The sequence below is a fragment of the Phyllostomus discolor genome, chromosome 14, assembly GCF_004126475.2.
Source record: "Phyllostomus discolor isolate MPI-MPIP mPhyDis1 chromosome 14, mPhyDis1.pri.v3, whole genome shotgun sequence".
Classification (NCBI taxonomy): Eukaryota; Metazoa; Chordata; class Mammalia; order Chiroptera; family Phyllostomidae; genus Phyllostomus; species Phyllostomus discolor.
Window position 1 is genome coordinate 46647705 of NC_040916.2, and position 141824 is coordinate 46789528.

The 141824-nt window shown below is 46.5% G+C and overlaps 5 protein-coding genes and 1 long non-coding RNA gene across 9 annotated transcripts; 5 read left to right on the plus strand and 1 right to left on the minus strand.

Moving 5' to 3' along the window:
- The first annotated feature begins 23876 nt into the window (after positions 1-23876).
- THEM4 (thioesterase superfamily member 4) lies at positions 23877-71328 on the plus strand. Of its 2 annotated transcripts, none has more exons than XM_036015729.1 (6): positions 23877-24148; positions 43713-43899; positions 59024-59198; positions 59739-59849; positions 68578-68702; positions 70957-71328. In XM_036015729.1, the coding sequence occupies exons 1-6, from the start codon at positions 24050-24052 to the stop codon at positions 71013-71015; spliced, it is 756 nt and encodes a 251-aa protein (XP_035871622.1). In that variant the 5' UTR covers positions 23877-24049; the 3' UTR covers positions 71016-71328. The 2 variants fall into 2 exon arrangements, with proteins under 2 accessions (XP_035871622.1, XP_028358785.2); XM_028502984.2 differs by having other exon boundaries at positions 23879-24148; positions 70877-71328.
- Positions 71329-78389: 7061 nt separating this feature from the next.
- On the plus strand, positions 78390-95812 carry THEM5 (thioesterase superfamily member 5). 2 transcript variants are annotated; one of them, XM_036015730.1, is made up of 8 exons: positions 78390-79846; positions 88327-88469; positions 89869-90147; positions 91062-91263; positions 92344-92482; positions 94805-94915; positions 95175-95299; positions 95619-95812. In XM_036015730.1, exons 3-8 carry the CDS (start codon positions 90025-90027, stop codon positions 95651-95653), a joined length of 735 nt encoding a protein of 244 aa, XP_035871623.1. In that variant the 5' UTR covers positions 78390-79846; positions 88327-88469; positions 89869-90024; the 3' UTR covers positions 95654-95812. The 2 variants fall into 2 exon arrangements, with proteins under 2 accessions (XP_035871623.1, XP_028358840.1); XM_028503039.2 differs by lacking the exons at positions 78390-79846; positions 88327-88469 and having other exon boundaries at positions 89786-90147.
- Positions 95813-101621: 5809 nt separating this feature from the next.
- Positions 101622-105239, minus strand: LOC118498122. Of its 2 annotated transcripts, none has more exons than XR_004900645.1 (3): positions 105121-105239; positions 104609-104733; positions 101622-102972 (listed from the first exon to the last, which is right to left on the minus strand). It is a non-coding gene; the product is annotated as an uncharacterized LOC118498122 (long non-coding RNA). The 2 variants fall into 2 exon arrangements; XR_004900644.1 differs by lacking the exon at positions 105121-105239 and adding an exon at positions 104980-105100.
- C2CD4D (C2 calcium dependent domain containing 4D) lies at positions 102983-105884 on the plus strand. The gene is made up of 2 exons (XM_028503169.2): positions 102983-103649; positions 104642-105884. The coding sequence occupies exon 2, from the start codon at positions 104728-104730 to the stop codon at positions 105784-105786; it is 1059 nt and encodes a 352-aa protein (XP_028358970.1). The 5' UTR covers positions 102983-103649; positions 104642-104727; the 3' UTR covers positions 105787-105884.
- Positions 105885-110673: 4789 nt separating this feature from the next.
- Positions 110674-132665, plus strand: RORC (RAR related orphan receptor C). Its single transcript, XM_036015830.1, has 11 exons — positions 110674-110966; positions 113179-113213; positions 124025-124110; positions 124416-124557; positions 125781-126293; positions 126523-126644; positions 127573-127705; positions 127871-127978; positions 128140-128250; positions 129420-129529; positions 132372-132665. The coding sequence occupies exons 1-11, from the start codon at positions 110689-110691 to the stop codon at positions 132531-132533; spliced, it is 1800 nt and encodes a 599-aa protein (XP_035871723.1). The 5' UTR covers positions 110674-110688; the 3' UTR covers positions 132534-132665.
- An 86-nt stretch (positions 132666-132751) lies between these two features.
- Positions 132752-140065, plus strand: LINGO4 (leucine rich repeat and Ig domain containing 4). Its single transcript, XM_028502907.2, is given in 3 exon segments — positions 132752-134671; positions 137049-137625; positions 137628-140065. Coding segments are annotated over 2 exon segments (1782 nt in total). The 5' UTR covers positions 132752-134671; positions 137049-137135; the 3' UTR covers positions 138920-140065.
- Positions 140066-141824: the final 1759 nt, after the last annotated feature.

Here is a 141824-nt window from a genome sequence, read left to right on the forward strand (position 1 = left end):
AATTCCTCTTATTGTCGGAGTGTGGCCCCTGCAGCTCGGCTGCCTGGCCGCATACCCCACCTCTGCCGTTAACTCGCTATGGGACTGGGCAAGTTACTTTACATCTCTGTGCCTCAGTTTCCTTACTCACAAAAGGGGATTAGTAATAGTTCCCCCTTCTTCATGTGTTGTGAGGATCTGAGAAACTAAGTAATGCCAAGTGCACATAACAATTCCTGGGACATCCTGCCACGCTCTTCAGTTTTGGATTTAAAAATTTGCCATTCAGCCCTGGCTGGTGTGGCTTCGTGGGTTGAGCACAGGCCTGTGAACCAAAGAGTCGCTGATTCGATTCCCAGTCCAGGCACATGCCTAGGTTGCAGGCCAGGTCTCTGGTAGGGGTTATACAAGAGGCAACCACACATTGATGTTTTTCTTCCTCTCTTTCTCCCTCCCTTCTCCTCTCTCTAAAAAATAAAAATTAAAAAATCTATCTTAAAAATTCGCTTTAAAAAATTTGCCATTCAGTGAAGCTTACTGTATTTCCACATGAGCTCAGCTTGTCTGCTAAAATATGGTATGTGGAGAGGCCCACTTGCTTGCTAACTGGGATGCCGCAATATGAAAAGCCTTAGCTATCTAATTCATCTCTATTTTGCGCATGTTCAGCTTTGCTAAAGTATTTACAGACAAGGGACCTCATTAGAATGTCGGATCCCTAACAGGGTGAAGTCAAGCACAATCACTTTGTTAAAGCCTAACCCAGTACTTGGATAGAGTTCAAAATGGGGATCAGATGGATTTCAGAAAACAAACCATAAAGCCATTTTGTTTGCTACGAATCCACTAATGCAGGGATGGCCAGCTCTGAGGAATGGGACCCAATTCCTACTGTTTTAATTCACAACACCCTTCAGAGAGAGGGGTGCAGTCTGCCATCAACCTTCCCGCATTCCCTCAAGGATTTCTAAGAAGGAAGGGTCTCGGGGTAACAGTCTGGGAGGGGGAGAGGGCTGAGTACTTATCTTTCAGGTTCATTTGTGATAACCAAACAGGTTATTTTATTTAGTTGCATATTTACTTGGGGTGCAGGGGATCATTGTGGGAGGTACTTATGAGGAGAAGGAGGGGCTAAAGTCCCCAAATTACCCCTTGGTTACTGCCACTTCTCTCATTTTCCACTCAGTGACACGACTGTTTAGTTCCATCAGGGTTTACATTAATTATGTTTTAAGAGTATTTTGAGAATTTTCAATATTCTCACTCTGCCCTTCTCCAGTGAGATCAATGAGGCACCAGGAGTGTTTCAGAATTAGGGTTTGTCTCGATGTATTAGAAGCAGGGAAAGACAAGCCGTGGAAATGCTGTTTGACCAGAGCCATTTTCCTGATCCAAGAACTTCCTTTTGAATTTTCAGCTAAATGCCCCAGTGTGACAGGCATGTAAATACATTCTGGTCCACTAGCTTGAAATGTTTCTGAAGAACGGACTTAAAGCTGCCAAAACTGGTAACAGTATCGACACTCCAATTCAGTTACAGAAGTTCTTACATGACTTATATGACTAGCAACTTGGCTTTGCTGGGTTCTTGCTTCCCAGCTCCTCCACGCAGGAGGCGCTGCACACACATTGGCCATCACTGTTACCAGGTGCAGGCACTGGGTGAGATGTGCTGCATCCCAGGCAGCAACTAGCTCAAATGCCTTGGAGCTGGCAGATCACAAGTAAATGAAGAAAGAGTGGCCATGGGGACAACCCTACCTCAGTTCCAGCCTATTGCTGCCTTGTAGCAAAGAGGGCAGGGGATTTTCAGACATTCCCATATTTTCAAGAGAAGAAATTGAGGTTGTCATAGGAAATCTGATTTTAAAGTTGGCAAATTAATAATTTACTAACTAAATGCTTTTAAAGAATTGTGTGGATGACCAAATATGTACAGGCCGCAAATTCACAACCTCTGGCCCCTAGTGACACCCCCTGCATATTTGCTTCTGATCTTTAAAGGCTTGGTGACCTTGGAGCACTCATGACATTAAGTTCATGTCCATGTTATTATTTGCCTTCATTGCTCACTGGCCTGGTTATTGTACACCCATCATCTCACTTCATCCCCCACAGCAGCACAGCGAGTTAGGGACTAATACTACCACCTCTATCTACAGAGAAGAAAACTGAGTCTGAAAGAGTTTGAGTACCTTACCCAAGGTCACAGAACAAGTACATGGCAGGGACTTGTCCTGGGACAGCCATGCACTGTAGCTGTAGCTGAGGGCAGGACTCCACTAGCACCTTTGCCCTAATGTCCTGGGGTTCCACTGAGCACCCTCTCAGACTCGGGGTACTGATGCATTCAAATGCAGTGTGGTCAGAGGTCAACCCTCAAAATACAAAATTTACTAAATTCTTCTTTAGTGAAGGACATCAGTGTTAGACTTCTGCCTATAAGGATCTAAAAATTGTGATTTTAAAGGACACCATGAAGCAATTCCATGCCAGGGATTAAAATGTCTGAACTTGCAATATTTGAAGGAAAAAAAATGTTCTGAGTGATGTCAAACACGAGAGAGGAGGGCTGGAAAAGGTAAAGCGTGGAGGACTATTGGATACTTGTTTTCCCACGATGGTAGTGAGAACTAGAGACTGTAAAGTGGGTGGGAAAATCTGTATGGACTTTTACCAGAGCCAGTTTCAATTTTTTAAAATTCCTTAGAACGACATATGGTTACCAAGCAACTGTAACCAAGGTACTAGATCAGCAGTGAAAATACAACATACACACAAACTGATCTTTCCAATGAACGGTCCCTGACTCATTTCCACCAGTCCCGAGTATCATCGTTCACAGATCCACAGCAGCTATGATATCATCATTTCTTCCAGTGAGACACAGGGAAAGAAAGTGTGTGTGTGTGTGTGTGTGTGTGTGTGTGAGTGTGTGTGTGTGTGTGTGTGTGTGTGAGAGAGAGGAAAGAGGCAGGGCAGCTACAAAGGAAGTCAGATGATCTTGATCAATTTCCCTAGCAGCAGGCTTAGTCAGATTTGTGTAGGACACTCTGATATGGGGTGCGATGATGGGTTACTCTGATGGGCTCTGACACCAGACTGCCTCGGTTTGAATTCCAATCTCTCCATTTACTATCTATGTTTTCTCAAATGAGTTGCCTAACCTTGATAAGCTTCAACTTCCCCATCTATAAACTGGGGATAATAATGGGCCCTACATCACTGGAAAATTGAGTCAAAATAGATTAAATATTTAGAACAGTGGATGGCACCTAATTAGCACTCAACAAATGTGAAATGTATTATTTTCATCTCTCCCACTGAAAATCACAAGTAACTTAAAAATGCTGACCCCACTGATCAGTGATTTTCAGCAAGGATGATGTTTCCTCTAGAAAGCCTCTGGGAAACTTACAAGTGTGGGGTTTTTTGTTTTGCTTTGCTTTTGGTTGTCACAATGATTGGCAGGCACTGCTGGCTCTCAGTGGGTAGGGTTACTGTTAGGGTCGGATACTAGATGTACTGCAGTCCACGGGTCAGTGCAATGGAGGACTGCCGCATGGCCTACGTAACTTTACATATGCTTAGTTTTCCTGCAGGCAAAAATTTTGTTTGTGCTTATCTGAACCTGGAGCTTATTTCCACTTTACATGTAAATGCAGAGCATTTTTTGCACAGTTTGAATATTACTGAATTTTCAAGGAATTTAACTACTGTGTAAATCAAGTGAAGCTAAATTTCATGTTGTTCAGAACCTTCTCAGGAATTCTTCACATTTTGTAAAATTAGATGACTAACAACAAGCCTGAGTCACCTACATACCTGTATGAGCCGGGATCTGTAACTACTGAATCACAGTGATTCCATGTGTACTTGCAAGATTCTTATTCCATCATGGTGTCTTCCAAGATAGCTACGCCTGAACACTTACATATTGGAATTGATAGTGTTTTATTATAAATTATGTCCCTTTTATTTCTCCTTTACATAGGGAAATGCTTGGGCATTATATTTTTTTAAGTTATGGGTATAGCTATTATTTTATTTATGTATTTTGTTTCAAGAGAGCAAATGAAGCATTACAAAGAATTTTTTAATTTTAATTGTCATTCAAGTACAGTTTTCTGCCTTTTACCCCCATCCCAGCCCACCCCTCCAGCCCTCCCCACCTCCCTCCCATTTCCACCCCCTCCACCTTGTTATTGTCCATGTGTCCTTTGTACTTGTTCCTGCAAACCGTTCGCCCTTTTCCCCTGAAAGTCCCTCCCCTCTCCCCTCTGGTCACAGTCAGCCTGTTCTCACAAAGAATTTTTTGAAAGGGGATTTGGACCATAAGTGATGAAAGAAGCATGCTCATGGAGCCCATCATTTAAAGGGAATTTGTTTACTTCCAGATCATGCAAACAACAAGTTTTTTAACTAGTCAAATAGATGTTTAACATGTCAACTATATTGGTACCTAAGGTGATAGAATAATGCGTCCCCTGCCAAAGATGTTCGTGCCCTAATCCCCAGAACCTGTAATACGTTAGATAACATGGGAAAGGGGAATGAAGGTTACAAATGGAATTCGGGTGACTAATCAGCCGACCTCAAGCTAGGAATTATCCAGGTATACCAATGTAGTCACAGAGTCCTTAAAGGTCAAGGAGAGAGCAGAGGAGAGTCAGAGGAAGATGTGATTATGAAAGGAAGATGCAGAGACAGTCAATATTGGCGACAGGTGGAAGAAAGGGGCCGTCTCTAGAAGCTAGAAAGGACGAAGAAACAGATTCTCCCCTAGAGCCTCCAGAAAGGACAACAGCCCTGCTGACACCTGGATTCTGGCCCAGTGGGACCTGGGTTCGACTTCTAATCTACAGATTGGTATGATAACAATATATTTGTGTTGTTTAAACTCCTAAATTTGTGGTGATTTGTTAAAGTAGCAACAGAGAACAAATATACCTGGAAATACAAAATATTATTAAATGAAAAAATAAAACAAAATTCCAAACACACACACTGCCTGCAGCTGTGTTTAAATTTTGATGGGCGGATCAAAAGAGTGTGGAGTTGATGGTTCAGTTTCTCAACATGGGCGAGCGAGACCAGCAAACACAGGTCCAGGGCCCAGGCCCAGGCCGGGCTCCACAGCAGACTTGCTGTGTGAAGTTCTTAAGATTCTTCTAAATCAGTCGTTTCTCTGGGCCTCAACTTTTCTCATTCATATAACAAATACTTACAGAACACCTGCTATGGACCAGGGTCTAGGCTGGGCTTTCTGGAGTCAAAGAATGGCTTTGTCCTTGGTCTCTATTTGATTCTCAGTCAGCCTGGAAGAGAAAGGGGGTGACTAGATGCTGTCTGAGGCCTCCTTCTGCTTGAGCAGTCGATGAGCCCATGAGTCTGGATATAACTTCATGCTCACGACCTTTTATGAGTGTGTGCGAGGTCGCCTGAGTTCACACAATTTTTAGGTTGCAGGAAGCCATCGTGTGAAGGTAGAGCACTGGAAAAGTTTCTCTAAAGCAGTAAAAGAAATCGCAATTTCAACATATCTCAATTCAAATCATCTGTTAAACTTTCCCTTTTTTTCCCAAACTGAGGTGTAAGTATTGCCATTATGTTCAATTCCGCTTGATTTTAATTCAGTGCCCTCCCCCAACCCCACCCTTACCCCTCTCCAAAACACCAAGTACCTACTAGCACTCTCTTCTCTCGGTAGTAATTATTTTACAATATCAGTGCTGCTATGTTACCTTTAATTTATATGTATAGAGATCATTTTAAATGAGTACATTTTAAGACCAATGTGAAGTTTTTAAAAATAAGAGAAATAATCTAAAGGGAGAGGGAAAATGGTAGGAAGAAGAGTGACTTATGAGGAGTAAAGAAGCTAAGTTAATGTAGGAAACAAAATGTAATTATGGTGGACAGAATTAGGAAGAAAGTTTATAGACAACACTAAAACAAAAAAAAATATTTTATTTTTTTAAAGATTTTATTTATTTACTTTTAGACAGAGGGGAAAGGAGGGAGAAAGAGAGGGAGAGAAACATGAATGTGTGTAACCTCTCACAAGCCCCCACACAGGGGACCAGGCCTGCAATCCAGGCATGTACCCTGACTGGGAATCGAACCAGCAACCCTTTGGTTCTTAGGTCAGTGCTCAATCTACTGAGCCACACCAGCAGGGCCCCAAAAAAATTATTTTTAAGTATAGAAAGAGAAATAGGATAGGAAAGCAGCCACGAGGAAAGTGAGACGTATCTTCTTCCCATTTGTAAGCTTCACATTGTTTTACTCTTGTCCCGCCCTCCTCCACACAGAGTAAAACCCTGTCACAGTGCCCTTTGGCTTCTTTCTAAATTGTGCTAAAGACTAATGAGAACCAGGTTCAATGGGCCTCTATGCCCCCTGCAGGTCCTCCAGACAACTTGCTCGTTTTATTTTTTTAATGTGACTTAATCAGACCGTACTTAATCTTCGTATAGGAACCTGGTCCAACAGTGAACTAGAGCAACTACAGGTTTCAACAAGTGTATGATTCTGGGAATCATTTTTTCTAGTTATTTACTTCATTTTACAAATGAGTGGGAACTATTTTGAGATTATGCTTTCATGTTCCCCATATAAATCAAATGACAGATTTCATCATGATTTATAAAATACTGGTAGTGTCATTTGCTGTGATTCAGTTAAAATGCATGAGCCTTAACAGAAAGACTTGTCTTTGAATTCCTGCTCCATAACATACTAGCTGTGTGGTCCTGGAAAAGATCATTAAATTCTCCGAGCTGTTTCCTCACCTTTAAAAGGGAGATGTAAGGATAGACCTTATAGGGCTGCTGTGGGAATTAAAAGGGATATGGTATAAAGCGCTTCATTCAGTATCCAGTACTTAGTAGCTCTTCAGTAACTGGTAGATTTTGTTACTTTATTACAAAGAGAAAAGTATATTGTTAAGAACTCTGTTTCCCTTGTGATACCAGAAGCCAAGGAGATATAAATAATAAATCATAATAATCTTACTTTGTTATTTCCCCCCCACACACACACACCCCAGCCCCTTTTCTCCATGGGAGGAGAGTTGCAGTTTCTGCACTGGAGTGAGAAATCCCATAGGTGGAGCCCGTGTTTCCTGCAGCTGCCTACTGCCCTGTGAGAAGTGCTGTCCTCACAGTGACTCACACTTCATTTTCCACTAGAAGTGTGGTACTTTTTTCTCACAGCCCCACAAACACAGCAGAGCATTCACCTACAGACGTTTCACATGGCAGATTTCTGTGCTTTGGAACCTGCTTTCTCCAACCCTAACCCCACTCAGGGGAAAACACAGATACTGCCGGTTAGCCACTCCTCCGTGTTTCTACTGTACGATGTACCTGGCAGTATCACCTGGGCAGCACTGCCTGTGCAGTACCACCTGTGCTGTACCACCAAAAAGCAATGGTTCAAGATCTATCACCACTGCTGTTCCATAAGATTTGATGGTGACAAGCATTGTAATCCAGGTTTCAGGGAGAGCTACCTAGGATGTGTATTCCCGGTGGTGATTTCTGAGCTAGTCTGAATCACTCAACATACTTCATTGTCTCTAGGTATGTTTAGTCCTGCTGTGGATGTAAGAACTGGAGGGAGAGGAAGCAGAGCATCTTACCCCTCTTCTTACAGAAGAGGAAAGCGTCCCCAAGGTCTCATTGTATATATCTGTCAGCTCTTTTATACCCAAGTTGGAAACCAAAAAGGTTAAATAATAAAGCAATCTAAATTTGTGTAAGGCCCAAATGACTATGTTTTGAAGTTCTTATAAGCCTCAAATAAGACAGTAGTCATCAATTAAAGATACAAACTATTAAATATTGAAATACATATTTGCTTATTGAGGAAAATTAGCCTAAAATTATATCAGGAAATAAAGATGCAAAAAAATTTTCCTAATTACTCAAAAGATATTTAAAATAGCCAAAATTTTACCTACTGACCACACATTAAGAAGATTCAGGATAAAAGTAAATAGAATAAATAGACAAGTATCTGAATACACTGTGGCAGACAGAATAATGGGCCCCCATAGATGTCCATATGTTAATCCCCAGAGCCTAAGCATGTTACCTCGCTTGGCCAAATGGACTCTGCCAGATGTGAGTTAGGGGGGCTCTTGAAATGAGGAAATTATCCTGGGTTATCTGGGTGGGCACAAAGTAATTACAATGGTTCTTAAATGTGCAAGAGGGAAGCAGAAAGTCAGAGATGAGACGACAGGGTGTTTGGAGCAATACAGCTGCCTTGTGGGAGCCCCAAACCAAGGGATGAGGGCACCCCCTAGAGGCTGGAAAATGTATTCAAACAGACTCATAAATCCTCCAGCCTGTTGACGCCTCCATTTCAGTCCCAGGAGACCCATTTCAAACTTCTGACCTCCAGAACTCTACTACATTTGTGTTATTTTAAGCCATTGAGTTTGTGGTAATTTATTACGACAGCAATAAGAAACTGATACATGCATTTTGAGTATTTCAGGTTAATATACAGTTTTGGTCAAAACATATTTATCAAAATTGTCAACAAACTCTGTGATGTACCTTTTGTGTATACTCAGTGATACAATAAGGTAATTTCAAAATAAACAAAAAGAGAACTTTTTAAAGAAAGAAATGGAAGGCAGAGCAACTGCAATTTAAATGGAAGGATTAAAACCACAAACTTTATGGAACATAGAGCTTCAAATAGCTCCACACTGAGATAAAATAGGGGTAATAAAAAGGCCACAAGGATTCTGGTGTTATCCCTCACAGATTTCTCCACAAGCTGGTAAGATGTCACAGTTGCCAATGGACAATTACTAACCATGCTTAAAGCTTAACTCTTCTCACATGTGGTATCAGCCTGAAGCCCCATATGCACAGTTTCTCCAGCAGAACAAAGATGGCGTGCATTTGAGAAAGAATGTCTAATCAGCAAACAGATCTGTAATGTTGGCGCTGCTTCTCAATATCTACCAAAATTTTCATGTAGGATTATCTGAAGTACATGTAAATCACAGTACATTTCCCTCCAGATTAGGCCAAATTGTCAGGTAGCTATTCATATATATATATTATATATATGTATATATATATAATATATATATATGTATATGTATATATATAATATATATATGTATGTGTGTGTGTGTATATATATATATATATATATATATATATATATATACCCTGCTCCATCTCTTCCATCTCCTCAATCTCTACTGGACTTTAATTCAATCAAACCATATTGGGAGGCATTACAGAGCCCTGTGAGGCTTGTTGTTACAGTAAGAATATTACTCACCGCATTATGTAGAATCCCCTTGATGAGAACCCCTGTATGAATCTAAGTCTTAAGGTCTCAGTATCTCAGTATCTTAAATTGTATAACCATACAACTATACAACATAAAGAGTGAAGCCTAATGTAAAGTATGGGCTTTATTTAGTGTATCACTGTGGTTTATCAGTTGCAACAAATGTACCACACTAATGCAAAATGTTAATAATAGAGAAATGTTTAGGGTACATAAATAGGGGAAGGACATATATGGGCACTCTGTATTTTCTGCTCAACTTTTCTGTGAACCTAAAACCACTCTAAAAAATAAATGCTATTTAAATATGTGTGTGTGTATATAACATGCATACAACAGAGTACACACATCTGTTGCGTAGGGGATTCCGGGAAGATGGAGGCAGTGGTGACAGCAGCACAGTTTGTCAATCTCTCTGAACGCTGTCATTAAAAAAAAATTAGACAAGCAACTACATTGCAAAACCAAAACCCTGTGGACATTTTACAGTAAAACTAGATGATAAAATGTCCCCATGAATGCCGAAATAAAAGCAAGCAGGGACAAATCAACAGTCACAAAGCATGCATGAGAGAAGAGGAAAGAAATGGGTACTCACTCAAGAAATGGGTACTCCAAGCACATACCAGGAGGAACTGAAGTGTCTGGCATCAGGGAAACAGCTGGGGGCAGCTTTCTGCCAGACAGAGGTGGTGGCAGACGTCATTGTTCCTGTTCTGAGCCCTCCCCCCTCAAAACCAGCAGGCAGGCATCATATCTGAGACTCGATGGGTACTGCCAGTGCTCTGGCAGTGTCTAATGGTCAGAGAACAGGAGCACTCCAAAATAGCAGCAGGTTCACAAGGCACAGCTGGAGCTCAGGAGATTCTGGTTTCTCCAATATTAGGTGAGTGCAAGGGACCCCCAGTAACGACCAAAGGGGCTGGAGCAGTCTGGCCCCTGTGAACTCTTAAAACTTACCTCCCAGGCTTCCTTCCAGGACAGAGCCCCATGCTGGAGAGAAAATGCAGAGAGTCATATAAAAATTGAGCAGGACAGGGACAAGAGAGGAGGCAAGGCCCTGATCAAAGTCAGGGAGAGCAGATCCAGGAATCCTGGAAATCAGGCTTCATGTTTGTACCATTGCACCAAAACAGCAGAGGGAGCTCTGTCGAGTTAGAAATGCTTTCTTGTTTCATGCTCTAAAAGTTTAGGAAAACTACTTTCACATAAAAATGAGAAACAAAAAAAAGGGTTTAGGTTGAATACTCACAAAGCTATAATTTTTTTTAAAGTAAGGAACAGGATAACCTCCTTACAAACAATAGAGCATGTCAGAAAGACATGCCTGCAAAACAGATCAAAACAGTGACCTGTTATTTCAAAATCAACTAAAAGACATTAAGAGTATGATGTAAATTTAAATGCAGCTCAGTGGGTTTATACAAATACATATACCCATGTAACCACCACTTATTTCGATGATACTAGCATCGTTCTAGGTTCCCTTGTGCCCTCTCCTTATCAATCACTCCTTCCCCAAAGGTAATGCTGCCTTGACTTCTATCACTTTAAACTGGTTTTGCCAGGTGTTTTTTTTTTTTAGATTTTATTTTATGTTTAGAAGGAGGGGAAGGGAGGGAGAAAGAGAGGGAGAGAAACATCAAATGGTTGCCTCTCACACACCCCCGACTGGGGACCTGGCCCACAACTCAGGAGTGTGCCCTGACTGGGAATAAAACTGGCTACTTTTCTGTTTGCAAGCTCACGCTCAATCACAGAGCCACACCAGCCAGGGCGGTTCTGCCTGTTTTTGAAGGCAATTTAAATAAAACTTAAATCTACTCTTGTATGCCTGCTTTTTTCACTCAATATTAGGTTTGTGATTGAGATTCACCAGGCTGCTGTGTGAGGCAGAGTCCATTCTTTATCATTACAGTAAAGAAATGTTATGAGTTTACCACAGCTCATCTGTTCTACTGCTGGACATTCTTTTCTTTGTCTCTTTCACTCATTTCTTTTGGGTATATACCTAGGAATGGAATTCCTGGATCATGGGAATGAGCTTCTTCCATCTTAGTAAACACTGCCAGTTTTCCAAAGAGGTTTTATCAATTTACAGTCTAACAGAGTATGAGAATTCCAGTTGCTCCATATCCTTACCAAACCTTGGTATCCTCAGGGGTTTTTTAGTAGCTATTCTGATAGGTATGTATTAGTTAATTTGCATTCCACTAATAACTAAGCTGAGTACCATTCCTTTGTTTACTATTTGCAGATCCTTTGTTGATATGCCTGATCAAGTCTTGTGTGGTTGGTGTGTGTTGACGACTTTTTCTTATTGATTGTTGGGAACCACCCTGCCTGGTTTCAGAAGCTGTAACCACCACCACCACCACCCCCGCCCCCATGGTTAAGGCTGAATGAGTGACCTTCGGACCACAAGCCACTAAGGAGACAAAGCTTATCTCCATGGTGGGGGCACTGCCTCTGCTCCTTTTACTTCACCCTGCCTGGCCCCCAATGCTTGATTGGTTAGCCAATGACGGGTAAGATTCCTCAAGGGAGGGACAATATAAGACAGGCACGATCACAGGGGCCCCCAGGGAAGGACTTGGGGGCTACAGAAAAAGGGGGTGATGGACCCCACGCCCCTCAGCTTTGACATAGCCTGAGTCCTCATTCTGTTTGCAAGAAGTCTCCTAATGTCCTGGCTGCCTTACTTCCCCTGCCTAACTTAAGCATGAAACAATGCCTTAAGCCTGAAACAATGCTGGTGGTGGGTGCAGCCCTGTACTGAAAAGGGCGGGTTCCCTAGGGCGATCAGGCCTAAGAAAGAATGTGTAAAATCCTGTGAAACCTGCTTTGTTTAGAATGCTCTCAATTAAATGATAAGGGTCCAAGCAGGAAGTGAGTTTGTTCCCCAAAGTTTTATGGCTATGAGCTATTTGACCCTGACTCAAAATAGGCCCTCAGAGTTCTTTGTATGTTATCTATTGTTTGATCCTTACTGCCTGATAATGATTAATGAGCTTTACTTGTATTCCTGTGCAAAGTGAACCTAATAAAAGCCCATTGAGAAAAAGGCTCTTGGTCCTTCTCCTTTGAGAGATCGGCCACCCCTCCTCCCCAAGCAGATCATGTCTTGGTAGACTTACTCTCATTTGTGGAGGCCCAGGGGCCCTGTGGGCAGAGCCCCCTGACAATTGATGTGTAGGACTTTAAATTTTATTTTCAATTACAATTTACATTCAGCATAGTGGTTAGACCATCATATGCTTTACAAAGTGTTTCCCCCTGATATTCCCAGGACCTACCTGGCACTATACATAGTTATTACAATATTATTGACTATATTCCCTATACTATACTTTACATCCCCGTGATTATTCTGTTACTACCAATTTGTACTTCTTAATCCCTTCACCTTTTTCACCTAGTCTCCCAACTCCTCTCCCCTCTGGCAACCCTGTTTTTTCTCTGTATCTATGAGTCTATTTCTATTTTGTTTGTTTATATTGCTATTTAGATTCCACATATAAATGAAATCATATGGTATTTATCTTTCTCTGTATGACTTATTTCACTTGGCCTAATAGCCTCCAGGTCCATCCATGTTGTCACAAATGGTTAGATTTCATTCTTTTTCATGGCCAAGTAATATTCTTGTGTGTATATGTACCACTACTTTTTTAGCCACTTGTCTATTGATGGGAATTTGGTTTGCTTTCACATCTCGGTTATTGTAAATAACACTGCAGTGAACACAGAGGTGCATATATGCTTTCAAAGTAGTGTTTTAGGTTTCTACAACTGTATGAGTATACCCAGGAGTGGAATTTCTAAGTTATAAGGCAGTTCCCTTTTTAATTTTTTGAGGAACCTCTACACTGTTTTCTACAGTTGCTGCACCAATCTGTATTTTCATGAACAGTGCACAGGGGTTTCCTTTTTTCCACCTCCCTGCCAATGCTTGTTATTTGTTAATTTATTGATGACAACCATTCTGACAAATGTTTAGTGATATCTCATTGTGACTTTATTTTGCATTTCTCTGATAATTACTGATGTCTATTGGCCATCTGTATGTCCTCCTTGGAGAAATGTCTATTCAGGTCCTCTTCCCACTTTTTAATTGGATTTTTGGGGGGAGGGGTTGGTGTCAAGTTGTATGAGTTCTTGACAAATTTTGGATATTGGCCCCTTATCAGATGTGTCATTAGCAAATGTTTTCTTCCATTTACCAGCTTGTTTGTTTGTTTTTTTAATTTTCTTGATGGTTTTCTTTGCTGTGCAAAAACATTTTAGTTTGATGCAGTTTCATTTGTTTCTATTTTTCTTTTGTTTCCCTTGCCCAAGAAGATATATAAGAAAAAAATACTGCTAAAAGAAATGTCAGAGATTTTACTGCCTCTGTTTTCTTATAAGAGTTTTATAGTTTCAAGCTTTACATTTAAGTCTTTAATCCATTTTTAGGTTTATTCTTACATATGGTGTAGGAAGGTGGTCTGACATCAAAATCACAACTAAACTATAGAACAACCATCATTCAGAACTGTCAGAAACTGAGCTGAATGAAAGTCCTACAACTACAGAATTAAAGAAGAAACTACAGCGAGGCTGGTAGGAGAGATGAAATTGCAGAATGGGCTGGTCCCACACCCATGTGGATAAAAATCATGAGGAATATCTCAGGAGCAAGGTGTCCTAGCCCCAAATCAGGCCCACAGCCCAGGTTCCAGTGCCAGGAAGATAAGAGCCCATAACTTCTGGCTGTAAAAATCAGCAAAGATCAAGGCTGTGGAAGACAGAAACTGCTGGAATCCCAGGCAGTTCCTTTTGAAGGACCCACGCAGACTTACTCAGACTCACTCCCTCTGAGCTCCAGCTCTGGGACAGCAGATTGAAATGCATCAAAGACATACCAGGAGGAACTGAAGTGTCTGGCATCAGGCCAACAGCTGGGGGGCAGCTTTCTGCCAGACAGAGGTGGTGGCAGAGGCCATTGTTCCTTTTCTGAGCCCTCTCCCCAGCAGGCAGGCATCATATCTGAGACTCCATCAACCTGGCTAACACTGTTTGCCCCACCCTGGTGATTCCCTGAGGCCATGTCCACTCAACTCTCAGGACCACCAAGTTGGTCCCAGTGGCTTTCCCATATGAATGGTTTATCTCGGCCCCCACTTCAGATTTTTCTAAATTCTCTCTAACAAGCAGCATCTGGCTTCAGCAAGCCCCGTACCAAGTTGTACCAGGTCCAGCTGTAGCAGCAGCTGGCCTTGGTTCACACCTTGGCCTCTCCTGGGCACCTCCAAGCCCAGCACAATAGAAGCCATCTGTAGGTCACTCTGTAGTGTGTAACCTCAAACAGAACACAGGTGGTGGCTGATCTTGGACATGTCAACAGCAATCAAGGCTCAACTACAAGCAGAGAGAGTACACAGCCCACACAATGGGCAATCCTTGAGTACCCACTGGACCCTACAGGACACCTACCACATTATCCCACTCTATCAATCATGGAGACATTGTAGCTGTACCTAATACATAGAAACAAACATAGAGAGGCTGCCAAAATCAGGACACAAAGAAACATGGCCCAAATGAAAGAACAGATCAAAACTCCAGAAAAAGAACTAAACAAAATGGAGGACATCCAGCCAAGATGGAGGCATAGGTAGAAACACTTTGCCTCCTCTCACAACCAAAAGAAGGACAACAACAAATTTAAAAATGAAAAATAACAAGAACTGCCAGAGAATCCAACTGTATGGAAGTCTGACAAACAAGAAGTTAAAGAAGAAACATTCATTCAAACTGGTAGGAAGGATAGAGATGGGCAGCCGGTGCAGACAGTATGCATGACAAAGTGGTGGCTGGCAGACTGGGCAGTCCCACATTTGTGTGCAGATAAATTGGGAAGAACAACTGGGGAGTGAGACAGACCACACAACCCAGGGTTCCAATGTGGGAAAAGAAAGCCTCAAAATCTCTGGCTACCAAAGTCTGTGAGGATTGTGGTGGCAGAAGAAACTTCCGACCTCATAGGAGAGTTTGTTGGAGAGACACACAGGGTCCTAGAATGTACACAAACCCACCCACCTGGGAATCAGCACCAGAAGGGCCCAATTTGCTTGTGGGTAGCAGCGCCAGTGATTGAGCACCTTCAGAGAGTTGAGCAAGTGGCACTGTACCCTCTCTGACCCCTCCCCCACAATGCAGCCATGTGGGTTGCCCCACCCTGGTGAATACCTAAGGCTCTGCACCTTATAATGTAATAGGTACTCCTAGACAAAGAAATATTGCCCAGATGAAAGAACAAATCAAAGCTCCAGAAATAGAACTAAGCAATGAAGAGATAGCCAACCTATCAGATACACAGTTCAAAATACTGGTAATCAGGATGCTCACAAAAATGGCTGAGTGTGGTTGCAAAATTAAGGAAGAAATGAAGGCTACACAAAGTGAAATAAAGAAAAATATGCAAGGAACCAACAGTGAAGGGAAGGATACCGGGACTCAAATTAACAATTTGGAGCAGAAGGAAGAAATAAACATTTGACCAGAATAGAATGAAGAAACAAGAATTCAAAAAAAAAAAAAAAAAAGAGAAGAGGCTTGGGGCCTCCAGGATAACTTTAAAAGTTCCAACATCCTAATTATAGGGGTGCCAGAAGGAGAACAGGAAGAGCAACAACTTGAAAACTTATTTGAAAACATAATGAAGGAGAACTTCTCGGACTTCCGGCAAGATGGAGGAATAGGTGGTCGCACTGTACCTCCTCGTACAACCAAGATTAGAAAACCAATAATTTACAACAATAATTTACAGTCAGAATAACACCCAGATCCGGCAGAGGATTTATCTGAATGGAAGTCGGGCAGCCAAGAAGTTGAAGTAGACGCGTTCGTCTGGACTGGTAGGAGAAGACAAGCCGGCGGGCGCTGGGCTGGCTCGGGTCAGCGGCGCGCGGAGGTCGGGGGAAGGTTTGGCGCGAAATCGGCGCAAAAGCCATCGGGCGTGTAAGAAGGCAGCGGTGATCCCTGAGTACGCAAGCTGCGGCTGGTGGACCCAGAGGGGCAGCGATTGTGGACCAGGGCAGAACTCGCGGCCCAGAAGCCCAGACAAGGGTCTGAGTCCAGGGGAACGGAACTACCGCCATTGCTTTCTCCCACCCTGCTCCCGCTCCCGCCCCGCCCCCACATATAATGTCACAATCTAGCGACTGGGGTGCCCAGCCCCGGTGAGCACCTAAGGCTCCGCCCCCCACCGTAACAAGAGCAACCAGACCGGGGGAAAAAAAAAAAAGGAGAGACAGGGGGGAAAAAAAAAACCATGTTTTCAACAGAGCAAATCAGTCCCCCAGGACTCATCCTTTTGAGCGACCAAGAATTAGCCAATCTATCAGATGCTCAGTTCAAAACACTGGTGATCAGAAAGCTCACGGAACTGGTGGATTTTGGACGAAATTTAGATGAAAGAATGCAGAGTACCATAAAACAAATGCAGGAAGACACGCGGAGAAGAGCCAATAGTGAAAGGAAGGAATATGAGTCTCAAAACAATACAGTGGACCAGAAGGAAGATAGAATCAACCAAGCAGGAAAGCATGATGAAATAAGAATTCAAAAAATTGAGGAAAAGGTTAAGAGCATCCAAGACACCTTTAAACGTTCCAATATCCGAATTATAGGGGTACCAGAATCAGAAGGGGAAAAGCAACAGATTGAGCACGTATTTGAACAAATAATAAAGGAGAACTTCCCCAATCTGGCAAAGGGAACAGTCTTCCAAGAAATCCAAGAAGCTCAGAGAGCCCCAAAGAAGTTGGACCCAAGAAGAAACACACCAAGGCACATCATCATTACATTAGCCAAGGTAAAAATGAAGGAGAGAATCCTAGAAGCAGCAAGAGGTAAGGGGACAGTCACCTACAAAGGAGTTCCCATCAGACTGTCAGCTGATTTCTCCAAAGAGACCTTACAGGCAAGAAGGGGCTGGAAAGAAATATTCCAAGTCATGAAAGACAAGGACCTACATCCCAGATTGCTCTATCCAGCAAAGCTCTCATTTAGAATGGAAGGGCAGATAAAGTGCTTCTCAGATAAGGTCAAGTTAAAGGAGTTCATCATCACCAAGCCCTTATTTTATGAAATGTTAAAGGGACTTATCTAAGAAAAGAAGATAAAGAAAAGACATGTATAGTAAAAGGACAGCAAACTCACAAATATCAGCAACCACACCTAAAGCAAAACCAAAAGAAACTAAGTAAACAATTAGAACAGGAACAGAACCACAGAAATGGAGGGCACATGGAGGGTTAGCAGCAGGAGGATGGGAGGAGGAGAGAGGGGGAAAAGGTATAGAGAATAAGTAGCATAGAATGTAGGTTGAAAATAGATAGGGGGAGGGCAAGAATAGTACGGGAAATGTAGAAGCTAAAGAACTCATAAGTATGACACATGGACATGAACTAAAGGGGGGGAATGTGGGTGGGAGAGGGGGTACAGGGTGGAGGGGAGAGAAGGGGGGAAATGGGACAACTGTAATAGCATAATCAATAAAATATATTTTAAAAAAATAAAATAAAATAAAAAGCCAAAAAAAAAAAAAGGCGAACTTCTCCAATCTGGCAAAGGAAATAGACTTCCAGGAAGTCCAGGAACCTCAGAGAGTCCCAAGAAAGTTGGACCCAAGGAGAAACAGACCAAAGCACATCATAATTACATTACTCAAGATTCAAGATAAAGAGAGAATCTTAAAAGCAGCAGGAGAAAAGGAGACAGTTACCTACAAAGGAGTTCCCAGAAGATTGTCAGCTGATTTTTCTGGGTGAGTTAAAAGGGTAAACTAAAATGGGCTAGAAGAGTTGAAGAAGGAGTGTGTAAGTTGCAGAGGTTCTATCTAAGTTGAAGAGGGTCTGTGTAAGTCACAGAGGGTCTATGCAAGCTGAAAGAGAATTGTATAAGGGGAAGAAAGAGAAAATGAAGGAATTAAGAAAGTGAAGGAAAATAAAGAGAAGAAATTAAGAAAGTGAAGGATTATGAAGGAGAAGGGTAAGAAGGAATAAAGGAAAAAGATATATACCACATTCATGTGTGGCATGGAAAGGAAGGACATTACAGTGAATAATTAAAGAAGGGAAGTAGAAGCAGAAAAGAAATAAGAAGGAAAATAAGCACTTAAGTCTTTGAAACACTGCAAATTCTGAACCTAGGAGCTGCCAGGTCCAGAGAACAATAGGGTAATTAATTTCACTGCTCAAACTCATTACAACTTGCAAAAACAGCAGGGGGCCTGTCTTTCCAAGCAGAAGGAAAAAAGTGACACTTTTAAAACTCAGGCTGTTTTTCAGCCACCTCTTGGAACCTCATTCGCACTGCTCTCTGCCCATTACATACCAGGCAGCCAAGGGTTAGGGGCTTGAAACCGATAAAAGAGGAGCCTTCAGAGGAGGGCAAGGATCAAACCTCCTGGGCTAAACAGGAAAAAATGACAGGAAAAAGTGAAAGGACTGCTAGGGGCCATAGCTAATACCTATCACATTATTCCATGGGATTGGAAAGCTCTAATTAAAACCTTGATAACACCAGTTTACTAATTTATTTGCTACTTTCAAAGGAGACACCATATTGACCTCACTGAGACATCTCCCCCGCTCACTGGAGCTGAACTAAGTCTTGTCAATCAAGCAATTCAAACTAGACAATTAACCTCAAAATTTGAAATCATTGAATAGCTTTTACACCCTTACCAGCCACAAAGGAACTGTTAATTTACTAACTTGAGGAAGAGGGTATGCTTATGTCTCCTCTCCAGAAGGACTCTTGGAGCTGCTGGCGAAGAAGTTGAAGCCATCTCATAGAAAAGGCTACCCTGCTCCGTGACCCACCTCGGTTCCATTGGACCCCCGGATCCAGGAAAAAATAGTATGGCTGATGAAGATGCTCTTGTCACTCACCAACAACTCACTTGTGATCCAAGCTTCTCTAAGCTGTATGTCACCCCCCTGAAGTGGAACTCCAGTCAGCACTCAAGGGAGGAGGTCCATCATCGCTTGTGAGGGGCCTTTACCTCCAATCTCAAGGGACAAATCGATCAACTCCAGTGTGAGTTACGTCAACAACTTCAGAACATTAAGCGACTTACTGATCAGGAGGTCTTTCAGAACCTGCAAAACAAGTTACAATAGCTCAATCCAAAAACTTGGTTTAAAGAACTAAATTTGCATGTCTGGGTCATTGGGGCTATGGGATGCCTCCCAATCCTTGTGGTCTTTTGTGCCTCGAAATGTATATGCAAATTATTTTCCAGAGATCATATACGTGAAAAGCAAGTAGCAGGCCTCATCAAACTTGCCACTGTGCCTGCCATAACAAACAAAAAAGGGGGAGATGTTGGGAACCACTCTGTGTGGTTTCAGAGACTGTAGCCTCACGAGAGCGAGCCTTGAAAGAGGCCAGTAAGTCTCACTGGAAAACCAGGAAACACAGGTGGCAGGTATGACCCAACACCAAAACTGAGGGTTCCCGTGGGAAAATCAGACCTGATAAATACATTTTGTCCTTTGAAGCTTGCTTTGCTTTATATAGCCCTGTTGATATAAACGAGATGTTTAAGTTCAAGGCAGAAGTAAACTCCTTATCTCATGAAACTCGTCTTAAAGGCCCTCTGGCATCAGCATGACTAACAGACACAGACCCTGAGACAGATCTCCGTGTTCCTTCAATTGTTATCTATAGATAATACCTGTTTTTGTATAACTATAGCCTTTTGACATTGATTGATGAGCTATGCATGTATGCTGTATACCCCTACACAAACCATTCCCAGTAAAAGCCATTTCAGAGAAGTGATCCAGGCATTCTCCACTAGAGGGAATCACCACCCACTCTCCTGACAGAACAACAGATTGTGTCCCGGACGACTTACTCTCATCTGCGGTGGTCAGAAGAGCTCTGCGGTATGGAGTTCTCCCACAAATTATACAGACTTCTTGGGCATGTCCAATTTTGTGGGTTGCTGGGGCACTCAAAATACATTTCATAATGGGGACCCCAGGCTGTAGTAGGTCATCATGTCCCACAGTTAACTGTTTTGTTTCCATCAAAGCCCAGTAAGCAGCAAGAAGTTGCTGCTCAAAGGGAGTATATGATTCTCCTGCAATTCTTCGAGCTCTCACTTGAGCTAAAGTTTTTCCTGCAGGACCTGCTCTTTCCTTTCATGACACTTTTGATATGCAGTTAAAGCAACCCAACCCCAGCAGCAGATGCCGTTTCCTTTCCTTTCTCTATGGGCACTACCTGGAGGCATTCTACTAACTGGGGCAGCTCCCCAGTCTTCACCTTGCTCCCCAGTCCTCACAGAGGCCCATTGCCTTGGCCCATTCTTGTGCAACCTGGGAGAACAGCAAGTCCTCCCAACCTGGCACTTCACAAATCACACACTTCACTTCAGGCTTATGCAAAAAGGGCATATTGTCCTCGAATCCTGTTCGTGACGCCAATTTTGTGTCATTAAGGAGCACGTATGAGATCATAGCCACTTAATTTGGAGGTTCAGATTCACAGACAATAAAAATCCCAAGTCTGAGGTGAGTAACAAAGCACTTTATTAAGCAAGAGCAAAGCTAAAGCAAGAATCAAGAGCATACACCACCAGACAGGAGTTCACCAGCACCCGAACACAGATACTGGGGAATCCCAGAGACAGCATTTAGGGTCCAACTAGGAAAGTTCTGAGCAAAGCGTCCTTCCCTCGGGTGAAATTCTAAAGTCTCACTTTGGGGGCTATGGTTAAATATGTTTTAGACAAAAGTGGCTACGGGCACCAAGGACCTTTCATGACTTACCTAACCAACAGGTCCCTCTGGGAGAAGGGCCAATTCCCCCCAAAGGAACAGTTAAAGATCAAACGTACTAACCTCCCAGGAAGAAAGGCCAGTTCTCCCTGGGAGCAAGCATGCCTGTATTTCACCCTTACAATAAAGGTCCTGAGCCGAGCTGTGGCTCAAGCATAAACAGGGAGGATTCTCAACGTCCCTTTAACCCAACAGGGGGTAAGCCCAGGACAAGCTGCCACTGCTCACTGCTCCCCTAGTTGCAAGTCTGATGGAGATCTTAGAGTTTAGAAGTACAAAGTTCATGCCCAAGAAGGGGCATGAGTATGCTCTAGAGTGAGCTCACAGAGATTTTGTCTTCAAGGTTTTTGTCTCTCTTCAGGCAAGAATCAGTGGAGGATTTCAGCAGAATATTCATCAGCTTTCCAGGTGCATTTTTATTATGCTGATGCATCTAAATTAGCGTATGGGGAAATTCAGGATTATTTTTTGGTCCACTTTACTGTTTTACTTTTATGTTGGGTCTGTCTGGCTCTAATCAGATTTTTGTCATTTATTCCCCTGACTTCATCCATCCTTGGGTTTGGCTGGCACAAATGACATTAATTGGATGATTTAAGCTATGTATTCTCTGGTTAGGGAAGAGAAGTATAAATCATTTGCTCTCAAGTATCCTTGGTTAGGGAAGATAAGGTCTTGCGATTCACTAGTGGGCTATAAGTTGTCCAAACTGTTTGGCCTTGTTTAATTCCTTGTCTCAGTTTCCCCATTCCACTTACTCCACTCTGCCTAGCTTCTTACCATCCTACCTTCAAAGGACATTTTCAGGTCTTACAGTCAAGTTCCTGACTTTTCTATTTGCCCCCTGGACCCTTCCACTGGTCTCCAATTTATTATAGTCTAAGACAGAACTCACTTTCCTTTGCCACTAAACACACTTCTCCTTTTTCCCACTTTGAAGAGTACCTTCCACCACCACCACCCCATGAAAGCCAGGAAACCTGGATGGCATTGTGACTCCTCCTCTCCCATGCCCCATGTCTCATCTAGTACCAAATCTCTTCACTGCCACCAACCCCAGCAGAGTACCCAATTCCAATGCAACTTCCACAGAGCCTCCATCATGATATTTCTAAGATATAAATCAAATGTTACTTGTCTGCTAACAGTCCTTCTGTGGCTTCACATTGCCTAGGTAGTAAACCCCACACACATCAGTATGGGTGGTGATAGTCCTTCAGGATACTGAAGGTCCTGCCTGCTTCCCCAGACTCTTTTCGCCCTGCATCTCCCTCCTAACTGATGCCCAGACACCACAGAAACTATTGGTACTTCCCTAAACTTGCTGAGTGACTCCACATTCTCCTTTAACATGGTGACTCACTCTTGGAACCCCCACACCTGCATGTTTACTCCTGCTTTATCTGCTGGGCCAACTCCTACTTGCTCTCAGACTTCACTCAGACTTCACCTGCTCAGGGATTTAGCAACTTATACAAGAACAGTTTCACTATGAATCTATTGTAGCTTTCTTTTTCAAGTCTGTTAAGGCATTTGGATTAGTGTCTAATCCTAAATGCTTTTATACAATAGTAAAGGCACCACGGCTTACAGTAATGCCACAACTACAGAAGTGGATTTGTTTCTTTAGTCACATGTTAGCGACTTAAAATCTGTATTGAACATTTATAAGTATTTATGAATGGTGCTTTTATTACTCATGGCATACCAAGGCAAAAATAACGTTTCTTAAACCAAAATTCTGTAAAGAATGCTGTTTATCTGGTTCAACTGACCTAATTCATTACCAGAATCTTTATCTAACAGCTTGGTTGGCATTAGATAGACAGAAGGCAGCTGGAGCTGGCAAAGTCACCAAGCTGCCCAGAAAGCTCAGAAGGCTAAATGGGTACTATCCCCAATACCTGTCACCTCAGCCTTAATCAGGGGTGGAAGTCTCAGAACTATCTATCACAATTGACCATTTAGGTTTAGTAGACAAAGGCTGGTTAATGATTACAATGCATGATAAAAGCTTCAGAAGGAGAAGAGAATGTTTTGTGGATCATTAGGTTTGTGTGTGTGAATGGCACTATTTAAGTTATTAGTTTTTTATCAGTACTTTTTAGTGGAAATAACTTCACCAAAAATTTGTCACAGAATTTAAGATTTAAATAAAGTTGAATGAGAAACCTGTGTATTCTTTGCGCCAACACTGAAACTTCCTGTAGTACTAATGTAAAAAGCTTAAGTAAGAGTTTCCCATAACTTTCTGATGTTACATCTGCCGCAACTTTAGAATTTGATAATCCTATTTAACGTTGGAACTTTGGGCTTTTTTGGTTTCACCTGTCTAAGGGGAAGGAATCATGTATTTACACAGTAAAAAGCTATGGGAAGGGGTCTGATGGTGCAACACTGAATAGGTTAGGACATAAGCAAAGAGTAACTTCATGTTTGAGCTAGTTACAACGGCCAATTCTGTTATAGTAAAGCCCATGTGTTCGTCGCCTATACATAAAATTTTCTGTAGTTACATCAATATTGAGTAAATATTTAGAGGAACATCTTCTTGGGAACAAGGCAGGACGGAGGTGGTGCGGTGGGGGACCGCGCGACAAGGGCTCGAGACTCCTGCACTCGCGGCGCAGCACGCAGGCGCGGAGTCGAGGGGGCGGGGCGAAACCGGCCCTCTGGGCCCCCCAGCCCCACTAACGCCGGATAGCTGCTGGCCGCTGCGTCCCTGCCGGCCATCACGCCTTTCCGGCCTACAGCCCCTCGCAAGCGCGGGACCTTCGCGTCAGGCTCCGCCCTCCTCTCAGTGGATTAAGCAGAAGTGCGAGCAGGCTGCTGGGTGAATCGGCGGTAGCCTCTGCCCCGTCAGTTGTCTCCGTTCAGGCCGGATTCTCGCGCCCCTGAGAGCCATGCTGAGGAGCTGCGCGGCGCGCCTGCACGCGCTCGGGGCCCTGCGCGGTCTGCCGGGCGCCGCGCGCCCGCCGGCGAGGAGCCCAGGACCCGCGCGGGTGAGTCGGGTGCGTTCCGTGGGTGGAGTGGCGGGAGTGGGCGTCGTAGAGAGATCTGCCAGGAACCTGCCGGAGGTAGCAGATACGTTAAACTATTTATCCGTTATCTCAACCAGATGATCTCAGATTAAAAACTAGCGTCAGCTCCGAAAGGCATCAGTGTTACCAGTCCTGAAATTTAAACCGGGACAGATTAGTAGGAAGGTGACTTCCCTTAAGAAACCGTGCAGGGTATTTGGTCTGTAGGTGAAGGACTGCCACTGCTATTACTAAAGTTACTCCAACAAGGTCACAGAAAACACGTAGTACGGTTGGGTCAGAATCCCTGCAGGGTGGCTAATAACCATTAAAAGATACTGTAAGACAAGAGCACTATCTCTTCCAGATTTGATCCTAATTTTCTCTGCTTGTCAGATAATCATACCCGCTCTAAGCCAGTTTCCTCGTCTTTAAAGGTTGTTATAAGATTTAAGGGAGATACTGCAAGCAAATGTTTAACACAGTGCCTGGCATTAGTAGTAGATAAATACTACCTTATATCACTGTTCTTATTACTATGTTTTGTTTCATTGTTGCATACAATTAATGTTAATTTAGTTTGGAAGAAAGAGGTGAAATTGCAACACTTGTACTATGTACAATGTGCTATAATGAAGTATTGAGTTGGTCAAAAAGTCCATTACATTTTTCCATACCATGGCTCTAGTAGTGCATAGTTGTCTTTAACTTCATTCAAAACAATTTCGTTAGATTGTATTGTGACAGCTGTCAAATCAGCGTGCATTTTTAAAAAACATCCAAATTGGTGAATTTTTGTGCAGACATTTTAATACTGAAAATGGAAGAAGATATGCAACATTTTTGGCATATTATGCTTTATTATTTCAAGAAAAGTAAAAATACAACTCAAACGCAAAAAAAGATTTGTGCTGTGTATGGAGAAGGTGCTGTGTCAACAGTGGTTTGTGAAGTTCCTTGGTACTCTTGACATTTTGGCCAAATAATTCTTTGCTGTGGGGCTGTCTTATGCACTGGAAGATGTTTAGCAACACCCCTGGCCTCTACCTACTAGAAGTCAATGGTGGCAGATAGCCAACATACTCAAAATATCCAAATCAATGAAGTTATTGGTGAAAATGAAAACTGTATCTTTTATTTTATGGAAAAAACATTACGAACTTCTTGGGCAACCCAATAATTAGGGACCATATTGGAGGGAATGGCTCTGTATGGAGCAGAAACTGGAAGTTATTGTAGCATTCTTTTAAAGAATAATAAAGTGCAGATTGGAAAAGAAATTCCAATTGTCCTGTACTAATTTCACAACAAAGATAAATTCATCTCCTTAATTATATGTTTGTGCCTTGTAATCTGTGTTGAGAATATTTAACAGTATTTACAGGCTTCATAGGTCATATTTGTTTATGTTCAATAATTTACTCTTTAAATTTGTATTTATTGATTGATATTTAGAGAGGAAGGCAGAGAGAGAGAGAGCGAAACATTGATTTGTTGTTCTTCTTATTGATGCAGTCATTGGTTACTTTTTATATGTGCCCTGACCCTGGATCAAACCCATAGCCTTGGCCTATTGGGATGATGCTCTAATCTACTTGGCCAGGGCACAGTAATTTAATCTTAAAAGGAGACACAATTTTTAAAGTTGTAATTTAATAAGTCCCACATGAAAAATGTGTAACCAAAGATCAAACAAAACTTGTCCTTTATTCAGGAAAATAGAAGTTAATAATTATCCCTAACACTTATCCCTCATATGCAATCCATGCTCTGCATTTCCGAGTACCTTTACTTCAAGTATCTCTTAGTTTTCATCTCCTTGAACTGCAACTTTTATTTTTATTTCTCACAATATCTGAGCTCCTAAACTCATCATACCCCAAGCTAAAATTAATAGTTTCATTCCTACTCTTTGCCTCCTGACACACACAGGAACACTAACAAAACCTCTTTCTCCTCTTTCTGCCCGCTGCAATCTTCAAAGTCACAACTCTAGAATCATCCAAAACTCTTTCTACTTTCTCCTCTCCCACTATCACATCTCTTGGTCCCAATATCTCAAATATTTCTTAAATCTTTTCATTAATCTCTAACTAGTTCAGCTTCTAACCATTATCTCACCTGCACCTTTGCAGCAGTCTTTTTTTAACTTGTTTCCCTACCATTGCTTCTCACCTTGCAATTCATCCATTACGCCAGAGGAAGGTTTCTAAAACCTAAGTTTGTTTACAGAACCCAAGTTCATGTGCCCCTTGCCTCAAAACTCAAAATCTCAGAGTTCGGCGTAACAAAAGTTTATTGATCAAGAAAGCACCAACTGAGATTGGACACCTAATGGTGTCTCAAATATCTTGCTCATTGAACTAAGTTAAGGGTTTTGTCAACTGACAGTTGTTGGGACCAGTTCAAGGCCAATAGGAATCCCTAATTTGGGTTGCAGTAAGAAAAATTATTCAGTGCAAAACAGTTCAACTGTGATACAGCACAGCTGTGAAGCAGCTCAATTGTGATGGAGCAGGGCTATGAGGGTTCAGCTGAACCCACCTTGGCCTGGGGAGGGAGGACAGCACATGAGGAAGTCCTGATAAGGCCCTTTGCATATACTCTCTTGACACATTGCATCACAGAAAATCTCCCTGAGATGACAGGAGGCATTCCCAGGGAATATAAACACATGTGCACACACACACACAAGAGGAGGGTAAGGCCAAACATGTGAGTCCATGCTGTTCAGGCCCACATAGCCAAGGGCTTATGTGATCAAACATCCTGTTAGCTATCATTCCCTAGTTAGCCAACTACATAGCTGCAGTTCAGAGACTAAAGCCCTTCTGGAAATCAGGTCACAGGGAGAAAGCACCACTCACTTGCAACTTCTTTGTCCCCTAAACCCAGTAGGTGTTGAGATGAGCCTTGAGATGAACAAATCACCTGAGGTCTATATAACCTACAGTTTCCATCTTTCACAAACTGTGGTTATGCCATCCCTTGTTCCCAATTTGGAAACATTAGGAGTGAAACTCTGATTCTGAGGTAAGAAGGTACAGGAAACAGCTGTGGGCACAGGTTATGATAAAGCAGGAGGGAAAAATAAGGAGAGCCCGTTTTGCAAGGGCTGTTCACATGAGTAACTTCCTCACATCACCTCTTCTTTTTAGCCTAGACACCAACACTAGCAAAATCTACTGCAATTACAGGTCCCTCTCAGCCCACTGGCTTCTAGACTGCTAGAGAAGATGAGCTGAGAAGGCTTCCCCAAGGCTTGCCCCCTACCCCCATCTCTGACAGGTGAGACTGTGAGAGGCAGAGGACAGGCCCAGGATGCCTGGTTTAACAGCTTGACTAACATGCCATAATTCAGACCCAGTCTGCTAAAAGGAAGGTTCTGGGTGATGTGGTTTCCTCCCTGTACCTGTCTCCCTTCCAGCTCACACCTTAGTAGTGCTATATTCTGTTCTTAAACTTCCATGGCTGCCTCTGACTGTGACAAAACACTGGGCTGCTCCACTTTGCTGCTTCCAAAGAAGAACCAGTGCCCTGGTCAGCCCATACCACTGCCGATCAGCAGACTGCGAAAGCCATCGGGGCCTGTGCACAGGCTGAGTGTGGGCCACTCTCCAAGGAGACAACACAGCTTAGAAGCACTTCATCCTGCCTGTGGACGCATGGGCATCTCTCAACCTTCTAGAGTTAAACCTAGGTTGAGAGAACAAGCTCTCTCACTTAGAGAAGGGGGTGGGGGTGCTTAATAGGCTACTGCTCAGAAAAGAAGCTAAGATCTCAGAGGTCTTTCAGACTTGACTGGCCACTGACACAGGGGAACGCATGACTATACCTGCCTAGAGTCAGTGATCTCAAAACCATCCTTGCAGATGAATGAACAGAGAATCGGTAAATTATTTCCTAAGACCACTCTGAATTCTTACTAAAAGCAATTCATTTTCCTGTGTCATTTCCACCTTCTTCCCATACTGTGAATGTAAGAAGGCCAACCTTTTGACCTCTGTTACTCAAAATACATGTGGTTGTTCCTACTTGCTTCATTTTGCAAATCCAATAGAGCTGACTCAAATTACATTTTTAAATCATAGACTTTTCTGTCTTTCTGGCAACAATCCAGTCAGGTAATCTGATACAGACACCGGCCCACAGTGTCCGTGGCGTCATGGATGAGACATGAGACATTCACACAGACTACCGAGTCCTGTGTGGAAGAAAAGGAACAGCACGGCTACCCTCTCAAAGGGAGGGTGCCTCGGAGCTGCCTGGCCACTCTCAAGAGGAGAGCGCCCCGATCATTCCTTCACAGGGTTTTTATTGGCTTTTAATTTGCCCAGGAATACAGGTAAAGTTCATTAATCATTGTCAGGCAGTAAGGATCAAACATTAGATAACATACAAAGAACTCTGAGGGCCTATTTTGAGTCAGGGTCTGTTAGCTAACGGGCTACAAAACTCTGGGAAGCAAACTCATTTCCTGCCCGGACCTTTATCATTTAATTAAGAGCGTTCTTAGCAAAGCAGGTTTCACAGGAGTTTATGTATTCTTTCTCAAGCCTGATCACCTGGGGAAACCCTCCCTTTCCAGCACAGGGCCGAACTGCCCTCTGTCATTGTTTTAGGATTAAGTCAGGTGGGGGAAGTAAGGGAGGCAGCCAAGAGATAGGAGACATCTCTCAGGCAGAATGAGGACTCAGGATTTGTCAAAGCCGAGGGGTGAGGGCCCATCACCCCCTTTCTCCATAGCCCCCCAAGTCCTTCCCTGGGGCCTCCACATGATCATACCTATTTTAGGTCATTCCCCCCTTGGGGAATCTTACCCATCATTGGCTAACAGATCAAGCATTGGGGACCAGTTATGAAAAGAGGAGCAGAAGCAGTGCTCCTGCCAGGGAGATAAACTCTGTCTCTTTAGTGGCTTCTGGTCCAAAGGTCGCTCACTCAGCCCTAGCCATGGTGGGGGTTACAGGTCCTGAAACCAGGCAGGGCGGTTCCCAACAGTAATCTTTTTGGTTTGTTTTGTCTTTCAATACTCCTAGGATATTTGGCCTGTGTTACCATACCTTTGGTAAAATTCCTGACATCAAAACTGCTAATAGAATATTTCTTTATATCAGTGAGACTCTTTGAAGACATGTGTCACGTAATTTTTTCCCTTATTCTTCAGAGGAAGAAAAGCAGTGGGAATCTTATTCACAGCACTCATGGATAAAACCAGTAATTCTTTCCATATAACACCAGTTATCCAATTATTCTTTCCATATATCTTTACACCATTGGCCATAGACTGGCCCCTGAGTCTCATAGCTACACCTTTGCATCTCAGACTTACTTGTCTTTTAGGTAACAGATCCTCTCTTCTGTCTCATATCACCTCCCCTGGAAACCATGCGCTCACTTGCTTGTCCTCCTTAATGAAAGTGGTGGAGCCTGTCTGATGGGAACCTTGTTGTTCAGGGAACGGCTGGGTGCCACTCCTGTTTCCCCTCAAGGGTTCCCTTCTGGCTGGGGGTGCTCCAAAAAGTGCACTCCTTGGGTGGAAGCTGGGCGAGGGTTGCAGGGGACAAGCTTATGTGTGGTTAGTAAATGCTGAAACCTGAGAAAGCAAAGAAGCTGCATTTGGAAAACAGTGCCTCCCAAATCCACAGTAGACTCTCAGCCAAAAGCAAGTCTGCCTTGAATAGGACAGGCAGTTTTCTACCATTGACCCATTTGTTATATTTCTTAATTCATGTAACCCTTATTTTCTGCATCTGGGGATCAAATATGAGTTTCCTGTTGCCAACACATACATTTACAAAAAAAGACAAACAAGGCAAGTGAAAATGTACACACAAAAACAAGTCCAACTCCTGCAGGACAGATGACCAAAGATTGTCACCCAAGGATGTCTTGGGTTGCCAGCAGGTGTTCCTCAGCCTTCCAGAGTTAGACAGTCATACCAGAGGTCATTACTCAGTGATGTCTTAGATTGCCCCACGGGCATCTCTCAATCTTCTAGAGTTAAACCTAGGTTGAGCCCTGAATCCAGCATCCCAGAGACAGTTCCTGCTTAACCAACCAGAAACCCAGTGCACACCAGAACTGAAACTACCTTTCTGATAACACTATACCCAAGATGAGAATAGAAACACTAATTAAAGCAACCACAGGGGCTGACCTACTCACCTCCCTTTCAAAGTGCTGAATGAAACAGGTTCAAGTGGCCCCTCTACTTCGCTGTCAAGGCAGGCTAGCCAGCCACTCCAGTGATCAGCACCAAGTCAGAGTCTCATATAGAATAGATCCTCCATCCAGCGAAGACACAGGCAAATAAGCCCCAGCCAAGCTGCTGCTGTTGACTGATTCGCCAAGCATCTATACCAGGCCAAAAGGGTATCCTTTTACAAGAGTCCCATATGGAGTCACCAGATTTGTTACCAAACTCAAGCAGTTAGCTTCTTGGGGTGCCCTATTCAAGAACAAGACATGGTTTTCACAAGGTAGTTTTATTTACTTGCAGCAAGTAAAGGAGACAAGATTCATATTCAAAGTTCAGCCTACCCAAAGGGAGGCTTAGCTATTGTTTATATACACTATTTAGTCTGTAACCCAGATCAGAAGAAGGATCTGATAACTTCGGGAAGCCAACTAAAAAGATCATGGAGGAAGTCAAACTTTGGGTCTTTGTCAGAGACTCTTTGGAGCCACTTGGCTTCCTGTGTAATTTTATCTAGGTGAGTTTCAACTTCTGTAAAAGTGTTTACATAAATGCAACATACTAAGCTGGCTGACTGTACAATAAACTGCTGATAATACAGGTTAAATTCCATATATTAGTATTTGATAAGATGTGTATTTTTCAAAACAAGAAAAACAAAGGTTAATGATCAGAGCAAATTATAAACCAGTTTTCGAGTTTATAATGCTGTCAGTTGAGAGAGTTTTAGATGTATGGCTGGAAGCATCCTTTATAGTTTAAAATGTCTAATGATGTCATCAGGTACTCAGGCAAACTGTTTGGCTTACATAGCATCAGTCACTGAGATTGTTTAAGCATGAGCTGTTGTGGCAATTTCTCTGAAATTTATTTCATGTCATCTAGCTGCAGTTTGTAATTGCAAAGTTCAGGAAAAGAGAAGTTTTGGTAGTCAAACGATGGGAGAAAAATTGGAAACATGTTTGGATAGTCATATTCTTCCAGAACTTTAGCTGCTGCCCATGGGAGCCCAGCCAGCCTTCTCGCGCTTCTGCGCTGCCTACCAGTTTCATTGTGGTGATGTGGTTTCTTCTGTAAGTCCTTGGTTATATGGCTTCTTTCCAACTAGTGTTCAGTTAGTTATTCGGGACAATTTCTATAATTTAGTTGTAATTCCAGTTTGGTCCTTAGGAGGAGGTTAGTGTAGCTTCTACCTACTCTGCTGTCATCTTGGATCCAGTGAAAAGAGGTTTTTAAAAACAAAGAAACAGAGACTCCTGGCAAGATGGAGGCATAGATGGATGCACCGTACCTCCACACTCAACCAAGATTGGAACAACAACAATTTAGAGGCAGAATAACACCCAGAACTGACTGAAAATTTATCTGAATGGAAGTCGGACAGCCAAGAAGTTGAAATAGACCCGTTCATCCAGACTGGTAGGAGGGGCGGAGATGAGCAGCCAGGCACAGGCTGCAGCACAGAGAACAGGGAGAATTGGGCACATAAGGCAACCAGGAGCGCGTAAGGCATCTAGGGCGTGCAAGATCGCAGCGGGTGGACCCTGAGTACGTAGGCAGCAGCTGGCAGACCCAGTGAGGTGGCGATTGTGGAGCAGGGCAGAGTGCACAACCAAGGATCCCAGGGAAGGGACTGAGGTCCCACAGAGAACAGAACTACCTCCATTGTTCCCTCTCGACCCCGCCCTCACAAGGTCACAATCTAGCGAATGGGGTGCCCAGCCCTGGTAAACACTTAAGACTCTGCCCCTCACCGTAACAGGAGCGACCAGACCAAAAAAAAAAAAAAAAAAAGGCTCAAACAGAAGAACAAATCAGTGCCCCAGAACTCATCCTTTTGAGTGACCAAGAGATAGCTAACCCATCAGATGCACAGTTCAAAACACTGGTGATCAGGAAGCTCACAGAATTGGTTGATTTTGGTCACAATTAGATGAAAAAATGCAGGTTACCATAAAAGAAATGAAGGAAAATGCATAGAGAACCAATAGTGATGGGAAGGAAACTGGGACTCAAAACAATAGAGTGGACCAGAAGGAAGAAAGAAACAACCAAACAGGAAAGAATGCAGAAATAAGAATTCAAAAAAGTGAGCAGAAGCTTAGGAACCTCCAGGACATCTTTAAATGTTCCAACATCCGAATTATAGGGGTACCATAAGGGGAAGAGGTAGAGCAACAGATTGAAAACGTATTTGAACAAATAATAAAGGAGAACTTTCCCATTCTGGCAAAGGGGAAGACTTCAAGGAAGTCCAGGAAGCTCAGAGAGTCCCAAAGAAGTTGGACCCAAGGAAGTACACATCAAGGCACATCATAAGTACATTAGCCAAGGTAAAAATGAAGGAGAGAATCCTAGAAGCAGCAAGACATAAGGAACAGTAACCTACAAAGGAGTTCCCATCAGACTGTCAGCTGATTTCTCAAAAGAGACCTTACAGGCAAGAAGGGGCTGGAAAGAAGTATTCCAAGTCATGAAAGACAAGGACCTACATCCCAGATTACTCTATCCAGCAAAGCTTTCATTTAGAATGGAAGGGCAGATAAAGTGCTTCTCAGATAAGGTCAAGTTAAAGGAGTTCATCATCACCAAGCCCTTATTTTATGAAATGTTAAAGGGACTTATCTAAGAAAAGAAGATTAAAAAAAAAACATGTATAGTAAAAGGACAGCAAACTCACAATTATTAACACATTGTATGCAAGAAACGTATTATACGTTTTACATTGACTGGTAGTAGAGCGCGCGATAAAAACTACCCACAAACAATGTGTTAACAACCACACCTAAAGCAAAACCAAAAGAAACTAAGCAAACAACTAGAACAGGAACAGAACCACAGAAATGAAGATCACATGGAGGGTTAGCAACAGGGGAGAGGGGGAAAAGGTGCAGAGAATAAGTAGCATAGATTGTAGGTAGGAAATAGACAGGGGGAGGGTAAGAATAGTATGGGAAATGTAGAAGCTGAAGAACTTATAAGCATGACACACGGACATGAACTAAAGTGGGGGGAGGTGGGTGGGAGAGGGTGTACGAGTGGAAGGGAGTGAAGGGGGGAAATGGGACAACTGTAATAGCATAATCAATAAAATATATTTTTTAAAAAAGAGGAGGAAAAAACACAAACAAGCAAAATATAACCAAAGACACTGAAATAGAGGACAGGTTGACAGTGACCAGAGGGGAGAGAAGAGGGAATTTCGGGGGAGAATGGGAAGGGTTTACAGGAACAAATTTAAAGGACACATGGACAAAAACTAAAGGGAGGGTGGTAATGGGAGGGAAGTGGGGAGGGATGGGTGCGGGGGGCTGGAATGGGAGTAAAAGGGAGAAAACTGTACTTGAACAATGATTAAAACAATAAAAAAGGTTTTTAAAGTCAACAATATTTTAAATAAAAATTCATAAATATTATCCTCAATTCACTGAGTTCCATATAATCAATTATTGTTTATTTTTATTACTTGTCAGCATTTCATGAATGCAATAACTTTTTAGAGTTCGATAATTCTTTATCAATTTTAAAGGTATGACCTGAAAGCTTATTCTCACAGACCAGTATTTTAGAATGTTAGAGTCTTCTTCTAGGATCTTTCTGAAGATGAAACATTTGCAAAAGTATCAGGGTAAAATAATGACTGTTTGTAAATGACAAAAAACTGCAAATGCCATGGTTATAGATCTGATTATAATGCAATTGATAAAGAAATCTGTTTTTTTCTATAACATGGTATTGTAAGATACCAAATAGAATTACAACTGAAAATATTATATTAGGACATTTTAGACTCTTGAAGATTATAATCTCCAGAATCTCATTTTACTAATGAGCTTCTAATAAGAATGATGCTTATGATGCTTAAGCATGAAGCGTAATGATGCTTACTAATAAGAATCTATACACACACAGGGAGGAATGGGTGGGTGGAGAGGAAACAGGGAATAGAGGGGATAAATAGTAATGGAAAAAATAATGTAATAAAATAAAGAATATATGCATATAAATACAATGCAATTTATTTTACAAAGTTTCCCATGTAATTTTAATTTATCAAATAGGCCTAATTAGTATAAATTTTAGTTTATAAAGAGAGAACAAATCTTTGAGGCATTCCAGAAGCCCACTGGGATAATCCAAAGCCATTTCCAGGTTAAGAAAAGTCTCTTTTTAAACCCTGAACCCTGCGAAGTTTATCGGAATGTATCCAAAGTTGACTAAATAGGATCATAAGTTATTATGAATTAATACTTAATTATCCATTTAATCAAAGTGACAATAAAATATTTTAAAGACATACAGAAGTTTACATAACTGTTAGCAAAATTTAGTTCTTACCATTGATACTCAGTTTTGTTACATAATCAAGTACCTGATTAAGACAATATAAAACAAAATTGCTTTGATAAAACAAGAATCTGCTTTCCAGCCAGAAAACTTTTTTTACAGTATCAGTAGCAGACCAATAGTGTTTTTTAACAGTGAGAGAAAACCTAACTCTAATTTTGCATCAGCTTACTTTAGATATTTAAATTTACTTGATTAAATTTATTTCAATCTTACTCACCTTGACCTTACATAAAATATATTTTCTTAGGATTCCTTTTCCACAAAACTTCCTTACATAACATTAATTTTCCATAATATAAAATTTAGATTTTGTTCTGTTTTCTTCCCTTACCAGTCTGTGAAAACCAGCCTCATTTCAGGACAAAATTCCTTTCCCTCAAGAAAAAAAAAAGTATCTTCATACTTATACCTTTTTTACTGAACACATATTTTTTCCATATTAATTAGAATTCTTAACCCTTAGAAACTTTAGTTTCTAGCTACAGCAAAAATGTAAGCAAACAACATTCTTATTTGGTAATGACTTAGATATTCCATGAATATCCATCATTCAATTTAGCTAACAAACTTTAAAGTTTCTAGTTGCCAAAGAGATTTAGAAAACCATTTTTAAGTACACATATACAATATAATTACTGCTAAAAAGTTAACCAAAAAGAAACATCTTGTACTACTTACATTTAATTTACTTGCTCTTAGCAATTATTTAGATTACTTATGAATTTTAAAATTTAAAAAAAATTTTAAATATATTTTATTGATTATGCTATTACAGTTGTCCCATTTTCCCCTCTTTATTCCCCTTCACCCTGCACACCACCTCCCACCCTCATTTCCCCCCACTTTAGTTCATGACCATGGGTTGTACATATAAGCTCTTCAGCTTCTCCATGTCCTATGCTGTTAATAACCTCCCCGTCTGTTTTGTACCTACCACTTATGCTCCTTATTCCCTGTACCTTTTCTCCCTCTCTCTCCCTCCCACTCCCCCTGCTGATAACCCTCCATGTCATCTCCATTTCTGTGATTCTGTTCCTGTTCTAGTTGTTTGCTTAGTTTGTTTTTGGGTTTTTTTTAGGTTCAGTTAGTAGTTGAGTTTGTTGTCATTTTACTGTTCATAGTTTTTTGTCTTCTTTTTCTTAGGTAAGTCTCTTTAACATTTCATATAATAAGGGCTTGATGATGATGAACTCCTTTAACTTGACCTTATCTGGGAAGCACTTTATCTGCCCTTCCATTCTGAATGATAGATTTGCTGGATATAGTAATCTTGGATGTAGGTCCTTGTCTTTCATGACTTCAAATACTTCTTTCCAGCCCCTTCTTGCCTGCAAGATTTCTTTTGAGAAATCAGCTGATAGTCTAATGGGAACTCCTTTGTAGGTAACTCTCCTTTTCTCTCTGCTTTTAAGATTATTACCTTATCTTTAATCTTGGGTAATGTAATTATGATGTGCCTTGATGTATACTTCCTTGGGTCCAACTTCTTTGGGACTCTTTGAGCTTCCTGGAAGTCTATTTCCTTTGACATATGGGGGAAGTTCTTCATTATTTTTTTCAAGAAAGTTTTCAATTTCTTACTCTTCGTTTTCTCCTTCTGGCATCCCTATCTTTCGGATGTTGGAACATTTAAAGATGTCCTGTAGGTTCCTAAGCCTCTCCTCATATTTTTGAATTCTTGTTTCTTCATTATGTTGTGGTTGACTGTTTATTTCTTCCTTCTGTTCCAAACCATTGATTTCAGTGCTGGTTTCCTTCCTGTCACTATTGGTTCCCTGTATATTTTACTTTACTTTACTTTTCATAGCCTTCACTCTTTCCTCTATTTTGTAACCATACTCAACCATTTCTGTAAGCATCCTGATTACCAGTGTTTGAAACTGTGCATCTGATAGGTTGGCTATCTCTTTTTCACTTTGTTCTGTTTTCTTGAGCTTTGATCTGTTCTTTCATTTGGGCCCCCCCCCTTTTTTTTTTTTTGTCTCTGCTTGCCTGTTACATAGTAAGGGTCAGAGCCTTAGGTGTTCACCAGGGCAGGGCAATCCCTGTTGCTGCCTGGTGGCACTGCCTGTAAGGGAGGGGTCTGAGAGGGAACAATGCTGCTTGCTTTGCTCTCGAGCAGCACTCAGTCACTCCTACCACTACCAACAGGCAAATTGGGCCTTTCTGGTGCTGATTCCCGGGTGGGTGGTTTTGTGTATGTTCTAGGACCCTGTGGGTCTCTCCAGCAAACTCTCCTGTGAAGCTGGGAGTTTCTCGCACCACCGCAATCCTCACAGGTTTTTTCAGTCAGAGGTTTGAGGCTTTATTTCCCCACACTGGAACCCTGAGTTGTGCAGTCTGTCTTACTACCCCATTGTTCCTCCCAGTTTATCTGCACACAAATGTGGGACCACCTGCTCCACCAGCCACTGCCTTGCCATGAGTCCTCTCCACCTGGCTGCTTGTCTCTGCTCCTCCTACCAGTCTGGATGAATGTTTCTTCCTTAACTCTTTAGTTGTCCTGCTTCCATATGTCAGTTCTGGTTGTCTTTTGTTTTTAAAATTTTTTGTTGTCCTCCTGTTGGTTGTATGAGGAGGCACAGTGCGCCTACCTATGCCTCCATCTTAGCCGGCTCCAATTTTTTTTTTTAATTTTTAAAAAAGATTTTGTTTACTTTTAGAAAGCAGGGAAGGAAGAGAGAAAGGGGGGAGAAAAACACCAGTGTGCGAGAGGCACATCAATCAATTTCCTCCTGTAGGCCCCCAACTGGGTATCTGGCCCACAACCCAGGGATGTGCCCCAACCAAGAATCAAACTAGTAAACCCTTGGTTCACAGGCTGGCACTCAATCCACTGAACCGTACCAGCCAGGGCAGATTACTTATGAAAATTTTATCATATCATGTTATTTTTCTTGCTGACAAGTTTTGCAAGAGAAATAGTATGAACTTGTTTGACTAATAAACCCAAGTGGAATAAAAGTATTATTTAATGCTGATGATTCTAAAGATATGTCTATTTAATCAAACCAAACTCATAACCTGCTTAAATGTGGACTATTTTCTGAGATCAGGTGATTCTGAGAAGCATTTGGGTTAGTTTCTATTATATTTTTTGGAATTCTTATTAAGTGCTTGTTTCTTGAAGCCATTTTAATATTACAAATTAGCAGTACCATTCAGCCGTGGAAATGTGCTATATCTAGAACATATAGGCATATGTAAGCACACAGATAAGCATAGAGATTGCATAGCTTTCATTTTAAAAATGCTAGCTTTTGTGTCCTAGGTACAATGCAAAACTCAGAGGAAAAACTGGAATCGAATTGTTTCTGGCAGATGGACTTTTAAGATTTTGCTCAGATGACCAAAGCTTTACATGCCATAAGAATCCCTTTAAACCCCTTTTAAAAGTAATTATAATTACTCAAAGAATATGCTACATCATATTTGAAAGGCTTGGTATCCTCTCTTTCAAAGGTGCCCCTTAATGTGGACTTGTTGACAAACATAAACAACAGAAAATGGAAAATGAGTATGACCAATAAAGGTGAAAATTTCAGAAAGTAAAAAGAGTGGTTTTGTTACAGAACAACAAGAGGGGGGCCTGGGACAATATACTATTACCGAAAGGAACCCTCCAGGTCCGTTATGTCTGCTGCCAGAGGAAAGACGTCTCTCAATGCCAGAGATGCGTGAAAAGGAAAGGAAATGTTTATTTAATGCTATACAAACTTAAAGTAGTGACCTAATGTCTTCATCAAAATCCCAAAGTCCCTTAAAACACCCACAAATACACACAGTCCTTCCTTCCCCCTCTGCCCAGTCTGGGGTACCGTATCTCAGGAAAAGAAACAGAAGTCCATGGCTCAGGCAGCCCCTGGTTCTTCTCAGTAATCCGTCTCGGCTGGTAGGCCTCCCTTGGTTCCCGGCACCATCAGCTTTGTCGCTGGGATCTCTGCTAAAGCTGGGTGGTGGTTCCCCCTACTAAAGTTGCAGGGGTCCCCACTCTGGCAAAGCCGCGTGGTTCTCCCCTCACAATGGCTGCAAGGAGGGGGGTCACCACTCTGCCAAAGCTGAGTGGCAGTTCTCTACTAAAGCCACATGGTGATTCTCTCTCATAGGGCCGAGGGAGTCCCCACTCTGGCAAAACCAAGTGGCTCTCCCTTCTCCAATGGCTGCCGAGTCTGGGTTTAAATCCCCACACCAATCTTCCTCTGCAGCCCCATTTCCGACTCCTCCCACCACCGGCTACACTTGCCAGCACTCTCATATTCTTCCAGCTTTACGGAGCTGCCACTGTGAGTCTGGTCAGGCATGGCTCCATGTCATGGAGCCAGTCTTCTCCAACCTTCCATGCAGGCGCTGTAACTCAGGGACTTGCCCCTCAGTTATGTCTTGGGGGGGGAGTTACTTCCATTCCCCTGGCTCAGAGCACAGCCTCAGCTATTTAACATATCTATGCAACCAGTTAAAGGTTATAGATGTGTTAAATGACCATGCCAGAGGTTAGCTGCAAAGCTGTTGCTGCACAAAACAGCTCTGCATGTTCCTGCTCCGTGTGTCCCTTCCCCCAACTCACACCTGAAGGGGAAAGGGTGAGGACATCTTAATATTTCCTGGACACCTTGAGTTCTGGACCCCATTCCAAATCCCTATTTGGGGTCCCCCTCTTGGCTGCACCCTGTAACAGTTCCAGAACACCTGAATTTAAAGTGGCAGATTTTCCTAGAGGAAGATGGCCCTGGGAGGGAGAGTGAACACAGGATGGTGGCTGCCACCACCACGTGTCCAGAGACAAAGAAGATGGGGGAGGGGAAGAAGTGTCAGGTGCCATTTCCTTCTTACTTCCAAGCTAAGAAACAAAGTATGCACAAAACAGGATTGACACACAAATAACACACAAACAAGACAATAAATTGAGTACTCTCCAGTAACCAGAGGCTGTTTCTTCTCTTAAAAGTGAAAAAAAAAATGGTGCCAAGGTAACCTGGAGCACTCTATCAGGAGGAGGCTCCCAGCAGCTGAGCCTAGGTAAAAACTGGTCTCAGTGGCCACTAAGGGTCAGCTTCTAGGGTTCGCACCCTGTTTGGGCAGGCAGCCAAGAGACCATCCATTCCCTCATAAGGAGGCAGTGGTTGGTGGTCCAGTGGGAGAGTTAGTCAGAGTTAATAACACATCATCTTCTCTTTCACTATTTTGCTTAGATTCTGCAGCACTGGGCTCTTCTTAGGTTCCTCCAGCTACACCATGACCTCACATTGCTTTTGAATCATGTCCTAATGGCAGTCCAGTTCTAAAGGATGCATCTCAGTGGGCTCTCCCAAGGAACTGAACTGGAATTTCCCACTCTCTTATTTATAAACTCAAATTTTCAAAATACAGACACAGATATATAGGCACAACAAACAAATTTAACATGGTCTACTGAAAACATAGAGACAAATGGGAAGAGTACAATAATCCTTATCCTACCCTCAGACAGAGGCCCCCTACTAAATTCTAAATGCAGATGGCTTTGTCCCAAGGGAGAGAAAGCCCAGCTAGAGAGGAAGGATTCCTAACTGCTCACACCAGAGCAACCTGCCTCAGCAACCTGCCTCAGAAACAACAACTGTAGACTGAAATAAAAACAACTGTAGACTGAAGTCCAAAGACATTTCCTTATTCAAACAAGTTGTGTGCCTAGGGCAGCCAGTGCCTACCTGTGAAAGACCCTCCTGAGCTCCCAAGGCAAAACAGCTTTGGCAGCTGCTCAGGAGGGAAACCCAAGCTGGGCTGGGCTGGCCTGCTATGGGCTTCAGCTCCTGGCTGACTCGTCAAATTGCTACCAAACCCGTGTGCCCAACAGTTTGAAAGGCCAAAATGTGTAGATTAAAAGTGTAGATTTTGGAGTAAGGAAAGGCTTATTGACTGCAAAGGCACCAACCAAGAAGATAGGAGCCCTAATAGTGCCTCAGATCCACCTTTCTTACTAGACTAGGTTAAGGGTGTTTAAGGGGTTAGGAGAACAGCTATGTAGAAATGCAGGTGGGACAAGCTTTAATGGGAGGACCTTGAAACTTGGCCATTTATGATAAAGGGGCATCAACACTGGATCTTCCTGGACAATAGACCCTTTGTTTCTAAAGGGTTCCAAGTGTTCAAGTTTTGGTTACATCATGGTTCTTTGGCTCTGTGGCAGGGTGGGGAGCAAAACTTTGGTTCCATGTGTAGCTGGAGGTCATAGTTTTCTCTGTCCATGCTTTGGTTGCATGACTTGCAGTTTTGGTCCTTGTCTCAGTGAAGCAAATCAATATCTCATTAAATATGATAGGATCATTTTGAGCTGGTTCTGCAGTTACAAGTTAATGTTACTGCTTTGCTTAAAACTCCTTAAGTCTCCACATAATGGGGGAAAAAAGTATTTTATCACTCAAGTCCCACCTTCATGATCCTTTAAAAACTCCCTTTCTTTAATTAGCTTTATCCTAACCAATAACATTTGTGAAATCACAAGTGCGATGTGTTATTTATGTCCCTTTATAATATGCATTTAAAATATATATATCACCCTTGTGCTATCTAAAATCATCTTTCGAATTGACTTTTGGAAACATTGACCTAGAAAAATGAAATCTAAGCCCCTAAGGCTAGACAGCCTCTGCGGTGTGATGCTCCTTCTACTTTGCCATCCACATCTGGCTGCTGTTCTCTTTGCACCTTCCTTACTTCCTGAAACTGAAATCCTGGCAGTTCCCCAATATGCCATTTGATTATTTCATCTTTCTATGTCTTGGCCTGGAGCAACCATCCCATTCTCTCCATAGTGAACTTTTTACCATATTTTGCTGTGTATAATGCACTCCCGTGTATAGTGCACGCTCATGTTTTTGGCCCAAACCTTCAGGAAAAAAACTTTTGTTTTAACTTTTTAATTCAATTTTTAATTTACTTATATTAGAAACAAAACTGATTATAGTAATCTAGGGTGTTATTTTGCATACAGATGTCATTATTGCTTTCTAGAGTTACTTTTAACACGTAAGCATAAATAAAAGAATTAAAAACATATATATAGGTACAGAATTAGTACTACCTTGTACAATGCGCACCCTTATTTTTCCCTCAAAAAATGTGGGCAAAAAGTGTGCATTACACATGACAAAATATGGTATCCTTTAGAAATCACTCCTCATTTTGCAGTTTTTCCTGAAAGTCACTCTGTGTCTATATCTACTTCTGTTTCAGCATTTTTCACACTCAAGCCTACAGGCACTTGAAGGCAGGGCATAAGTCTTCTCTCTTTGTGTTACCTGTTCCTGGCACAGAACCAGGGCACATAGTAGAGCTAAAAAAAAAGTTTGTTACATTTAACTGAATACCAGACTTTCAAAGTTAAAGTCAGGTAAGAGAGTCCACAGTCAAGGGAGTCATTCTAATTCCTAAAAGTCTTAAATTATTTCTGTTGCAGTGGTCCATAAATGACGCTAAAACTGATCGATCCTAGAGTTGTCTATTTAAGATGGGACCTATGGATGAGATGACCCAGATCCACAACTTCAAAGCTTACCTCTCATTTGACAAGGATTGGTTGATACATTATTATTTTGTGTCTGTTCCAGAAATCATGTACTTTAAAAGCTGAAAAATTAAACTGGACTCTAAGGAAATAATCCAAGATAGAGAAAAAGCTATATTCAAATGTTCTGATGAACATTTTTATTTAAAGCAGCAAAAGATTGGAAGCAACTTAAATGTCCAACTAAATCATTAAATAAATTATAGTACATAAGTTAAAGGACTGTTTTTCTAATGTTGAAAATGGTTATAATTGAGATGAAGAACATAAAAAAGAGAACAGTAAGTAATTTTAAGTGATGAAGCAGAAAGACAAATTGTATTTCATATAGAAATTAAAAGTAAGAAAATTTATGCTTCAAAAAACTTGGAGGAAATACATCAAAATTTTATTATTGGTGCATTAAGATGGAAAGATAATGTGTGGGTTTTTGTTGTTGTTTCTCTTCCAAATTTTCTGAGCTGAATTCTGAAGGGATGAGCCAATACAAAACCATAAGGAACAAAGGTACAATTCCTGGACTATAGGAAGTGGCCTGTTCTCTGCCCTGCTCACATTTTCCCTCACGAAGTTAAGACTCCCTTTTGTTCAGCCAGGAAGTTTCTAGGTCCATAGAGTTCTTGAGACAGGCTCCCTAAAATTACCACTGGGCCAGGATTGTAGCCACCCCAGGGTTAACAGAAGTCTGGGTAGCTGGTAATCCATCACAGTAGGCACGTCTCCATGTTATTTCAGGGTACATTCCAAGTGTTGTAGGTACCTTGAATCTGAACGAATTGCTAAGGGTGGCCAGAAGTAGAACGCTTCAAAGATGATAGCTTCTGTGATCGTTAAGATCCCAAAATTTCTGAAGAATTCAAAAGGACCAATTTTCCTTTGTGGTACCTTTAGTCATTCCCTTCATCCTGCTGCTTCAGAGCCCTTGCACCATTCTCCTTGCTGCCTGGGCATGGTAGTGGTAGCAGTGCTCAGTCTCTTTCTAGCTGCCTAATTTCTGCTTGTCTAATCAAGATTCAAGTCAGAGAACCCAACCCCAAGCCCCAATCTGAGATGAATACCTCTCCCCTGTGCTCTGGCTTCCTGTGCATACCCCACTAGTAGCGTACCCCACTTTTTGCATGGGGGAAAATGTCTATCCATCATCTCTTTACCTCCAGTACCTGGCTCACCTGTGCTTGATTAAGGTTTGGGGAAAAAAGAGGGAGTCCACAGGCCTGGGCTTAATGCTGGCTCCGCCAATAGCTAGTTGGGTGACACTGAGCAAATCATTTCGCTCTCTCTGTCTCCTGTTTTTCCCAAGGAGGTTGGACCAGATAATCCTTGAAATTTGCTTCCACACCAAAATCAAGCTTCTGGGAAGAGGAAAAGCAGTACAATAGTCTTTAAAAAATAGGAGAACATGTTATGACATAGGATGCACCTCCCATTACTCTTCTTTTTCTTCTGTCTTTTAGCGGTCATTGTTTCTTGAGGCAGACTTTCATAAGGACTCTTCTCTCCCCAAACCCAGCTGGAGCAAGGACATGAGACTCCTCTTTGACCAGTTCATGAAGAAATGTGAAGATGGCTCCTGGACACGTTTGCCTTTCTATAGTTATAAAGCAGTTCAAAATGTTCATGACTTCATAGCCTTTATTCATGGTAGGAACAGTGACTCTTCCATAAGGAATATTTAAATATCAAATATAAAACTAAGAACACAGTGAAGCACTAGTTACCACTTGAAAAAAGGAAGGAGTATAGTGCAGGGGTTTCTGTGTTCTCCAGTCTTATAGTCCAGAAATCTCAATAAATTTTGTGGATTGTGGGAACACATAAAGCCTTTTGCCGAAAATAAGACTGTCTCCAACACAGGTATCCTCATCCTCATTAGCAGGAGTTAAAAAAGAACCCCAGAGAGCTTCCACCCTCTCATAGCCTCATCGCTTCTCTGTATTGAGGCTGTCATCAGTAATCTCATTTTACCATTTACCTCAGTGTATGGCTCTGCCACCCGAATAAGCTTAGGATGCTTAGGTCACCCCCACATCACCCAGGCTCATGAGTCCCAGAGCAATCTACTGTACCTCCAACACACACACATTATACTTCCTGTTCTTCTTTATGTATGTGTGATCTCTATAAGACTTTTTTAGTAGTTTCAGATATACAGAAAAATGAAGGGAAAGAACAGAGTTCCACCCTAGCTTTCCCTATTATTAACACCTAGCATTAGTGTAGTACATTTGTTACAATGGATGAGCCAGTGTTAATACATCATTGTTAACTCAAGTCCTTACTTTACATTAGGGTTCACTCTTTAAGTTATACTTCTATGGGTTTTGACAAATGTATAATGACATGTACTTATCATAAAAGTATCATACTGAATAGTTTCACTGCCTTAAAAATGTTCTGTGTTTCTCTTGTTCATCCCTCCCTTCTTCCCTGTGAACCCTTGAAAACCATTGACCTTTTTCACAGTTTTGCCTTTTCCAGAATGCCTTATAGTTAGAATCATTCACAGATTGTTTTCTTTTACTTAATAATATGCAGTTGTTAATGTACATTTGCATTTTCTTTCTTTAATGGTTTGTCTCTCACCACCAGCAGGTAAGGTCCACGTTTTATTTCCTACTGTATCTCCAGTGCTTAGAACAGTACCCAGTACATAGTAAGTGCCTTATAAATATTTGTAGGAAGAAGAGAGAAGAAGGAAGGGAAGAAACATACCAGGGGACGTGTGTAAGAGGCTCTTTTCCTTTACCTAAGTAAACTCTCTGCCCTCATGGAGCAGACACTCTGGTGTTCGGAGGCAAACCATTAAATAAATAAAACATAAAGCATGTCCTATGGCTGCTGTGGAAAAAATAAATGCACTAATTTTTTAAAAGATTTTATTTCTTTATTTTTAGAGAGGGAAGGGAGGGACAAAGAGAGAAACATCAATGTGCGGTTGTTGGGGGTCGTGGCCTGCAACCCAGGCATGTGCCCTGACTGGGAATCGAACCTGTGACACTTTGGTTCACAACCCGTGCTCAATCCACTGAGCTACACCAGCCAGGGCCATCAATTTTTTTTTAAGGAGAACTTTTTACTCTCTAAAATGTGGTGCCTGTTCCTTGGGATAGAAACTGGGAAGAACAGTGAACCACCTTCTTTCCTGTCCATTGCTTTGCAAAAAAAAAAAACAAGAACAACAACAACAAAACCCAGAAGTTTAACATGTATCCCTTCTGTATGCTTGGGAAATACCCAAGGAGTAGTAAGTAACTCCCCAAGGTTGTCTAAGACATCAATTGAAATGCCATCTGCAGCTAATGACAAAGGAAAGGCATGGGGAGGTCGAAGTTGTGGGGAGGTTAGTAGGAAAAGCAGCAAACAAGGGTAAGGTTTGTTAGGCAGATTTAAGTAGGTGCTTTCTCCATTGATAAGGTTCTTCTAATTTAGACTTATCCTTCTCTTTCTGGTACAGGAAGGGAGACACCCTTAGAAATGGAGATTTTCATAAATGTAAATTTCCTTCACAGAAGGTTAACTTTACTCTGTCCTCAGAGCATCTCTTACAGCTGCTGTTTCTTAGCATAATCCTGATGAAAGGTTAAGAGCCAGAGCCAGACTTGGGGGTGGCATATTTTTCTACTCTTTACTCCCTGCCTCTGAAGCTTCACCAAGACATTTTACATTCCAGAAGCTGAGTTGGTAGACTGCTCCATCTCACCAAGTTTCTTAGTCCTGAGAATAGGTCAGTCCAGTTACCCAGTTGTGTCTCAATTCAGGATGCAGTATTGCAAGTAGTCTCTGAATGGTGTGAGCAATTGTGTATTTCATAAGACTCATTTCTGTGGAAACAAAAGGAAAAGAAAGGATAATAGACCAAACAGTAAACTCAGTTTTTTAATCCAGAGGACAGTTTGTCTAGAAGATTTCTGGATGTTGAACATCTTCAGATGGAGTGAGGACAGGCAGTGACATTCTGATGGATTTTCCTGGTTTGCAGTTTGAATGTCTCTGGTGATATCATCAGGTATTCCAGTGAACTATCTAAGTAGCCCACACAGCAAGAGTCCAGTTGGTTGTCCATTTTGAGCTTTTGTGATATCTCTGAAGTTTATATCACATTGTCTAGCTTCAGTTCACAGAGTTTCAGGAAAAGCAGCCTTTGTTGTTAGTGATTCCAAGTAAAAAGAGTGGAAGAAAATTGCAAGCATTAGTTTGGAGAGTCATGGCCAGGTATTGGAGGAAACCAGAAGAATTTAGGGTCCAGGCCAGTTTGCAGGTAGATAACAAAACCTCAAAGACAGTGAACAGCAGTAGGATCTGATATCCACAAAGGTATACTACTGAAACATAATTTTTCTCTCTGCAATCACTACATTTCTATTAAAGATAATCACAGTAAGACTAGTTTCTTTGCAAAATAAGTTTAGTCTCATTAAACGTGGCCTGAATATCTACCTAAGTACACCAAGAATAGTGATTTGGCTACATAGATTTTTTCAGTTTATTTTTCATGAGGAATCTCAGATTGGACTTTGAAAAGCCACTTAAGACTAGGAAGCCAAGCCAAGAACTCACCATCTTGACCTGTAATACCTATGAATTTGGGTGGATTCTTCTATTCTCCGGATCCCCAAAACATCTTGAGGTTCCTGGGCCTGTCGGGAAGTGATCCTATAAGCAAGATAACAGGTGGTTTTTCAAAGGGGACTTTATTGGCTTCATAAAGTCAACCTTAGTTCCTTAAAGCTGTCTGACTCTATGCACATTTGCCTCAAATATGACATTCCAGTCAAAGCTTTGGTAATGTAACCAGTGTTTCCAACTGTGTCCTGTTATAAAGAGAACAGATTCTGCAAATAACTATATTACCATGAAAATAAGAATACTCAATAAGAGTTTCCAAATTCTGGAATGATCAAGTAGGGGGAAAAGATAAATGTTTCAATTCTGTTTACGAAAAGTACCTTACTAAATTTGTGTCAAGTATAGATAGCTTAAGAGAGAAAAGAAAAACTTTTCCTTAAATCTGGAAAAACAGAACATTAAACAACCAGCAGTGTTTCAAAGAAAAAGTCTATAAAACTGTGATCATTCTCATCAATTCATTTAGTCCCATTTAATTAATTCTTGTTCTGCATGATTTTGGCAGTTTACAAATCCAGTTTTCCATTCGAGTTCTAAAAATTCTTACCCAGTTCAGTGGTATGCTCTTAGAGTTCATCAGAAACCAATAATGGTAAGAGTCCTTCCCTTGAATCTCTTTGAAAACTAAGCACTTTTGCAGAGCATCAGTGTAAACCAATAACTGTCTAATAACAAAAAGACTTTTAAAATAGGCATGGTTAAAGGTTGATACGTTCATTTTAATGCATTTGACAAACAAATTTGGCTATTTTAGTGGCAAAACATAGATTTTAAGATGATAATTATGAGTGATAATACTATACCAGGACTGATCAGATTTCTAGAAATCTCGTATAATTTCTGGAACACTTACATTAGTAGCATGAATCCATACAAATATAACCCAAGAAAGTTAAACATCACTTCTTATTTGATAATGCTTCCCATGTAATTTAATGTCAAATAAGCCTAAGTAGTTTGAAATCCATCTTCTATAAAGAGAGATCAAGTCTCTTGAGATATTCCAGGGGCCTTCTGGAAGTTATTTCAAGGTCAAAAAGACTTCAGAATTTGATTTGGGGAAGTTTGCCAAAAATAACCATAGGTTTAAAATACTTGATTAAATAGGATCACAGGTCACTGAAACAAAACCTAGTTGTCCATTTAACCAGAGTGACAGATAACCAGTGACAAAAGATTTCAAAGGCAAACATAGAAAGTTATATCATTTTTTAAAAAAATCCCTTACTGAGCCCTGGCTGGCGTAGCTCAGTGGATTGAGCGCGGGCTGTGAACCAAAGCATCACAGGTTCGATTCCCAGTCAGGGCACATGCCTGGGTTGCAGGCCAGGTCCCCAGTGGGGGCCAAGTGAGAGGCAACCACACATTGATGTTTCTCTCCCTCCCTTTCCCTCTCTCTAAAAATAAATAAATAAAATCTTAAAATAAAATAAAAAATCCCTTACCTTTTTCAATTGAGAAGACTTGTTATTCTTAAGTGATCAAAGACCTGACAAAGACAATGTGAAGCACAGGAAATTATTTTGGTAAGACAAAATCTTTGCTTTCTAGGCAGATTACTTAAAAAAGAAAGGAAAATTTTTTATCTGTTAACCAAGAGTCTAAGAAAACTATGCTCTTTTAATAGATGAAAGAATATGAAATTTTAATTTTGCATTGGGATTCTCTTGATTTTAAAACGTATTTTAAAAACACTTATGCTAAATTTATTTAATTTTAGCCAGCTTGACCACATCTCGCTCTCCATCCCCACCCCTACTTTCTCTGTCTATTGAAATACTTAGTTTGTCCTTTATTCTCTACTTTCTCATTCTGAAGCAACCAGTTACTGAAAATCACTTCCCCCGCTAAGAAAAACACATCTCCCTACCTTGTACCTGTTCTTACCAAAAATACATCATATTTTGTTTGTGCAGTTTTTCTCTTACTATTCCTAGTCATTTCAGTTATGTAGATTAATCTGAATTCTTAATACTTAGAGACCTTAACTTCAAGTGAAACTAAGAAGTAACTGTGAACTCTATGTCATACCAATATTCTGTACTTTGGCAAATTTATGAATGCACTTCAAAATGTCTAGAACCATGTGCTTCCTCGTAGTACAATTTTCAGTGTGGCACAAGGTGTTTACTTAGACACCCAAATATTTTTAGTTCCTCTGTAATAAGAGGAACTAAAAGGTAGGTAAACTTAGAGTTATGTTTAGAGTTGGAGTTAGAGCTATGTTTAGGAATTAACTTTTCAGTATAATATCTTACTTGAAAATAACCTAGATATTCAATTAATATCCATTACTTAGCAAAACTCTTAAGGGTGTAAGCTACCAAAGAGGTTTGGGAACATTTTTAGGTACACTTATTATAAAACCTAATTACTGTTGAAAAGTTTATAAACTTTTGTCTTACATCTATTTAATTCCCCTGCTCTTAATTTTATTTACATTACTCATGAAAACTTCATGAGACATTAAACAGCTCGCCATCATCTTGTTGTTTTTCTTGCTGAAAAACTTGTAACAGATAATATGAGCTTATTTGACTAGTAAACCCAGATAGAAAAAAAATTGTATGTCTGCATTAAATGCAGTGTTGGCAACTCTGAAGGTATACTGTTTTTCTGGGTGTTATCTTTATTATTGTTGTTTCACTAAACCAGCAATGTCATTATTTGCCAAAGATCATCCAAGTCATGTGAGCTTGAAAAATATACTGGTTAATTTCTGTGTTTCTGAGAGATTTAGGAGTACTTAATTTATATGAGCACTTTTTTGTAACTAAATACAGCTTTTTTAACTAATTAATTTTTGCAACATCATCCATAGGTAGAAAAATATCACATCTAGAACATATGTATATCGACATACATAAATATACAGACAGACATAAACAGATCTTACAGCTTTCATTTTTAAACTTGAGCCATGTATCAGGTACAATAATACAAATCTCAGTAGTTTCTAAAGAACAGTTGGCTCTAAATTGTGTTTCAGGCAGATGGAATAAGTTAAGGTTACCCACTCAGTGGCTAAAGCTTCAAACTGCTTTTGTAGAGAAGGCTTTTAAGAGTTTTTCATTTGCTAAGTTTCCAAATAACTCCTTTTTTCTTTTCAAGTAGTTGCTTTGGGGGTCTCTAGGTCCATTTAGAGCCCTTGATGGAGGATGAGGTACCTAAAGTTCTAGTGACTGCAAGGAGCTGAAGTGCTGAAGTGGGAAGGGAAAAGTCTGGGAAGGGTGGAAGAGGCAGGAGTTTGAATGGAGACATATCAGAGGATTCAAGGGAACTGAATGGATTATTGACGGTAACAAAAGGAAGAAGGAGGAACAGAGCAATGGGAAAGAAGAGGTCTTACATGACCCAGTTTGGGGAGCTCATAACTCTCCCAAAGAAGCCAATGAAGTTCCAAATTATCCTCAGCAAAATTGTGCTAACAAGAATGAGGTGGATGAAATTGGTGGAGCCTAGAGTCAGCAGTGTTTTGAGAAAGGGGATTCAGTTGACTAAGGAGTTTCCACGGGAGGAACGAGATCAAAAATAAAGAACAGAGAAGGCTTTCATCGGATTGGCCAAAAAGTCCATATGTTTTTTTCTGTATAATAAAAGATACATTTTTCATTTTCACCAATTACTATTGATTTGGATATTTTGTGTATGTTGGCTGTCTCTGGCTATTGACTTCTAATGGGTAGAGGCCAAGGGTACTGCTAAACATCTTCCAATGCATAAGACAGCCCCACAGCAAAGAATTATTTGACCAAAATGTCAATAGTACCAATAAACTTCACAAACCATTTTTGACACATTCAATCAGTCACAGCATCTTCTTCATACACTGAACAAATCTTTTTTGCATTTCAGTTGTGTTTTTACCTTTCTTGAAATAAAACATAATACATCAAAAATGTTGGCATATCTTCTTCCATCTTCAATATTAAAATGGCTGCACAGAAATTCACCAGTTTTGTTTTTTTTAAATGCATGGTGATATGACAGCTGTCACAATGCAATCTAACAATTGTTTTGAATAAAGTTAAAGACAACTAAGCACTAGCAGAGCCATCATATGGAAAAAACTAAATGAACTTTTTGACCAACCCAATAAAAAATAGTCCTGCCTTAGCCAGGTGGCTCAGTTTGTTGGAGCATCAGCCCATACACCAAAAGGTTGTGGGTTCAGTTTCCAGCAGGGTGTGCATGAGAGGCAACCAGTCAATGTCTGTCTGTCTGTCTGTCTCTCCCCCCACTCCCTCTCCACTTCCCCCTAGTTCTCCTCTCTCTAAAACCAATAAATATGCCTTTGGGGAGGATTTTAAAAGAAAAAGAATCCTATTAGGCTCTGAATATCAGCCTCCAATTTGGCCACCTTATGACTATGGATCTCCTTTAACAAAAATTCTTTCAAATATCTTACTGAGTTCCAGCTGGACAAACAGTAAACTTTCCTGCCAGTATTGAACTCCTTCTTAAATTTTTGTTTCCCTTTTCTTTTCACACCAATAACTAAAAGCCAAAACAAGCCATTTATGGCTTAATGGAGACACAAGAGAAGTGCCCAAAAAGGGTATAAAATTTGATGCAACCCTCTCAAGATCCAGAACCACTCCCAAAAGTAGCCAAAAGAAAAAAGACTTAGACAACACCCCCACACACACCAAGCGCTGGCAACAGTTGGTAGGGTGATAGCCACAAATGGGGTGCAACCCACATTTCTGTCCAGCCATATTTTGGGGGCCCCAACCTGACAGTTGAGCCACTGCACATAAGAACTGACAACCTGCATGCCCCAGCAGACAGAAATTCAAGCCAAGTTCCCAGAACTCAAAACAAGATGAACAGGAAAGCAATAACTATCCCTGGGAGGGAAAGGATTGATAACTGTGGGTACCTGAAAGCTAATTCATTAACCTAATTTAAAGAACTAATTCTTACAGCTGTTTTTCTCCTGCTAAGCTGAATTTGCAAAAGAAGGAGCAACATAAAATTTTTACATTTCTCTCTCAACCAGGCACTAGAGAGAGAGGTCCAAGAAAGTAGACTTTGGTAAATTCCTAACCCTTTGCCAAGTTCTGCCCATTTTTCCAGAACCCGTCCCATTTGCAGGCTCTGGAGCAAATGGAATGTCCCAGCAGGTCCCACATGAGTTGCCAGACACTATAGGGTAGGAAAAATGACTTTCCTCCTACTATTCTTAGTTCTTGGCTGAGACTCCTGTAATAAAGGACAGGTTAGCCTTGGCTGGTGTAACTTAGTGAATTGAGTGCCAGACTGCAAACCGAAAGGTCAGAGCTTCAATTCCAAGTCAGGGCACGTGCCTGGGTTGTGGGCCAGGTACGCTTTGGTGGGTATGTGAGAGACAACCACACACTGATGTTTCTCTGCCTCTCTTCTTCCCTTTCCCCTCCCTAAAAAATAAATAAGTAAAATATTTTTTTAAAAGAAAGACAGATTAGCCCTGGCTGATAGCTCAGTGGATTGAGCACAGGCTGCAAATCAAAAGGTCGCCAGTTTGATTCCCAGTCAGGGCACATGCCTGGGTTGCAGACCAGGTCCCCAGTGGGGGCCATGTGAGAGGCTAAAATGTTTTTTTTTTAAATAAATAAAAATAAAAAAGATTAACCAGAAAAAGAGGCAGAAGTTTATTAACATGTATATTTCACGTATGCATGTGAGATACCCAGGGAAAAATGAGTAACTCCTTCCCATTGCTTTTTTCATCTCTTTTCTTGGGTCTGGGAGGAGTAAAAACCACAGTCAAGCCAACTGTCATGTTTTAAAAGGGGCACATTGAAAAACTTGGAAAATTTTGCTTCCAAGCCTGCATTGGCTTATCAGTTTTTCACTAATTGAAGAGTTAAACTGTTGTTTGTCAGTGTTTCTCTTGACCTGAATCACCTCGATCCTTTGGTGTAGAGTCTGAGAATCTATTTTTAACAACCTTCCAGATGATTTGGGTGCAGGTGGGTCCTGGAATTTGGGAACCACTGATTTTTGTGTTGATGTTAACAACTGACTAGAAATGGAAAATTCTTTAAACTGGCTTTATCTTTACACTGAAAAGCCAGTCTTACTGTACTCATTTTTGGTTTTCTCTTTAAGTGAAGATGATAATACCAATAATTTTAGAAGATGCTATAGTACCTAATTAGGCTCTCAAATTAGATTGCATTTAAAACAAAGACTTGTAGCATCTTTCCTTATGAGAATGCAGGAAGTACAGCATTCAGATAAAATCAGAAAGTAATGGTCTTCCCTCCCCCAAAGAATGTTTATTTTTTTAGGGAGAGATCAGTGGCTTTCATGAGATTCTCAAAGGACTTCATGACCTACAAATGTTAGGAACCACTATTTAAAGGATTTTTCAAGTGTACATAGGTATTGAAATAATTAGATAAATCAAATCAGGATAAATAAATAAACAGAATCTGAACATTGAGATCTAGAAGACTATTTATTCTGGGGATGCAAGGGGACCATCAGAATCACTTAAAAGGAATTCTGAAGTCCCCACTACTACTTCCTCCTTTTCTCCCTTGAAAATTACTAGCCTTATTCCTTACACGAATGTTTATTGAGCACCTACTGCATAGCAGACATTGTGCTAGGAACTGGGGCATAGATATGAAGAAAACAATGAGGTGAGCAACCTCATGGTCCAGTACTGTCCTTATTAAGCCACTGCTATTGAAGAGAGGACACTGGGCTCCCTCAGAATGAAAGGTTGGGAACCACTACTATAATATAACTTTTTCTGTCTTCTCTTGCTTTCTACATTAACCTTTACAGTCAGCCAGGCATCCAGACCTAACCTGAACCTCTCCAATCATGGGGTACTTGGGACAAAGAGGCTTGTTCCATTTTGGACAGCTCTAATTATTAGTGATTTCTTCCTTAGACTATATTGAGCTGTAATCTCTTGTGACCTTCACCTGTTTGTTGAGTTCTACCATCTAGGAACACACTGAGTGAATGTAATCCTTTCCTTGGGATCCTTTACATGTAGGAATTAGGTACATGCATCTCACTCTGTGCACCTGCCAGTTCTCATTTCTATGCCAGTCTTCGCTGTTATTTTCAGGCATTTCTCCCAGAGGGTATTTCAGTCTTCTTTACATTCCTGGTTGCTTTTCCCAGCACATGTTTTGTTTCTCAGAATCCCTAGTGTCTACTTCCCAGAATTAAGCTTGAACTCAAATTATGATCTTCCCATGCAGAATAAGACATTAGTACTTGGTAAGTAGCCATGTCACACTGACTGACAGTCAACTAATACCCTGTGTCTTTCATTTGAATTATTTGTTTCCCTCCTTCTGTATTTACATGGCTAACTTACTGAGCTGAACTGAAGAATATATACATCTCTCTCTTTGTTTTTATTTTTTTACAGATTTTATTTATTTTTAGAGAGTGGGGAAGAGAGGGAGAAAGAGAGGGAGAGAAACATCGATCAGTTGCCTCTTGCACTTCCCCAATCAGAGAGCTGGACCATAACCCAGGCTGTGCCCTGGCTGGCAGTCGAGCCAGTGACCTTGGCTTTGCAGGACAACACCCATCCCAATGAGCCACACCAGTCAGGCCTGTCTCTTCATTTTTAGACTCAGCCTGTAAAGACCTTTTTGATTTTTGATTTGCAACATCTAGTATTTATTGGTTTAGCAACTGTTGGGCATCTGTGCTATGCCGAGTGTATTCCTGAAACAGGCCTGAGTTACACAAATAGGGTCCCTGACCTCATGAAGCTTATGCAGATATTTCCTAATTTACTTGTTATATTTTAATCCAAACATATCTTTAAGAAAGATATGGTTTGGAAATTGTGATGGTTTTATAAAGAATGAACTGAAGTAAACCCTTAATGTTGGCTGACAGTCGTACTTCTTTTTTCCCTCATCTATTCCCTCGGCTGCTCTCCTAGGCTATTTCCTACCTTTTCCTCAAGCCTCACTCTTAGCTGATCACTCTTGCCTCCTATTTCAGTGAGAGAAAAAATAAAAGCAGTCAGAATAGAACTTCCAGTCTCCCACTGCCTCATTTTACCTCCTCCCTGCAGCTGTCCTAATGTTCTGCTTTTTCCTGTTTTGAGTGCACTGTCCATGCTCTTGGGAGAGGCTAAGCCTTCCAGTTGTGCACCTCATTCCATCCCTTTGGCCTACTTAAGGATGCCCCTTTTCTGAGATATCTCTCATCAACATGCAGAGGTACCACAACCGCATTTCTCTCTTCCCAGTCTCTGTTAAACCCACTCCAACCAGACTCTCACTCCTACCACTTCATCAAAACTACTCCTGCCAAGGGCATCAGTAACCTTCATGTTTTTAACTAATGACCTCTCTCATCTTTTGGCAAAGTTGACTCCCTTCTCCTCAAACTTGGCTTCCAGGACACTGCATTTTCCCATTTTACTGGTCCCTCCTTTTCACCTGCTTTGGCTGATGCCTCCTTATCCTCACACTGTTAACATCAAGGTGCTCCATGTCTCAGGCCTTAGTCTTCTCAATACTCCATCAGTAATCTCATTCATTTTTGTGGCTTTAAAGGCCATCCAAAAGCTGGCAACTTCCTAATTTAATGGTTGAAATGTAGTATGTGTGTTCAAATTCTGGTTCCACAATTTAAAGCTGTATGACTCCGGACAAGTTATTTTACCTTTCCTTACCTTTGTTTCTTCATGGTACCATATTTCAATATTTGCTGAAGGAATGAATGAAACAAAAAAAAAACTACTTTAACCAAGCCCTGACCAATGTGGCTCAGTTGGTTGGGCATTGTTCCGCAAAGCGAAAGGTTGCTGGTTCAATTCCTGGTCAGAGCACATTCCTGGGTTGCAGATTCAGTCCCAGTCAGAGTGCATATGATGTTTCTCTCTTGCATCAGTGTTTCTCTTCACTCTCTTTCTCCCTCTCTGTCTCCCTCCTTCCCCTGTCTCTAAAAATAAGTAAATAAAATCCTTAAAAAAAAAAACAAAACAAACTACCTTAACCAAGAAAAAATAGTTTATAAGTTTCTTTATACAAGTAGAACCTCCAATGGATAGAAATAAGAATTACTCTATTTTGCAAATGAAGCAGAAAAAATAGTAATCTGTATTACTAATTCCATTCTCACTATTTACCATATCACACAATTACTTAAATGTCCTTAACCCAGGGCAGTCTGGCTTCTACCCCAACAGCTGTACAGAAATGTCTTCACTTAAGCCACTAGTGACCTAAGTGCCAAATTTGGTGGACATTTTTCAACCCCAGTTGTTGATTTCATTCACCTTGAAACTGTTTTTTTCTTGGTTTTCATAACCTCTCTGACCAATCTTCCCTCGTTCTCTCTACCTGCTCCCTAAATGTCACTATTTTCCAGGGTTTTGTTCCCACATGGTTCTGCTCATCCCCTCATCCAGCCTATTCACCTTCCCATGCCTGAAAATTGACCCTCTCAGAATAGGGAAGAATTTGAGGTCCTCTTCGCTATCCACACTTGCTTTCAAACCATTACTTCCCCTTTCTTTGAAGAAAGCCCCATTCCTTTGAGGTTTATACCATCTGTGCTTATCACCTTCCTCTTCCTCCCCTCCTTGCTGTCATCTGCCAACTGCTCCCTCGTATGCTGAGTATTTCAGCAACTGGTTAACCATTTTCCTCTCTACCCAATTCCATTTACCATCCTCAGCAACTCCAGCATCTACACCATGGCTCTTCAGTTCATTTGTTTCCCCATCAACTGTGAACGTTTTCACCCAGCCCAGCTACACACCCCCAAGGACATCTTGGACATCTTGAGCCTTATCATCGTCAGAAAGTGCACAACCTCCAAATCCACACATTTAGACATCCTGTTTTCTGATGACAGCCTCTTTCCTTCTCACTTACTTGTTCAAGGGCACCACAGAAACAATTCTTTGAGTCCTCTACTTTCTCATTGTTCCTTCCCATTGCCCTCTTCTGTCTTAACCTCTCTCGTCTACTTTTTAGGAAAACCCCAGCCCTGGGGCCCTGGATGAATGTAACCATCTGCCATCTCTTTTTTTGCTCAGGTCTTCATACAGCTGAGCATTGCTGGAGAAAATGATCCCACCTAGCAGATAACTTGGGTGACTGTGATTTTATAGTGTTTCAGTGGTGTTCTCATTCATCTTTCTTATGCCCTGCAAACCCCTCCTTTCATCCAGCTGGCAGAGTAACTCAAAATGCAGGCCTATCATGTTACTCCTCTGCTTCCTTCAGTGTTATCCCATGTTTTAAAATACCAGAGCCTCTCAGATTTAAATGCGAATATGAAGCGCCTGGGAACCTTGTTAAAATTCAGGTCATGCTTCAGTAGGTCAGGGATAGAGCCTAAGATTCTGCATTTCTAACAAACTTATTCCACCGTCTTTTTTTTTTGATGAGATAACCCCAAGGTTCGATAATCTAGACCATAAGTTTTGGACTCCTAAATAAAAATAAAAGGTTCAGTACTTATCTTACCCTGAAGTTCCAGAATATCAGAGTTGGAAGAGATCTTAGAAGTCATTTAGGTATATCTCCTCACTGTGTGGATAAAGTGTGAAGAAATGAGCAAGTTGTAGGTCTGATTCCCAGGACAAGGTTCTTTTTACTATACCATGATACTGGTGCTCAGTTTTAAGTTTCATTGAACCTTTAAATCATTCATCTTCTCAACAGCTGCTGGAGAATGTAGAGTACATATTTATTCCAGTTGTTGAGCATACAAATTCTAAAAGACAGGGTGCCCACCCCCCAGGATGCTCATGGCCTAAGTAAAAATCACCCTGCCTGACCTTCTCCCCACTTCTCCCGGATCTTCTCATCTCATATCTTTTTCCAAGTCAGTAAGCATTAATTCAGTAGCAATAAAAGAAACTTAGATAATGTTATGCATAGCAAATCATAATGAGCTGTGAAAGAAAGCTAAGAGTTTTGGGAGTGAAATCTTGAAGTAGATATGAAAGGACAAATATACCCTTTGTTTAGAGCAGTAGTTTTCAGTCTTTATTTTAAAGTGACCTGCATTTTGACTCACAACGTAATATATACAACTTGTGCACAGTTGTCTAATTGAAAAACTGTATACAAACAAGTATACTACTACTTCCCTAGGATATATGTGAAGCATTCTGTTTCTTTTTAAAGCTTGATTATAACTCACTAATTTGATTTGATGAACCCTAATGGTTCTAACCCCAAGTCTGGGAACTTAAGAGTCATAATCACATGGAATAGTAGGCTGGACTAAACTGGTTTCTAATCCACTACGATAACTCTCTTCTGCTCAGGCTAAACTCATTTTTGCAAGAAAACTTCCCTGCTGTTACATTATTCATTTTCTTTAAATTTCATTTATTTTTAAAAGATTTTATTTATTTGTTTATTTTTATAGAGAAGGGGAGGGAGGGAGAAAGAGAGAAACACCAATGTGTGGTTGCCTCTCGCATGCCCCCCGCTGGGGACCAGGCAGGCAACCTAGGCATGTGCCCTGACTGGGAATAGAACCAGCAACCCCATGCTTCACAGTCCAGTGCTCAGTCTACTGAGCCACACTAGCCAGGGTTTTAAATCTCATTTAAACCACATTTATTCAAAGAAGAACTTCAGTGTACACCTTAGTATTTTATTCAGTATATCCTCAGCATTTATGTACCATAAATATTTGCCATGTATGAGAAACATACGTGTTTGCCATGTATGAGAAAGGTCTTTGTTATTATTTCACTTACATTTACTATGTCCCCAGTTAGGCTGTTGATTCCATAAGGACAAAGATCTTATATTCTGTTTCTTTGATACCCTCCCATTCTCTTCAGTTTTTTAAAAGATTTTATTTATTTTTAGAGAGGGAGGGAGGGAGGGAGAAAGGGAGGGAGAGAAACATCAATGTGAGAAACATCAATCAATTACCTTCTACACACCCCAATCGAAGAACAAACCCACAACCCACGTAATGCTCCCTGACCAGGAATCGAACCAGCACCCTTTTGCTTTGTGGGACAATGCCCAATCAACTGAGCCACACCAGTCAGTGCTCCCTTTAGCTTTATACCTGGTTAACATTGTAATCAATCATTTGTTGACCTGTTATTCTAGCAGGGCACAGATGTTTATAGCTCTGTCACAGCATCTTTCTCATATCTGTTTCTCATGTGACCACCCAGGTTCTTTACCTTCAACTGCAAAACTTGTAGACAAAGAACAACTGTCACAGGCCCAGATCTTCACCGAGAGCTTTAAGGATGGCCTGGGCTTTGAATATGTGATGTTCTATAATGATGCTGAGAAAAGGACAGTTTGCTTGTTTCAAGGAGGCCCTCACCTGCAAGGAATGCCTGGGTAAGAATGATAGCCTGGAAGTTTGGGTCTAAAAGATTGTTATCTTGCAGTATCCCCATGTATTCATAGAATGAAGGTATTAAAATATTAATGTAGATATATTTATTGACCTGGAAAGGTGTTTATAATAAATTATGGTCACAGAAGCATAAGACATAAGGCAGTAGAGTATAATTTGAGACAGTATCATTGACACATTAACAGTGGTTTGTCACTAGATGACCTTATAATTTTTAATTTATTTTTCTTTTCCTTCTGTTTATCTGCATTTCCTAAATTTTTAAACAATGACATGTATAGTTTACTAAAAGTATAAATTTTCTAAATGATATTTTTAGCTTTTTGCTTGTTTGTGATCTGACTACCATTAAATCCTGTTTTATTACAAATACTATGCTATTAAAGTTGGGGGCATGGATATTTGACATTTAGTACACTGAACAGAGACATAAGCAAATCACAATATATGGAGATGCTTGGATAATGTTTCTCTCTTTTCACACTATTCAAAAACATTTCTTTCCTTCCTGTTGCAACTAGATTCCTTCATGGAGGTGCTGTTGCAACCATGATTGATGCTACTGTTGGTATGTCTGCAATAAAAGCTGAAGGACTTGTCATGACTGCCAATCTCAACATCAATTTTAAAAGGTAAATTCATGAAAATAATAATAATAATAATAGGTAAATTCATGAGTATTTTCTCTTTCTTAGGTGTCACAGGTCAGATTCCCCAGCAGTAGACCCTGAGACAAAGATTTGTGTGCAAGTAATTATTAAGGAAGTGCTCCCGGAGGAAACTAGCAGAGCAGTGGGAGAAGCAGGACAGGAAAGGGGAAGGAGCCAGCCAAGGTTGAGCTCTCAAAGTCCTGCAAAGGCGAGCTTCAGCCTGATCATACCTGGAACTCTGGAGTGAAATGCATGCCTCAGAATTGCCCCTACATGAGGCAAGGGAACTGGAAGGAGACTTCATATTTCTTTTTTTTTTTTTTTTAATGGTTAATATATATTTTTTAATTAATTAATTAATTAATTAATTTTTAATATATTTTATTGATTATGCTATTACATTTGTCCCATTTCCCCCCTTCTCTCCCCTCCACCCTGTACCCCCCTCCCACCCACATTTCCCCCTTTAGTTCATGTCCATGTGTCATACTTATGAGTTCTTTAGTTTCTACATTTCCCGTACTATTCTTGCCCTCCCCCTATCTATTTTCAACCTACATTCTATGCTACTTATTCTCTATACCTTTTCCCCCTCTCTCCTCCTCCCACCCCCCTGCTGCTAACCCTCCATGTGCCCTCCATTTCTGTGGTTCTGTTCCTGTTCTAATTGTTTACTTAGTTTCTTTTGGTTTTGCTTTAGGTGTGGTTGTTAATATTTGTGAGTTTGCTGTCCTTTTACTATACATGTCTTTTCTTTATCTTCTTTTCTTAGATAAGTCCCTTTAGCATTTCATAAAATAAGGGCTTGGTGATGATGAACTCCTTTAACTTGACCTTATCTGAGAAGCACTTTATCTGCCCTTCCATTCTAAACGATAGCTTTGCTGGATAGAGCAATCTGGGATGTAGGTCCTTGTCTTTCATGACTTGGAATACTTCTTTCCAGCCCCTTCTTGCCTGTAAGGTCTCTTTGGAGAAATCAGCTGACAGTCTGATGGGAACTCCTTTGTAGGTGACTGTCCCCTTACCTCTTGCTGCTTCTAGGATTCTCTCCTTTGTTTTTACCTTGGCTAATGTAGTTATGATGTGCCTTGGTGTGTTTCTTCTTGGGTCCAACTTCTTTGGGGCTCTCTGAGCTTCTTGGATTTCTTGGAAGACTGTTCCCTTTGCCAGCTTGGGGAAGTTCTCCTTTATTATTTGTTCAAATACGTGCTCAATCTGTTGCTTTTCCCCTTCCAATTCTGGTACCCCTATAATTCGGATATTGGAACGTTTAAAGGTGTCTTGGATGCTCTTAATCTTTTCCTCAATTTTTTGAATTCTTATTTCATCATGCTTTCCTGCTTGGTTGATTCTATCTTCCTTCTGGTCCACTGTATTGTTTTGAGACTCATATTCCTTCCTTTCACTATTGGCTCTCCTCCGCGTGTCTTCCTGCATCTGTTTTATGGTAATCTGCATTCTTTCATCTAAATTTCGACCAAAATCAACCAGTTCCATGAGCTTTCTGATCACCAGTGTTTTGAACTGCGCATCTGATAGACTGGCTAATTCTTGGTCGCTCAAAAGGATGAGTCCTGGGGGACTGATCTGCTCTGTTGAAAACATGGTTTTTTTTCCCCCTTGTCTCTCCTTTTTTTTTCTGGTCTGGTTGCTCTAGTTACAGTGGGGGGCGGAGCCTTAGGTGTTCACCGGGGCTGGGCACTCCAGTCGCTAGATTGTGACGTTATATGTGGGGGCGGGGCGGGGCAGGAGAAAACAATGGCGGTAGTTCCGTTCCTCTGGGCTCAGACCCTTGTCTGGGCTTCTGGGCCACGAGCTCTGCCCTGGTCCACAATCGCTGCCCCTCTGGGTCTGCCAGCCGCAGCTTGCGTACTCAGGGATCACCGCTGCCTTCTTGCGCGCCGGATGGCTTTTGCGCCGATTTCACACCAAACCTTCCCCCGACCTCCGTGCGCCGCCGACCCGAGCCAGCCCCGCGCCTGCCAGGCTCGTCTTTTCCTACCAGTCCGGATGAACGCGTCTACTTCAACTTCTTGGCTGCCCGACTTCCATTCAGATAAATCCTCTGCCGGATCTGGGTGTTATTCTGATAGTAAATTATTGTTGTAAATTATTGGTTTTCTAATCTTGGTTGTGCGAGGAGATATGGTGCGTCCACCTATTCCTCCATCTTGCCGGAAGTCCCGAGACTTCATATTTCTTACATACACCAGTCATAGGATAAGTCATAGGAAAATCCTGTCCCGGGGACCATAAATTTCCCAGCACTTCTCATGGTGCTGGTAAATGAATCAATCCATGTAAACACCTACAACAACATCTGGCCACATAACAAATACTCAGTAACTCATGTTAAATACTCTGTTAGCAGCTTGCTATTGTTGTTGGTATCATTACTTTTACTTCTAGCAACAACAAGGCACATATATGCCAGGACAAGGAATAACTACAAACATCCGTGATTCCTATTAATGGAGAATAATGCTAATGATCAGAAAAATAGTAGATTGTTCTGTGTGTTCTCATGATAGGCAGGATGATCTGACTGCTATAGATCACTTTGGTTAGTATTGACATCTTAACAGTATTAACTTTTAGTTCATAAATGCAGTATGTCTTTCCACTTATTTGTATCTTTCTAAATTTTTTTAGCAATGTTTTGTGATTTTCAGTGTACAAGTTTTGGGCCTCCTTGTTTATTCCTATGTATTTATTTTTGAGCTATTGCAAATGAAATCATTTTTTAACTTCCTCTTCAGATTGTTTGTTGTTAGTGTATATAAATGCAACTGGTTTTTGTGGGTTGATATTATATCCTGCAACTTTGCTGAATTTATTTACTAGTTGTGACAGTCTTTTGTGGAAGCTTTGGGGTTTTCTACATATAAAATCGTGTCATCTGTGAACAGAGATAATGTCTTCCTCAATTTGGATGCCTTTCTTTTTTTTTTTTTTTTTTTTTTTTTGCCTAATTGCTCTGGCTAGGATTTGTAGTAATAAGTTGAATAGAAGAAGTGAAAGTGGTCATACTTGCCATATTCCTCATCTTAGAGGAAAAGCTTTCAGTCTTTCCCCAATGAGTGTGGTGATGTTAGCTGTGGGCTTTTCATATATGGCCTTTAGTATGTTGATTTATTTCCTTGTGCTTGGCACATTAGGATACATAGACAAAGCAGCTAATTATTAGTGGTAGCTAGCCAGGTGAAAAAAAAAATCTCAGCATTTCTATGGCCCATTTATGGCATATTGGTTGGGAAGCTCTGGATTAGACTTCTTCATGCAACATGGCAGACAAGAAATTCCAGAGGACATTCCCCTTTCATAACAACTAGACCCTGTGCCAAATTCACAAGGAAATAAACCACGATAAGTGAGAATCAGCAGAAACCATGAATAACTGATCAGGACTTATATATCATGATAATCAGATACACAACATAAAAGAAAAGATGAAATCACAAAAAGAGAAAGCAATAAGGAACTATAAAAAAATATTGAGCAGATTGGCCACAGAACCTAAAACTTTTAGAAATGAAAATGTAATTGTTTAAAGACAAGCACTCCTCAGTGGATAGGTTAAAAGGCTTTAAACCTGCTGAAAGTGAACAGAAATAGAGAACTGAAGAAATTACCCTGAATCCAGCATAAAATAAAAAAAGAGATGAAAAATATAACATAGAGGTTAAGGTCTAGAGGACAAATGAAAAGTTCAAATGCGCTCTATTCAGAGTTCTAGAAGAAGAGGGTGGAGAGCATGGAAGGGATATCCAGTATTTGGAGAGATAATAAATGAATATATCCTTGAACTAAAGAAAAACATGAGCCCGCAGATATAGAAAGCACAGCATAATCAAGCCAAGATAAATCAAAATAAGTTCGTGTCTAGATATATCACAAAGAAATTAAAGAATACTGAAGGCAAAGAAATCTTAAAACAGTCAGAGATAAAACGGTACTCAGAGCAATCTTGTTTCTTAGAAGCAGGAGGGCACCATCACACTGTCAGCTAGCTTCTCAGTAGCAATAGTGGAAGCCAGAAGATAATTACATGTCTTAAGAGCCCTGAAGGAAACATGTAACCTAGAATTGTCAACAGACAGGGACCTGGCCTGGATCAGGTCTGCTTCGAGCTGGCCTGTAGTGTATGGGCTCCTGACTTCACGCAGGAAAGCTTTCACAGTACAAGTCCAAGTGATTTTGAGAATGTGCTTATTAAAGCTGGGGACAGTCAAACAAAGGAAGGATTTAGGGTAGAAGAAGCAACAGGGGAGAGCTCAGGTGGTGCTCTGCCTTGGCTCCCTATAAACATTATATGAAAGAAGTGAGCCAAGGTGGGACTGCTTTTAACTCACTGGAAAGTCATAGGAAAGGGGAGCCTTTGCAGACAGGACCGGGGGTTGGCCTAGGACAAGCTGCCACTGCCTGCTGCTCCCCTGGTTGCAAGTCTCATGGGGACCCATAGAGGTTAGGAGGCAGTAAAAAGTTCATGCCCGAGAAGGGGCAAGGTTGTGCTCAAGAGAGAGCCCATGCTGGTATTCTGTCTTCAGGATTTTGTCTCTCTTCATAGGGGAGGGTTTCAGCAGAATATTCATCAGCTTTTCAGGTGCTGTTTTTTGTTTTGTTTTGTTTATCCTTACCCGAGGACATTTTTTCATTGCTTTTAGAGAGAAACATTGAGTAGTTGCCTCCCTTATGCACCTGCACTGGGTGCATCATATACCCCCTGACCAGGAACTGAACCAGCAAACTTTTGGTTATAGGATGCTGCCCAACCAGCTGAGCCACACTGGCCAGGGCCAGGTGCATTTTTAATATGCCTGGTGCATAATAAATTAACAGGTAGGGAAGTTTGGGATTAGTCTTTAGTCTGCTTTACTGTTTCACTTTTATGTTGGATCATTCCAGCTCTAATTGGGTTTTTGGTTTTTGTTCCCCTGCCTTTATAAATCCTTGGGTATGGCTGGCATAAATGGCATTAACTGAGTCTCTGTTCTCTATCTCCCCAAACAGGATGATTTAAGCTATTTATTCTCTGGTTAGGGAGGAGACGTATAAACCATTTGCTCTGGGATCTCATGATTCACTAGTTGACTGTGAGTTGTTCAGAATTGTTTGGCTTTGTTTAATTATTTTGTCTCAGTTTCCCCATTCCACTTACCCAGAAATTTGCCCAGCTTCTTACTATCCTGCCTCAGAATCATGCTTTCAGAAAAACTAAAGTTTAAAAATTAGGGAAAAAGACATTTTTGTTTCAACAAAATGGAGAAAGTTTATAAACAACAGGACCATACCTAGGGAATTTCTAAAGAATGTACTACCGAAAGAAGGAAAGTAATCCCACCAGGCAGAAGGATAAGAAGACAGTGAGCAAATACATGAGTAAACATGTAGACAATGTAACTCTAAACAGTCTACATATAAGTAATAATAATGTCTAAATTCTTGGAAGTAAAAAAAGGACAGGTAAAATATTGAACAAAAATAGCATGTAGTTTGGGAGAGGGTGAACATAAATTAATGTTCAACATGTTTGTATTTTTCAGTGGAGAGGAATGAATGTATAACTAAAGCCTAAACTAGTAGAAAAGTAAAAGCAAGGTAAATAAAATAAAATTCCATTTTTAAAAATGTAAGAAAGAGAGTCAAATGGAATGCCAATAAAAGAAATATCTAAATACATCAGTAATTGCATTAAACATAATAAATTGACCAAACTGTTATTTCAAAGGAAGAGATTATAAAATTATTTTGAAAAAAGAGATTATAAAATGTGAGAAGCTATAAACTGTTTAATTAGACAAAAGGAAAGAAAATATGCCAGGAAAAAGCAAACGAGAAGAGGGCTAGAATATCAAAAAATACATATAATTAATTGTTTAAAAAGTTATGTTAGGGATAGAGACAGCTACTTCATAATAAAAGATTCAGTGTAATAGCAGATAGTAACAATTCCAAATCAGTAGGTACCTAGCAAATAACTTCAAAGTATATAAATAAAACTAGTGAATCCAGGGAGAAATTGACTGACTAATTCACTTTCATAGTGGAAGATTTCAACACACTGTTCTCAGTTAATGATAGAGAAACAGACCAAAAAAATTAGAAAAGAGAAATTTAAACACCGTGAAATAACAAGTATAATGTATTGGACAGATATAGAACCCTATATCCAGTAATTGGAAAATATACTTTCTTCCCAGGTACACATGGAGCATTTGCAAAAATTGATCATGTAGTGGTCCATAAATCAAATCTCAATAATTTTAAAGAATCAGAATCTTACAACTAAGTTCTATGGCCACATTAAATTAGAAGTCAAAAATAAGGGAATTTGTTTAAAAACCTATAGTAAATCAGTTAGGGAAACACTAGCTACTATTAATAGTACCAACATTTTACTTACTTAAGTCAGTAGACTCTTTTTGTTTATATTTAGTCGTGGGTGGTATTCTGGTCAGTGAGGGACTTCCCCTGAAATGATTCAGAGACCAGGGATCTTTCCCTATTCTCTTAGGGCCTCAATGTCTTCTTTATTCAACTATTCAGACTTCCTAGTATTTCTTTTTTTCAATTTTGATATCATATATATCTGCATGTTTTTTCATTTCATCTGAATTTTAAAATTTATTGACATGAAGTTACTCACAGTATTCTCATTTTGTTATCTCAGTTAAATCTGTAGTTATGACCTTTTGGTCTTAATGGTATTTATTTATGCTCTTGTTTTTCTTGATCTTTCTTGACAGAGATTATTAGTCTTTCAAAAAGCCATCTTTTGGATTTGTTAAGACTCTCTGTTATGTGTATATATATATATATATATATATGTTTACCTCTTTTATTTTTAAATTTTCCTTTTTATCTCTCACCTCTTTTCTGCCTCTAATACTGTCTTAGTAAGTTATGTAGTAGAATTAAATTAAGGAAAATTATTTGAAGCCTGTTTCCTATGCCAACCAAACTAATCTGTGCCTAAATATTACTTGCATTTACAAAATTATATTTCATAAATATAGTAGTTATATTCATATGTATTTTCTGAGATCCTTTCTCTTAGCCTGTCATTAATTAAGGACTCTTTCCAATACAAGAGATAGAACTCTTAACTCACACTAGCTTAAGGAAAGAAGGGAACCTGTTGGCCTGTGTGGTTGAGAAGACAGGTGTGGCTGGGTGCAGGTGTTCAATGATGCCATTAGTGTCTCGGCCACACTTTCCTCTGGGTCTGCTTTATCCCCAAGTACCCTTCCTAATGTAGTGCCACAATGGTCACCAGGAAGGCTGGTGTTTTACAAGCCTCAGCAGATAAAGAACCCAGCCACAAGGGCTCCAGTGCAAGTTCCAGGACTGACCATTTTGGCCTTTGCCCAACCCCACAACTATTCATGTGTACTGGGGTGATGGGAGTCAGCTGTCACCTCTAGTCAGTCTACATGGGTTAAGAATGGGGGTCATTCCCCAGATAAGGGAGATTAGATTGTCAGTGGGTGTGATTGACAGAATGAGGTGAGGGGTAAGACATGGAAAAGGAAGGGAACAATGTTAGTAGAAAAGGGGGATTTGGGCAGGCTAGAACACCCAATGTCCCTTGGGTCTTAGCAAATCTTGAATTGTCCCAAGAAATCTTTTCTAAAGCTGGGTTGTTCCATCAAGAGGTTCGGAAAAGCAAATGGGAGGGAAGAGTGAGCAAAGGTTAATCACAGTGATGACTTCCTTTCCACCTGGAGTAGCTCCTTCACCCACATGGTGGTACTATAGGAGCACAAAACACATCTCCCTGTTCTATGTTGTTCTGCCAGCTATAATTTCACCTTTGAAGGAATATCTTTTTTTAAAATTTATTGATTTAAGAAAGAGATAAAGAAACATCAGTGTGTTGTTCCACTTATTTATGTATTTATTAGTTGATACTTACATGCGCCCTCACCAGGTACCAAACCCACAACCTTGGTATACAACGCTCTAATCAACTGAGTTACCCGGCCAAGAAAGGAAGGTCTTTTTCTTTATAGTAGTGTCCTCCAGGATTCACAAAGGTGACTGTAGCCCCCAGTCACATATTGCTATTTGAATTTAAATATAAATTAATTAAAATTAAATAAATTTAAAGATTCATTTTTTTCATTCACAATAGCCACAATTTGAATGCTCAGTCACCTGTGGCTCCCATATTGGACAGCTTAGATATGTAACATTTCTGTCATCACATAAAGTTCTGTTGGACAGCTGTTACCAGCAATCTGTTGTTATTAGGTGTCTTTCTAGTGAAAGTTACTCTAAAGGGATTGGGTGACAGATTTTGATTATGACAGGGAAAAAGAGAGAAGCTGACTGGGACTATCCCATGGTCCTCTTTTTATTTCTTTAAGGGATTTTAGCCCCCTTCAGACTGCGTGGGATCAGCAGCTGGGACAGCCTGTGTGATTCCATCACAAAGCTGGAATCCCTGGGGATCCTCTGAACCTAACCCAGCAGGGCAGTCAGGGACTAGATACCCTGGAGCCACCTCAAAGCAGTGGTGCTTGGGAGGAAAAGGATGCGAGTGGCTGCTGGTGTCAGCATTGTTAAGGAATATTTCATTTAGGGTAGTCAGCTCTTTCTGAACCCAAGTATAATAAGTTGCCACCCCTTGTCATGCACTTGATCATGTCTCAATGTTACATAAATCTGATAAAAACTGATTTTTTTCCCTTTTTTTCTTCTGCAGACCTGTCCCCCTTTGTTCTGTTGTTGTGATCAATAGCCACCTTGATAAAACTGAAGGAAGAAAACTGTTTATTTCCTGTGATGTTCGGAGTGTTGATGAGACTACCCTGTACTCAGAGGCAACAAGTAAGAAGCTGCCGCTCCCTTTATTTTGGTTTGCTTTAGTTTGGTTTGAGGTTTTTTGTTGTTGTTGTTGTTTTGTTTTTTTGCTTTGGAGTATTTGTTTGGATTTTGTTATTTTGTTTGTGTTTTTCCAGGTCTTATGGTGGTGGTGCTGGTTTTTGTTTGTTTTGCTTTGGTTTTATAAGTCACACATGCCCAGAAGTGTTTAATTCCCTGTCATTCAAAGAATAAGTTAAGAATGAAAATATTCCTTATACATGCCAGTAGGGAGCTATTTGACGTTATTGATCAAAATTACCAAGTCATGTACCCTTTGACCCATTTCCAGGACTTCATCCCACAGGTGCAAAATTACAGTGCACATGGCTGTTCTGGTGCCCTGGTGATTGTGTCACTCAGGCAACATTATGTGGAATAACAAAAGATTAGCAAAACACAGATATCCATAGATAGAAGACAGGTTAAAAAGACTACAGTTTATCCGTAGACTGTATTATGCATGCCATAAAAAGCACTGTGGAATGTTGTGGTGCCATAAATAAGAATAAGGAAACTCTTCATGCATAATATGGAGCCCTCATTGATATACAGGGTCCAGCACAAATAACTCCCCCTTTTTATTACAAAATCATAAGCATGTAATTCTGTAACATAACAACATCACACTCAAGCACACCATATGACATTTTAGGTGAAATGTTCAAATTAAAACTATAAAATATGACACCCATATTATTACCCTACCAACCACACTCAAGCAGGCGTTACTTCTGCTGGACCTGTACATTGAATGAAAAATACAATATGCAGATATTATCATTAGTGTAGAAAAAGTAAAGAGGTTCTTCTCATTCTCTTCCCCTTTTCTTCTTCTTTCCCTTTCAACCCTTCCTTTCTTCCTGAATAATTTATTCAGTAGTTATACAGTCAGGCATGGTAGGCACAGGGTGAAGGAGAGGCCAAAGGGAGAGGTGGCTGCCTCGGCCCAGCACCGTGTCGGAGCCTGAGTGGAGCACCGAGGGTGTCCACACGGGTGCGTGGCCCAGCTCAGGGTGTCAGAGCCCAAGCAGGGTAAGCAAGGCTACTACACAGACAGTGGCGTGGGTGTAGAGCCCACCGAGAGTGGGTGGTATCAGTATGAGCTGGCAGTCAAGAGAGGCAAGTTTCTCCCTGTCGGAGAAGCGAGTTCCAGGTGTGGCAAGGTGTGGCAAGTTCTAGGTGTGGGAAGTGTTGGACATGTGTGTCTTCCCAGACTTTTGCTTTTGCAAATAATGTTGTGTTGAGTAACTTTATATTGTCATTTTGTACAGATTTTAGCAAATTAGTCTCCAGTGGTTTAGGAGCAAACAGTTCTTTGTAGTGGTCTCACAGGTTTTTCGTAAGCTTGAAATTATTTCAAAGTGAAAAATAAAGAAGTGGGAGGGAAGTGAACATATCTGTAGATATTTGTATTGCATGAGCTATTCTAGGAGAGCCACACACGTTAATATTGGCTGCCCTTGGTAGCCAACCAGGTAGGTTGGTGTATAATTACCTATAATTATTTTATATTAAACTAATCTTTTTATTGGATACATACACTGTACATATCTTCTTTCAGTTTATATAAGTTGTCTTTTATTTTCTTTAAGAATTATCTTTTTTATGAATAAAAGTTTTTAATGTTAATGTAGTCACATTAATTAAATTCTTTTCCTTTATGGTTAATGCTTTTTGTGTGTTAAGAATTCGGGGTTTTTTGCCCTAAGCATCAGTTGTTTGCTGAAATAATAGATGAGAGAAGAAGGAAGAAGATTATGAATAATTTGAATACATAAATTTAAAAACTTCATTTCAGGCTGTGGTTTATACTTCCTATCTTACCAAACCTTTCAGTATCACAAAGGGTACCAGATGGCTCACTTGTAATTTTACTTGCTTTCACTTCCCGACTGTCTTTAATGGAAGTGGCAGTGAACCATAAAATGACCAAGTGGCTACCTCGGGAAGATAGTTAGAGTATTGAGATAGTCAAAAGTTGATTCTCGATTTGGCTGAAAAATGAAAGGTAGAAGTTACAAATATGAATCTAAATGCCTTTCTTTGAATATATATATTTCTATTCAGAGAAATCCCATCAGGTTGAAGTCAGTTGACTTATTTTCAGGTTTTCTTTGTTTGTTTGTTTGTCTATTTAGGTTTATTTATAAAACTGGATCCTGAAAAAAACTCTTGATGTGGAAAGAGCTTCTGATAAGTTTCACTCCACCTGCATAAGGCTCTCCTTCCTCCAGAAGAAAATGTGGCCCCAGTCCTGCTCCACTCACCCGCTGTTGAGCACCCCCATAGAGTGAAGCCAACTAATACTGCCTTTCTGAACAGTCTTCTGAATACAACTCCAGGAACTCTATTGCTACCTTGTAAACTTTTAAACATAAAAACACTTCCGGTGAGAGTATCAGCAATTTTTTGTGTGTCCACCTTAGAATAAGTGGTTTTCCTGAAATTTGAATGGGCTCTCCCTAAGGTGATATCTGCAAACTTGGACATGCCAGAAAAACTAAAGAAGTAACACATATGTGGGTGCATAGATGCATGTGTGTGTAATATGTACATGTGTGCATTCATGATTGATAAATTACAAAGCTAACTTTGTTGTGTCTTAACAAATCTTTTTGAACTACAGTAGGGAACACAACTAGTTCTTGTAGGAATAGATACCTCAGTTCAGTTCTCTTGGATTCCAGGGGTTAAACCACTGTGCCATTTTTAACCTGGGCTATGCAGTTGTGTCTTACCAACAGCTTAATTTACCATCACTGGAAGGAGCCTGGATTTGTTTCCTACATGTCATAGTCTATTCAAGCTGCCAAAACAACATACCACAGACTGAGTAATTAATAAACAACAGAAATTTATTGCTCATGGTTCTGGAGGCTGGAAAGTCCAAGATCAAAACCCCAATATGGTCATCTTGGTGAAGACTTGCCTTCAGGTTCATAGTGCATGCCTTCTCACTGTGTCCTCATATGAGGAAAGGGGTTAGGGATCTCTGTGGGTCCTCTTTTATAAAGGCACTAATCCCGTTCATAAGGGCTCCATCCTCATTACTTAAGCATCTCCCAAAGGCTCCACCTATTAGTACCATCACATTAAACATTAGGGTTTCAACATAAGAATTTGGGGAGGAGCCCTGGCTGGGTGGCTCAGTTGGTTGGAGCAATCCCGTGTACCAAAAGGTTGAGGGTTCGGTTCCCAGTCAGGTCACACACCTATGTTTCAGGTTCAATCCCTAGATGGCTGCGTACCAGAGGCAACCAATTGGTGTTTCCTTCCTCCTCTCTCTCTTCCCCCACCCCTGTCCCCAATACACCCTAACCTCTCTTTTTTCATCTTGCAAAGTTCTTGTCTATCTTTCTCCTAAGCTCCAAGGGCTCTTCTTTTGCTGTAACTTGTTTCCTGAACCCATGTTTTCTATGGCTCACTTCTACCTCTGCAACTTTCTAAATCACCTTTCTTTTATGAAAAAGAAGGAAAAGAGAAAGACCGCAGCAGACAGGTCAGTACAGAGGTGAGTTTGGCAGTTCCTTTTCCTGGAAATCCTGATAGAGCCTGGGGAAGTGCCAGGGAGCTGCCTGCACTGACAGCTTTGCAGTTTACACAGCTAGCAACAGCCACCCTTTCTTCCCCATCTTCCTTCTATTTAATCCTGAAATTACAGAGATAATGGGCTCTTAAGATGTCTCTAACAGCTTGCTTTTCATGGACACTAGGCATGTTTAAATATGTGGAGCCTAAGCAGTGAGCCCAGCACTGCTGTCTAGTTTCACCTAACAAGTAGGAATTTAGACATTGAAGGTTCTTGAATCATTTAGTGAATCTGAACAGGTTTGCAAAACTGCTAAAGCACATCAGACCTACATTCAAGGCAAAAGAACCTAAATGAAAGAATGCCAAATAACCAAATAACCTTTTCTTAAGGAAAGAAAAATGCCTTCATTTTTCTTTCTCTTAAGTGTGCTTCCACCTCCCTTTGCTATCCACTTGTAATTTTAATTCTCACACTGGTTTGATCACGTCCAGGGTACATTGCAGCATATGACTGAGACTGCACAACCCCAACTGAAAGAAGAGTAGAAGTTCCTGGTAAGGTCAAAATGGTTTCTCTGCTTTGCAGCAGACTGTTCTCAAGCTTCATCAAACCCTGGCATTCTTGCCTTCATCAGGTTGTATTTTGATAAAGTACATTTGGCTAAAGAGTCAGAAAGGAGGGAGGTACAATCAGAATTGTTGCCAGCTCCACTCTGTCACAAGTTTCCTCCATAAACCATGGAGCTATTCCTCATTGCCCATTATCTTCTCTCTAACAGAGTGGTAAGTAACGTTTTGAATGAAGGTTAGGAATTGCTCTGACCGGTGCAGCTCAGTTAGTTGGGCCTTGTCCCGCAAAGCAAAAAGGTCACCGGTTCCTTTGCCAGTCAGGGTACGTGGATTGTGGGCTCAGTTCCCAGACAGGGTATGTACAAGAGGCAATGGATTTCTCCTTCTCTTTCTCACTCCACTCCCCTCTAAAAAATAAAATCTTTTTTTAAGAAAAGATTGGAAACTGATGTTGTCCAGTGTTCAAATATCTTTGAACTATCAGTACAAGCTAGGGAGTGAGTTTTTGTCTTAACCACAGGTTTCTAAATTTCTAAGAAACATAATAGAAAGATAGTCATGTGCAGAAATACATTGTTGGAGGAATAAAAAAATGAAAAATACTATCTTTTTTCTCTACTGGGAAAGCAAGAATGAAACAAAAGGGAGTTGAGAAAACCTTTTCGTTCTGTGTTAAGGAAGCTTGTGTCCTTCATGTTCCTACGTTTCCCACCCCATCGCCCTCTTGGGACCCTAGCCTTTTCTCTATGCCAGCGGCCAAACTCCTGTTCTGCCCAATAAACAGCCATGGTGGAACCCTAGCCAAATATATATTTTTCAGTACCAAGTATACAACATTCTCTGTGATAGAGATAATAAGGCAGATTCTTCCTAATTTAAATCGCCAAAAGTAAGTCATGGATTTTATGTCTTGGAAAAGTTGGAAATTTGTGTCCTGGCTGCTGTGGCTCAGCAGATTAAACGCTGGCCTGTGAAATGATATGTCTCTAGGTCAGTTCCCAGTCTGCAAGCGGCAACCAGTTGATGTTTCTGTCCTCTCTCTCCTCCCCTCTCTCTAAAATAAAATCTGTAAAAAAAAATTTCTTTTAATAGTATTTTTGATCGGGCACTACTATTATAAGCTCAGAATTACAGAATTGGTTTATTCCTCATCTTACCTATGGATATAAAGTTAAGTGGGCTACAGACAAAGACACCACGAGGAGAGAGTAAAAAAAACTACAGACCAAAAATCCTCGACAAGATACTAGCAAACTGAGTCAAACGGCACATTTAAAAGATTAAAAAATAAAAGATTATACATCATAACCAGATGGAATTTATTCCAGAAATACAAGAGTAGTCTGACACAAGGCAATTTATCAGTGTAATACACCACATTAATAAAACAAAGAAGCAAAACCATATAAACCTCTCAATGGGTGCAGGAAAGGCATTGACAAAATCCAGTACTCTTTCATGACAGAAATACTCAGAATAAAAACTTTCTTAACATACTAAAGGGCATCTAGAAAACCCACAACCAATGTCACACTGAAAGGTGAAAAACTAAAAGCCATCCCCCTAAAATCAGGGAAAAAACAGATTCACTTTTACTACTGCTATTCAGCATAATACTAGAAGTCCTAGACAGAGCAGTTGAGCAAGAAAAAGATCCAAATTGGAAAGGAAGAAGTATTTGCAGATGACATGATTCTATACACAGATAATCCCAAAGAATCCATCAAAAAGCCAGAGCTAATAAATGAATTCAGCAAAGTTTCAAGATACAAGATTTCTCTCTCCCTCCCCCTCATCATTCACTTTGAGGAATCCCATGTGAAGAGCATCTCTATGGAAAGGTCCGTGTGCTGAGGAACTGAAGTTTCCAGCCCCAGTCTAGTCTTCAGAGAATGCAGCCCCAGCCTTGCTCCCTTGACTGCAACTTCATGAGAGACCCTGAACCAAAACCACCCAATTAATGTACTCCCAGGTTCCTGTCCCTCAGAAATAGTGTTGCTAAAATGAGGTAATGTAGCAAAAAACAACTAATGAGGATTAGGTAATCTAAATGAGAGTAGCCAGGATGATCCCAAACTACATAATCCTACAGTGGGAGGAGGTAGTACTTGATGGTTTTTATGTAGCAGGTTTGCAAGCCTAATTATTAGATATTAGGAGTGACTGAATTTTCCTCAGTGTGCACTGTATTTGTGATAAAAGCATGGGAGTGCTGTTGAAACAAAGCCTTCAAGGGTTAAAAACTGGCGACAAATAAATCACAGCATGAAAGACCAAAGACTTGTGATATTTTTTTAAATAAAATAAACCAGGATTGAGGCTCCCAATGCCAGGATTGCCTTTCTAAAATTTTATTAAGAGAAAATTTAATATAATAGAAATCTCAGCATTTAATCACTACACAAATTCTTACAAAGCTCCTATTAAAAACAACATATGTATATTTTGAAGTTTCATAGGTTCTAATCCAAAATAAAATATGGAAATGTTAGTAAGGAAAGTGAAATCAAAGTAACAAAGTACAAACCTACCACTGAAAAATCAAAACACTTTAAGCAACTTTTTAAAATGAAAGAAACGGCTATAATATTTCAAAGTGGTTGAGTCTGTGGAAGTGGAAACGGAATAAGGTAGAGGATATACTCTTTTTAATAATAAAATTTGCTTTCACAAGGCTTGATTCCAAATGCTGTGCTAGAAATTACTTTGATAAAATAAAAACTGATTTTCTTAAATATTCTTGGATCATAACTATTACAGTCAAGGGATCCTGATTTTTTTTTTCAGATTTTTTAATTGATTTTTTAGAGCAAGGGGAAGGGAGGGGGAAAGAGAGGGAGAGAAACATCAATGTGGAAGAGACACATTGATCACACACCCCAGTCAGAGGGCTGGCGACAACCCAGACATGGGCCATGATGGAGAATTGAACCATTGGCCTTCCTATTTGCAGGACGACACTCAACCCACTGAACCACATGTCAGGACAAAACTATTTTTAAAAACAGTGAACCTTGTAGGGATGTGGGGCGTGGAAGAGGAAGTCCACATACATCACTTAGTACAGTGCAGAGGACGTATGCAGTCAATGTGTGACGTATCCCCAGGGAGAGAGGGAAGTGATCGGACTAGGACACCGTTGCCCTGAGAAGATAAAACTTGCTGAGACCTGGCTCCTGCACTAGGCTCTGTGCTCATCTAAGGAGACTTAATCCACAATTACAGTGTCTGGCTGGTAGCTTCCTCTGCTAGCGCCTCATCTGCCCAGGCTGCCTCTAGAGGGCAGTCCTCTGGCAGCCCATGATCTGTCTCAGTGAGAGGAAGTCGAAGCCTGGGCTTCAGAGCTCGATGTCCTGGGTTCAGGTGTTGTCCAAGTCCTGACCTTCTGGGCAAGTTACGTAGCCTCTAAGTGCCCCCATTTCCTCATTTGTGAAACAGAGGTAACATGAGTCCTTATTTCCTAGGACTGCCATGGGGGTTAAGTGAGTCAGTGAATGCAAAACGCATATTTTCTGTAATTGTCACTCTTATCTTTGCCCACATTGGTCGAGAGTCATGTCAGCACACTTCTGAGCCCACAAGACACAGCAATGTGTTAAGTGTTTGGAGCCCATATGTAACAGGGTGCAGCCAAGAGGCGGGGGGCCCAAATAGGGATTTGGAATGTGGTCAGAACTCAAGGTGTCCAGGAAATATTAGAAAGACCTATAGGATGTCCTCACCCCTCACCCCCGGGGAAGGGACACATGGAGCAGGAACATGCAGAGCTGTTTTATACAGCAACAGCTTTGCAGCTAACCTCTGGCATGGACATTTAACATATCTATAACCTTTAACTGGTTTTATAGATATGTTAAATAGCTGTGGCCATGCTTTCAATCAGAGGGATGGAAGTGACTTCCACCCAAGATGTAAGGCAGGTGTAGCTCCCCCTGGTTACAGCGCCTGCGTGAAAGCTTGGAGAAGATTGGCTCCATGACATGGGGCCACACCCGCTCAGACTTACAATGGCAGCCCAGTAAACCTGGAATAATACAGGGATGCTAGAAGGTGTAACTGATTTTAGGAGGAGTCGGAAATGGGGCTGAAGAGGAAGATTGGTGCAGGAATTTAAACCCAGACTTGGCAGCCATTCAAGGGGAGAACCACAAGGCTTTGGCAGAGTGGGGACCCTGCAGGTTTGGTGAGAGTGAGGACCACATGGCTTTGGGGTGCTCCCTTTTGCCACGTGGCTTAGGAAGCAGGAGAGACTTTGCCTGGGAGAAAAGGGGTGAAAGGACTCTTGCTGGTGGGCCACGAGAAGGTGCCACATGGCTTTGGATTGACTGGAGATCCTGGCAGCGAGACAGCCAATGGTGCCAGGAGCCTGAATCATGGACTTCTGCTTCTTTTTCTGAGATATGGTGCCCCAGATTAGGGAAGGAGGAGAAGGAAGGACTGTGTGCATCTGTGGGTATCCTAAAAGACTTCAATATTTTAATGAAGACATCAGGTCAGTACTCTAAGTCTGTATAGCTTTAAATAAATATTTCTTTTCCTTTTCACAAATCTCTGACACTGAGAGATGTTTTTCCTCTGGTGGCAGGCATAGCGAACCTAGTGGGGGGGTCCTTTCAGTAATAGTATATCGTAACCCCCCTTGGCCCTGTTCTGTAACACATATATTAGATAAACATAGCTATAGTCAAGGAACTTAAAAGCCAATAGGAACTCAACTTAGAATCAATACAGAAGTGCCTGGTGAGTTATTACAGGAAAACATTTTTCCAAGAAAAGTAGCCAGTTCTGGTTTATGTACCACCCACCTTTCTGTCTCCAGTAGTGGAATCTTGTCAGGCCTGCAGAAGGACAGGTAGAGCTAAATCACCCTTGTTCTACCCCTTCACACACCTGCCCACCTTACTACCAATTTATGGCGCCTAGAGAATCAGTATGGAAAAGGGGGATTATCTGCATAGGATGCTGGGGGTCTAAACTTCAAAGTTTTAGAATCTTGTCTGCAAGTTCCTAGGTAGCATGGGTGGAGGTGCAGTGGGAGGGAAGAGGGCAAACAGAGGCAGAACAGTGGGCAAGAGTAGGAAGGGAAAGAGCTTTGTGGAATCAGGGCCATTAGCTGGCCAGACTCCAAAACTGGCCCCTTTCAGACTTTTGGGTGATGGAATCTGCATGCCCTGGGTGGTAATGTGTGTGACCACAGCTGAAGAACTGTGTCTGTAGAGCACTGTAGCTGTGGGAACCCAGGCCCACTGGGTTCACAGGAGCCCCCAGAGGTGAGCCTCACTCTTGGGAGAGGAACTTGCTCTTCTGGCCCCATCCACCAGAAAGTAATGGTGGCTCTCTTCATGGAACCAAGGGTGTGCCTGTGTGGCCACAGTAACTATGGAAGAAAGACAGGGTCGATGGGGAACATGTCCCAGTTGCCACAGTGAACTAAGATTCCTCTGCAGATAGCAGAGCACCAGCCACAGAGATTGGGTCCCTCAGCATTCTCCCTGCTGTTTTTCATGTTAGGAACAGGGGTGCCCTCAGAGTCCTAAGTAGCTCCTGGCTTCTTGGACTTCCTGCAGGACAGGAGGAGCAGCCCTGGGGCAGGGTAAGATATGGCTCGCCTGCCTACGAGGGGTTGGCTTTTGCAGCTCACCTGTCAGACTTGGGGCATGTTCTTTAGACCAGTATTCACACTCTGAATGGTGCATGCACAATGGCAGATGACATTAGTGAAAATGAGTGTCCCAGCCAACTCCCCCTGTAACAGTGAAAGGCTCAGTCTCTCTGACTCTATCTTAATTCTAGCCTGTGGTTTTCCCCTTGCCTTCATGCTCACAGCTCCTGATATAAATATGCTAACAATCAGAGAAATTCTGCCTGAGGCTCAAGTTTTTCAAGAACAGCTCTGCCAGGGGGTGCCTCTCCCAAGGAGGTGGGGAAATACTTACAAAATAATGATTGTTTATCAAAGATTTGCAGGAGCCTGAAGACCAGTCTCAGAACAGCAGAGGTCAACAGACCAGGGAACAAAGAGATTTAGAGATTTTGAGCTCTTTCTTGGGTCCCTGTTGGCGCCAAGAAGTCACATACCTGTTGCCCCACTCATTCTCCCTTCCCTTGACCTAAAGAGGCCTGGATTCTGGGCTCTCTTAAGATGGATTTGAGAAAGCCCTAAGGGGGCCCCATCTTCTCAAGTTTGTGCCTTCTTGATCAATAAGCCTTCCCTTACTCCAGACTCTGAGGATTTGAATATTGGCCTTTGCAGTGTGGGTGGGGCACATGGACCTTGAACCAGTAACTCCCCTGGGAACATGTGGCCAGCCTTGAGCTGTGGCAGTTCACTCCCCACCTCCTAAAGCCCTTCCATGCCCTCGGCCTTGTGCTTCTAGAACATAGCCATCTAGCCAAGTGTGGAAGGGGTCAGAGCGAAGGTAGAGGGCCAGAAGCTGAGGGCTGTCAGCCTCCAGGGGGCAGTGATTTACACTGACCTTAAAGAATCTTCTTAATGAACAGGTGGGTGACGGATTTGAAAGCAAGTCTTTGCCCTCCTCAGCCAGTGGTGTCTTCAGGTGCCTTTAGGGGAGAAGCAGCACTAAAGGTGACATGCAGAGGTTGGTTATGATGAGGCTATATCTTATGAGTGAAACGAAGAGGAATTCACCCATAAGTCTTCTCTAGAGTGGTTCACTCCAACTGCAAAACAAGTATTATGGAAAAGTAATAGCTATTACTTAAAAACAATTTTCCAGGCATTGTATCAACATATTTGCCTTACCTTCTTAACTTTTTACATACTATTGATGGCCTTATTTTACAGGTGAGCAAACTCTGTGAGATTAAGTAAATTTCCCCAAATTACACAGGCACCCTATGAAGTAGATACTCTGGTTATTCCCATTTCACACATGAGGAAGCTGAGACAAATCTGGGATTTGCATCTGGGTCCTTCTGACTCCAGATCCCGAGCTCCTAACACCAGGATTTCCTGTCTGCCTGCGATTACAAGCTCAGGCACTGAGGTAGGTGTCCTGAAGTCTGATGGAATAAGTGCTAGGCCACAGAGATGGACCCTGGAGTAGGCAGAGGTGGAACAAACTCATTTCCTTTGTCACTGAATATTTTAAACTGTCTATTTCATAAAGAACAATACCCTGATCAAGAAATTGATAAAGTTTCAACAGTAAGGAAAAATTTGATAATGGTGTATCATTAGTGTCCATTTTAGGATCAGAAAGAAAACCAACCTCTAAAATAATAATAATTTTGTATGTGTAAAGGACTAGAGGTGGATGTTATAAAGCAGTAGCTAATTGTCTTTAATTGTACATTATCCAAATCAGGAATACAAATGTAACAAATTTTCCTAGTAAATAGACAATACTAAGGCTGTTGATTCCCTCTGAATTAACTTAATGTTCTTTTTTATTTTTAATTTAATTTATTTTTTTAGAGAGGGGAAGGGAGGGAGAAAGAGAGAGAGAGAAACATCAATGTGTGGTTGCCTCTCACGTGGCCCCTACTGGCCTGCAACCCAGGGATGTGCCCTAACTGGGAATCGAACCTACGATGCTTTGTTTAGCAGCCCGCACTCAATCCACTAAGCTACTCCCGCCAGGGCTAACTTAATGTTCTTAAGAAGATAAACCCACCACTGCAGGTAAGGATAAATGTGACAAAAGGCAAAGTGCTCGCAACAAGATTCAGGAATAATATCCACCCTGCCAAAATTTAAAATATGAAAAAAATGCTTCCATAAAGTCACCCTAGTCTCAATCGATTAGTGACATGCCCACGAACTTCCCTGAGTTTCTGAAGCACTCTGGGCAAACAACTGTGGAGCGCAGCACTTCAAAGACGAGTAGCAGAGAATGCCACTTTTACTCCTCTTTTCTTTCATTTTGCCTGCATTTCATCCCTTCTCCCCGCAAACATGATCTTCTCACAGGGACTTGCCTCCTCAGCTGCCCCTCCCCCTCACGACTGACCTCTTTGTTTCTATTCATCTCTGGGACAGACACTGCTGGGCTATTGCTGTGATACAGTCATGGACATCAGTCGTTTTTGTCCATCCGTCCCTCCTCCCATCTTCTGGTAACAGAACTACGCTGACAGCCCTTTCAGGTTTCATGTGGTTCTAGTGGGGGAGGAGGACTGCTGGTCACACCCCGGCACTGAGCCAGGCCCTGGCCCAGCTTTAGTTCATCATAGCTCCTCACCCCAATGACCACAGACTCTGGTCCAAGGAGGAGGCACTTACCTAAGGGATCAGAGTCTTTCCCTGGGATTTTTCATGTGGTTGAGAGGTGAGGGAAGTGAACAGATTGAGGTACATTTTATAAATATCACCAATGAGGCCTGATTGAACTTGAGTTTCCTTCTCTATAAGATGAGAGACTTGGACCAAAGGCTCCTGGAGGCACCTCCAGATCCGGTCTGAGGATTCTGTGGGGCTTCTCCCTTGAAGAAATTAGACTGGTCCAGCTACACCCTTTCAGAGAGAGGGTACCTGGCAAACATGTGCATCCAGGGAAATTTCACTTCTGTAATCTCAGACTGAAGGTTGTCCTTATCAAAACCTACTTTCAGGTTCCCACTTTAACTAAGAAGTAACATAACGAATAACTGCTTACATTGTGACCCTTTGAGGGAATAATTACACTTTAAAAGAGAAGCAAAACTTAAAGCTATGATGAATAATGCATGGTAAAAACTCTCAATATCACAATATGTAAACAGGTGTGTGTGCATGTGTGAGTTTGTGTGCACGTGTGGTATTTATGTGGCTCAGTGTGAGTGAGCATGTCAATGTGTACTCATGCCATGTGTGTACATTAATATCTACCTGTGTGTTTCTGTGAGCACACGTGTGTTCATATCTGTGTGTTTGTGTGTGAGAGTACACCTGTGTGTACCCTGTATATACATGTATGTGAGTATGCATGCATGTGTGAGTGTATAAATAAGTGCACATAAAACCATGTGTGTGTTGTGTATATGCACGTGTATGTTCCAAGTGTGTATGTCCACATCTGGGTGTGTGTGTCTGTGTATGTGTGTGTGCATGCATATATGACTCTGTGTGGCCATGCATAGTATGTTTGTGAGTGCATGCCTTGTACCTGCCTGTGTGTGCACACGTGCACCTGTGTGTGCATTTAAAGAGCCAGGTAACTCTGCCACAGCTGCCAGAGGTGGGGGCAGGGAGTAATGTACTGGGGTCAGCCCTGGCTGGATGACTGAGTTGGTTAGAGTGTTGCCCCGATACACCAAGGCTGGCAGTTCAATCCCTCATCAGGGCACATACAATAACCATCCATGCAACAACAACAAAAATCAATGTTTGTCTCTCTCTAAAGTCAATACATTTTTTAAAGAATTTTTTAAAAATAAAAGTTTATCTGAAAAAAAAGCACTGGGGCTGTGGCTGGTGTGGCTCAGTGGGTTGAACACCAGCCTGCCCACTGAAAGGTCCCAAGTTCAATTCCCAGTCAGGGCACAGGCCTGGGTTGCGGACCAGGTCCCCTGTAGAGGGCATGCAAAAGGCCACCAATCAATGTCTCTCTCTCTCTTCCTCCCTTTCCCTCTTTCTGAAAAATAAATAGGATCTTAAAAAAAAAAGCACCGGAGTCCACAGTGTCCAGGAGCCAAGCTAGCTCAGACTAACAGAGGACACCAGGGAGGGAGCAAGATTTTCTCTGCAAGCACAAACTCTACACCACAGCAGCTATGGCGCTGTTCTTTTCTGACAAAGCCACCAAGGCACAATGACAGTGCCGTGTGCCCAGTGCCCAGCCACAGACAAGACACCTCTCCCTCAAAGGAGACTGATAGGGGACTCAAGAGTTGGAAATTTTTAGTTTAAGGTAAAAGGTTATAAGTCTAGTAAGTAATGTATATGTTAAAACTTTTTTGTTTCAGAAACTACAGATAAGGCCCATCCTGGCTCCTGGGAAAACAGCTGAACTCCTGGGGCACTGCTGAGGATTACCGCCTGGGGGACAAGTGGAGGCATCTGAACCTTTTGTGTTCCAGGGAGCGGCAGAGGACCACCAGCCCCTGGGAACAGCTAACTGCCCAGGACAGGAATGTTGCACATTCTTTCACCTTGTTCTCCCTGAACTTCAAAACCCCTCACCGCTCCTTGTTTATTCCCTGCTACAAAAACCTTGGCCTGGAAAGAAAAAACAAGATGGTCTGTTAGAGTATGAACCCGCCATCTTCTCAGATCACCGGCCATCTGAATAAAGCGCCCATAAAGATTCAATCACTGTCATTGCTTATTGGGTTTGGTAGTGACAGGCAGCCTGAATGCCAGTGTCTTTTCAGTTTCAAGACCACATCTCCCAATCTCCCGTCCCTGCTGAGGCCAGGAGCCACAGCCTCAGGAAGGAAGGGCCCTCCCAGTGGGCTCTTTCTCTGTCTTCATAGACAGAGCCCAAGGCAGAGCCCCAGAGCCAGACACTCCTGAACAGCCCAGCTTCCAGGAAGGAATCCATGGTCAGGCAGTTTAATATGAAACTTTTTAAAAAGATTTATTTATTTATTTATTTATTTATAGAGAGAGGGGAAGGGTTGGAGAAGGAGAGGGAGAGAAACACTGATGAGAAAGAAATATCCATTGGTTGCCTCTTCAAACCTTAATCTTGCCAGGGCCCTCAAAGATCGGGATGCCGACAGCACATTCCCCAGAGATATGACGATAGAGCCTACCAGCCACCAGGGAGGAAGGACCGGTTTTTCAGACACTAACCTTTCTGGCCTGTGTTTGGGGCTCTGCCAACTCTTGTGAAAGATGAGAAGAATTTGGAGAAGAGAAGTGGCCTCCCTCACACCACTAAGTGGAGGGCTGAGGACTGGCTGTGGAGATGGGAGGTGGAGAAGGGTAGTACACGGAGGTTAGCAAGGAAAATTGCCCCCAAAAGGAGAGGGCTCTCCTAGCTTAGGGGCTGGAGGTGGGAGAGCCCTGGGTGGCTTCTCTGTGAGGGACAGGGTTCAGGCTCCTCCAGGAGCTTCTTGGGAGCTGAATCACCTAATGAGCATCTCCTGCCACCTGCTCCCAAGGCCTGGCGGTGCCTCCTTTCTCCTTCAGCCTTCACAGGCCCTCACCACACCCTAGCCCCTCCTGCGACTCATCAGCAGGAGTGATGCCCCATCGGGGCCCCAGAACTTGGCTCTGTACCGTCTGATTATCCTGTGTGGACACATGCTCTACCCGCAGGATGCCCCTGGCCCTGAGGAAAGGGGACAGGGGTTCCAGGCACTCAGCAGCAGCCGGGTCACCATCACCATACTCGGAGGGTTTGTGAGCTTTGCCGCCGACCTGGTTGAACAGTTACTGACACCCTATATCAGAGTTTTCAGGGGACAAAGGGGCTCAGGTTATCATGGGGAGGGTATTAATCATTTAATATGCTTTTAAAAGGAATGTGACCTTACTTTGTACCCCAAGCTGGTAAAGCAGATGTGCCAGTGGCACCATGTGGCCTTCCCACTGGTTTGGAGAAGCCACCTCTTCAGTGATTGTCTGGGTTCGAGGAAAAGGGGATTTCAGACCTGGCTAGTTCCTGCGCGCCCACCCTGAGTGCGCGTGCGCGAGCACACACACACACACACACACACACACACACACCCTTCAGGATTTGTCACTGTCTGAGTGTAGAGGTCCTGCCTCTGCCCTTATGGGTTCACAAGTAGGAACTCGGTTCCAGCTGAGATGTGGTAGGGGCTCTCCCATTTCTGGGGGCAGCTCAGTTCCCCTCATTCCTGGCACATTCTCTGTCCCTGTACAAACCCCTCCATCAGCCCAGTAATCCCACAGGCAGTGGCACCTGGAGCCAGCACCTACTATCAGCCCCCTGTTCCTCTGCACATGATCCTCTGCCACAGCCCTGCCCTTCCAGGTGGGCACCCACCAGTCCAGCCACCCAGGGTCCCTTTGGGCAAAGTACTAAGCAACCACATTTTCTACCTCCATACTGTGCCCCACGCTGGGTGAAGATGGCCTTTTCCCTATGTTGGTTATAGTCTGAAGCTCAGTTTCTGCCCTTCCCCAAGCATCCCCATGAGTACCTCCCATCCACAACCAAGACCCAAAACCTTAGAAACTAGATGAAGCAAAAACCCTGAGGCAGTGCACAGCCATCTGGCTTCAACATGTGAGAGTTATTTTCCTTTCCAAAGGGCCCACCACGGGTGTCAATGTTGTAAATTGAATCTTAGGAAGGTCCCTCCCAAAAGGAACCAGGAAAAGACAGCCGATCTGGGAGCAGAGAGACTAGATCTGGGCACACAAGCAACAGACTTGGGGAGAATGATGAAAGGAAAGGGACCATGTGGCACAATCAGCAGCCTGCAGGACAAGATCCAGCTGGAGATGTTTACTTTGTCCCATGCGATATTTTTTATAAAGCTATTGCAACGTCTCAATGTTAGAACTTTCACATACAAGTCTGGATTTGGGCTGGCTTTTCTTGAAAAAGTGGAGAAGCTGGCACTAGGCCTGTCCTGCATCATGGCAGCTCCTGAGTGAGGCTGAGCCAGGGCCGCCTGCTCTGTGTACCCCCAGTTTTCCCCTCACTCTCTGTTGTGCACAGCTGCCCCTGCCCAGCCTGACCCCTGACCCTTAGCTCATAATATCAAGAAACTGAATTTCCCTGAGGGCCGGGTCAGCTGGAGCAGAGTCTAAAGGTCAGCCATGAACTGAGAGGCAAATGGGCAGTCTGGGAGCTTACCAGCAATCACCCTGGGTGAGCCATCTTCAGGAGGGATTGAGTTCACAGAGGACTAAATAGCAATAGCATCTAGGGAGGACCATCATGGAAGTTCCTTCCAGGTGGGGGCCATCCCGACAGAATGACCTGGAAGTGCAGTTCCCCTCAGGGGGGCTCCACCACCTGTCCAGAACCATCTGGAAAGACTAAGTGCTACAGCATAGCCGGCCTTGTGGGGACAGGAAGCTCCAAGGAAAGAAGTGGTGTGACTTTAGATTTGGGAGCCTGATGAGAGGAAGAAAAGGCTGGAACCAAGAAGCGATCACTGAACCTACCAAGGCCTTGGTTACTCCTGTTGCTTCTCTCCATACCAAAGAAGTTTCTAGTTCAGTGCTGCACTAGAGCTGGTTCCTACCAACTTGCAGGAGCCAATTGTGCACGTTTCTTCCCATCTTCACAGTGTCAGTGGCTTCACACTGGCAGCTTGAAATCAGCCACCCTGGGAATATTACACCCCAGAAATTAGCAAATGCTACCAATTAGAGCTTCCTCCCTGTAAAGAGTTGGTTGTTAACCATTCACCAGCACAGCACTGCCGGTTCTCCTGGGCACCTCCTGGCAGGTCAGATCCAGGATGTGCTTCTGGAGACAGGTAATATCTCAGCAAGAGAAGCCCCCAGACTCAACATTGCCCCATGGATCCCAAACTGGAAATGGACCAGGCAGGCAACAAGACTGGCCTCCTCTTTTCTAATTGCTTCCCCAGAGAGCCCAGGTCTGGGGAGACACTTTCTTTTCTCTGACCTGGTTTTGTTTGGTCTTTTTGAGTTCACAGGATTGCTGGGCCAAAGCCCATGTAATAGAAACCACTCAAGGCACTAGCCAAGCACCTTCCCATCTTTCTGGATAGCTGACCTCCCAGTCCACACCTAGAAACGGATCACTGTTGTAGAAAGAGTCCACAAGATCTGTGGAACGGCGGGAAAAGAGTCAGAAACGGGGAAGAGTGCTTTCTCCACAATTCTAATGTTTCTCTTCCAAGACGGCCTTTGCCGGCTCCTCCATCCTACTCCGGCTACCCAAACTGGGGCCTCATCCATGGTTTTGCCATCACCATCAATGTTCTCTCAGACACTTTTTTCTAATTACCTTCAACTGGCCATACTCTTGAACACATTATGCCTGCTCTTCAGTACCACAGATCTGGCCAGACCTTCATTTCTTTTCCTTTCTTTCTCTTGGCCTCTCTTCCCTCCCAGCTGGGAGATGATGGTTGATCATCTCAACCTCCGGTCAACTCCTTCAGTTCCCTTGTTTTCCCCTAGACCAGAGCATCCAGCCAGACCTTGGTAATTATCAACTCAAGGAAAATAAGAGTAATACAAGAAAGGAAATAGAACTATATAATATGTGCTAAAGCCCAGAGCAAAATGTGCATAACTCATAATGGTATAAATATTTGAAAGTTGATTTAACCAAAAATTGTGAAACAACTAAAGTGGGAGGGTATCTATAAGAAAAATTTTGTGTTTCTACTTCACTCTCCGCACAGCACTTCTGACACCAGAGGTGGGAGTTACTCCTCCACAGCAAGCAATTCGCTGTGATTCCGGCTGGATGGATGCCCCACGTTTTAATTCTGACACTAACCAGAATAAGTGCAGACCCCGCAGGTTAAGAGCTCAGTCCCATGACTGAGTTGACATCATTTCAGATGCCAGCTAAAAGTAGTAGGTCCCCGGGTTGCCCACAACGTCTGTCCGACTTGGCTACAAATCAGAGGTTCCCACCATCCTTGGATTCAATCATTTGCTAGAACAGCTCACAGAACTCAGAGAAACACTTACATACGTTTTCCAGTTTATTATATGATAAAGGTTACAATGAAGGACACACACGGACATCCAGATGGAGAGGCACATAGGCCGTGGTGCAGGAGGGTCCCAGCACAGGTGCTTCTGTCTCCAAGGAGCTGGGGTTTGTCAACCTGGAAGCTCTGCAAACCCCATACTATTGGGATTTGGGGGAGGTTTCATCACAGAGGCATGATCAACTCAATCTCCAGTCCCTCTCCCCTTCCTGCAAGATGGGAAGTGAAACTAAAAGTTCCAAGTTTCTGATCATGGCTTGGTCCTTCTGGTGATCAGCTACACCCAGGAGCCCACCCAGAGTCCTCTCCTTCGAGCAAAAGACACTCCTATTGATAGGGGACTCAAGATTTGGAAAATTTTTAGCTTAAGGTAAAAAGTTACAAGTCTAACAAGTAATGTGTATGTTAAAGCTTTTGTTTCAGAAACTACAGATAAGGCACATCCTGGCTCCTGGGAAAACAGCCAGCCCCCTGGGGCACTGATAGAAGATTACCACCTGGGGACACCCGGACCTTTTGTGTTCCAGGGAGAGCAGATGACCACCCTCCCCTGGAAACAGCTAACTGCCCAGAAGAGGGATGCTGAAGCTTTGCTCAACTAATCCTACCTGAATTTCAAAGCCGTCACCACTCCTTGTTTAGTCACTCACCCCCACCTTATAAAAATTCTGGTAGGGAAAGAGAAGAGAAGGTGGTTTGTCAGGGTATGAACCCACCATCTTCTCAGATTGCCAGCCACCTGAATAAAGTGCCCATAAAGATTCAATCCCTGTCATTGCTTGTTGGGTTTGGTAGTGATAAGTAGCCCAAACGCTAGTGTCTTTTCCAGTTACACTGTCACCCAGGGAATTCTAAGTGATCTAGGAGTTCTGTGCCAGGAACATGGGGCAAAGACCAATAATTTTCTATTATTTTCCAGAAGGTGTTACTCCTCTAGTCAGGCAACAAGAGATGGCAATCCCACTGGGATGTACAATCCACAAAGAAAGTCTGGCCATGAAAGGGTGATAACCCAGCTCCCACGTGGCTCTGAGGCAATGAAACAAGAATTTCCTTTCCGAGGTACAACTACTGGCTCTTGGGAGAACAGCCCTTGCATCTCTCTTAGGCAACCTTTCTGAGGTCAGTTTCCAGTCTTTGAGGCCCCCTGGGGAAATTTCACTCTCCCCTTTACCTCAGATCCTTTTATTTCCTCCTCAAGTCTCATCTTCCAAATCAAGAATCACACACAGAGGCAGGCAGAGGGAATGCAGAAATACCCAGTACCCTGGAGGCCCCAGGGCAAGCCAGAGGCACGGGAGGTCAGCTCCGGCTAGCTGCTGCTGCTGCTGCTGCACAACTGGAATGAAGATTCCCCCCCTACCAGATCTTTCCACTCACCTGGAGATACCTGACCTCCTGCTTTGTATGAAACTCTCTGTTTTTGTATGGACAACTAATTCATATATTTTTGGTTGGACCCAGGACCTGGATAGAGCAAAAAACTGGTTCCTCCAGTCCTTGAGGAAGTCTCATTCAAAGCTTCATAAGAGATGAGAAAAATATTTACACTTTAGTCTTTTAGGGCAGCCAAATCCAGAAGGTAGGACAAAACTCTTAAATTTCCATGTTAAATCTGTTTGCTCTTTTAGAACCTGCCAAAATGTCATCACCATTATTATTCTTATAATTCTACATTTGTACAGTTCTGATCTTTAGAATATGCTTTATTCTAGTGAACTAGAAACTGGGACTTTTACTTGAAAACTGGCAGTTTCAACTGAAACGAAGAAACACCACCAGAAGAAAAAAGTCCACAACCTTGCAAATGCTGGCTGAGTACTGCCCACCCCCCAACTCAAACCTACCTCTTTTCCAGGCTTAGCAGTGACAAAGTTTCCCCTGCCCCCGCTGTCCATGCCCCCCTCACCCTCAGCACTTTCCGCTGCCATCATCCCCTCCCTGGAGTTTCCAAAGTGACAGAGTACCCTTGCTAAACTGCTTCCTCCCGCCTGATCTTCTGTCCTCCCCTCCAAGTCCTTCCCCTCCCCGTCTATCCTTGCTGGGAACCAGCAGGTAGGGGATTCCCCGTGCTGCTCTCTGCCTGGCTAAGGGCCCTGTGTTGGTTTTCTGAGTCCCAGAATGGTAACAAAGATTTGAGAGCACACACCAACATACACAGACACACCACCAACACCCTAAAATCAAGAAACAGCCTTCCTTGATCTTTCTGGGAATTCTTTTGGGTTCTCTCCCCAGAGCTCCAGGGCAGCTCTCCAAACCTCTATGTACTATTCCTCTATGCATTTTTTTTTTTTTTTTTTTTGCTTCTTTAGCAAATACTTCTTTCTGGACTCGAGCCAGCCCTGCTGTGCATTCATGCCCCAACAGCATCCGCCCCTCCCCAAGCCCTGGGTGGGGCTAAGGCCCCAAGCACCTATGGGTGTTTCTCAACCAACCGGTCTTGTCTGACCTCCTGCAGTGGAAGGCTGCTGATGAAAGCTTTGTGACAGAAAGAAGGGAGGCCTGTCCGAGAGCAGGTTGCACAGGCCCCAAGGTACTGCTGAAAAGTGCTCTCACCTGCTGCTTCCTCAGGAGTCGGCCAGCAGCCCTGCCGACCGGACCCCAGTGCTCAGCCATGATAAGAAGAGGCCTCCAAGGGGCAGCAAGACTCAGGCACCACGGAGCCCTTCCTGGTGCCGCCCGCATCCTGCCCAGACTCAACCCTGCCTCAGCATTCGGATCTTCCACGGACTCCCTGGTGAGTTCCCAGCTCAGCCAATGGACAGCCCTTCTCCTGGGTGCCTAGGGCATAAGGAGCACCCCAAATCTCCTCTTCCTAGATTGTGGCCAGGGCAGGTAGACAGGTGTTGGGGAGCTGTTTAATTTGGCAAAGGGAAGATGCTCTGGGGATACCAAGTAGCCTAGATCAAAAACTAAGACCACCAGGACACTGTTGTCCTGGCCTGACTTGAGTGTGGCCATCCAGTGATCTCTCTCCTCCTGCTGCAGCTGAGCTGGGGCATCCCCAGTGGGAGGACCCTGTGTGTGATCTTGGCAAGCCCCTGGCTTACTGACCACAGCTGTGATTGCTGCATAAGCATGTGAAGCCATAGGGGACCCCTCACCCCACAGGTTGTACCACGTCTTTCCGCCTCTCCACCTCTCTGGGCACTCAAAACCCTTTTCAAAGGAGCTGCCCTGCTGGGGCAGGCCCACAACTGTGGACAAGCTGCAGTAGTCCCTGAGGGGAGAGGTGGTAACCATGGTCCTCACCAGCTGTGGTCAGCCCCTAGGGAAGACAGTCTCTCAGAAAGGGCTCTAGTCTGACCATCAGCTCTCACACTCACAAGCTTAGCAGCCTTAACCATATTTCCTCAGTTTCCCCATCTCTACCATGGGGTTAATTCTGGCAATTCACAGCCTCAAAGAACAGCTCACAGGTTTTAAAACAGGATAATTACCAGGCGCAAACCACAAGCAACATGCCCCTAGAAATTGTCAGACCCAATTCCTTTCCTCCCCTTACTAGGCCTTAGGGTCTCCTAGCCCAGCCACCCAACCCCTCTGCAAGGAAGACGGGCATTTCCCTCAGGTCAACACTGGTGGAAGGGATTAAGGAAGCCAAAAATGCAGGAGCACACTCGTCTAATCTCCCTGATTTTTCTCACTCAGGTCTCAAGGTTCTGCCCAGAGAAGACAGATTTAAAGGACTATGCCCTTCCCAATGCCAGCTGGTGTCCAGACATGCTGAGCCTGTACCAGGAATTTCTGGAGAAGACTAAGGCCGATGGCTGGGTCAAACTGCCTTCCTTCAAGTCCAACAGAGATCACATCCAGGGGCTCAAGCTCCCATCTGGGTTAGCAGCCACCTCAGGTAAGTCCTGGCCTGAGGGGGTTCATCAGCACAGCTGTCCCAGCCCACCGGAGTCGGAGTCGGGTCAGCCAACCCCTTCCCCTGCGTTCACAGACGCTGGGGAAGGGAACTCAAGGCTCTGACTCTCAGCTAAAAGTTGTTTTTTTTTTTTTGCTAACTCCACCCGCTGTGCTGCAGCCCTGGACAGGGAATGCAACCTCTGGTTGTCTGGGCTCCCTCCTCCCATCTGAACAGAGTTCACCCTAGAGGCCGCACGGGAGAACTGCCATCTCAGCCCGCTGCCCTTCGGCCTCATCCCAAATCCTCCTCCTCCAACCCAAAAGGCTTTGGGGCCCCCTCCCCCACTGCAGGCCTGGCCCACATCCATGCTCTGCTAGGCCCGTGCTCTGCTCTACAGGCCACCCACCCACCAGATTAACAGAGCTTTCCACCTCCATCTTTTTGCTTGTACGTGTGTGTGTGCGTGTGCTGGGTTCGAGTGAGCGTGTGTCCATGTTTTCTTGTCTCTCCCATTTCATGTGTATGTTTTTCCTGCCCGGTGAGGAAGGGGTGGTATGGTACACAGACTATCCTTGGGTTTATGGCACAGACAAAGCAAGGGCACCAAAGTAATTTTTAAAAGAAGTTGGTACTCATCCAAAAAGGATATAGTTGTGGTTGTCTTGGGAGCGGGGGGATCAGAATTTGGGTGAGCTTTTCTGCATTTATTTTGCTGTTTAGTACTGTCATTATTTTGAATTACTATACATGAATTACATGAATTGCATTTTTTAATTTTCAGTGTATAGAGTCTGTTAAAGTCTTGACCTGACCTTGACCCTATGCCCACCCTTAACCAGGAAACTTCCTGAGTGTTTCTCCCTCCAGACCAAGGGCTCCTGGGGGACGTGGCTGTGCCTCCGGTCTCCGATGGAAGACTCCTGGGTGTGGAGCCTGGGTGTCCTCTGGTGCTCTCCTTGACCCTGTGCCTGACTCAGGCCTCAACCCCATGGTGCTGAATGACTGGCACTCCATCCTGCACCAGCCCCTTGCCCTTGTGCACTCCCTTCTCCAGCTGCTCCAATGCCCATCTCTCCCCAGACAAAAGTGACTGGCGCCTCTTCACCAGGTGCATCCCAGTGGAAGGACAAGGCTTCGAGTATGCCATCTTTTTTCACCCATCCAAGAAGAAGTCTGTCTGTCTTTTCCAGCCAGGACCCTACTTGGAGGGGGCCCCTGGGTAAGACTACAGATAAGGCTGAGGTGGCTTGGCTGCTTCTGGGGCTTGGCTCAGCAGGTGGATTGGGCACACACCAGGCCTTGTGACTGTACCTCTCCCTAAGGGGCTGGGTGGGGTTGCACTAGACTGCAAGGACATTTGGGTCATTTAGTCCAGTCCTATTGTGCAGATAAGGGAGAGCCTCCTTAGCTCCCTCCCAGCTGCAGGAATTCCTCCCAAGTGCAAGAATTTTCCAGTAAGAAGGGGTTTTACAGGCCACTTTGAGAGGGATGTGGTGAACTTGGAAGAGGACAAGATCTGGAATGAGGAGCCAGGCCTCCAGTCCTGTTCTGCCACTGCTGGCCTTGAAACCCCAAGCAAGCAATTTAAACTCTGGCTTTCAGTCTTCTTACCTGGGGCAATAATACCTACCTACCAGAGTGGCTGATAGGTATAATATCATGGGCCTATGTGCTCATCAACCATAAAGCACTACATAGCTATCACACACCATCTATCCACACTTCATGTTTTACCCACAGGCAAACTGATGCACACAGAGGTAAGGTAACTTAATTTGCCTAAGACAGCACAATGCAATCAAGGTCAGATGCGGGACTCTAGTGCAGGAAGCGGGGCTCCAAGTCCATTGCTCTCTCCACTGTATTCTGCTGCTTCCAAACTTGGGAGGGAGCTAGGAAAGACCTCACTCTGGACATAAATACATCCACAAGGAATATCAGGGTGGCTTTGGCTAGGTGGCTCGGTTGGAGCATCATTCCATACACCAAAAGTTTCTGGATTCAATTCTTGGTCAGGGCACATACCTAGGTTGTGGGTTTGATCCCTGGTCAGGATATGTACAGGAAGCAATGGATCAATTTTTCTCTCTTACATCGATGTTTCTTTCTCACATTGATGTCTCTCTCTCTCTCTCTCTCTCTCTCTCTCTCTCTCTCTCAAATCAATAAACATATTCTCGGGTAAGGACTTTTAAAACATTGTTTTAAATCAGGCTGTCCCTGAGCCTCTTGCCTAAGGCTAGTGAACCACCCAATCCATAATTTTCTACCTTCTCCTCCATCCCAGTTCCTGCTTTGCAGTGACTGAAGGTTGTTGGGGGTGCTGGAGTTCCTGCAAGGGAGAGAGAGAAAGGAGAGGTAAAAAGAAGCTTCAGGGTCCCAAGGCCTGATAAGGATCCAATTGCAGTTAAAAAGAATTCACAGAGTTTAGTGGATGTCCGCCCTCCACGGGTGGTGGGTTCAGACTGCAGCCCTTGGCACCGTCCATGGAGACAGATTTCTACACTAGTGCATGCAGACCCCGGAGGACGAGGCCAGAGCCCTGCCCAGGTCAGGGATCCCCTCCCTTCCGAAGAGGAAAACCTCAAGGAGGCGGGGATGGCGGGGGGGGGGGGGGGGGGGGGACACATGTGGCTGGCTTTTATCAGAGGACCATCCCACACTCAGGGCAGTGTACTGCGGGCATCCAGAGAAGAGATTACTACTGAGCTAGAAAAACCCAGTTCAGCCTACCTCCTGTGCAGGTAAAAACACAGTTCTCATGTCTTTCTTTCCCCTGTGTCTCCTATGCTACTCACACAGAACGCTCCACTTCTGACACGTCTGGCTACCAAATGTGTGGAGGTTCTTCCCCACACCAAGCAATACTCTGGGGCACCAGCAAAGTATCCCACAATTTACCTCAATTTCAACACTGTCTACCTGGACAGAGTGTCAGATCTCACAGGTTAAGGACTCAGTCCTACAAGACTGCCCCCCACTTCAGATGCCAATCGCAAGTAGTAGGTCCCCAAGTTACTCATAACTTCTGATTTGGCTACAAATCTGAAGTTCCCACAATCCCTTTTTAGGGTTTGATTAATTTGCTAGAGTGACTCAGAGAACTCAGGGAAACACGCTTACCAGTTTATTAAAGGATTTGATAAAGGAGACAGGTGAACATTTGGATGAAGAGATGTGTGGGGTGAGGCTTGGGAGGGTCCTGAGCACAGGAGCTTCTGTCTTTGTGGAATCGGGGTGCATCACCCTCCCCGTGTGAGTGTGTTTGCCAGCCTGGAGGCCTCTGAACTCCACACGTTTGGGATTCTGTGGAGGCTTCCTCATGTAGGGGTGATTGATCATTAACTCCATCTCCAGTCCTTCTCCCTTCTCAAGAGAATGTGGGGGTGGGGTGGGGGGAGATTAGGTGGGATCCAGCTCCATTTCCTTTCTTTTCCTGGGAAAAGTAGAGGCAGGGTGGTTCTGCCTCAGGGTGGGGAAGGCACAGGAAACCAGTGTGCCCAGCGCTGCAGCCCGGCCTTGCTCCTTGTCCCCACCCCAGGTTTGCCCACGGAGGGTCCCTGACAACTATGATAGATGAGACCTTTTCTAAAATTGCCTTCCTGGCTGGAGAGGGGCTGTTAACACTCAGCCTCAACATCAAGTTCAAAAAGTAAGTACAGATCCTCATGGTGTTGGCCAAAGTCATGGTCCTTTTAGTCATGGGGGTGGCTGTCCTGGGCAGTTAGGGTACAGGAGCCCTGCCTGTCTCTCACCTTCCCCAGTTCTGGGAGCTGGCAGGCAGGCCCTGAGCCCAGGGCCACTTAAGTCCCTGAGGCAAGGTGGGATGAGAATGATGGGGGATCACAGGGGTGAAGGAGTGAGGGCCAGGGGTTCGTGTGAAGGCTGGGCTAAGCCTCCTCCTCTCCCAGCTTGATCCCCGTGGGCTCTCTGGCTGTACTAAACATTGACGTGGAAAAGATTGAGGACCAGAAGCTTTACATGTCCTGCGTCGCCCAGAGCAGAGACCAGAAGACAATCTATGCCAAGTGCTCAGGTAAAGAGGTCCTTCAGCCCCAGGCCCTGTCCTGCCACCACCAGCCCCACAACAAATGGGAGAAAGAATACTAAGGATCCAGTCTCAAGCTGAGGTCCTGCTTTTCAACCTGGGATTGGGTACCCGCTGTAGACAGGGTGAAGTGAGGGAAAGATCAACTAGGATTTTTTTTTCCGATGTGTGATTGCACAGCTTGTACCACAGGACAGGATCCCTCAGGCGCTGGGTGACTGACTGAATGCAAATGCTCAGAGCGCCCCACCAAGCTCCTGCCCTCTCTGCCCTTATTCCTGCCACCCAGCTCGCCCTTCTCTTGCAGGTGTTTTCCTTCGGCTGCAGCTGGAACAGGAGTAACAGTCACTCTGCCTTCAGGAGAGCCTACCTCTGACTGTCCTGCCTGCCTGGGACCCACTGCAGGGCAGGGAGGGCTCCCCAGGGAAGCCACTGATGAAGTGAAGGAGGGGGCACTTTTCTCTGAGCAAATAAAGTCTCACAACCCCACTCTCAGCCCAAGACCCTTCTGTAGTTGGAAGTCAAAGTCCTCCCAGGACCTCCTACACACCCACTCTCCCAGTCAGCACCAATGGAAGAGATTTACTGAGCCCCTGCCAGGCACTGAGCACACAGCAATGAGGAGAGGACCCAGGGCCTTGAGGTGCACAGCCGTGAGCCGGAGCCGAGTCACACAGCGCCCCATAGGTTCTCCCCTCCACCTTGGCCCCTGTCATGGGTGCGGTGCAGACACAAGGGACGGACAGTCAGTTTTACTCTATGAAAGTGATTTTTTTTTTAAAAAAAGGCTTTCTAGTGGAAACTGTTCTTAAACCGAGTCTCAGAAGTTAAGTGGTGTGCTCTAGGCAGTCAGGGGACAGAGGATACTCCAGGAAAAGGGAACAGTAAGAGCAAAGGCACAGAAGAGAGAGCACAGTGACCTTGGAAAATGGCAAGGGGTGGAGTGGGGCAGGAATTTGAGGAAAGGGGAGGGGGCAGGGACAGGGGCAGGCCACAGAAGGCTCACAAACCCTGCTGTGGTGTTTGAACTTTGTCTTGTAGGCAACGGGGTTTAGGCTAGAGAAGGAACTGGGTTTGGGCTAGAGAATGACATAAAGTTTTGTTTTTGTTTTTGTTTTTGTTTTTAGAAAGATGACCCTGGTGGCAGTAGGAGGTCAGCAAGACTAAGGGTGGGGGCTCTTGTTAGGAGACCCTTGCAGGGCTCCAAACTGGAGAGAGTAAGGGCCTGAAGGGGCTCAGAGCCAGGAAGATGAAAGATGTGAGAAACGTTACAGACAGCAGAGCGCAGGACTTCGCCACTACCTGCGCCTGGTGGGTCTGTGAAGCGGAGCCTTCGAGGGTGCTCCAGGTATCAGGCTTGGTGGTTCCAGGCGGCATGACTGGGAATATAAAGGAGCAGGTTTGAGGTGGGCACAAATGGTAAGTTCCGTTTCACGTGCATGGAGCCTGAAGTGTCCATGGAACTTCCATCACATGGCAGGCACCAGCAGGAACCTGGAAATGGTGATTTGGAGCTCAATATTGACAACTGACTGATTTCATTTGTAAGTCATCAGTATAAAAACTGACCTGGAGCTCCTGGGAGTGGATTATGCAGAGTGAAAGTGAGGAGGAGGAGGAGAGGGGAATGATGGTGAGAGGAGGAGAGAGAAAGGAAGGACAGGAAAAGGGTCAGAGATAGAACCATTGGTCACACTAAGGCTTACAGTTGGGGCAGAGCACAAAAGACCCACTAAGGAGGCTGAAACAGAACAGGAGTGAGGTTCTTACAAGGGTGAGGTCAGCTGTATCAGATGCTAAGAGAAGGCAAGACAGATGACAAGTAAAAACAGGCCTTCGGATTTGGCCGTGCTAGGAGGTGGGAGCAAAATCCAGATTAGGGTGGATAAAACAATGAGTGGGAGTGACAAAGTGAAACTGGATGATTCTTTCTAGGAATTTTGTTGTTGAAATGTTATTTCAAGAAAAAGGTTTGGGTGTATTTATAAATTGCTTTGGAAGGAGCCAGTGGAGAGAGGCTGAACTCTAGGGGAGAGACAGGTGTCATCCAGCACCACAGCCATCTGGTCTTAGAGATGGGTTAAGGGCACTTTGGAGACAGTAGTCAGGGGAGAGCATCAGCGTGATTCTGAGACCAAAGGGAAGGAGTGGGCAGGGGAGGGGGCAGAACAGGAGGGGAAGTTGACAGGGTTCATCCAAGAGTGCCTTGACTTCTTCAGTGAAATAGGAGGCAAGACCATCAGAGGGGGAAAGTTCTAGAGGAAGGATAATGAATTGGATAAGTCACTACTTATCTAGGAAAACAAATTGCCCAAGTACATGTGGGCCGAGCATGCTGAAGGCCTAGCTGCTGGTGGAAAACAGGTACCTGGAGTGGCACCAACCTGGGGTAAAAGGAAGGTGTGAGCCAGCTGGCAAGACCCAGGGGAACTCCTGGATAAGTCAGTGAGAACAGTGGTACCTGTGGAGGACAGGAGTGGGAAACAGCTTCTTCCACAGGAACAGACAGGATTCCGTCGAGGTCAGTATGTGGAGGTGATTGACATCCAGGAAGATGTCAAGGACTGGAGAAGTTTTACCAAAGACTGGAAGGTAGGAAGTAGGTAGAAGTCATGTATTTCTCCTCTTCTCTTTGCTTTGGGAGGTAACTCAAGTAGTAGCTCTGTCTCCATAGTTACAGATCCTGCTAAACAGCCCTCACCGTCCTATTTGACTATTTAGCTCTTCCAATACCTCTGTAACAAGTTCCCTGTGTTAAACTCCCTCTGTTGAGTGGCCTAGCAAGTGCTAAATTCCTGATCGGACCCTGACTAATACAGCCAGGCTGCAGATTATCTCTGGTGGGTTTTCAATCCCACTGCTATGCAGTGCGCAGGTGGTGAGAGCACTCTGGCGGGCACCCTTGCTTTCATTAACTTACTATCCACCAAGAGAAGGAAATAGAAGGAAAGAGGGAGCAGGAAGGTAAAGTGTCAATGATTGAACACAGTCCTGGCTAAATACAAATCTCTGCCCATTTCCCCTTTCCGTTGTGCAGCTGAGCCCAGCCGGAGAAAGAACACTACCATGCTGTCCAGTCTCACTTAAAAGTCATGATCACTACCCTTGAGTGAGGCTGTCGAACTGCCCAGCAGTCATCCTGCAGTTCCCTACACCATCCATTCTCCTGCTCTCCTAAGTGACTGCTTTATTCCTGGTCCTCTCTACTCCAACCCGTAGGACCACCTCCTCTCTGCTGATGACCTTGCTTCCTGTTTCACTGAGAAATCAGAAGCATCCAGAAAAAATAAGCTTCCACCACCATATCTCTCCACCTACAATCTCCACCCATTTATTCTACTGTCTCTCCAGTAGCTAACTGTAGATAAACTGTTCCCAAAGCAGGCATGGTCTATCTTATGTGCCACACCTATTTCTTCTTGTCTACTCAGGAACATTGCTCCCAAAATTCTCCTCTTTTCTGTGTTATCAATTTCCCCCTTTCTATTGGGTCTTTCCCATCTGCAGAACAAACACAGCATTATTTCTGTTGTTGAAAAAATTATCTCTTGGACTTCTGGCAAGATGGAGGAATAGGTGGATGCACTGTACCTCCTCGCACAACCAAGAATAGAACAACAATAATTTACAGATATAATATCACTCAGAACTGTCAGAGGATTTATCTGAATGGAAGTCGGACAGCCAAGAAGTTGAAGTAGACCCGTGCATCCAGACTGGTAGGGGATGACGAGCCGGGCGGGCAGGGGGCTGATGCGGGTCAGCGGCACGCGGAGGTCGGGGGAAATTTGGCACAAAATCAGCATGACAGCCATCCGGGGCGCAGGAACGCAGCGGTGATCCCTGAGTATGCAAGCACCGGCTGGGGGAACCAGTGGGGCAGCGACTGTGGACCAGGGCAGAGCTCGCAGCCCAGGATCCCAGGGAAGTGTCTGAGCCTAGGAGAACGGAACTGCCACCATTGTTCCCTCCCGTCCCCGCTCCCGCCCCTGCCCCTGCCCCCACATATAGCGTCACAATCTAGTGACTGGGGTGCCCAGCCCCGGTGAACACCTAAGGCTCCGCCCCCCACCGTAACAAGAGTGACCAGACCGGAAAAAAAAAATGGGAGAGATAGGGAAAGACATAAGACATGTTTCCAGCAGAACAGATCAGTCCCCCAGGACTCATCCTTTTGAACGACCAAGAAATAGCCAATCTATCAGATGCGCAGTTCAAAACACTGGTGATCAGAAAGCTCACAGAATTGGTGGACTTTGGGCGCAATTTAGACGAAAGGATGCAGGTTACCATAAAAGAGATGCAGGAAGATATGCAGAGGAGAGCCAACAGTGAAAGGAAAGAATCTGAGTCTCAAAACAATACAGTGGACCAGAAGGAAGATAGAATCAACCAAGCAGGAAAGCATGATGAAATAAGAATTCAAAAAATCGAGGAAAAGCTTAAGAGCATCCAGGACACCTTTAAACATTCCAACATCCAAATTATAGGGGTACCAGAAGGGGAGGAGCAACAAGTGGAAAAGTTATTTGAACAAATAATAAAGGAGAACTTCCCCAATCTGGCAAAGGGAACAGTCTTCCAAGAAATCCAAGAAGCTCAGAGAGCCCCAAAGAAGTTGGACCCAAGAAGAAACACACCAAGGCACATCATCATTACATTAGCCAAGGTAAAAACGAAGGAGAGAATCCTAGAAGCAGCAAGATGTAAGGGGACAGTCACCTACAAAGGAGTTCCCATCAGACTGTCAGCTGATTTCTCCAAAGAGACCTTACAGGCAAGAAGGGGCTGGAAAGAAATATTCCAAGTCATGAAAGACAAGGACCTACATCCCAGATTGCTCTATCCAGCAAAGCTCTCACTTAGAATGGAAGGGAAGATAAAGTGCTTTTCAGATAAGGTCAAATTAAAGGAGTTCATCATCACCAAGCCCTTATTTTATGAAATGCTAAAGGGGCTTATCTAAGAAAAGAAGATAAAGAAAAGACATGTATAGTAAAAGGACAGCAAACTCACAATTATTAACAACCACACCTAAAGCAAAACCAAAAGAAACTAAGTAAACAACCAGAACAGGAACAGAACCACAGAAATGGAGGGCACATGGAGGGCTAACAGCAGGGGGGTGGGAGGAGGAGAGAGGGGGAAAAGGTATAGAGAATAAGTAGCATAGAATGTAGGTTGAAAATAGATAGGGGGAGGGCAAGAATAGTACAAGAAATGTAGAAGCTAAAGAACTCACAAGTATGACACATGGACATGAATTAAAGGGGGGGAATGTGGGTGGGAGAGGGGGTACAGGGTGGAGGGGAGTAAAGGGGGAAATGGGACAACTGTAATAGTATAATCAATAAAATATATTTAAAAAAGAGGAAAAAAATTATCTCTTGATTACCCTTCTCCCTCTGGCCATTACCCCACTTCTCTCTTCTCTTTCAGCAAACTCTCCAAGAGCCTTTGCTCTCCCTCTTCCTCCTACTCTTTTTCAGGGCCACTCCAGTGTGACTTTTGCCTCCACCACTCCCCCGAAACTGCTCTTGTCAAAGTCACCAATAACTTTGCATTGCTAAATCCAATGGTCACTTCTCAGGCTTCATCGTACCAGACCTTGCCGCAGTATCTGGCACAGCTGGTTCCTCATCCTCCCTACCTCTAAATGCTGGAGCACCCAGGATTCAGTCCTTGGACCCTTTCTCTTTGCTACCTACACTTCATCAAGTCTTGTGACTTTAAATCCCATCTACATTTCTCTTGGTGCCCACATTTACACTTCCTGTCTGGATCTTTCCTCTGAGCTCCAGATTCGCATATCCAACTGCTTACTCAACATCTCTACTTAGATGTCTAATGGGCATCTCAAATTTAATAAATCCAAAACTGAGCTCCTAATACTTCCCCCCTCAGTAAATGGCAACTCCATTCTGCCAGCTGCTCAGGCCAAAAACCATATCATTCTTTCCCTTTAGATAGAGATAAGAACCCTACTGACTTAATCTTCAGATATGTCCAGAAACTAACAGCTACAACCCTATCCCTGCCCCAATCATCTCATGCAAAGACTATTTCAAAAGTCTATCTCATCTCCCTACTTAACATCCATATCCCCCTACTTAGAGCCACCAGAGCCCAGAGCAACCTTTCTAACACTTGTCAAGTCACATCACTCCTCAGCTTGCCACAAGTAAAAGCTGAACTTGTTACAGTGGTTACAAACTCCACCAGTCTAACCTTATCTTCCCCTCACTCATTCTGTTCCAGCTACACTTGCCTCTTTGCCTCCTCGAACACTCCAGGCATGCTTCTGCCTCAGGTGCTTTGCATCTGCAACTTTTCTTCATAGAATGCTCTAGCCTCACATATCCTCCCTGGCTCCTTCATGTCCTCCCTCCCTCCTTCGCAGGGTTCCCCAAGTGGCCACCCTGACCACTCTATTGAAAATTGCATACTCTCCTGATACTGTCTGGGAGCCTTCCCTACTTTAATTTTTCTCCCCAACACTGACTTCCATCCAATACACTATTTTTACTAATTTATCTTGGTCTATTGTCTTTCTTTCCCCACTGAAGTATAAACTCCATCTGGCCAGGAGATTTATCTGTTTTCTCACTGTTGTGTCCCCAGATTCTGGCACAGTGCCTGCCAGAGAAGGTAGTAAAGAACTATGGATGAATAAATGAATGAATAAAGGCACAGAATCAAGCTCCCCTGAATTCTACCCTATCGCTGGACTTCTTATTATAGAAGCCAAAAGTGTCCTTATTGTCAGAGCAGACTGAGTTGGGGTTTCTGTGTTCTTGTACTTTGCCGGAAGTCAACCTCACTGGTGCCCGTGTGATTTCATGCAATCCTCATGCCTGCTCTGAGAGTTAGGTATATTTTCTCTATTTTCCAGATGGGTAAGGTGGATCCCAGAGAGATGAAGGTACCTATCAGAGGTCACACAGCACAGCTAGTGTGTCACAGAGCCCAGGTCCCAGACTGACTAATGCCAAAGCCGTCAGTTCTTGGCTGCAGCATGACGCGAAGACCACCCGCCCCAGACATGCCACCAGGCCCAGGGCCGAGCTGAGTCAGGAGCCACGGGAATGCGGGGGCTGGGGGGTGGCTTTGAATGTCCACATAAGAAATGCTTGTTCCCTCAAAACCCTCAAATATCACAGGTCAAAATAATCATCTTGTTTATTTCCTGCATTTCACAATCTTTTGTTGTTGCTCTTTGCACATTTATTGTCTGTCTCTCCCCTTAGACTCCTCTCCATCCTATGTCTCCCCAGCACCTAGCACAATGGAGGAAAGAAGTGACTCAAGTACAATTCTGCTTAATATCATTAGTTCATTTAACAATCCTGATTGAACACCTGCCCTGTTCTAAGCACTGTCCTCATGATGTGTACAGTCTAGTAAGACATTGAATAATCGCATACATAAATCACAGGGAAAAAATGTGATTGATGCCGTAAAGGAAAAGTATGGAGTGCTGGGTGTCAGAGAGTGCCTCCAGGCCTTAAGGATGAAGGGGTAGTGGTCCGGGGAGGGGAGAGGGTCCTAAGAAAGAAATGAGCTTGATGCCTTTGAGAGACTAAAGGATGGTGGGTATGCCTGGCCTGCAGTTGACGTGGGCCTCACATTGTCAGCAGTGGCCTGTGCTTCCCAGGCTCCGCCTATGGGGAGAAGACGGAAGTGGGGACATCCTCCATGTTTACAATTTAACAGCCTTCTACTAAGGATGGGGGTGGGGGACATTGTAGACAAGCCTGACCTGGACTACTGACAGAACCAGCTCTTTCCTCAGTGTCTATGTTCAGAAATCCTAAGCCTGGTCACTTTTTCTCAGGCCACTGTAATTCAGACAACTAGTCACTGCCAGTCACTCTGTCTAGGAGCTATTGGGATGGCTCCAGATCTGTACAATGGGGACCAAGGCAGGACTCCAGCAAGGAGGGTTTTGCAGATGTGATTGGTGTGAGCTTCACCTAGGAGGGCTGGGTGGGGCCGGTGCAGCAGAGAGGGTTGGAGGCCACCCACGCTGAGGACCGCCTCCCTCTTCACTGAAGCCCTCTCCAACTCCCAAGGAGCCTGGGCCCAGCAGAGGAGGCGGGGGCACTAGGCTGGCACGCTGCTAGAAACCTGGCTGGAGGAAGGAGTTAAGAAGGCCGGGCTGATGGCCACAGAGACAGAGCGGTGTTTATCCAGGAAAAGAGGTCGTACGTAGGCAACGGAGGTCCCTGCCAGCTCCTCCCAGAAGGACTGGGCTATGGGAGCAAGCTGGAGAGGAAGCTGCTCCCTCAGGCTCTGAACGCCTCCGGACCAGAGGCCAAGACCTAGCGGCGGCCCAAAGGTGAGGCCTGCACTCTGGGTGCCCGACCAAGCCCGCATGGGCCCAGACTCCCAGGCAGACTGTCGGAACCCCGCGCACGTGGGGGTGCGGCGAGCGCAAGGCGGCAGTAGCCTCCCAGAGCCCGCTGGGGGTGGCGGAGAATCAATGCTGCCTTTGTGCTCAGTGGTTTCCTAGGAAAAAAGGAGTGGAGAGTGGGAGGGGCGGCCCAGGCCCGTCCTGCCCTGCAGACTGGCTGCTATGGGCCTGACAGGCAGCGGCAGGACCTTCAGGGTTTAAGGCGGAGGGAATTCTGTGTCCCGGGTGTGTCTCCTCGGATTGCCCTGGGTGCCGGTCGGCAGCAACTGGGTGTGCAGCGACTGGAGAAGGCGAGGGAGGAGCAAAAGGAGGCAGATGAGGGGTGGGGGTGGGGGGTTGCGGGAGGGTGCTGCGGAGGAAGGATGGCTCAGCCTGGAGAAGCTTGCGGTGGGACAGGGAATAGCAGCCTGGGCAAGACGGGAAGGGGTTCCCAGGGGCTCCAGAGAAGACCTTGGAGGAGACCCCGAGTCTAAGGCATGGGCAGGGGAGAGCTGGAGGTGGGTGAGCCGGCCAAGGGCCACCGTGTCTCTTAGGATGAATGTGTATATGAAGGGGGTTAAGGACCTGGGCCCCTGTTCGTGACCACATACCTTTTGATAAGCGGGTGTTACTCTGGTCTCACAACAGAAGTCTAGGACAGTGGGTGTGTTGGGCGTTCTAACTCTAAAGTGGATGACATCTTTAGTACCAATGAGTGTGTACTCCGAAGTCCCAAGTCCTGCATCTGAAAATGTGTCTAGCCCCCGGCTTCCTCCGTTTCTCCCGCAGCCCCCAGACTTCGCCACCCTTGGATTTTCCTGCTCAAATAGGGGCCCGTGCGCACGGTGGGCCCCGGGCGAGGTCGCGGTGGCAGACGGCCGGGTGTTCTTTCCAGTGACACCCACCTCGGACTCCTCTCCTCTTCTCTCCTCGTCCAGCCAACTCCCCAGACCGCCACAGAGACCCCGCATTTGGCACCTTCGGGCCTCTCGGAGCTCGCACTTTCATTACCCCCATCCAGCGCATGTGGCTGTTGGAGAAAGCTGGCTACAGGGTGGGGACCGCGGAGCCCCGGGCCCGGTGGGCGCCCTGCGGCCTGTTCGCTAAGCGCCGCGTCCCGGGCCCTACCGCGCGCGCCTGCCCCAACGTCCTCACCCCCGATCGCATCCCTCAATTCTTCATCCCACCTCGGCTCCCGGACCCCGGAGGCGCAGAACCCCAACCTGCGCGCGACGCGAGCGGGCGGGGCCTCGCGGCGGCCTGCTCGCTGCCGCACCTGGCGGGCCGCGAAGGCTGGGCCTTCCTGCCGGAAAGCCCGCACACGCGCCGGCGCGAGTCCCTGTTCCACTCGCCGCAGCCCGCCCCCGCCGAGAGGCTTCCCCCGGCACGGGACCGGCTGCACGGCTCCGCCCCGGACCTGCGCCTCTGCTGGGCCCCGGACAGCGACACGGCCTCGTCGCCGGAGTCGTCGCCCTTCAGCTCGCCGCGGCCCGGCCCGGGCCAGGCCCGGCCGCCCAGGCCGCACTCGCTGTCCCCGGAGGAGGCGAGCTCGGCCGACACCAGCCCGTACGCGCCGCGCCGCGGGGAGCCAGCCGCGCCGCCGCTCTTCCACCTGGACTTCCTGTGCTGCCAGCTGCGGCCGACCAAGGAGAGCGTGCTGCGCCTCGGGCCGCGCGGCGGGCAGCTGCGGCTCTCCGCCGAGTACCAGGCCGGGCCCGGGCAACTGCGGCTGCGCCTGGTCAGCGCCGAGGGTCTGCCCCGCCCGCGAGCCGGCCCCTGCAGCGGCGGCGGCTGCTTTGTAGTGCTAGGGCTGCGGCCGCGCGTCCGGCCGCGGGGCCAGCGGAGCCGCGTGGTCAGATGCAGCGCCAACCCCATCTTCAACGAGGACTTCTTCTTCGACGGGCTCGGCCCGCCAGACTTGGCCGCCCGCAGCCTGAGGGCCAAGGTCGTGGAAAGGGGCGCAGGGCTGCGCAGGGACGTGCTGCTGGGGGAGTGTGAGACTCCCCTTATTGCCTTGCTGCCCCCCTTGGGTGGGGGGCTAGGTCCAGGGGCCTCCTTGGCACCTGCGCATTTCAGCCTGTAGACAGAGACCATCTCTTCCTCCGGGTCTGCAGTTCCCATTCCTTCCATCTGCCTAGCGCGTATTTATTTTTTGCTAATAAAAGGTCTGTTTGTCTCTAGTGAGATATCTCCGCTTTTTGCACACTACAAACTCTCAGGTCTGCAGCCCAACCCCCTACCTCTGCCCTGGCCATACAGGTATGGAAGGAGCTCATTCAGGTGGTCTGAGTTGGAGCAGACCTAAAGTAGTTGTTCTCAAACTGGAAAGCATCAGAATAGCCAGACACCAGAAACCCTGGGGTAGCTTGTTAAACATGCAGAGCCCTGGGCTCCATTCCCCAAGAGACTCTGACACTAGTTTCAGTAGGTCTCGACTGAGAGGATGTAGGGTCCCTGTCCAACAAGGCCCCCCACCCTTTCAGGGGGCCCTCCAGTCACTGAATCGCTCCAGAAAAAGTTCTGTGACTAAAACCAACCTAAGCCACCTTCCCCTGAGGGCTCCTTAGGGCTACACTGGAGAAATCAAAACTCCCTTACCCATCCACCTCCCTACATGAGCCACATCTTTCCTGAAGAAAGGTGAAATGTCCTGGTCTTGGGAGTGCCTTTGGGTGTCCTCTCTCTTGCCTGTCCCTTCCACACGTGTGCCACCCTGGGGGACAAAGCCAGAGCCCGAGTAGCACTTAGGAACTGAATGACCAAGATGTGATGTCCCAGGAATTGAGATCCTGGGTGAGGAGGGGGTCCTACAGGAATGTGAGAGCTGGGGATGCCCAGAAAAGGGCACCCCAGTGAGTCAGGGGAGGGCGTGGAAGGTGGATGAATGAATGTAGGTCAGATTGTGTTTACCTCCTACCTGAATGTCTCTGACGTCAGCAGTGACCTTCTTCTGTCTTTCCACCTTCCTTGGAGCTGGTTCCTCTTGGCTCAGGCCAGGCTTGGAGGAGGGTAGGAGGGAAGGAGGGAGGCGCTGGGCCAGCTTCTTTTGCCCTTTCCCTTGGGCCCTTTCTCATTTTCACAGCGCCCTGATCCAGGGCCCAGCCTGCTGGATCCTGGCACACCTCTGCGTGAGTAAAGCTAACAGTACACACACACCTCTCCAAACAGCTCCCTAGTTCCTTCTGCTTCCTGAAGTTAGGTTCTTCCCCCCCTAGCCGGAGGCCACCTAGGCCAGGGACATGGCTTACTCCAGGTGTCCACCAGGTGGTAGCATTGACCAACAAGATTGTCTCACCTGGCAATGAACTAGTTGTTGTCCAAGTTCCAACTTAAGTCATTTATTCCTCTCAGCAACCCCCCATGAGAGCTAAGTACTACTAGGTTCAGTATGACCTTGGATTTATCTAGTGAGGATTAGAATTAGGATTCCAACCCAGGGAGTCTGGCTCCAGAGTCACTTCACTATAATATCCCTCAATGCCAGCTGCTGCCTCTCCACCAGGTCACTCTGAAAGGGGTCTCCCCCTTCCAACCATTTCAGTCTGTGAAGGCCACCCCTCAGTCTAATGCTATCTCTAGTACTGTTCTCTGCTTCCTGCAGCAACCCCAAATCTTCCTGCAACAACCATTTGAAAACAGCTGGAGAGGAATGTTGAGGTCACTTAGCCTTTGTTCATGCATTTCTCCAACAAACACTGAAGGAGGGCCTGCGGGACAACGGGCATAGGCTACAGCAGTGGTCCACTCACATGTGGGGATTGGACAAGACACAAAATAAACAAGTTAAATGTAAAAAAATGTAACTAGGTGATATGTTACAGAGAAAAAATAAGCAAAAAAGGAGCACAGGGAAGGAGAGTCAGATAAAAAGAAGAAAGGAAGGTTATAGGAATGGAGGGAGGGAGGAAAAAGAGACTGAGTTCTTTGTACCAGGTCCTGTGTTTTAATTGTGTTACCCCAGCTAATTGCCACATGCACGTATATACCCATTTTACTGAGGAGCTAGATCAGAGAGGGAAAGTAAATTTACCTGGTGATCAGCTTGGCTGCAGGGAAGACTGAGGATTGTAGCTCCACCCAGGCCCTCACTGCCGCCTGCCGCTCAGAGGAGGCTGTGAGGTAGTACTCAAGTCTACCCAATTAAGGAGCATTTCACCCAGAATTCATGGCTGTGAACTGTCCCCCTGTGATGGGGACCACAGTGTTCCTGGAGGAACTTCCTGGCTAGCTAAGGCCACAGATATCGCCTGGGGCAGATCAGGTCCTAAGAACACCTCCTGCCACAGACTGCTCTGGCCTCCAGGCACAAGCACTTTCACAAACACGTGTCAGACCCCTTTGTCACTGAGGACTAACAAGTGGCAGGACACATTCTTGTCCGAGCCTTTTGATTCCAAAATTCAGAGCTCCTGCTTTTCAACCCTTCTTGAAGTTCAGGGCCAGGAGCTGAGGTCAAACTCCAGCTGTTCCCTCCACCCACAGTGGCCTTTGTGATAGGAAGGGGGAGGGGTGGAAGCTGTAAGATCTACAGATGTTAACAGAGAGAGGGTTCTTTCTTAATGGATGAGGGGGAGGGGGTACCGCCCCTTCCCTGAATCACTCCAGTAGATTGAGGTGTCCCCAGGCATGGGCCTCCTAGAAAGGACCCAAAGAAAACTAGTCTCTAATCATGAGATCAGGCTCCCCAGAGGGGGTAGCCCTCAAAGGGTGGCACCAGGGTGGTAGGGCATTCAGGCTGCCCAAGACCCACATACGTTTCCCCTTCACAACCCCAGACCCTCCCTAGAAGGACAGGCTTGTACTGAGCTTTAAGTGGTTTCTGTGGTTTAGGGGGTGGGGAGGAAGGGAAAGAGAAATTGGTGACTGCTCCCTAGTTCCAAGCCCCCACACCACCCTCCACCCCCTCCGGCTGCTTGCCCCCTGCTTTGAGATGCCCCAGCCCGATAAAAGAACTTGGGCACTGTGCAGGTAAAATGATTCTCTTGATCCCTATCAGCCTCCTCCTTGCATAAGAATATAAAAATGTATTTGAAAAGGAAACACCCTGCTTTGAAAGGACTGATTCATCCAGAAAAGGGGCTGTGATTGGAGCAGAAGGGAAGGTTAGGCCCGAGGGGAACTTCCCAAAAGGATGACCAAGGTGTCTTCTTGCCCTGGGGAGAAAGAACTGCAGTCATCCATGCTCCTTAGGGAAGAAAAAGGGTAGAGACAGGAAAATATCTGAGAAGCGTGTGACTCACCTAGGCCTAGAGGCCAGGACCCTGTCTTCCAACCCCCTGCCCCACCCCTCACTCCCTCCCCATCCCACACAGTGTACAAAGTGGCCCAGCTGGGAGAGGCAGCCATACCTGTGGTATCTGGGGCAGGCAGGGCTGCCAGGCACGGTACCACGGCCAAGTGCCCATTCCCAGGCACTCTGCATGGTCTCACTCTGTGTCCATGACTGGGAGGTCAGGAAGGGCCTGGGACCCGGAGTCACAGAGGAAGAGGGGCTTAAAGAGAAGAGACAGAGAAAGAAGAGTTGGAGAGGACAGAAAACAGAAGAGCCACAGACAGGGAAAGGCTCAGGGAGAGACAGAAAATACTGACTGGAAGCAAATCCAGGCACCAGAGGGCAGGGGGAGCGGGACATCATGGCCCAGCACCCTGTCCCTCTGCCTTCTGCTAGCTCTACTCCTCTGCCAGAGGGTGCTGGGTGGGGTGGTATTTTGGAGAGCTTTGCTTCTTATTTCAAGCCTGCCTAAGGACAGAGCCCCAAAACAGACCAACATCCTGTTTTGTGCAGGGAAGTGCACAGAGGTGCGTGGGCCACGAATTTACCAAAAGGACACGGGGATAGTCAGAGCTCAAACGTGCAAACACACACCCTACTCTCCATACAACATCATCTCCCAAAGTTTCCACCCCACTCTTCCTCACTCCCCATCTCCTTTGTCAACCATTTGGGGAGTTGGAAATTCCTCCTTTACTTCTAACTTTTGTCCCTCAAACTGCAGCCATTGGGAGACTCTGGGAGCTACCCAGGAACACAGGTGCTGATGGCAGCAGAGTGTGAAACTCCAGGGCCAGGCAGGAGTAGACTATGGCGAGATGGGAGGGCCCAGAGGGAAGGGACAGCTGCCTGCCCTCTCCACGCCAGGTGCCACGTGCACCAGGTGGGGGGGAGTGGGAAGGTCACGAGGCTGTGGCGTGGCCGGCTTTTGCTCTGCTGTTTACCAGCTGCGAGGGAAAGCAGGAGGAGGTGCCAGGGAGCCTCCCCACTGCAGGCTGGCCCCTAGCCAGCTGGTCTGTTGGGTAACGAGGAGAGCCAGGCCCAGCTAATCAAACTCTGGGCCAAGGCTGTGCAGGAAAGAAGTGGCATCCTGGACCTGCTGAAGCCTCCCCATCCTGCAGCCCTCCCCTCCACAGAGCCCTTCTTCAGTGCAGGTGCCAGTGTGGGCCCACTCAACCTGGGGGACCTCCTTCCCTCCAACTAGTGAAGTGTAGCACCTCTCTTCTCTACTCCCCTCCCATTGTTCCTCTGCTTCCACACTCCCTCAGGCCCTGACAGCCCAGGAGGATGTGGAGGCATCAAGGAGTCCAGGAATTGTAGGGAAGGGCAGTGAGAGAGCGGGGCTGAGCAGGCAGTGGCTTCAAGGAACCAAGGGACCACTGGGATGTCTGATCACATCCTGGAGAAGAGGTACAATCCCTCCAGATAAGCGTACCTCCCTCTCCCATCTCCCTATCTCCTGTCATCTGTCGGGGAGAAAAAGCACTTTGTGATTTGGAAGTCACAAAGACCCAGGTTCAAATCATAGCTCAACCACTTACTGTCCTTTTGCAAGTGTGTTAAATCATTAATACCTTTGAGCAACACTTAGCTTATGGATAAATCTGGAGTAATTATGTTTGCCTCCTGGTGGGTGTTGTGAGGATTGAAGAAAATCATGAATCTACATAAAATACATGGCAAAGGGCCAAGCACACAGTAGGTGATCAGCAAATGCTAGTCCCTTTCCCTTCCCTTCACCTGTCCTGCTGCTCCTCAGAGCTCCAAGTCTGTTGCTTTGGTCCCTCCCCTTGTCCCCTCCTGGTGCCAGGACGCTCTGCCAGCCACTCCTTTCCCCTGCCTGCTGACGGGCCAGGTGCTCCCTGCCTCCACCCTCCCCCCTCCCCTGGGCCCTGCTCCCTGCCCTCCTGGGCAGCCAGGGCAGCAAGGACGGTACCCAGGGAGTTGCCCCATGGACAGGGCCCCACAGAGACACCACCGAGCCACGAGGGGTAAGAGGCCCTACGCCCTGCCAGCAGGTGGAAGGGGTTGCCAGGAGGTCCAAAGGAGAGGGAGAGATGGGACTGGTCAAGGAGCGAGGAGGGAGGAGGAACAAGAGAAGAGAGGGGAGAGATGGGCTGTCAGGGGAACACAGGCAGGTGAGACAGGACAAGTCTCGATAGAGGCGGAAGGAGGGGCTGGGGACGTGACAGAGGAGGAGAAATAGGAAACGGGGAGAAATGGGAAATACATGGAGGGAAAAGAAAGGGAGAAGTGAGGAAGGAGGAGACGAGTGGGGTGGGTGGAGGAGACAGGGGCACAGGCAGAGAAGCTAGATCAAGAGAAGGATCAGAATGTGGGCAACCCCCGCCAAATGTCAGCTGCCCCTGGCAGCAGTGGGGACACTGCTGTACAGGCTCAGCTGTCTGGGACTGGGGAGCAGTGGCTGGAAAGGTAGCCACTACAGTTCTGTTCATTCACCAGCGGACAAACCTGTCCTGCCTATGAGGATGACAGACAGAGCCGGGGGGAGGGACAAAGGTGCCCATGCACACTGGCCCAGGGGCATGCGGTTTCACTTCTGCAGAGAATGTGGGGTACTGAGCCCGGGGAGGTAGGGGACAGACAGTCAGGCAGTCTCTGGCTGCATGAGCCGGTGGTCTAACCCAGAGACCCTCTTAGAGCACGTTCGATGGCCACATGCGTGGTCAGCTGCGCGCACTGAGGGGAAACCGTGAGTTTCCCCTCACAGGGGCACCTGTCAAGCTCTGGGGCCCCCTGATGGAGGAAGAACGCCACTGCCAGGCATGCAAGGGGACACCCCCCACCCCAGAACTGCTCTGAAGTGCAAGGCTGGAGGCCAGAGAGCAATGCCAAGGTGCCACGTCAGAGAGGAAGCTGGGTGGGGCTAGGCAGGATCAGCGGGGTAGGCAGGAGGGGCCGGATGGAACCACTCCCACCCCCAACCTAGCAGGGGCCAGGCCTTCAAGTCCACTCGGCCCAGCAGAGGAAGCCTGCCAGAGGGACAGTGTGGGGGCTGGGGGTGGGAGGTGTCCTGGATGGGAACACAGAAGGAAAAATAGAACAGAAAAGTGCATTCAGAGCCTAGGGGAACTATGGGGGGCATAAGGCAGGGCTGCAGGGTTTTCTGGAACAAAAGACTGGCCCTGTAGCCTGTGAGGAGCTGCTGTACGGATGTAGCAAATGGACCAGGTCTGGGGTGGGGGAGGGCCTTCAGGGGCTCCCTTGGTGGGTATTTAATAAATGCTAACCGCATGAATGAGCAGCCCTCAGTGATGCTCTAGCTAAGGCTTTCTCCTCAGCAGCTGCCCCTCTGGAGGTCCGCGCCTCCCTACTTACCCCACATCAACTTACCTGTGCTCCCTGCTGCCCGCCCACTCTCCACCCAGACAGGTGCCACAGAGCAGGTGGGAAGGGAGGCCTTCCCGTGCAGCCTGGTGTGTGGAGGAGCCAGGGCCTGTGGAAGGCAGAGCGAGCTCTGTGCTTGCAGCTCCCCGGTCCTCTTCCTTCAAACATCCTCACCACCCTACTCTCAACCCCCACACCTCTGGGATTCCCAGGTGCTTTCAGGCACAAATAAACACCCAAGGGACTGAATGCCCATGGAGATTTAACTCTGGCTGAAGAATATTGAGTGAGCACCTCTAGTGGCCCACGCCAGTGGAAGGCTCTGGGAAGAACAGGGTGAACAAGGCAGACACAGTCCCTGGCCTCCCCATCAGGCTTACCATCTAGCAGAAAAGCCCCGGTTCACAGGTAATGACACAATTCTATCAGTTAGGTGATGAAGTGACTGCCAGGAAATCAACTGCAAGGCGCTGAGTGTGTAAACACCGGGGCAGGGAGAGGGGCATGTACAGCTTCTCCAAGGAGGAGGTGGAATGGGAGACTTGGGGGCTGAGGAGAAGCTGGCCAGACGGAGGGCGAATGAGAGAAGGGCCTTCCAGGCAGAAGGGACAGCCTGGGCAGTCCCAGAGCCGGTGAGGAGCTGGTACTCCTGAGGACTGGGAAGAGGGCCGGTGTGACTGAAAGGCAGAGAAACAAGAAGAGGAGGTGCTGTGGAGGATGGTCCCACCTTCTCCTGAGATACCAGGTTCCACTAGGAAGGAATGGGGTGCGGATGCGGGCCTGTGAGTGGGGGGAGTGTCTCTCGGTTCCCGTGGTCTTAAACTGCTGGCCCTGACCCCTCTCTTCTCTTCACAGTGGTCTTCTACTGGCTGCAAGGAAGACCCACGCCTGTGAGTAGAGTGGGGCAAGGACTGGTGCTGGGGTGTGGAGAGATGGCACAGAATCCAGCAAGGGCTGTGGGAGGTTCTCGTAAAGGTATGTAGATGATGCAGAGGTGGAGGAGCCATGCAGAGGTGGCCCAGCCTGATGAGAGGTGGAGCCCAGAAAAGCAAGGAAGAGGGGAAGATGAGGAAAGGAGAGGGAGGGGTGGAGAAACCTCAAGGTCAGGGTGATGGTAGGAGATAAGGAAGAAGCCTGAAGAGAGGGAACGTTGCAAAGAAACCAGGAGACCAGTTAAAAGGGAGCTGTGGGAAAAGGCCAGAGAGGTGCTGGACAGAGACACGGGAGATGCAAGGGGCTAGGGCAGGGAGGCAGAGAGGCTGCACCAGGCTTTGTGGCAGCGGAGCCAGGTTTGGTGTTCATCTGTGGTTAACACATACTGAGGTGTGAAAGAACCTGGAGCTACGCTGTGCAGGGCTGGAGAGCAGGAAAACCCTCATCTCTGTAGAAAACACAACCGAAAGGGACACTCTGGGTCCCAGGGCCCTGGAAGACTGAGGCTACAGCATGTAAGGAGGGGCTAGAGTTTGGGAAGGACTTCCCAGTGGATACTAGGGAGTAAGCAGTACCCTCTCTAGGAACCTCTCAACACATCAGATCTGCCCTCCTGGCTTGTGGGAGAAGCTACTCCTTCAGAAGATGCACCCACTCCACCTCAGCCCCAGAGCTTATATCCCATCAGAGCCATGCTCACCCTAACAGCCGGAGGACACTCAGGGGGAAGCCTCCATGAGCAGCGGTCCCTGACTTGATGAGGACAGCTCTGGGGCAGGAGACACTACCTCTCTGGCCTTTCCTTGAATGGCCCACCAGCTTCTCCTGAGGGCTCGCTCCCACCCCTTCTGCTGCCAGAATAGCCTAGCACCTCCCTGTTTCAGGTGGAGGAGCCATGGAGGGCAGCAGCGTCGCTCTCTGCCTGAGCTGGACAGACAGGGGCTGGGGGCCATCCAGGATGCTACATCCTCCTGGGTGGGGGCTTGCTTTGCTCAGCACAATCCTGATCAGTGCCTCGCCTGCCCCTAGCCACAGGGCCCCACGGAAATGCTGAGCAGGGCCCTGGGAGGAAAACGGGTCAAGGACTGACGTGTGAGCTGGGGGAGGAGAGCCAGGGACCTTATGTGGGTGGGGGGTGAAGGGGGAGTTTTGGAGCAGCTAGAACTGGAAGAGGCTAAACTCCATTCCTACCCTTAACCTCTTACCACAGAAACCTCGGCCAGGGCCACACACCCTTATGCCCTTCCCAACTCATTGGCCCTGAGCAACCCTCACCCCCTGCATGTCCTCCCGAAAACCCAAGCTGGCAGCCCTTCACCCAATCCAGTGCCCAGGTCCTGAAAGCTGAGGAAGGCCAGCAGGGGAAGGCCTGTACCAGGCCGAGGAGCTACTGGAGTTCCGGCAAGATCAGAGACCTCTTGGGAGACTGGACCCAGAGAAGCCAGGAAAGGTTAACACCTCACCTGGCACTTCAGGCAGAGAGGCCCTAAAAAAGGGGCCCCAAATTGAGACAACCCCAAGAAGGGAGAAACTCAGGAGGGACCACCAGACCAAGAGAAGGCCTGATTACTAAGGGACCCTGAAAAGGGAACCCCCCCACGCTGAAGTACCCCATATAGAGCAGATGTGAGCCTGAGAGGGCCTCTAAAATTGATTGGGCCCTCAGAAAGACCCCCAGGCCACAAGAAGCCCTCCCAAGCTGAGACGCCCACAAGAGCAGACCTGAACCAGAGAAACCATACCATTTCTCAAGTGGGATCCGAGGCCAATCTGCCTGAGTTTGAATCCTGACTTTACCACTTACTGGCTGTGTGACCTTGGCAAGTCACTTAACCTCTCTGTGTCTCACTTTCTTCATCTTTGAAATGGGGATAATGGTACCTGCCTCATAAAGTATCTTATGAAGATTAGATGATCCACATAAAACATTAAAAACCATTTGTGGCACATAGTAAATATCATCATCATCATCATTATCATCATCATCATTCTAATTTCAACAGTTTTGCTCCTAAGGAAATTTCTGACGGACTAAGCCCTCCTACAGATCTCGGGCATTTGTCTGATTATTTCTGCTACTATTATAATTTTTTCCCTAGCCCAGGGCACACACCGTGTCCGCAGGGAGGCCATGAGCACAGTGGGTAGGGGGCAGCCTCCAGACTGCGCCTCAGTGGGCACGGCTGCGGGCAGTCCACAGGGTCTCAGCTGGAGCATGCCACTGCCCGGGGCAGACATCCTGTGACTTACCTCTAGAAACATCCCTGTCCCTGGAGTCACCTGGCACAGAGGGTCAGACTTGGGGGTCCTCCAAGGGAGGGGGAGTAGCAAACTGGCCCCAGGCTCATGTGAGCTCCATTCTGGCTCCCCAGCCAGAGCTACCCTGTCAGGTGGAAACAGCTTTTACCGCGTGTGGCTGTCGCATGTGGTTTTGGAATTTTCCAACGCCCCCTGTGATTGGCTGCCCCGCCCCTCACACCCTGCTCCAGGCCCAGATTGGCCACATGAGGCGCCTGTCATCCTACCCGCTGCACCCCAGGGAGGGGTGGGGGGTGGCAGGGTGGGGGGGTTGTCACTCGGCCACCTGTGTGGTGCTAGCTTAAACCCCCTTGCCCAGAAGCATTGGGGGAGAGCTGGGTGCAGAGCAACGAGCACAGGCTCTGCTGAGAGGCCTCGCCCCCAACCCTGCTGCCAGCTGCGCCCCATCTCTGGACCACCCCCTGCTGAGAAGGACAGTGAGCCAAGGTGGCAAAGTCCCGCAGTTCAGCCATGAGAAGTAAGTGAATGGGGTTACCTGGGAGCGGGGAGGCTTGGATCCCATAGTCATGCCCAGGCCCTCAGGAAAGGAGGGGTGTCTTGGGAACGAAGTGAGCAAAGCTGAGTGCTCTCCCCAGGCAGGGTGTGTCCCAGTCAAGGCCAAGGTCTGCTGGGAGATGGGTGGAGTAGCTGAGGAGCCTCGTTCCCCAGGCAGTTCTCTTAGGGCAGCGATAGTAAAAGGGCTTCTCCGTCAAGAGTGCTGGAAAGGATCTCCAAGAGTGCCTGAGGTGCGCTGCCCCCTCATTTTAAAGAGAGACTGAGACCCAGAGAGGCCAAGAGCTTCACTCCAGGCACACAGCTACAGTAGACGGAGGCTAATGATTAACAGGCGTCCTGAATGCACTCCCCCGGCTTGCGGTGTGGTGTTGTTCTCTGGGCCTTCAACCTGCCTGGGAGTGGGGAGGAAAGGAGGCCAGAGGAGCTGCTGTGCCCTGGAGCAGCAGGGCGGTGACAGTCAGGTGAGGTCAGTAGGCAGAGGGGTAGGCAGACCCCAGCATCCAGGCCTCAGAGCCACCACGCTTTCTGCCCGGACCAGGGACATGAGGACCAAGTAGAATCCAGCCAGGGTGCCGTGAGTGCGTGTGTCCCGAGGTTCTGACATCTATCTGATGAGGGGGGTCAGACAGTGGAGGTGGAAGCAGAAAGCTTTCAGCTTCACCACCTTCCTGGCCGGGCGCCATGGGCCAACAGCTGGTGGGCAGATATCTGAGGTCCCTGTGCCTACTAGCAGGGCAAGGGTGGGTGAATCTGCCAGCCCCCGTGTTCAGGTAGGAGAAGCCAGAGAGCCTCTCAGAGCACTGGGCGAAGGAGAAAAAGGGAAGCCCTGTGCCCTTGTGAACTAAACCCTGAGGCAGCCTTAGCCTCAACCTGGGGTCTTCCCACAAGATGCAGAAGCAAAGCCATCTCGGGACCTGGAAAGACCCATGGGCTGAGAATCTAAAGACCAGGTTCTGCTGCCACCTCTGTCACTGACTAGCCATGTAGTCTTAGGCAAGTCACTGAGCCATGGTCTCCTCATCTGCAAGACAGGGGACCTGAATTTAAAAACAAAACCAGTTTTGAAGAGGCTCCCAGTTCTGATGGCCCAGCACCAAGGAGAGAGCCCCGGTCCCCGAGTGAGGCACCTCAGGGTAGTGGAGGACACTCAGCTTTCCCAGAGGGTGGACAGAGAGGAGGAAAGCAAAGGGAAGAGCTTCGCATCCACACTTGGGATGGGGACTCCAGGGCAAGTGTATGAGCTGGGGTGGGCCAGGAGGGGCGAGGAGAGGAGCCCAAAACTTCCACAGGAAGAAGGACCTTTTGGAGGGCTAGTTTCCCTTCTAGCTTCTTCCCACCAGCAGCAAAGGTTAGCAGACCTGTCTTCCCAGAAATAGTCTCAGATCAACAAATCTGCCCTAGGAACCAATGACTGGGTGTGCTTCAGTGTCTGGCAGGAGGGCAGGAGTCCCCAGGACTGGGTGGGGGCGACACAGGGGCACTTCTACATGATACCCCTGCACAGCTCCATCCAGGCTGGCAGGAAGGAGAGGGGGTCTGTGTGCCAGTGGTCCTTCTCACTTGGACATCTCCAGTTATGTCACAGCCCCATCTTATCTGACTGCCCCCCCATGAGTGTCAGCCACCCCCATGCCCTTGGATGCATCTGGGGCAAGGTTGGAGCACTGGGGACTTGGAATTGTGATGCACCCAAAGACCAAGGAGCAGGAACAGACTGAGAAATAAAGAGAGATGCAGAGGCCCAACTCAAAGGACAGAGATTAATGTAATTAATGTAACACATGGGAAGGAGCGATGTCCTGATGGAGATCTGAGTGGAGAAAAACCAGGAGAGCCAAACCCCCGCGAAACAGAACTGGAGCGCAGAAGACAGACAGGCGCACAGCCTCAGGGAGAGATGCAGTGGGCGGCCCACCTGCGGGAGAGGGGAGACGCTGAGCACCGACGGGGTCTAGGAAGGGGGAAAGTAGGAGGCACAGACTTGACGGAGTTTTTGGAAGGACGGGACAGGCTCCCTGCTCCTAAGTAGAGAGGAAATGTCCGTGAGCCAAAAAGTCCCCAGCCAGCCAGGAGGGCGGCCCAGTCATCTCGCTCAAGCCACGGCCAAGGTGGAGCCAAGAGGCCTAAGGCCCTGGTGTTAGGCCTGGGTGAGAGGTGGGAGGATGAAGCACACAGGTGCCTGCCTGTCTTCACTGTACCTGATCTTTCTCAGGTCTGGTCATGCTAATGAGGAGCATGGGCCAAAAAGATGTCCACTCACCCTGAGCACCAGCACCATCTGACTTTACAAAGGGCCCCTCCTTTCTTGCATCACTCCTGCGCCTTCCTCTTTTCCTTTCTTCCCATTCCTAACAAGGATCCCTCTCCCCCAAAAAAGATCCCAAACATCCCCCACCACCCCACCCCCAGCGCAGGGCTCCCCAACCTGTCCCATCTCAAGGAGACATGGGTGTCGGCATGGCCGCCCCTCCCAAGTGCTCCCTCCCCCGTCCTACCTCTGTGCCCCTGACTCAAACAGGGAACAGGGACTTTCCCCTGCTGCAGAGCTCTCCAAGAAACGCAGCCCTGGGGTCTCCTCCTGTCCTCCAGGGCTAGTCCACTCCTTCTGCTGCTGCCACGCTGCCCCTTCCTGGGACTTTGGACTCAGAAAGGACAGAGATCTATTTTGGGGGAGGGATGGTAACGGGGCAGGGCCTCGGGTCCAGAGCCAGGGTCTTTTGAGTCCTCATGGCCTGAAGGAGCAGCTGAGGCCTCTGGAAAGGAGATGCAGCCCTGGAGACAGGGGAAGGGGCTGAGTGTGATTGTCTGGGCTCCCACTCCTCAGGCCTTCCTCCTGGTGATTCATCCCCTCCCCCATTCACTGGTTGTTTTCACTCAATTCTTTTGTTTCCCCTCCTTTCTCCTGTCCCAGACTGCGGGGGTGGCGGGGGCACAACGAGGGGGGTTTCAGGTGGCTGGCTGTCTTTCGTGGCTTTTCAAAACCCCAGACTCTCCCTCGCCCACCTGAGTTTTAGCTTCGCTACTTTCTCAGCCCTGGGATCTGGGTGTATCAGCAGAAAGTTCTTGCTTTGGCTGGGAGGAGTGCTCACCAGGTAGAGCTGCTTTTATCCTGACCCCCACCCAACCCTCCCCCCTTCTCCCCTGCGGTGGTACCCACCACCCGTGGTTTCCAGCTTTGCAGAAGCTGCGGGAACTGAGAGCTGAGAAAGGAGGGAGGCTGGCGACAGGCTGGGGCACACAGTGGACCAGCTGTGGTCTCTGTGGGGAAAGGGACTGAGAGTTTGGGCCACAGGGAGAGGGGTGGGCGCCTAAGCTAAGAAAAGAGACACATTCATTCATTTCTGCAGAGAGGTCTACTGAGATGTATGAAAGCCAGTCCATACCCCAAAGGAGCTGTGGTCTTCAGAGGAGTCCCAGATCAGGAGCTCTGCTGGGATGGGCGAGCTGTTCCACCTGGACCTCAGAAGCCTGCCCCTGAGAAATGGGTAAAGGCGGAAGGAGGCTGACACCACAGAGGAAGAGCTGGGACAGAGGGAATGTTGTCTCTGGATCTTTGCACGAGGCATGAGTCCTGGCCTTAGTCCATGGGTGTCCTCCTGAATTCCATTCCTAGCCCACCCGCCTCACTTCACACTTGCCCCTGTAGCCAGTAAGCGACCTATCCCCTATCCCATGCTCAGTGCGTTTGGGCAGCTCATCCTTGTAAGGTACATAGCTAAGCTGTTGAGGACACTGGCTCTCAAGTTAGAGACCAGGCTTCAGATGCCAGATCTGCCCCTTCTGGCTGTGTAACCTTAGTCAAGCCATTTACTCTCTCCTGGACTCAGTTTTCTCATCTGTAAATTGGGGACCATACAAGTAGTACCTACTTCACAGGGTTGTTGGGATCATTAAGTGAAAAATGTATACAAAACCTGGCACAGAGCTACAAGGCAGCCAGCGCTTATGCCTATGGTTATTACTGCTCTTCAACCAACCTTGGAGAAAACGAGACAGAGAAAAGAGGGAATGTCCAGCTCTAGACTGACAGAGCCCAAAGAGGAGATGAGGACCCCAAGTTCCTCTGTCTGCATCCATTCTCCACCAGGCTGGGGTGGCTCTGGGGTTTGAGGAGAGAGATCCCCCAGGGTTGCAGCCCCCACTTTGTGTCTACCACTTCCTCTCTGTGGCATAGGGCACCTGGACGGGGCCCAGCGCTGGCTTCGCAGGGTGGCACAGGACCAGCTCTGGATGTATTCAAAGAGCGTTATCAGTGAATCTCGCAGCTGTGAAAAGGGTGAGATTAGAGGAGGTCGGAGGGAGGGGAGCACAGACGACTTTGTCTCTACCGGTGTTTCCCCACGGAGGACGTGCCCGTAGGAAGTTCCCTGGTGATCCTTCAGTGTCTGAAGCAATCCCAGAGAGATTCACTTTCTTTTCCTAGTACTGCGCCAGAATGGTATTGTTAGAGGTCACACTGGACGATGGAGAAGATACCAGAATGAGCTAGGGAAGAGACCACCAACGGCACCCTCATCCCCCGGTGGGAGCAGCCTAGCACAAAATCAGGAAGAGGGGGGAAACTCTTGCCACTCAAAAGTGTAGACTAAGGCCCAGGAAGCTTGGGTACCAACCAGGAGCTTGTTCGAACATGGAATCTGGGTCCCCCGCTCAGACCTCCCAGGTCAGGACCTACATTTTAACAAGATCCCTAGGCAATCTTGTCTGAGACAAAAAGGGCTAGAGTCATCCGGGCACTAGATGATTTTAGAAGACAGCGTGCATGTGTGGGCATTTCTCTCTCCTTGGAATGAGAGGGCTTCCTCTGATGGGCCCCGGGAGACAGCGGCAGAGAGACACACAGATCTTCCCAAAGCAGCAGCGCGGGCAGGGCGCGGACAGAGGGAGGGCTGCTGTGGGAGTCGTGCTGCAGGCTTGCCTAGACGTTCCTGACCTTTGCTTGATTCTAGTTCCTGGCACTGTCAAGCGTTTAGATGGCAAGTTCCTGGCAGGCCAGGCTCCCAGGCAACAGTTTGAGTAATCCTGTGATTACTCAGCTCCCCCTCCCCAATCTGGGTTCCCAGCACCTGCTGCCTCAGGGCAGTGGCTCAGGGGTAGATTTAGAAGGTGAGGTATCCGAGGTGTTTTTCAATTCCTGCTGCCCCCACCGCCACCTCTGTCAGTCCCCTTCCCGGCCTCTGCCCTCCCCTCCCCTCCTCCACGGTCACACTCATGCACACCGGGACTTTCTCTTTGAGGTTTTGGGTAGATGGCATCAAAGGGGACACCAGTGGCCGTGGAAGGAGGGAGAAGAAGGACGAGGGCCTGCCAGCGCTGACAGGGCCAGGACGTGAGTGGGTTCTCTGTGGTCCTTTGGCCATCTCTCCACCTCTGGGTCTAAGTCTCAGTTAACCTGACCCTCTGGCTTGGACCCTCTGACTCGGTGCCTGTCTCACTGAGTGCCTCTGTCTTGGACTACAGCTGGGGACACGGGAGAGTGGCTGGCCTGGTGGCTGGGGTCCTAACTCAGACGTCCCCCAGACACGGCATTGCGAAGGGGGCCTGTGGCTGGCCACATTGTCCCACGAGAAGGGTGAGGTCTTGGTGACACTGTTGTGAGGTTCCTGGGACCAAGACCAGCAGCAGGTCAGGTGTGGGGCAGAGGCCTGTGTCTGGGTCACCCGTGTGGTCAGCACACACACGCACACGGATGTGGCTCTGGGAGAAGGGAACAGGCAGGGAGGCCTGTGGTCGACGGCGGGCCTGGAGCCTGAGTTCCCACTGTGGCTTGGCCTAATCTCCCTCCCGCTTACTTTTTTGGGTGACCCATGTTGGTTTCTCCCCTCTCTGGGCTTAGGTCCACTGAGTAGAGAGACACCACAGTGCTGGGGGGAGGTGTTGAGGGAGGGCAGACTGGATGGGGTGCCACAACGTCCATCCATCGCAGATGCCCACAGGCTTTCTTTGCCCTCAGCTCTGCTCAGCGGTAACAGGCACGCACAGTGCTTTCCGCAGGCGACATCACTTAACTGTACTGCCTGCAATCACCCGGGGGCAGCCAATGGTGTTTTTATCCTGATCCACGAGGGAACTGAGGCCTGGAGAATCTAAGTGGCTGGACGGACATGCAGGTGTCCCCACATTTTCCGCCCTTTTTCTAAGTACTCGAATGCCTTTTGTTCTCTCTTCCCCTCTATGCACTCCAATCTGCTCTGAATGTATTGGAAAGAACCTGAAAAGCTCACTTCCCGTCTGTCCTGGACGATCAGAGATTGCTGTGTGGGTGTTCGGCAGGCAGGTCGGGCTGGGGGGCTGGGGAATGGAGTCCTGATGGAGGGTTTCAGACACCCATCCGCCCTGTTCCCCTTGAGGGGGCAGCTGCTCACTCTGACTCACCTCAAGGCCGGCCCGAGGGGAGGATGGTTCAAGGATGATGGAAATAACATTTCAGAGAGTGGTGTGCAAGCCGTGGTCACCCTTCCACCTCACCTTTCAGGCCCTGCACGCGACCAGGGTCTAGGTCTGGGCCAGAGGGGAGCTCACAGGAGTGTGGATTTGCCCTACAGGCAGGCTGCCTCTTCCTCTGACCCCTGGGGGATGGCGAGGGGGAGACCTGTCAGAGATTAGTGGAGGCCTCAGATCTAGGCCACTTTTCTGGCCCCCTCTGCCCCAGGCCTCCCCCTCAGAGGGGAGGCAGCGGGTCAGCAATGGCAGAGAGGAGCCCCACACGCCTTCGGGAGTGACAAAATCCCCTGAAGCAGCAGGAGGCTCAAATCTGCGGGGCTCCCCTTCGAAGATGGGCTAGAGGCAGGCCAACTGCTGGTCGCTGAAACTCAGAAGAGAGCTGTGGGCATTGACCGGGCCAGGGCGACGTAGAGGCGAGCCCCAGTGAAGGGAGGGCGGCAGGCACAGCTTACAGCGAGCTCAGTGGGCAGGAGGGGGGTCTATTGCCCAGTGAGCAAACACTAACACGCAAATATGCATGTGTGCAGACTGGCTCAAGCAGACGTGCCTGTTGGCTTACAAATCACATGAACTTTTCATGTGTACACACACACTCAAATATGCCCAGTGATATGTGCACCCCAAAAGCAATGTACACAGAATAGCGTAATGGAAAGCTCAGGGGAATTGGGATGTTGACCCAGCTCTGGGGCAACCTAGCTGTGTGAACCTGGTGAGGGTTGGAAGAGATGGTCTCAAGTCCCAGGCAGTGGCTAACATTCGTGATTTCTGTACATTTGGTTGAACACAGAGGCCCTCATGCGCACATAAGCATACTCGCTCTAACGTGCCAATACACATGGGGCCACCCTCTCTCTCCTCAGAGGGCCAGGAGCTCAGGAGGCCCGTGTGATTCTCTCCCTGGCTCTCAAGAGTCTAGCAGAGGTGGCTTGTTTAGCCCCACTCTCCCGCGCACCAAGTGGTCTTCCCCTGCCCTCTGTGGGCCCCACCCTGTGGACTCTGCCCGTCCCTGAGCCTTCACTGCCCAGCCGAGGATGGCTGGCATCTCTACCTGGCCCCCAGGTGCCCCCTGCCCGGTTCACCACATCTTCCCACCATGCCCCACACTCTGCCCATGGGAGCCCAGCCCCAGTGGGGGAGGGTGACACAGAGGAAGCCCCCTGGGCGGGAAGCAGGTGTTTCGAAGCAGTGAAGACTCCTAGGTCTCCAGGAGGGAGGGAGGCAACTGGAGCTTTTCAACTTGAAGGGCTGAGCAGGTGGCTTCTCTGCAGCTGCTTTCTCTGCCCCTCTAGAGCTGGTACAGCTCCCAGCCTCCCCACAAAACAAAAAACAGCCTCCACAGACCCTTTGCTTAGCAGCATTCGGCACTTCACGTCTTCTATTTTGCAAGGGGGGAGCAAAGCTGGAGCCGGGAGGGTAGGGAAACACCGAACCCCTGCACCAGCAGCCCGGGACCATGGGTAGGGTCTGGTAAAAGCTCCTGGGCTAACCTCTGCTCTTTGTTTTCCAGCACAAATTGAAGTGATCCCTTGCAAAATCTGTGGGGACAAGTCATCTGGGATCCATTACGGGGTTATTACCTGCGAGGGGTGCAAGGTGAGCACACATCTGTACACCGTCTCCCAGAGATGAGGAGAGGGGTTGGTGGCCTCTGACTCCAGGGCTGGGCTCCTGAGGCAGCTAGGGTGGTGCCTCCCCTGGAGGGGCCCACACACAGTGGGGCCTTGCCTTAAGTTGGGGAAGTGCTTGCAGGACAAAGTACAATCACGCTAAGAAGTGGAGGAGGGAAAACTGATCGTAAGAGCTGGGGAAGCTGGGGCCAGAGCTTGTGGGCTGGAGGGACTGGGGACTGAGCTGGGCCCTGCCAGGATCAGCAGCCGGGTCTCCACTGCCCTCCCCAGGGCTTCTTCCGCCGGAGCCAGCAGTGCAACGTGGCCTACTCCTGCACCCGGCAGCAGAACTGCCCCATCGATCGCACCAGTCGAAACCGATGCCAGCACTGCCGCCTGAAGAAATGCCTGGCACTGGGCATGTCCCGAGACGGTGAGGCCGCGCGGCAGCCCCGGAGCTTTCCCCTCAGGCTTGGGGGGCGGTACAAATGCCCTCCGGAGGTCCACTCTCTGTCCCTCCCTGACAGGCCCTGTCTCTTCCACTGTCCAACATGGGGGTGGGCAGGCCACCCTCATCAGAGCTCTTTACAGTCGCCAACTTTAGACTCTGTCAGAACAACCTTCCTTTCCCCAAGGTCCCCAAGCCTTCCTTTTCTTCTCCTCGGGGTGGATTCTCCTCACCCTGTGCCCCCCAGCCCAGAAACCATCCAGGTTCTGCCTCTTTCCCTCCTGCCCCCTCGCTCTAGTCCTAGCCCGTCTTCCTTCCTAGCCCCCCACCCCTACCCTTGGACAAGCACTGTGACAGGAATGGCAGCCTGAGAACAACCCAGCGGCGCTGAGGATGGGAGGCCTGCTGTCCCTGGTGCCTCTCTCCACCTTGCTCACCCACCACCCCCTCACGCCCCCACCCCCACCCCCACCCCCACCACAGAGGGAACCCAAGGCGGGGCTGGGGGAGGCATGAGGTGATGAGGAGCCAGAAGGAGTCTGTCAGCACTTTTCAGCGCCCAAAATAACAAAGTGAAAGGAAACACACAGGGGTGCAAGGGGCAGGCGGGGCGAGGGGCTGTGCCCCCACACCTGGGAGGGGTTGGGGGGAGCGAAAAGGCAGGAAAGAGAGAGCAGAAGAGGATGTTCAGAAACAAGCCGCGGAGCCTGGGTTGGGCTGTGGTGAGTATCTAGGTCACCAGGGAGCCTGCAGGCCTGACCACAGGGAGACCTGTGTTCTCAGCTCTCCTCTTCCTCCGACCCTCCTAGAAAGGCGAGGTGACCCCAATACAGCTTGAGGCCCCCTACTCGACCACCCCAGCCCCAATATCAGGAGGCCAGAATTCTCAGCCTAGACTCATTGCTTAAACTCTGCCACATCTAGAAGCTGGCTTCAAGCTAGGGGGGTTTGCTCAGGAGACCAGAATGTCTGCGTTGGACGGAGCCCTGAAACAAACAGGAGAGACAGAGGTGGGGGCGGGGTGGGGGTGCGTCTTGAACAAAAGTCCCCTGAAGGGAGGTTCTCAGGCAAGACCTGAAAAGATCTGCTTGGAGTCAGCAATTCAGCTCTTCAGGGTTAACCCCACAATAATCAAAATGCCTGTTGAGTCTGCCCAGTACCTGTCTGTCCTCCTGCCTGAAAAACTCCTGATCCCCAACCTCTTTCAGCTGTCAAGTTTGGCCGCATGTCCAAGAAGCAAAGGGACAGTCTACACGCTGAGGTGCAGAAACAACTACAGCAGCAGCAGCAGCAGCAACGGGAGCAAGTGGCCAGGACCCCTCCTGCAGGAGCCCAAGGGGCAGACCCCCTCTCCTGCACCTTGGGGCTCCCAGATGGGCAGCTGCCCCTGGGCTCCTCGCCTGACCTGCCCGAGGCCTCTGCCTGTCCCCCTGGCCTCCTGAGAGCCCCATGCCCCAGGCCTTCCTACTCCAACAGTTTGGCCAAGGCCAGGCTCAATGGGGCCTTGTACCATCCCGAATACAGCCCTGAGCGTGGCAAGGCTGATGGCAGAGAGAGTTTCTACAGCACAGGCAGCCAGCTGGCCCCTGACAGATACGGACTTCATTTTGAAGACCCCAGGCATCCTGGGCTGGGGGAACCAGGACAAGGCCCGGACAGCTACTGCGGCCCCAGTTTCCACAGCACCCCAGAGGCACCTTATGCCTCCCTGACGGAGATTGGTGAGCAGCTGAGGAGGCAGAAGGGGTGGGGGAGGTGAGGGGGGCTTCCAAGAGAGAGGCCCTATAGGCACCCCACGTAAACCAGACACGAGCCAAGGGAGTTGAGGGGTCCTGGAGAAGGGATTGAGGGGGAAGCAAAGCAAGGGTAGGCCAGGCAGAGGGGTTCGTTTCACACGTGTAGGGTAGGAGCTGGCTGAGATGGAGCCCATGCCTTCTCCTCTGGCCCCAGAGCACTTGGTGCAGAATGTGTGCAAGTCCTACCGAGAGACGTGTCAGCTGCGGCTGGAGGACCTGCTACAGCAGCGCTCCAACCTCTTCTCCCGGGAGGAGGTGGCTGGCTATCAGAGGAAGGTGAGGCCAGGGGACCTGCCTGGAGGGAGGCCATCCAACCACTGAGGAGTCCAGAGATGGCTACTGCCTGCACACGGTGTGGGCTGGGGCGAGGCTGGGTATCACAGATACACACAAATGTGCGCACACCTCAAAGTGGGGGGTTGTGTACACCCCGGCAGACGGACGAGAGCTTTCCCTGAGCCCCTGCCTAGTAACATTTTACTGGGTCTCCATCACCCCAGCTTGGCGCGCTGACCTTCCTCCTCTGTCAACCGTAACAACAGCCAGAGCCCTGATTACCATTTGTTGAAAGAACGCCCCTTCTCTGCCAGGCACTGTGCTAAATGATTTTTTACATTATCCTTGGCCCTTATGACAACCGCCCTAGGAGGCTTGCATGTGTTTCTATTTTTAACAGACCGGGAAACTGAGCTCAGAGTGGTTAATAGAGTCACTCCAGGTCAGAGTGGTGGAACCAAAGGCAAATTCAGATCCACTGGGCTCCGAAGCTCATGTTGTCTCTCCGTCACCCTCTGACAGTATCACCTGCTCTAAAAACACTCGCTTGGCACTGAACTGTTGCTCCTCCAGGTTATTAAAACCTTTGGGTGTGTCCTTTTGGGGAGAGGGGTCAGAATGTTCTTTTTACTTCAACAAGATCCAAACTCTTTGAGGGAAAAGCTGTATCTTAGACTTTTTTTATTCTCCTACAAGAGCTCACTCAGTGCCAGCAACTGGTGGGGGCTTCGTAAGTGTGACTCAATGACAAGAATGGCCCCCGAGTGCGCACTTGTGCTAAGAACAGGCTGAAATGGCCAGTCGTGTTGACAGAATGAGGGAGTTCAAAACCTTCCCCCTGCAACTTGTCAGTCCGGGCTCCCAGGGGCTTGGAGTGGTCGCCGGGTCATGAAGAGGGCTACAGTGGGACCCTTCTCCTTCCCTGCAGTCAGTGTGGGAGATGTGGGAACGCTGTGCCCACCGGCTCACCGAGGCCATTCAGTATGTGGTGGAGTTCGCCAAGAGGCTCTCAGGCTTTATGGAGCTCTGCCAGAATGACCAGATTGTGCTACTCAAAGCAGGTGCCCAGGGCGGGTGGGCAGGCCTGAAGGGAAGGGGGACAGAGTGTGGAATGGGGCCAGGCTGAGTGGAGGGAGGTGGTTAAGGAACCAGGACACTGAGGGGAACAGAGACAGTTGTCTGGCTTCTTGTGACTCTGCACCTGCACCTCTCTTCCCCTCTCGCAGGAGCAATGGAAGTGGTGCTGGTGAGGATGTGCCGGGCCTACAATGCCCACAACCACACAGTCTTTTTTGAAGGCAAATACGGTGGCGTGGAGCTGTTCCGAGCCTTGGGTGAGGGTCGGGGGAAATGTGAGGGAGGAGTCCGATGGGTCCAAAGCTTCAAGGGCATCCTCTTTTCCGGGCAGATTGCCCCCTCTGCTCCAAACACCAAGAGGGTGGGTGTCCTTGGGCATGTGGTCTCACCCAGCTCGCTCACTCTCGTTTCTTCTCAGGCTGCAGTGAGCTCATCAGCTCCATCTTTGACTTCTCCCGCTCCCTGAGTGCCTTGCGCCTTTCTGAGGATGAGATTGCCCTCTACACAGCCCTTGTCCTCATCAATGCCAGTGAGTGTCGCTGGGCTAGGGCAAGGGACATTCAGCTAGTAGGGGTGTGACAATTATTGAGGACTCTGGACCTTCCAATGTGGTTAAATCTGGGAAATTGCTTTAAAGAGCATATGAGGCCATTAAAGCCCAAAATTGCTGTCAAATGAGTTAAAATGAAGATTCAGGGGAGCCTGAGAGGGGGAAACGGGAGCACAGGTGGAGTTGGAGAAGTGGGGAGATGTGACGATGAGGGAAGAGAGCCACTTCCCCGAGAGAAATGAATCTGCTTGTGCATCCAAGTCAGTCATGCCACCGTGGCACACGCTGGAATCACCTGGCAAGCTTTAAAAAGGATTGCTGCCTGGGTCTGCCTCCTGGAGACTCCAGGGTTATTAATCTGGGGTACAGCTAGAGCACCCGAGTTTCTAGCAGCCTCCCGCAGGTGTTCATAGTGTGCCACCAAACCTGTGCTCCGTGTGGACTAACTCTAAGCCTGTACGCCATCGTGGCAGGACTCTGGACACCCACTCCGCTAGCAGGGAGTGGGCTGGGCTGGCAGAATGGTCAGTATTCAGAGAACCTGGGGAAAAGGGTCGAGCAAATATCCTGAGTCTGCAGACCAAAGTTATCAGTCTTCTGGCTCTGCCAATGAGTAGAAACCTAAAAACATTCCTTAAACTGGAAATAAAGATTTAAAAGATGACTTCCAGCTATTTTGCAGACCCAGTGCAAAAGGTGGCTTGTCTGTTGAGTCAGCTACAGACTGCTACGGCGGCCTTGATGCTGACCTTGGTGGCTTCATGAAGGCCACCTCCTTCCTATCTGAGGTCATCCTTGGCTAGGGGACAGGGGCTCTCTTCTAGTCTCTTTTCCCCCCGTGGCAGAATCCTAGTGGCCAGCGTTGGATGGACTACACGAAGCATCCAGAGTACCAGAGAGAAGACAGCTTGGAGGGGGGAGACTGGCTGTTCTCATCCCTTTCATCTCTCTCCCCAGTTTTCCTTGTAGCCAGCCAGCCAAGCCCAAGGCCCCAGAACTAACCATTATCAAATCGACATACACACATGCACACACACTCAGCTGAAAGACCTTATCTAGCACAGATGTCCAAAATGGTACACTGTTTTGGTGGAAGCTAATGTCCACGGTTTTTCTTATTCTCACTATGGTCCCATCCCCTCCTTCAGATCGGCCAGGGCTGCAAGAGAAAAGGAAAGTAGAACAGCTTCAGGCCAGTCTGGAGGTGGCCTTTCACCATCATCTCTGCAAGACTCATCGCCAAGGCATCTTGGCAGAGGTAGGAGCAGTCTCTGGGGTAGAAGAGGCCAGGCTCAGCGCCAGAGCTGTGACATCAGGGCTTGTGTAGCCCATGGTCTGAGGGTACGGAGGAACATCTGCCATAATGCATTAGAGAGATTGCAACAGCACAGGAAATAAGGGAACAGGCAGTCACTTCTATGAGCTGCGTAAAGCTGGAAAGTTAGAGAGCCTGGAATTGGAAGGGACCTCCAGGGAGCAATTCAGTTTAATATAGCCAACGCTTACCCGGCACCTGCTTGCACAAGGCACTGTGGAGTGGAAAGATACAGAGATGTGTCCTTCTCCCCACTACAAGTTTTCTGTCTGCTGTGAAGGAGAGACGCGTGCACCGATGGCTCTAACATAGAATAGCAGGTAATATGCGATGTAATAATAATGCAATGAACAAAGTGCTGCTGCAGAGGTGCCGTCTCATCCTCAGGGCGGCTCTGTCAGTGGGACAGGGGTTAATATCTTCCTGTGGGGTTATGGAGACTTAAGTGACTTATCCAAGTTCACATGACTGGTAAGTGGTAAATGCGACATTTGATCCCATGCTCTTTCTACCACATCCCTCTATCCCTATGCATTTCTTTGATGAGAAATATTGGGGAAGTGTTAGAAGAGCATAGAACAGGATTGAAAATAATTGGGGGATAAAAGCAGGGAACCATAAATGCTTCCTAGAGAAGGTGGCACTTAAACTAGGCCATGAAATAGGTAAAATTTCAACAGACATTCATGAGAGCAGGGCAGGCATTTCAAGTTTAGAGAATAATACGAACAAAAATAAGGAGACAAAATAATGCCTATATGGAGAATATAGTCCATGGTACATTTTGACTAAAGTGTAAGGTCAGAATAGATTGAAGGAGGCAGGAAAGTAGCAGAAGACAAGTTTGAAAATTAGGTCAGGGAGCAAATCAGAAAGGACTTTAAATGACATATTAAAGAGCAAAGGCTTTATTTCTAGGCAATGGCAAGCCCCAAGGGCTAGAGGGATGATATCATCAGAGCTATTATTTAGGCAATTTAATTTGAAACCAGTGTAAAGGAACCGCTTATGTAAGCACTCAAGCTACAAGCCCTTGCTATGTGCCAGGCACCGTGCCCGGTGCTGAGGATACAGCAATGGCTTAAACAACAGTCTCTGCCCTGAAGAACTTGGGGTCTGGTAGGACAGATAAGGAGGGGGAGAGGCTGGAACCTGGGAGAGCAGTTGGAAGCAAATCTGGTTAGATCCGCCTTCAGAATACATCCCCTCCCATTGTCACCTCCCCCACCCCACCCAGCTATCAGTTTTCACTTGGACTATTAGAGAGAATGTCTAACTGGACCCCTGCCTGCTCCACCCTTGTCTGTCTCATGCCAGCCACACAGCACTCTTCTCAGGCCCCCTGCAGGTGCTCATCATGCTGAGAATCAAATCTAGGGTCTGTGTCATGGCCTACTGGCCTCACAGTGCAACTCCTGACTTCTCTCCCTACCTGCCTCCTTCCACTGCTCTCTCAGCTACCCAGTCCACTGGCCTCCTTGCTATCCCCTGAACACACCACACACAGTTGTGTCTCTGGGCTTTTGTACTTGCTGTTCCAGCTGCTGGAAGGTTCTTCCTGGAGCTTTCTAAATGGCTTGCTCCATCCCTTCATCCTGAAAACATTTTCCCAGAACACTTCATACAAAAAGCCCCTCACCCTGCTTTATTATTCTTTAAAACATTCTCTGACATATTATATATTTGTTTATTTTCTGGACCCTTCACTAGAATATACATTTAATAAAGGCAGATATTTTATTTTATTCACTGATGTATCACCACAGCCCGTCCCAGTGCCTACCTGACTAAGTTCTTAATGACTGTTTGTTGAATGAATAAATGAATGAATGAAGCTATTGCAAAAGCCCGGATAAACTCAAAGTATAGCCGTATAAGTGAAAAGATGATGAACTCAAACTCTTCCCTGACTGCCCCTTTCCTGGGAAACTCAGATGGGTAGAAGGGGGTGGGAGTAGCTGCGATAGGTATTCTTAAGCCTCACTTGCCTATACAGGAAACTGCAGAAGATAAATGTCTTTCTCAGCCTTTCTCCAGTGACATCTCCCTCTCTCTGTCTCCTCATGGGTCTCTGGATCTTTTTCATTCCACCTGCCACTGAGTCCTGGCAGTGCTGGATACCAGCTTAGAAACTGTTCAATTCAAACAGTTATTGAGCATTTGTGGAAGGGGGATGCAGACAGAGGGAGGAGAGAGAGACGGGGGGGAGAGAGAGAGAGAGACTGAGACACTACCCAAGGAGCTTCAACGTGGCGTGAGAAGGCGGACACACTGGATCATTTTTCTAAAATGGGATTTGAGTGCTACATAGGGGAAGGGCCCCTGACCTGGAGGGAGGAGGGGCTAGTTAGAGAAATATTCCCATAGGAGGTAACAATTAAAAGTAAGAATTAGCCAAGCAAAGAATTAGAAAGGCATTCCAGGCAAAGGGAATGGTATCAACTAAGGCAAAGAAAGAGTCACGTGACAATATGTAAATCAGGGAGCCACGGAATTTCACTATTATAAGAGCATAAATTGTGAATTAAAGGTTTTCTTTCTACGAGTAGCAGGAATGTGATTGGGGTTTCACCCAGAAATCATGTGTCTGGCCCACATGAGCATAGCCTTGCCTCCACTTTCTTGACACTCCACCTTAGCAGCGGGGGCTGGCTGTTCCACAAGTGCCGGGTGCATAGAGAGAAAGCGAGGAGGGCTCTCCTGGGCCAGGAAGGATGAGAGGACTTTGTTGCTCTGGGGAGAGCCATGAAGTACTGACCCTCCTTCCCCATTGATGCATCTCCAGCTGCCACCTAAGGGGAAGCTCCGGAGCCTGTGTAGCCAGCATATGGAAAAGCTGCGAAACTTCCAGCATCTCCACCCCATCGTGGTCCAAGCTGCTTTCCCCCCGCTCTACAAGGAACTCTTCAGCACTGAAATCGAGTCACCCGAGGGGCTGTCCGAGTGACCTGGAAGAGGGACTCCTTTCCCTTCCCAGAGCCTACTGGACCACCTCCCTGGGCCCCCTCCCACCCTCAGCCTTTTCTTTTCCCGTGCCTCCTGGAGCGTGGCCCTATCTGCTCTGTAGGACTGAGCAAATGCTGAGGCTGGTTTTCTGCCCACAGACCTGCCTGGCAGTGGGCCAGAGCCAGAGGACAGGGATGGAGGAACAGCACCTCTAGCCTCAGCTTTGTTCTGTCCTCTTTCCCATGCACCTCCCCCCAGCTTCGGGAGGGGGGTGGGATAGGACCTCTAGGAAGACCAAGGTGTCCTCAGGACAACAGGGGGATCCAGGACACCCTGAACGAATGGGACTCAACTCTGGGCTCAGAAGGCAAGAATATGCCTTTGAAATACCTCATTGCATTTTCCTGTGGGCTCCAGCGGAGCGAGAGGCATCAAGCTCAGAGACTGGTGCTGGAGCCCAGAAGGACCTGTTAGAGAACTTGAATCTGGATCTTTAGATTTCCTGCCTTCTCCCTTCCTCCCAGCTCAGCAAGGAAACGATTAGGCACCCTGCCCTTTTCCTGGGGTCTTAAAAAAAAAAAAAGAAAAAAACTGCATACATGGACAATGAGGGGCTGGGGTTAATTTTTTAAATGGGATTTGGGCACAGGATAGGGGACAAGGAAGGTCAGGAGCATCATAGACAGAGAGAGAGTTAGAACTCAGACCTCTTATGTGCACTTTAAAAATAGACGTTAGAGGTTAGCACAAATCTGATCAGTGACACACATCCACACACAGGTGAAACACACATGCAACCTGCAATCACGCAGCTCTGCAGACACACCGGATCCAACACACTCTCTGTCTTCCTTGAGGTAACAGCTCAGGGGAGCTTCAGGAAGAGCGCCAATCCTGGGGGACCCCAGAACATTCCCATGGTGCCCCACCCACCAGCCTTAGACCTGGGGTGCTCCAAACTCTGTCCCAGCCCCGCTGTCTCCTATCACAAGAAAATCCAAGAGAAGCTGAGTTGGCTGGACACTGATCAGTCGGAAGGCCAAGGACAGACCCCTGGAGGACCGTGTGGGCCCTGCTCTCTGGCCCTGCTCTGCTTAAGGAGAAAGGAAGTAGATGCAGCTCTGCCACTCAGCATCGGGAACCACCGACTCCAGCAGGGGGGAGGCCCTCCTTTTGGCTTTAAAACGAGCTGTGAGACCTCTGCTGAGGGATTAGCAGCAGGTCCTGGGGGGTGGGGGGTTGCCTGACAGGGGAGGGGTTAGTTGGGTAAACGTAAACCCCAACTTGTGCCATTCTTTATAAAATAATTTTAAAGGCAAGAGGTGTGTGTGTCGGGGGGAGCCTCAAATGAGATTACCTACACACTGCTCTGCAGTCTGGCTCTGAGTGGGGACCCAGGTTCTCAGCCCAGCCACCCAGCAGTGTTCCTGAGGACACTAGCCCCCGCTTCCATCATCCCTCCTGAAGCGTGGGAGCCGGTCCACAGGAGCCCCCATGGAAAGAATCTCAAACTCATCTCCACAGAAGGTGTTCTGGGCTGAGAACTTTCCCCACAAATGATACCCACAGGGGACATTTACACTGAGAGGTTGCACAGAATTACCTTGCCTCTGGGAGACTGAAAGACAACCCTAAGGAAGGTGCTTGGCCCCAGAGCTCCCCAGAAGGGAAGCAGGATGTCCAAGAGACCCTTCGGAGCTGCCCAGCCGCTTCTACTGCCCAACCCCACCCTGGGGGGCTCCAGAGCCTGCCTGGGGGGGCCTACCCCCTCACTCGCCATCCTCCAGTGGTGCTTGCTGCAGCCCTCCCTGGTTGCTTTATTTATTTATTTTGCACCAACAGGGTTGCTGCAGACTCATTCTCGCCTGGTTTAAAAAGAGAGAGAGGAAAAAAAAAACGGAGAAATGCTTTCTGGCTCTTTTTCTACCTCGGTCTTGGCAGCAGCGGATGCAGCACCAACAGAAGCAGCGGGCAGACAGGCGGACAGCCGGGCAGGCGGGCAGGCAGACAGGCAGGCAGGGGGTCAGTGGGAGTGAGCTCCCGGGGGGCGGTGTAAGCCAAGGTGCAGCAGGAATGGGACGGGCCCCCAGCCCTGGACAGATGCAGCGCCCAACTTGATGCGGCTCCCCGGCTTCTCCGGTAAGTGCCCCCACCTCCCGTCCCAGCGCTGTAATTGCCCTTCTCCTTAACATTCTCAGTGAAAAGGCCAGACCCGTGTGCCTGTCAAGGCTGGAGAATTTGTGGCCCCGCCCCCACCCCAACCCGAGCCCAACCATTGATCCTGGCCCAACAGGACTTTGATGGGAGAACTAAGATGTCCCAAGTGCCCCTGGGGGTACAGACTCCAAGGAGACCTCTCTGTATCTCCCCAGTGCTCCCTCTACCTCTGACAAAGGTCTCCTGGCCCCCAAATCAGTGTGGATATTCCAGAAATCTTTCCTCCAAGAGCCCCCTCCCCACACAGGTCCCCATGCCTCAATCAGGTTTGCTTTAAAGAGGATATCCAGGTTCAAAGGTATCTCTGGACTGCAATAGAGAGACAAAGGAAGCACCCTATTCCTTTAGGGGATGGTGCCCCAGACCCCAGCCCATTTAAGGAGAGAGAGAGAAGTGATTCTGACACCTATTTCTTCCTGCAAAGCGGCCGGAAGCCAGTCCTGTAGCCATGGAGATTGGCAAGGGAAGTTTGTGATTAAATTAGCCATCTTATATATAAAGTAAAGGGGTTGGGCCCAGATCCCCCAGCCCCTGGCTCAGCAGGCTCTGGGAACTAAGCGGGAAGTCACAGCAGTGGGAAGGGGGGGAGCTGGGCTGCATGCTTCAGTGCACTTTTCTCGAATGCAGAGCAAAAAAGGATGAGCAGGAACTGCAGCAGTGTGATAAAGGGATAGCTGTCAGGTGGACTTCCCAGAACAGGCACAGGGAGAATGAGGGAGGCTGGGGCATTCGTCTCCCCGGAGAACTCTTAGCATGCCATAGATACCTGTTAGGTTGGGACAGGGACGAGAGGAGACTGGCCAGCAGCCTTTGCCTGCCCCATGCCATTCTCTCTCAAGCCTCAGAGCAGCGTCCTGCATCCCTCTGCTGCTCTGGCCTCTCTCATCGGTTTCCCGGTTCCTACAGCCTCTGAAGTACTCTAGGACAGTCGCCACGCCAATCCTAGAGGGGAGTACAGAGTGGGAGGAAAGGAGAAGAAATCATACCGTCTCTTCATCTGCCCCTCCTAAGTTCCATGTGGGAGAAAAGGAGGCATGCAGTAGGAAGCTAAGCCTGTTAGGGCCCAGAAAGCCTGAAGCCTGAAAGCCCAAAGGTGACCAGGATCTGCAGCCGGAAAGAAACCTGGGCATCCTGCCTCCCTCAGTCCTCCCTTGCCAATCGCACACCCTCCCCTCCCTGGGGGTCCCTGTGGGCACTGAACAGGATGAGTCACGGGGCCTCACCACCTTTCATCTCTGTCGCCTCAGTCAGTGTCCAGTGGTCACCATAGTCATAGTCTTCCTGGATTTGTCTAGACCCCTGGCACCCGGAGACCCGCTTTAAGTGAGCAGGCTGTGCACACAGCCTGTGTCCGGAGATCTTCGGTGCCAGCGGAGGGCCGCCTTGCGCCCACACACCATGTCCGGTTGGCGCTCTCTCTCCATGTGGTCTGTGCCTCCCTGGCTCACAGTCGGTCTCTTGTGTATTGTCAGGCAGTCAGTGCCGGAAGGGATAAGAGATTCCCTCACATTCACACACTGGACTTGAATCAAAACCCTATGAAGGAGGGACATAAGAGAAGCGTAAGTCTGAGGACCCAGCGACAAAGCTCCAAACTTGGGCATCTCCTGGGTCCCTCACATACCCCAGCAGCATCTGGGGGGCATATGGGGAGCATCTGGGGAGACTGGATCTTGCTAGTCCAGGGCCTCAGAATCTTGGCCAGGCTGGAGGAGGGCAGAGAGGCAGTAAGAGGAGACAGAGGGGCTGAGGCCCGCAGGGCTCCCACCCTTGAGCGACTGACTCACAGTAAGGCCTCTCTCCATTTAGGATCCGGGGCTATGATCCCACTGAGCCTTTGACAAGGCTACAGGTAGGTAACAGGAAAGGAGAAGAGAGGGACAGAGCAGAACTTGGGGAGAGCACGTATCAGGGAGAAGGGACCTGAAGCATTTCTGGATCTCACAGATGTAGTGAAAAACCCATTGCAGGGAGACTCTAAGTTACCTCCCACAGCTTCCTGTCCCAGTCCCAGGCCTATAAAACGTCCCCACAGAAATCAGGTTTCACTAGGGTTCTATGAGTGAGTATCACTTGACCTGCAGGCACCTAGGGCCCAGAGGAAAGGAGATTCCCCAGAGAAAACCTGCTGGAAGCCCCAGGGAGGTACACACTAGAAACACACTAGAATTCCTCCTGGTCTGTGCCCCACTGCCCAGCAGTGCTGAGATGCTGAGATGGCTTCTCACTCTCTCCCTCCCTCGCTCACTCTCTCTCGCTCTCCACCCCCGCCCCGCCCCCAGCCTCCTCTGCTCTAAAGAGGCCTAGGGAAGTCTATGGTCACCATCACCTGAAGCCACTTTCCAAAAAGGTCCATGTCATCATCTGTTCCAGGATTGAAGAGGGAATGGCTGCAGCCACAGTAGCTCCAATGCAAGCCTGGCCCCCATGGCCCCCTCTCCTCTTCTTGCTCCTCTTGCCTGGAGGGAGCAGTGGCAGCTGCCCTGCTGTGTGTGACTGCACCTCCCAGCCCCGGGCAGTGCTCTGTGACCACCGGAGGCTGGAGGCCGTGCCTGGGGGACTCCCGGCGGACACTGAGCTCCTGGACCTGAGTGGAAACCGCCTGTGGGCACTGCAGCAGGGGATGCTCTCCCGCCTGGGCCTGCTCCAGGAACTGGACCTCAGTTACAACCAGCTGTCCACCCTGGAGCCGGGGGCCTTCCATGGCCTACAAAGCCTACTCACCCTAAGACTGCAGGGCAATCGGCTGCGAATCATGGGGCCAGGGGTCTTCTCAGGCCTGTCTTCCCTTACCTTGCTGGACCTCCGCCTTAACCAGATTGTCCTCTTCCTTGACGGAGCATTTGGGGAGCTGGGCAGCCTCCAGCAGCTAGAGGTTGGGACAACCACCTGGTGTTTGTGGCTCCAGGGGCCTTTGCAGGGCTGGCCAAGCTGAACGCCCTCACCCTGGAACGCTGCAACCTCAGCACAGTGCCCGGCCCGGCCCTGGCCCGGCTCCCAGAGCTAGTGGCCCTAAGGCTTCGAGAACTGGATATTGGGAGGCTGCCGGCGGGAGCGCTCCGGGGGCTGGGGCAGCTAAAAGAGCTGGAGATCCACCACTGGCCAGCTCTGGAGTCCCTGGAGCCCGGGAGCCTGGCTGGGCTCAATCTTAGCAGCCTGGCCATCACCCGGTGCAATCTGAGCTCCGTGCCCTTCCAGGCGCTGCGCCACCTGAGCTTCCTCAGGGTCCTGGATCTATCTCAGAACCCCATCTCAGCCATCCCAGCCCGAAGGCTCAGTCCCCTGGTTCGACTCCAGGAGCTTCGACTCTCCGGGGCCTGCCTCACCTCCATCGCTGCCCACGCCTTCCATGGCTTGACTGCCTTCCACCTCCTGGATGTGGCGGACAACGCCCTTCAGACACTGGAGGAAACGGCATTCCCTTCTCCAGATAAACTGGTCACCCTGAGGCTGTCTGGCAACCCCCTGACCTGTGACTGCCGCCTCCTGTGGCTGCTCCGGCTACGCCGCCGCCTGGACTTTGGCACATCCCCCCCTGCCTGTGCTGGTCCTCAGCATGTCCGGGGCAAGAGCCTGAGGGACTTCTCAGACATCCTACCTCCAGGGCACTTCACTTGCCAACCAGCCCTGATCCAAAAGTCTGGGCCACGATGGGTCATCGCAGAGGAGGGTGGACGCGCTGTCTTCTCCTGCTCTGGGGATGGGGACCCCACCCCCACTGTCTCTTGGATGAGGCCTCCAAGGGCTTGGTTGGGCAGGGCTGGGCGAGTAAGGGTGCTAGAGGATGGGACGCTGGAGATCCGCTCAGTGCAGCTACGGGATAGAGGGGCCTATATCTGTGTGGTCAGCAATGTGGCTGGGAATGACTCCCTGAGGACCTGGCTGGAAGTAATCCAAGTCGAGGCACCCAATGGCACTCTCTTTGACCACAACATTACCATGCCAGGGGTCCCAGGGCCTTTCTTCCTGGACAGCAGAGGTGTAGCTATGGTGCTGGCAGTTGGCTTCCTCCCCTTCCTTACCTCTGTGACCCTCTGCTTTGGCCTTATTGCCCTCTGGAGCAAGGGCAAAGGACGGGTCAAGCATCATGTGACCTTTGACTTTGTGGCACCTCGGCCCTCTGGGGATAAGAACTCTGGGGGTAACCGGGTCACTGCCAAGCTCTTCTGACCTTAACTTTCATGCTGGGGACCCAGCCATGCCAGCTTCAGATACCAAAAGGGATGCGAACCAAGACCATGTGGACCAGAACCCCGTCCCAAGCAGCACAGGCCTCCCACACCTCCTGCCTGCACTGTTAGCACAGCTATGATGCCTCCTAATAGAGAGTCTGCCTCATGCTTTTGCAGCCTGAGGATAGTGTTGTCGCCCCTTCCCGGAGGGCCCCAGGGAGCTGGAGATATAGACCTTATAGTCAGCCCAGCCTTGCCCACCATACACAAAGCAGGAAACATAACCAAGGCTCCAGCCTGCTAGTCTAACCATCAGTCTTCCCTTACACACACTTACACTCTTTCATAATCTGTACCAACTGCCAACCACAGCTTTAAGATTATTTCAGAGGGAAGTGTCAGTTGCTTCTCAGAATCTTTGCTCCTCAATCAGGTGCTGTCCCTCTCTTACTGCTTTGTCGCCTTCTCCAGGCACAGGGAACTAGAGTTGAGGACCTCAGGCTAAGGAGACGAGGGTACAGTGTGGGATGGGGGAAGACAGACCACACGCTGGCGCTGTGTCCGCATGAGCCTCCACCACCTGCCTCTGTCACACCATTAAACCTGCTGCCCAAAGCCCATGACTGTAGCAGCCCAAACTACACGTGACTTCTGGAGTTTTCTTTACTTCAGACTTTTTGTGCCCCTTATTGCTGTCAAATCTCCCCCTTCCTGCCCTTCCTCGCTGCCCATTGAGCGTGTATCCCCATAGCCTTGCCTACATCAAATATAAACAGGGGTTTATGCAAAAGTTGACCAGCCAGGCCCGGAGAGAACAGCACTCCTGGCCCATCTCAGTTTCCACCCCTTCCCCATACTCTCGTCTCTAGGGTTGCAGGAGCAGTACTCCACGTCCCAAGGGATTCCTCTGCAGAAATTCCAACCCAGGACACCCAGCTCCATCCCTCCTTTCTCGTTCTTGTTGGGATCTGCCTATCATTACTGTGTCTCAGATCCCTACTGCCCTTGAGGGAGGGCAAGAGGGGAACTCTTAGAAAATGACTAACAAAAGCAAGAATCTGCCCTTGTCAAAGGAGAGAGACCCAGAACACAGCAGGACTGGGCTTGCAGGAACAGGGGAGGAGGGGCCCTGAGCGCTTGAGTGAAAATGAGAAGAGGCAGCAGCAGGAATGTCTCCTAAATCACTTCCACTACCCTTCCCCCAGCTCCCTTGTTTAATGCAACCCCAGCGGGAAGCCCTCTCTGGAGAGAGGTCACTGTCTGATGGAGACCTCTGGTGCAGAGGCAGGTAGGAAGAAGAGATGCTGACTGTCTCCGAGTGTGCTTCAAATAGAGGGCAAAGCGGAGCCAGAAAAAGTAGAGACACTGAGAGCTCAAGGGAGAGCAGCCTCGATGTCATCAGAAGGGGAGGAGTGAAGGGAAAGGAGCGGAGCGGGGAGGAGGGGCGGAGAAGTGGAGGCCACACAGCCCTGGAGGGCTTCTCTGCATCGTCCACCCTCAAAAGCCCCCACCCAGCCTTCACCAACAATCTGCAAGCGTGGTGACCTCCTGGCTAATTCCTGCTGCAGTGGTTCTGGTTCTGAAAGACCACTCATTACTGTCCCCAACAAGTGGGAGGAGCCGGCACCAGGAGGACACAGCAGCACTTCACGCCAGGCTAGCTTCTCAGCTGGGCAAGTAGGAAGCTGCGGGTGGGGCCAGAGGTGAAAGTGAGAACCCCGGAGAATCAATAATTGCGAAATGGGTGTCCCCGAGCCTCCAACCCTACCCCCGCCATGCACACACAATTCTTGTATCCCAACCACCTCCCTCTCCAGTTTATGAGACACCAGAAAGGCTTCCCTCCTCTCCAGATTCTCCACCAGCAGTTTACTAGGTTGGGACTTGCGGGCGCTCGTGTTTCTCACTCTAGCTGTCTACTCTGCAATGCAGAAAAGAGCGGAAGCCGCACTGCTGTTCGGAGAAGTCTCTGAGAAGCCCCCTGAGGCGGCGGAGAACAGATGACACAGATGGTGTGTGTCTGGAGCGGGCGATGCTGCCGCCCGAGTCCCAGAGTCTCCAGGGCAGCGCTGCCCAGCAGAAATAGAATGCAAGTTCGGACGTCCTAATATCACATTAAAAAAGCAAAAAGACACAGATACGATTAATTTTAATACTATGTATTTTATTTAATTTAACCCAATGTACCCAGACTATTATCATTTCAACATAGCAATATAAAAATTAGTAGTGAAATATTTTACAGTTTTGTCATATTAGGCCTTTGAAATCCACTGTATATTTTACACTCACAGCACATTCCAATTTGCTCACTACATTTTCACCAGAAATATCTTTTTGGTATTTAGGTTTCATAAAATTCACTGTTGAAAAAGTTGACTCACACATTCAAGCTGTTCCAAACATATTAAAAGTTTTCTAATAACTAAATCAAGGATTGTTTTTCACATTTACATTAATTATAATGAAATAAATTTAAAAGCCCACTCCTCAGTTGCACTAACCATCTTTCAAGTGCTCAATGGCCACATGTGGCCAGTGGCTACTTGCATTGGACAGCGCAGCTCCAGACACTACAACTCTGGGCATAGACGAGGACTCCTTGGTGGAGATGGCAAAGCATTGCCAGAGAAACACATTCAAGCTAGGGGAAGTGCTTGTGAAGTTACACCCCACTGCCGCCCCTCATTCTCCTCGCACAGCTTCTCCAGAGTCGGTTAGCGAAGCCACATTACTCTGATGAGCACTTCCGCAGCTTGTACAGTCAGCGAGCCAGTCCTCACGGCACCTGTCTGAGAAGGCTGCCCTTACTTAGTTCAGGTACAATTGTCCAGGCTGGTGTGTGGGTATCAAGTGTGTGAATGCAACCAGGGACATGTGCAGCTGTGCCCATGCGTGTGCAC

Bases quoted from the DNA above. Each gene is read 5' to 3' on its own strand.
- RORC (XM_036015830.1), top strand. From the start codon at position 110,689: ATGCTAGTCCCTTTCCCTTCCCTTCACCTGTCCTGCTGCTCCTCAGAG. The intron at 124,558-125,780 runs GTGAGGCCGCGC...AACCTCTTTCAG, and splicing joins ACTGGGCATGTCCCGAGACG to CTGTCAAGTTTGGCCGCATG. The intron at 126,645-127,572 runs GTGAGGCCAGGG...CCTTCCCTGCAG, and splicing joins TGGCTGGCTATCAGAGGAAG to TCAGTGTGGGAGATGTGGGA.
- C2CD4D (XM_028503169.2), top strand. From the start codon at position 104,728: ATGTGGCTGTTGGAGAAAGCTGGCTACAGGGTGGGGACCGCGGAGCCC.
- THEM5 (XM_036015730.1), top strand. From the start codon at position 90,025: ATGATAAGAAGAGGCCTCCAAGGGGCAGCAAGACTCAGGCACCACGGA. The intron at 91,264-92,343 runs GTAAGTCCTGGC...ATCTCTCCCCAG, and splicing joins TGGGTTAGCAGCCACCTCAG to ACAAAAGTGACTGGCGCCTC. The intron at 92,483-94,804 runs GTAAGACTACAG...TCCCCACCCCAG, and splicing joins TACTTGGAGGGGGCCCCTGG to GTTTGCCCACGGAGGGTCCC.
- THEM4 (XM_036015729.1), top strand. From the start codon at position 24,050: ATGCTGAGGAGCTGCGCGGCGCGCCTGCACGCGCTCGGGGCCCTGCGC. The intron at 59,199-59,738 runs GTAAGAATGATA...TGTTGCAACTAG, and splicing joins CACCTGCAAGGAATGCCTGG to ATTCCTTCATGGAGGTGCTG. The intron at 59,850-68,577 runs GTAAATTCATGA...TTTCTTCTGCAG, and splicing joins CTCAACATCAATTTTAAAAG to ACCTGTCCCCCTTTGTTCTG.